Source organism: Neltuma alba, unplaced genomic scaffold (assembly GCF_004799145.2).
Source record: "Neltuma alba isolate B1F8T4 unplaced genomic scaffold, ASM479914v2 tig00004558_pilon, whole genome shotgun sequence".
Classification (NCBI taxonomy): Eukaryota; Viridiplantae; Streptophyta; class Magnoliopsida; order Fabales; family Fabaceae; genus Neltuma; species Neltuma alba.
In genome coordinates this window covers 4,235-148,413 of record NW_021633765.1, presented here as the reverse complement: position 1 = coordinate 148,413, position 144,179 = coordinate 4,235, and the positions used below count along the sequence as shown (strand labels likewise).

At 32.9% G+C, this 144,179-nt stretch overlaps 1 protein-coding gene, 2 long non-coding RNA genes and 2 pseudogenes across 3 annotated transcripts in view; 3 read left to right on the top strand and 2 right to left on the bottom strand.

Moving 5' to 3' along the window:
* LOC114745192 (uncharacterized) overlaps positions 1-50,432 on the bottom strand; it is a 56,099-nt gene extending 5,667 nt beyond the window's left edge. Inside the window, exons 1-2 of the mRNA XM_028933344.1 lie at positions 50,269-50,432; positions 49,121-49,751 (exon numbers count right to left, since the gene is read on the bottom strand). Coding sequence (XP_028789177.1) covers positions 49,121-49,751; positions 50,269-50,432 — 795 coding nt within the window. The remainder of the gene's footprint in view (positions 1-49,120; positions 49,752-50,268) is intronic.
* Positions 50,433-72,367: 21,935 nt separating this feature from the next.
* On the top strand, positions 72,368-102,361 carry LOC114745208 (sterol 3-beta-glucosyltransferase UGT80A2-like; annotated as a pseudogene).
* Positions 75,782-76,759, bottom strand: LOC114745210 (uncharacterized). The gene is made up of 3 exons (XR_003740179.1): positions 76,712-76,759; positions 75,984-76,058; positions 75,782-75,865 (listed from the first exon to the last, which is right to left on the bottom strand). It is a non-coding gene; the product is annotated as an uncharacterized LOC114745210 (long non-coding RNA).
* A 5,113-nt stretch (positions 102,362-107,474) lies between the features above and the next one.
* LOC114745189 (uncharacterized) lies at positions 107,475-123,493 on the top strand. The gene is made up of 3 exons (XR_003740178.1): positions 107,475-107,571; positions 114,018-114,031; positions 123,482-123,493. It is a non-coding gene; the product is annotated as an uncharacterized LOC114745189 (long non-coding RNA).
* An 8,693-nt stretch (positions 123,494-132,186) lies between these two features.
* Positions 132,187-135,367, top strand: LOC114745191 (sterol 3-beta-glucosyltransferase UGT80A2-like; annotated as a pseudogene).
* Positions 135,368-144,179: the final 8,812 nt, after the last annotated feature.

The following is a 144,179-nucleotide window of genomic DNA, read 5'->3' as shown; positions in this document are numbered from 1 at the left end:
CCAAATCAATTCTCTCCCATAAATCATCCAATATAATAAGGACATTTTTTTCCATTTTTATCCTTTTACACAGGCGGTCAGCTCTTCCAATTGTGGTATTCTCGTCTAAGTGAAAGCGTAATTGATATGCTATCTCGTCTTGAACCTTTGGAACATCCAATGTTGTAGATATAGTTGCCATAGCCACCACATCAAATAGCTTTTCATCCTTAACATGTTTGGCAATATCTTTAACTAGAGTGGTCTTCCCAACTCCGCCCCACCCATAAATTCCAACTTTGCTTACTTTGGGTCCATTAGAGACAATATAACCTCCTTCTTCAATGAATTTCTTGACTCAAGCTTTTCACTGCCTCGAGTAGCCAAAATTAAGCTTGCCATGCTAGATGTACGAACATACCCAACTCGACCCTCAAAATTCCCCTTTTCCTTTAGTTCAGCAACGTTGAATGCCATTTTCTTTGCTTTTCTACCAAGTTGATGTCTTGATTTCAAGTTAGGAAAAGACCATTTCCAACACCGTACATTAGCTTGAGTCTGATCTTCACAAAGTTTTTCTACTTCTCCCATGGTCTCATCAACTCTTTCTTGCCATCTTTTTACATCAGCTTCAATCTCTCTTCCACTGCTTCTTTCTGCTTCAACAACATGCTCAACGCGAATTTGCTGTGTCTTCAACTCCTCAATTTTATCCTTTAGCTCCTTAAAATTTTCTTTGTAAAATAATAAATATCCCACTTGCCTTCCAATAGGTATCACAGTTAGCTCAGATATTTTACTAGCAATAGCAGCGAGAATTTCCATTGTTACTTCCTGAATAAAATGGCAAGAAAGTTATTTGTTGGATGAACAGAAGTCATAACAGATCAAAAGATAATCCCCTAGGGGGAAAAAAAAAGGACGTATACACAATCACTTGGAGCTCTAAATTGACTATAAACAACGGATGTAACTTACTCGCTTAAAATAATTTTTTTTTTTTTTTAAAAAAGACATGAGTGAGTGGCAGTATAGGAAAATGAGGGAGATGGAAGGGTGGAGAGTGGAGACAGGTGGAATACGGTGACGGCAAAACAACATCTTCAACAGCCAGTAACATCGCGTCAAAAAATGGCAATCAATCTAGCTTTTATCATCCTTTTCCTTCCTTATTCTGAATATATCTATGAATTTATTTAAAAAAAAATCTCCCCATTTGCCGGTAACTATCGAATAGTTGAGATTTGATTGGAGGGAACAAAATGGCTTGGCTAGCGGCAATTTAGTATTTGTACCGTTATATTTTTTCCCTTTTTTTCTTTTTATTGTGTTCTTATAGTTCCATATCATTTTTAATTAGCTCACTGAAATTTTTTTATTCTTTATTCTATGAATTCTAATAACATTCTTCTATAAATATAAGAGATAATACTATTAATTTCAATATCATTTAATAATATTCTATAATTAATAAATTATTATAATAATTGATTTTAATATTATTTTAAAATTTTGAATTAAACATATATTTGTTTTATTTATTTTATAAATTATAATTTTTATTTATTTTGTAATTATAAAATTTGAGTGGTAATAATAAAATTTTCTAGAATAATTTATAATTAATTCTATTGATTTTTTATAAATATATAATTATTAATTCAAACTTATATCTCAATATTATTTTAATTAATTTTAAATTAAATTAAATTAATAAATTTAAAAAATGCACAGTAGGTGTAACTGTTGAGTTCTATGATGGCAAACTCAATGGAGTCACTTATAACGATCCTGTTACTGTAAAAAAATATACTAGACGTGCTCAATTGGGTGAATAGACCTGGTTAAAAATTATTTTGGACTATAAAGAGTTGCATATTCATTATACCTTTAAGAAAATGGCTTGGTGACTCAATTAACATAAAATTTTTTGGGATCCAAGAAGTCGCGGATCAAATCCCACATTGACTAATTTTTTTCACCAAAAAGAAATTCCTACCATTAGGGTGGCCGGCGACGTCTTAGCGAGGGGGCCTAGCTGACTTTTTGTTTTCTTTTTAATAAGTAAAGAATAATATTATAAAAGCACACAAACTATTTATAATTCTATTTAAATACATGGCAACTAAGTAGGTTTTGGAAATTCAGGGAACATTATTGAGTTATTGATATTTTGAGGTTCTTTTTTTTTGTATTTTTTCCTTGAAATTTTATATATGATTATCCCAAAAGAAATCTACAAAGAAAGGCACCTTACAACTTTTTTTTGGTCTTGTCCGAATGAGATGGCAGAAGTCCCCTTAGATTTCTTCTTTCTCTTTTTCTTTCCACAATCTCTTCTCCACTATTAAATAAAAAATGAATGGCTCAGATTATTATTATAATATTATATAAATACAAGAGAGAGGATAAACATCTATTTTTTAAAATATTAAATATAAATCATCTATTTTTTTGGATTCAATAGTGGAGATGAATTTCTAAGAGGAAAATTAGAGGAAGGGAATACAGCCCAAAAAAGATTGGCACAAAAATTGTGTCATTAGCCCGCACTTCTTTGATTTTTTGGGTGAAAATTTTTTTAAAAAAGGGGTCGGACTTACCCATAATGTGAAGATAGGACTAACTCTTGACCCCAACTCCACGCAGCGCCGTAGCTTAAACTAGGACAAACTCATTTTTTTACAAGCTAGAAGCCTTAGTTTTAGAGATGCCTCCCTTGTGTCACAACATGATCCAGGATCAAACCCGTTGTCTTAGTGAGCGTGTCTGAACCCTTCACCTGTTGAATCTACAGATGAGGGTGTCATTAGCCCACACTTCTTTTGAGCCAAGACATTGGCCCACAATCAATCAAAAATTTTGAAAGGGTTTAAACGCCCCAACAGGTTATACTCTATTTGTTGCCTCGATAAGCCTAAATTAATCCAAAATGATACTAGATCTAAACAATCCCTTCATTTGTTGGTATACAAATTTTAATAGCGGTTCAGACTCAACCCAAATCGAAAGGGGAATTGAAATGGTGAGGTTCTTACTGCACAGATAATAAGTAAATAAAGTTAATAATTTAGGTCAAATCTAACAAGCCACCTCAAAGAAGCCCAAAAGACTTTAGGGCCAGCATAAAATTGACTTTTTTCAGGCTATTAAATAGGTCCGCAGAAATTTTAGTGAAGCCCATTTGGGTTCAAACTAACCCAAATACCTGAGCGCAATTGCTTTGCATATTAAAATTTAAATACTCAAATTTTAAAATTGTCATTTAATGAGCATCCCCAAATGAAAGTTGAGGTTGTAGATGGAGGCATTTTAGGAAATTTTTATTTTCGCAGTTTATGTCTAATTAGTGTCCAATTTGAATTGAATCTTTCTATGACTAAAACGTGTCGGCTTATGCTAACTTTAGTAGTGTTCTGCAAGTTGTAATTAAATGGGAGGTTGTTATTAATTCTTATCACCGACTTATTAATAAGAAGCGGCATCTAATGAAGTTTACACTAAAAAAAAGGGGATTAGTGATGGAATTTTATTCCGTTGTTAATCTGTCACTAATCTCTCACAAATTCCATTATTAAAATTAGTGATGAAATTTAGTAACGAAAAATTTTGTCACCAAATTAGTGACGGATTAGTGATGAAATTTTATTTCGTCACTAAATTAGCGACGAATTAATGATGGAATTTTATTCAGTCACTAAATTCTGTCACAAGTCCCTCATTAATTCTGTTTTAAATTTAGTGACGGAAAAATCAATCATTAACTCCCATTTTGTGACAGAATTTTTTCATCACTAATTTTCATCGCAATTCTGTCCATCACAAAAAATATAACGTAAATATATAATAACTATTTTTTAAACTTATTATTTAAATAAAAATATAATATATCACAAATTTTAAATAATATATTCTATGAAAATAAAATTAAAAAATTATAAAGGAAAATAAACATAAAAATATATAATATACTTCTTATTTCGTTAAATATTTGAATAAAAATATAAATTATTAGAAATTTTTTAACAAAAAATAAAAATTAAATTCAAATAAATGATAATATATTAAATTATATAATATATATTAAATTATTTATATAATATTTATTATATATATTTGTATTTGTTATTAGATATATAATATATATATTTATTTTTGTGTAAAAATTTCACAAGTGCTTCTTAGCTTAACTAGTAAAGATTTCAGCACACGTGTAGGAGGTCTTAGAACCAACACTTCTTCACAAATTATGCCAATTCGTGATGTGGTGATGATGTGGATAAGGCGATGACATGGCCACTCATAATGATGGACACGTGGTGATAGCGTGGACGTTGGGATGACGTGACTGCTTGAGAGAAAGGAGTTGAGGTGGTAGTCGGTGATGACATAATGACTCGTAATGATAGACATGTGGTGATAGCATGGACATTGGGATGACGTGACTGCTTGAGAGGAGTTGGTAATCAGGTGGCAACCATTGATGACATGGTGATGATGTGAATGAGGGGATGACATGATGGTATGAGAGAGAGAGAGAGGAGAATGTGAGGTGGCAGCCAGTGATGAGGTGACAATCACAAACATGACACGTGGCGGTAATCAATGGTTGCCATGTAATATTTTATATTTACAAAATAAAAAAATTTAGTGACGGATTAGTGATAGAAAATTTTCATCACTAATTTCTATCAGTAACCAGTCTCTAATTAACGATGGAATTTTGAATTCCATCACGTATTATTTAGTGACAGAAAAAATTCCATCACTAACTAAATTCCGTCGCTAATTTTGATTAGAGACAGAAATTCCGTCACTAAATTCTGTTGTTAATTTGATTTTTTTGTAGTGTTAACACTGAAGAAAAATAGATGCCACTGCCTTAAAAAAATAATACTGAGAGAAACAATAAAAAGAAAGTAAAAGTTAAATTATATAAACACACAAACACACACCCCTTACCCAAACTGGATGAGAGAAGAGATATCGTGGTTGCTGTTCCCAGCTCGAGGTTTGAGGATCCAAGTTCTTCTGTGATTTGGAAAGAAACAGATTCATTATCCAATTCATAGCCTTAATTATTAATTATTTTATCTAGTTTTAACCAGCCCAACTTCTGAACTATTCAGATGAAGCAGACACTTCCAAAATCTCCGAGGCAAATATTTTTCTTTTGAGATTTTTATACAGGATTCACATCAATGAAAAACGACAAGCTTTGCTCAAACGAGACACCAACTTTTTTTTCCTAAAGAAAAAACAATATTATCTGTGAAATTAATAGGAAGTAAAGAAAAACGTCGAAGGGAATTTTTTTTTTTAAAGAATTTTTATGTGCAGATGATTGAAAAGAAAACGACAAAGCTAATGAAGGAAAATGACTCTCTTTTGTTCTTTTGCAAAGAAGCTTGTAAGTTGAAAGCAGCAAAACAAGTTTGATCTGAAAACTGTGAAGAACAAGGAATTGAATGAACTAGAAGTCAGGACTTTCTAGGAAATGAATGTTTGATTTGGAATGATTTCTTCTACAACTTGAAAGAAACAGAAGAACAAGTTTCAAAAACAGAGAGTTCTGATAAAAAGTTTGAGAATATCATATGCTCTTCCCTTTTCAGAGTTTTTTGTAAAGATCGATCGCAATGAAAAGCAGCAAACTTGTTATAATATAATCAAGAAAATTAACAGAAAGAAAAAAAAAATGTTCAAACGATTTACCAGCGAGTGGATGAGGGGCGAATTGTGGTTGTCGTTCCTGGCTTGAGGTCTGAGAATGTTCTGTGACTGAGAAGAAACGGACCAAGTATTCAATTCCTAGCATTTATTATTAATTATTTTATCCAAAAACTTGAAACTATCAAGAGGCAGAATTTACCAGCTCATTCTATTGATCAGCACAACTTCTATCTCACCTCCAAAATCTCCAACACAAAGCTTTTTTTTTTCCCTTGAGATTTTTATATATACAAGATTGATCACAATGAAAAACAACAGACTTTGTTCAAACCAGACGCCAGCTTTTTTCAGGGGAAAACAAATTTACATGTAAACTTAAAAGGAACGGGGGAAAAACCTTTGAAGGGATTTTATTTTTATTTTTATGGGCACACGATTGACAAGAAGACGAACAAAGTTAATGCAGGAGAATGACTTTTTTTTTTCCTTTATAAGTAGCCAGTATGTGGAAAACAGCGAAACAAGTTTGATCTGAAAACTGGGAAGAACAAGAAGTAATTAATAGAGAGACATATGGTAGAAACAAGAACCAGAAGACTTCTTACGAAATGAATGTTTGATTTGGATTGATTTCTTCTGAAACTTGAAGGAAACAGAAGAACAAATTTGAAAAACGGGGAGTGCTGATAAAAGGTTTGAGAAATAGGAAGTAATGAATATCTGATGGTTTCCAACTAAAGAAGAGGACGAGGAAAAAGAAAGACGGATAAGAGATGACATGAGGAAAAAAGAGGGAAAAAAATAGGATTCAAGAAAAAAATTGTTATGATTTTAAATTTTTGAAATAAATTTGTACAAAAAATAGTGACCATGCGATAGGGGCTTCTTTTTTGACCTTGTTTGTGATATGTTTCTGCCTTTTTAAAAAGTTTTGAAAACGCATTATGGCTATGGGGAATGTGAAAGTCGTTGTCATTTCTTACACATATATCTATATATTCAGAATACTAAAATCTTTCAATATTATCTCATTTTCATATTACATATGTAATACTATAAGTATTCTTTTAAAAAATAATTTTTAATAAATTTTATTTGTGTGGACTAATTAAGAATGTATTTTTGATATAGAAAACTGAAAAACGCTTTCTGAGAATTAAAGTGAAAAATGAAACAATAAAAAATTACTACAACGTTTTTTATGCCTCCTCTTTATTAGTGGCCGACAATTCTTTTATCCAGAATAGCGGTGTTACTGATTGAAAGTTTAGACTAATAATGGTGGTGTTACTGATTGAATAATGATTTATTATTTAATTTAATTAGTACGGATCAATGTATGGTAGGTAGGGATGAAAATAGGCGATACTAATTCACGTTTTAGCTAAATAGACTTAGGTTAGAATATGCATATAGGCCTTTTTTTGGACTTGAACTTTAAGTCTTCAAAAAGCCTGAAATAAACTTTAAAAGTCTATACTTCTAAGTTCATATATAAGTCTTTAAACCTATTTAGAAGACTAGATTATGTTTTAAAAGTCTAAAATCTATTCTCACTTATAATATAAGAGCTTAGTAAAGGAGAAAAAAAAGAATAATAACAACAGTTGACCGAGCAACTAAGAATAAGAAAAACTAATCATCTCTTGATTAAAGATAAATATTTCCTAAAAGCAACCAAACACAGCAAGTGGATGCAAAATTGGATTTTACCTTCTTCGGTTTTAGCACCGAAACTATGGCAAATTCTTCCTACTAAAATTATAATACTCCTCTGATCCTTAATATAAGACCCATTTAACAAATTTGATTAGATTAAGAAAGTTAGGTAAGTTAGTTAATTATAAGTAAAGTAACACATTTTTCCTCAAATACCATAATCATTTTCCTTAATACCCCCTCTCCCTCTTCTACTTGATTATAGTTGAGGGAGTATCCACAGGGGTAATTTAGAGAAAATTGATAAATATGAGAAATGGGTCTTATATTTAGGACCAAAACCAACTCAAGAATTGGGTCTTATATTAAGGACCAGAAGAGTATTTCATTTAGGCCTTACTAAAATAAACTCCCAACAATTCTTATGCTTCAGCGAATAACGCATGTAATGGGAGAGTGAGTAAGCTAGCAGTACCTTTGTCAGTGATAAAAAAGAAGAGATGTAATCGTGAATGATTGATAAATAAAGGGTTGATCTTATGTATGAATGTTATGGTGTGAACCGCAGGATAAAGCCAAAATTAGTAATTTTATAAATAATTTATAAAATTGATTTGTATTGTATTATATATAATAGTGCAAATTAAAAATAATTAAATAGGTCGGACATATAAGCTTGTAGGTTAGGCCTTAAGAAAATAAGTCTGACTTATTTGCCTAAATATGCATGAAAATAGACCTAAATATGAACCTGGTCTATTTACTAAATAGTTTATATTGGGTTTTAAGTAAGCTAGGATATAGGCTCTATATAGAGGCCTAGCTTATTTCTCTCTCTAACTAGAAAAGATATAGATAGAGAGAGAGTAAACTAGTGAAGATACAGATTTATTGCCCTCATAGTAAATATAAATTACAATTGATTCGTTTTTTTTATAAGATATGATTTATTTTTATTTACGAATTTAATATTTTTTTTATTTTTATTCCCAATTAATTACGTTTTTTTTTGTCTCATTCTCTACTTATTCTCTCTTTCTCTTTGTAAGTAAGAGTATGTCTGAAAAACGATTATATTTTCTTTTATACATTTATTGTTTCTAAAAAATTTCGGCCAATTTTTTAATCTACATTATTTGTAAGGATATATAAGATGGAAGGGAGTAATAAGCAAGTCATAAATTAATGATCATTCCAATGACTTGGTTGAATAATGATCAAGTTTGTTTTCTGTACATAGATGTTTTGTGCGGCTCACATCTCGTAACCTATTATCTATAATTGAATCACAGTTTCGGTTGTTCTCTTCTCTTTTCGTAGATATTTTAGAGATCGATGCTGATTTTATTCAGTTCTTTTATTATTTTTCTTGACTGCGAGAAAAATTAAGGGTATGTTTGGATCTGAATTGGAAAAATTGACTTGTAATGAAATTATAAAAGTAGTTTATAACATTAATGTTTTAAAAATATAATTAAACTTTTTATCTTAGTTTCCTTTCAAATCTGCAACTTGAAAGAAACTTGTTCCAATGAAATGGTCCTAAAATATCTTCAAATCAGATATTGGAATTTAATAACTATTATTATTTTGATTTTACATATTAACTTTTAAATTCTTTTTGGTGCAAATATAGTAAAAAAAAAAAAAAGGCTTCTTGCCTTCAGGACCTTCTGACATACTATCTCCGGCCCTCCAGGACCTTCTGACATACTATCTCCGGCCCTAAATATGCATTAAAATTATCTTTCGATAAAACATTTATAATCAATAAGAATATTTTAAAAAAAATATTATAAATTTAATAAGTGGATTGAGTTCTTATATTTAGAACTAATTCAACTAGCTTTTGTATTAAAAACTAAAAACAATAAAATCAAATCAAAGAAAAAATTTACTCTCTGCCTCCAGCTTGTAAAGATCCTGACATAAATTCTAGCATTGCTGATGCAATTATTGTGAATCCCCCAGCATATACGGCATGTTTTTTCTTTTGTCAGTAACATTTTGATATGACGGGTCAAATTTGTGCAATTTAATTTTCCTCTCATGTTGTCCCTCTAATATGTTCGTTAGAGAAAATGGAGGAAAGGAATGAAACAAAATGGATAATTGAAGGACTCAAATGTTTACACAACACAGACTCCTTAGCATCTATTTGGACTATAATCACAGAAAGATATTTATGTCCCTTACTCTTTGCGTTAGTTATGTTAACTATTTTCTTAGCTCACAAGACTTTACTAAGTTATTTAAATCTCTTAATTGGGTCACTCTTTCATATTCTTTTTTTTTTTTTTTACCAGCAACTTTTTCATATTCTACGTTACACTGTAATTCTAGTATAAACTGGATAAAAGCCGGTGCAACTATCTCGCCTTGGTTACAGGACGATGGTGTAAATATCCTCAATGGTTGACAGAAAAATGTAATTATATGAAGTGGGAAAAGATCTAAAAATGCTTTCTTCAAAGAATCAAAAAGTCACCATGATCTTCAAATACCAATCCAAGTTTTTCACGCACTATTCCTTCTACAAAGTATATGACAACTGACTAGATATTCTACATTGACCGTTAGCCCCGTGGATTTTCATTTTTATGCACTACCCCTTTTGATATTGAGAAGGTATGAAGAGCAATTTTACTTGTTTTCAAACTTTTCAGAGAAAAATACTTCACTAATAAATTTTGTCTTTCTGTAATGTAATGATATGATATCTTATACTTCTTGCAATTGTGCTAGTCAGGTACACATCTGTTTATCATATAGAGTACTTCAATGATGAACAATGCAACATTCAATTTTAGGTCATATCGATGCCTTTCCTTTCACAATGTCATGGACGCAAGTCTCATCTTGGTAATGTGATCTTACTTCTTTAACATTTTCTAGTCTACAAAATTTTATCTTTTTTTCTTTTTTAAGAAAAAGTTGTTTATTAGTATTGTTTTGCGGTAAATTTGAATCTGCATCAGTCTTCTTCCTTGAGACCTACTAGTGAATTTCGACATCCTCTGTCCCGTGGAGAGCAACCAGCTGGATCCATATAGGGTGAGTTTCTTAATTTTTCATCAGTTCTCATGATTCCTTCGCTTTCTTTGTCCAAAATCGATTGATCAGCACAACTTCTGACTCACTTCCAAAATCTCCAACACAAAGCTTTTTCTTTCTTGAGATTTTTATATGTACAAGATTGATCACAATGAAAAACAACAGACTTTGTTCAAACCAGACGCCACCTTTTTTTTTTTTAGGGGGAAAACAATTTTATATGTAAACTTAAGAGGGAGTTAAAAAAAAAAACTTTGAAGGGATGTTTCTTTAAATTTTTATGGGCACATGATTGACAAGAAAACAACAAAGCTAATGCAGGAAAATGACTTTTTTTTCTCTATAAGTCGCTTGTATGTGGAAAACAGAAAAACAAGTTTGATATGAAAACTGGGAACAAAAAGGAGTAATTAATAGAGAGATGTATGGTAGACGCAAGAACTAGAAGGCTTCTTAGGAAATGAATGTTTGGTTTGGAATGATTTCTTCTTAAACTTGAAGGAAACCGAAGAACAAATTTGAAAAACAGAGGGTGCTGATAAAAGGTTTGAGAAATAGAAAGTAATGAATATCAGATGGTCTCCAACTGGAAGAAAGCGGGAGGAGGAAAAAGAAAGACCAACAAGAGATGATATGAGGAAGAAAGAGGGGGAAAATAGGATTAAGGTTTCGAAAGTTTTCACTCAGTAATACAAAATTGCTACGATTTTAAGCTTTTAGTTATTGGATACTCATCGTTCTTGGGTGAGAACTTTTAAGAGAAATTTATACCCTAGCTTAAAAAAATATTGTAACCATGGGATAGGCTCCTTTTTTTGATCTTGTTGGTGATATGTTTCTGCCTTCTTTAAAAGTTTTGAAAACGCATTATGGGGGAGATGTGAAAGCAGTTATCATTTTTTTATTACGTCTCTCTTTAACGTACTTTTAACTCTTATAATTTTATTATGTTTTTTTTATAAATAGATTATTCTCACACACATATCTCTATATTCAGAATACTAAAATCTTTTAGTATTATCTCATTTTTATATTACATATGTACCAGTATAATTATTTTTTAAAAAATTAGTTTTTAATTAATTTTATTAGTGTGGACTAATTTAAAATCTCTTTTTTATATGAAAAATATGAAAAGTTTTGAGAGAATTAAAGTGAAAAAAAAAACGAAACAATAAAAAGTTACCACGACGTCTTTCATGCCCCCTCTTTATTTATTTATTTTTAGCCAACCATGCCTCCTCTTTAATTTGTTAGTGGCCGACAGTTCTTTTATCCAGAGCAGTGGTGTTAATGATACATTTTATTTTTATTAAAGAATTTAACATATTTTTTTATTTTTACTCCCAATAAATTATCTTTTTCTACTCATTTTATCTCTCTTCCTAAATAAGTATATGCCTGGAAACTATTATATTTTTTTGGGAAAAATTATTCTTTTGGTCTTTTAATTATCAACACACTTGTAATTCAATCTTTTAACTATGACACAATATGACTCAATTCCTGAATTTCTAACTCGTTCATTACTCAGTCCCTCATCATTATCTTTTTTATCTCCAATTAATCATAAGTCATCATATGTGGCAATAATAGGTAATAAAATCACTTCCAACTCAGCACCACATAAAACAACCAAGAGGGACTGCCGGAGATATCTCTGAAAGAAACAAACAAGGGTCACCATACTCCTCCGGTCTTTAATAGATGACCTAGTTGTTGAGTTGATTTTAGTCCTAAATATAATACCCATTATTCATATTTGTCAAATTTCTCTAAATTATCCCTTTAGATAATCCATCAACCATAATCAAGTAGAAGAAAGAGAGGGGGTATTAAAAAAGATGATTATTGTATTTTAGAAAAAAATATATCACTTTTTCTTATAATTAACTAAATCCTAACTTTCTTAATCTAATCAAATTAATTAAATAAGTCTTATATTAAGGATCGGAAGAGTATATAATTACACCCAAAAACAAAAAAAGAAAAAACATTCAAATTGCGAGCGACCGCACAAAGAAGACAAGCCACCTATTATGCCTGTCCTCTTGCATCGTCATGTTTTTCAAAATAACGAACCAAATGCCATCTCCTATTATCACATGTTGTGAAACTTCTAGCCCATTCATCGTATTACAACTTTAATTTCCCAGATTTTTCTTAAAATCCCCCAAAAAAATTATTTTTTAAAAAAGTCTTTAAAAATAATACTATCTCCGATCCGCAATGTAGGACCTCACTTGACTTTTATTTTAGTTCTAAATATAAGATCCTAATTCACTGTATCTCTGAAATTTATATATTTTTTTTTCAAGATAGTCTCTCTAATAATGATAGCTTTAGTAAATATATTTGATTAGTAAAGATATTTTAGGAAAGATTACACATGTTTATTACAAATAACTAATTTAACTTATTTCTTTAATCTCCTCAAATTACTCAACCAGTTCTTATACTACCTCCGGTCCTTAATATAAGTTTCGTTTGACTTTTATTTTGGTGCTAAATATAAGATTCCAATCCACTTTGTCTCTCATATTTATACATTTTTTTCCAAAGTAGCCCTTCTAACAATGATAGTTCTGGTCAATACGCTTGATTAGTAAAGATATTTTGGTAAAAATAACATCTATTTAAAACAAATAACTAACTTAACTTACTTTCTTAATCTCCTCAAATTAGTCAACTGGTTTTTATAATTAGGACTGGAGGTAGTATTGAAGACAAGAGGTAGTATTACATGTGTCGGATCTGGTTGTCCTCATGTTCCATGATAGCGTGTCGTGCTCATACAAATTAAACCAAAAAAGAGTACTTTGTTGAAAAAAGTATGTAGCGTTCGGCCACATAGGATGAGTTTGCAGCATTTTTATAGTGGGTTCCAAAATATCAGCAGTTCATATCCTCCTTCATCACCTGCACAGGGTTCATTGCGTCATCGTCTTCTTTTTCCCCTCTTCACCTTCTTTTCTGGTCCTCCCTTCTTTTTTGGTTACGTGGAGGCTCCACGGTGGAGCCAGAATTGGAGGTGTCATTCTTGTCACATAGGATGACTCATGATTAGTTGGAGATGACAATGACCAAAATATAAAAAAAAATATAAAGAAATAAAGGATTGTGTCATAGATGAGTCAAAAGTTCAGGAACTGAGTTGTACTGAGTCATAGTTGAAGGACTAAATTATAAATGAATCAATAGTTAAAAGGACTAAAAGATTAATTTTTTTATTTTTTAATACATTTATTGTTTTAAAAAAATTTAACGAATTTTTTAATCTACGTATATGTTGCTGATTTCATATCAGATCTTGGAATTTAATAACTACTATTTTTATGGTTGCATTTCTACTATTTTGATTTTACATATTAAGTTTCAAAATCTTTTTGGGGCAAGTATAGTAAAAACAAATGGGCATCCTGCCTTCAAGACTTTCAGAGATACTACCTCTAATCCTTAATATAAAAGTTAGATAATCAATTTGAGGAGATTAAAGAAATTAGTTAAATTTGTAACAAATACGCATTGGACTCTCTAAACCACCCTCTTTAATCATACGTATTAGAATTATTTTTTAGTGGGACCATTTACAACCAATAAGGGATATTTTAGGGAAAAAAATTATAAATTTAAAAAAAAAAGTGAATTGAAATATTATATTTAGGATCAATCTAAATAGCTCTTATATTAATGACAGGAGATAGTACATATTCAATGAAATCAAGTCAGAAAAAGTTTACTCTCTGCTTCCAGCTTGTAAAGAACCTGAAATAGATTCTAGCATTCCTTTAAAGGCTGATGCAATTATTGTCAGTCTCCCAGCAGATAGTATAGTTTTGTTTTGTTTTGTTTTTTTTTTTTGTCAGTAACATTTTGATATGATCGGTCAAATTTGTCCAATTTAATTTTCCTCTCATGTTGTCCCTCTAATATGTTGGTTGGAGATAATGGAGGAAAGGAATGAAACAAACAAAATTGATTATCGAAGGACTCAATGATTACATAACACTGACTCCTCAACATCTATTTGGACTATAATCACCGAAAGATATTTAGGCCACTTACTTTTTGCATTCGTTATGTTAACTATTTTCTTCCTAAGTTATTTAACTCTTACATATTCTATGTCACACTGTAATCCTAGTTGAAACTGGATACAGGCTGGTGCAACTATCTCGTCTTGGTTACAGGACCATGGTGTAAATATCCTCAATGGTTGACAGAAGAATGTAATTATGAAGTGGCAAAAGATCTAAAAAATGCATTCTTCAAAGAATCAAAAGTCATCATGATCTTCAAATACCAGTCCGAGTTTTTCGCACGCAATTCCTTCTTTAAAGTACATGAAAACTGTCTCGATATTCTACATTGACTGTTAGCCCCATGGGTTTTTATTTTTATCCACATCCCCGTTTGATACTGGGAAGGTATGAAAGGCAGTTCTAGTTGTGGCAGAGGCACTGAAAATGCCAATGCATTCCCCCCCCCCCTCACACAATGTCATGGACGTAAGTCCCATTTTGGTAATGTAATCTTCTTTAACATTTTCTTGTCCGCGTATTTTAACTGGAAACGAGTCATGCATAACTATTTCAGCTTTCATATAAGATTGTTGGTTTGGCTGGGGAATACGAGACATCTGATGGAGTTTCATATCATAGCAGTTCGTTGTACATGATTCTTTTTTTTTTTAAAAAAAATAAATCTTAATTTTCTGTTGTTGTTCTTTGGCGCCAAATGAAAACACACTTTGTGCTACAATACTTAACATACAGAACTGCTGCATCAGATGAAAACAAATGACAGATTATTATTAATGTGCATTAGACAAACCACAAAAGCAGCATACGAAAGTAAACATATAGTGCTGAAAATGAAATTGTCAAGCAACAACACTAAGAAAGAGGAAGCAAATACTTTTTAATGTCTTGTATATATTAAGCCAGTCGAGCAATGAGATCTATGAGTGGACTTCATGACTGTACTCAATAAAATCATTGAGCCTGCTTGCCTGGTCTCGCAATGAGACTAAGGATGCCTCAGCAGAAGCTAACTCATTTCTAAGAGTGAAAACTTTGGCTTCAGTCTCCTCAAGCTTTCTCATGAGCTCATCTCCATCACCATAGCTCTCAATGCACCCATATACATAACTAAGCCAAGAAGCATCAAAACCAACTGCCTCCAATGCAGTACAGCACTCTCTGATATAGTTTCGATCATCCTCTGTCAAGTCGCGTCTCCTAGTAGTCCTCAAAATACTAGTGACTTCGGTAAATAAGGCCGCGAATGCTCTTCGTCGCTTTGTATTGAACCAATCAAGCACTTGAGGATGACGCTTCAACCCAGCCTCCAAATATGGCAAGTTTTGTTTGGAAATCTCAATCAACCATTTGTCACTATAAGCATTCGATTCCAGTATTGGTGAAGTCATAGGTCCTGGAGCTTTTGAAGGTGATGGATCTATTGCTGCTTGAAATTAAAAAATAGAACGAGTCAAGTCTTGGAAAAATAAAATAGAATATTCTCTTCCTAAAATAAACATCAATTTGTGCTAAGTTAGCTGGATCTTGCAAAACAATGCCTACGTTTTGAGTTGTTGGAATAAAAGGCTTCTTGATGTGTTACATATTTTTTGAATCTCAATATATGAATCATGTCTTGTAGTAGATTTTATTAACACCGTGATAGATTTATCAGCTCATCCAAAGAACATTACCAAAAAAAAAAAAAGATACAAAACAGCATATGAACCTTTGTTTTGTGCTGTGACAAGTTTCTCTCCATCTTCGTCAGTCTGAATCAAGGATTTGTCCATAGTGTCATGAATCCCATGAGTTCGAATAGCTAAAAAAACAATAAAAAAATTATGAGACAAGAGTTTTTTCAAAATAAAAATAAATTACTTCTTTCTGAAGAGAAATAAATCCATTACTTTCTTTGTCGTCACTAGTTATAAGGGTTTCAGGTTGGTTGAACAAATGCTCTCTGAGACAAGTTTTTGACTCACGTGGTCCTTCTAGTAAATTTCAGTTAACATGATAGGAAGTCAAAATCATTAATCAATTAAGCAAGAGTATCAAAACAATATCAATCAGAACAAAATGAGAACCTATGTCCTGCACTGTAGTTGGTCTCTGTGCTTCCTGGGTAGTTGGAATTAAGGGTTTCTCAATAGTCTCATTCACCTCTGGAGTCAAAAGCCAAACAAGCAAGCCATAAGATGTTGTAAAGAAAACGTAAAAAATGCTTCCAAAAGTTAAAAGACAAGTCATTTGAGGCCTTTTTCTCTTTTGTTAAATTTGCGTTGGCATAGTAGAAGATTATGGTAGTTAATGAAGCAAAGGAATGCTGCAACAATGTCATTTAACACAAAAAATTCGTTTAAGGCCATTTGCGAGAAAGTTAAGATAACAAAGTATTAATTTAGTCCTGGCACTAGGTGAATAAATTAAAACATAAAATTAAGTCTAAAATAGTTTTCATGAGACTTCAACAAAATAAAAATAACTTCCTTCCCTCTATATGTGAAAGAAGTGTAACTTCATCTTTTGTGACCAGTACTAATGATGGTCAAGATCTAATTAATCAGATTCTCACTAAATGGGAACTTTTAAATCAGTATTCTTTTGTAGCTGATTTTATTTCCCATAATAACAAGTAAGAATCATTTGTCCAAATAAATAAAAAATATTAAAACTATGATAAGTGCAATAAAAATGTGTTGTTGAACCTTTCTGTAGAAAAAAGGTGGTCCGGATGAATTTCTCTTGGATGAATTTCTCTAAGTCCTGATTTCTCTCTTTTTTTTTTTTTTGGGACCAAAAGTCGTGATTTCTCTAATATATCTCAATTCACATATAAGAAAGTTAGGGAAAATTAATAATCCAAGTGCTATAATGAACATGCATTACCCTATAAGAAAGTAATTTAGATAATATGTCACATGTTAAAAACAATACCAGTACCTGCATCATAAACTCCTGTGGGGCTAGGGGCAATTTTAGCAGCTTCAACCAATGGCCTTTCAATGTTCTCACCAATCGCTTGAGTCCCCTCTGCTAAACCTATTAGTTTCAAAAATACCAGAGTAAATACGAATGATCCAGAAGTTTAGCAAAATAAAATTATATCACTTCCGATCACTGCAAAACAGACCCAAAAAAAAAAAAAAAGAAAGTAAGAAAAACATTACTTTCTTTCTCATTGACAGTTGTGGCTTGCTTTGACAGACTCATGCTAGATTCAGTCTCCGCGTCTTGTGATTCTTCAAGTAGTTTTCAGTTCCCATAATATATAGCACATTAGAATCATTAATTAATAAAAAAGATTAAAACCTTTGTTTCGAGCAAAGTATAATGACTTGCCTTCCTTTCAAATAAACAAAAATAAGAGTACTGTAACAAGGTCAAAACCTACATCTAGATGATTTTCACACATCTTGTAAGTGTCAATAACAAATAAATGATAAATTTAATATAGAACTGCGTGAGGTTTTAGAAAAAATAATAATAATAAATTTCTTCCTTCTTACATGTGAAAGAAAAGCATCATGTGTTGTCTGTGTGACTAATAATAACGTTGGTAATTTTATTAAACAACTTGGCACTGAGAGAAGTTTTCTGGTCATGTCAATTATTTTTAGATGATTTCAGGTTATAAAAAGCAGAATTCAAAGTATTTCACAAAAAAAAAAAAACAAGATTAATGAAGACAGTGAATATGATAACAAAGTGTTTTGGGCAAAAAAAAAAGAGTATAACAAAGTATCGCTAAGCATTCTGTTGAACAAGAGGAATCAGTCACTAAATATACCAAAGGATAGTGATAATGATAAATACACAGGACACTCAAACCTCTAAAAGTAATTAAGGCCAAAGTTAAAGAAATATTGGTTATCTATGGCAAAGAGAAGAATGCAAGATCATCGCAATACCTGTATCTTGATTTGTAGAAGGACTAGAGGCATTTTGAGTAGCATGGGTCAGAGGCCTCTCCATACCTGACGAGGCATGTTCGTTCTGCTCTTTGTCATCAGATTGACTTGGAAGCTTCTGTGTTTCTTGTTCCCCAGTGTCTATAATCTGATTAGGCTTTGATTGCCCTACGTGATCCTCGAAGCTTGATGTTCCCATAGTATTCGTGGTAATTTGACAAGTTTGACTACTTTTTGTAATATCACTTGAAGGGTCCGTATAGTTCCCATCTTCTCTAATTGCCTAATTAAGGTAGGCATAAAAGACATTATATCTTGACAGCAATATGCATTTAGATTTAACAAAAGACGTTGCACAATCATAACAAAAATTAAAGATATTTTCACAACGATTTTTTTTTAAAAAAACCTTTTCTGCATATAGAAAAAAATTTAGTCAAATCAAAACGTACCATATCCGCGAACACCTTCTTTATAGTCCTATTTAGATCATCTTCCCAATACACTTTACCATCTTCTTCGTCTAATAATATCTTTTGAAGCATGGGGGTGCTTGTTTCTCTCTCAGAGAAGATCCTCATTCTTGGGCATTGCTTAACAACAACATTCACCAACAATGGAAGGTTCAGCACACAATTACTAGAGCAAAACCTTTTGATCATTGGCAGATACTCAAGCTCCAAAATTTCTAAGCTGCTGAATGCAATTTCATCTTCAGACCCCTCCCTCTCTTCTGCCGCCACAATTTGCTCAAGTGAATTGCAGTTCATTATTCTCATTGTTGATAATTTGGCCAAACTTCTTGCGGTTGATGAGGTAATCAGGTGAACCAATCCATTGCAATTTTCCACTTCCAAATGTGTCAACTGACTAAAAGTTACGGAGGAAGGCACTAAGTGTTTCAATGTGGAACATTGACTCACATATAATATTTCAAGTACCTCAAGAACTGGGTCTATTTGAAATCCCTCTTTACATATATGCTGGAGTTCATGTAAACCACCAAGTATCAAAACTTTAAGTCGTGTTCCAGTTCCAAATTTTCCTTTGTGATCTACAGGCACTTCTTGGAATATCTCCTTGAAAGAACTCCATTCAACACATAGCCCATCAAGAGTGGTGATGTTTTGGAGAAACCAATACGGAAAAATAACATGGTCATCGACAAAATTTGCCAAACAAAGAAATTTTAGTTTGCTGAAGTGTTCCCCTGAAAATTGCCCTTGCAATATCATGCTTGCATCCTCACTATTTAGCGCCAATCTCTCTAAGTTGCAAATCACCTATGCACAACATAGATAGAAAACGGTGATCAACTATTTTGTACACAGCAACATAAAAGAAATAAAATAGTGACGCAGGAAGAAAGTGATGAATAGCATAAATAATCAAACATGAGTTTTTTTTTTGGCACAATATAGAAAATTATTATGAAACGAGGCTTGCATTGAGATATATTTATGGTGTCTGAACAAATTAAGATTTTTTTCCCCCTATAATTATTGCTATACCTCTTCAAATGTGAAAAGAGGCTGATGCTGCATTGAGATTTGAAATTTACTATCAGAAAATCTTTCTTGGCCACTTGAACTCAGTGTCTTGAAGAGCTTCAATTTCCCGCATTGGCGGATATCTAATTCCTTTAATAATGGACATAGTACACTGTGATTTCCAGCAAAAAATCCCTCCAGTCCATATAAACCCCAAAGCACCAATGAGGTCAAGTGATTAAACTCAAATCTGATCGGACTATCCATGGGGCCTCCTTTGCCTGAAACAATATGTTTCATACTGCTTGCACACTTTATAGTAATATCTTCAAGTTGAGTAGCTTGCATTCCAATGGAGAGTGGAAAAAGGTATTCCATGGTCTCACAGTTTTCAACACACACAAACTGCAAATTGGGGAAACGTACCTGCCATTTATTTGTACAAGGCAAGTCAAACACAAACATGATATGTCATGAAACATGACCAATTATGATAATTCAGTAATACTAACTTGACCTGCGAATGATCAATCAAGAAATTAAATCTTTAAATCTTAAAACACGTACAACAACGCGCAGCAAGATTATTATGATTTATAAATCTCCTTATTTAGCAAGCTTCAATTATTCTGGGAAAAAAAACAAAAAAAGGTTCCGATTGTCTAGAAAATCTTTAAAAATAAGTGGCTAAAGTATATGTTATTTATATTTATACCATGTTTTATTCTAGTCTTTTAAGTCTACAAAGTGCATTTTTAATGCCTCACTCTTAACATCTTTAAGTTCACTTAATGGAAAATGTTGACTCATTAAACTTAGCAATGACTATGTAAGTATGCCTGGATTTTAATGTTTTTAATATAATATTATTGTATATTGTCAAAAAGTAATATTTTTATATTTAAATTAAAATTAACCAGACAAAAAACATAAAAATATTATATTTTTGCCTCACTTATTTTAATTTAAATTTAAAAATTTAATTGTTTTCAAGATAAAAATATCACATTAAAAAGATTAAAATGTAGGTATGTTCTGTCAACATTTAATTTTATAGTCTTCACTTAAGTTTGATGGATCAATATTTATTGATGGATCAAGATTTTCCATTAAATTAAACTAAGGGTTAACGTGCAAATTTTCCTACAAGTTTTTATTCAAGATTGCCAAGTATCCACGAGTTTTTTTAAGTATAAATTTGCCTTAAAAGTTTTAAATAGTAGAAATATTACCCTTCCCGTTACAAAATTAACATTGAATGTTAAAATAGTGATGCGATCGTTAGCATTTTTAACTATAGGTAATAACACTGCTATAATTTTAAATTTTTGAAGCAAATTTGCACATAAAAAATCTCACCCGAAAGAAAACTTTTGGAGTAAATTTGTACCTTAATCCTAAAACTTACAGTGTTAAGATTGTTGAACTACAAATGCATTTTATAAACATAAGAGACCAAAAGAAACCTAATGTAAACATAAAGAAGAAACATATAGTTTAGCCAAATTAAAACAAATAACAGTTTTTATTTAATATGCGTGTCTTAAACAAAATTTGAACAATATTTTTTTTACTTTTTTTTTTCCCATCTCACATGAATCAAAACAGAATATTTATAAATACAATATGAAAAAAAACAAAACAAAAGCATATATACTACATCCAGAAGCATAAAGGCTAGGCAAAACTCAGAAGGCAAGGCTACAAAACGAGGCAATGAATTCAGCACTAGAGAAAACATACAATTATTATTTCTCTCTGTCTCTCTCTCTCTCTCACGCACACACACACCCCAAATCCTTCTGGCTAACGCTATATTATCATATTTTTATTGGATCTTCTGAATCTGCCCCCCTTTTTTTTTAATTATTGAGTAAATATGATAAAAGTAAATTTTAAACCTGTGCTACATATGTTCAAAACATAACGCAAACTATAGTTAAGCAGCAAGTCTCATATCATACCTGTTGAATGGAACATGGTGGACGGTGATGCTGGATATGACCTTCTGTTGTTTCTCCAAAACTGCCAGGTTCTTGGAAGTTCTCTTTCCATATGTGTTTGAGCTTAGGTAGACTAGAGACAGTTATTCTCTTCAGTGGAATGGTCTCCTCAACAAAGACTTTCTTTCGATCCATGTTGGTTAGATCAAACACAGCTTCCAATGACTTAGATTCACTTACTTGAAGCTCCTCTAAGTTGGATAGCGCTTGCACCAAATTTAAAGGCAGAAGCACATCTGATAAAAAATCACATTTCTCCACTACCAGATTCCTCAAATTAACAAACACTCCCTGTTGAACAAGGTTGTACCACAATTCTCTTATCTCGGGATATTGATATAGCTCTAAATGCTTAAAACTACGAAATGCAACCTGCAAAAATTGAGTTGCAGGTTAGTAAAAAGAAATGAAGAGCATAAATAAAGCAAACTAAACATTAACATTTGGCTTTTCTAATGGTATGTCCATTAAATTTTGCCTGAAGTAAAAAAAGTTTGTAATTATGTAGAGCATGATCTTCTTTCTCTTGCAAACATACCATGTCATGAAACATCTTTTGTATGGTCTTATTTAGGTCACCTTCCCAATACAATTTTTCATCTTCTTCCTTTGATAGTATCTCTTGAAGCATCAGGGTGCTTGTGTTGTTCACGGAGAAGATGTTCATTCTTGGGCATTGCTTAACAGCAACTTTTACCAGTGATAAAAGGTTCAACATACAATGACTAGAGCAAAAACTCTTGATCACTGGCAAGCACTCAAGCTCCAAAATTTGTAAGTTGTTCAATGCAATTTCATCTTCAGACCCCTCGTTCTCTTCTGCGATCACTTGCTCAAGTGAATTGCAGTTCATTATTTTCATTTTTGTTAATTTGACCAAACTTCTTGCAGTTGATGAGGTAATCAAGTGAATCAATCCACTGCAATTTTGCACCACCAAACATGTCAACTGATTGAAAGTTACAGAGGAAGGCACTAAGTGTTTCAATTTGGAACATTGATCCACATCTAAGTATTCAAGGACCTCAAGAACTGGGTCTATTTGAAATCCTTCTTTGCATATATGCTGGAGATCCTGTAGTTGACTGAGTACCAACCTTTCTATTCGCGTTCCAATCTTAAATTTTCCTTTGTCGTCTGTAGGTATTTCTTCTTGAAATATTTCCTTGAAAGAACTCCTTTCAACAAGTAGCCCAGTAATAGTGGTTATGTTTTGGAGAAACCAATAGGGAAAAGTAGCATGGTCATCTTTAAAATTTGTCAGAAAAAGAAATCTGAGTTTTCTGAAGTGTTTCCCTAAAAGTTTCCCCTGTAATATCATGCTTGCATCATCACTATTTATAGTCAACCTCTCCAAGTTGCAAATCACCTGTATACAATATAGGTAAAAAGTGTTGATCAAATATTTTGTCCAGATCAACATAAACAAATACAGTTGTGAAGCGAAAGCAAGTGATGGATAACACGCATAATTAAACCTGATTGCTTTTTAATATAAAAAATGATTATGAAACAATGCATGCATTGACGTATTTATTATGTCTAAATAAATGAAGATTTTTCTTTTATAATCATTCATATACCTCTTCAAGAGTGAAGAGAGGCTGCTGCATTGAGATCTGGAGTTTATGGTCAAAAACTTTTTCTCGGCCACTTGTGCTTTGTGTCTTGAAGAGCTTCAGTTTTCCACATCGGCGGATATCTAAGCACCTTAATATGGGACATAGTATACTATGATTTCCAGCAAAAAATACCTCCAATTGAAATAAATACCGAAGCAACAACGAGGTTAGGTTATTAAACACAAATTTGACTGGACCATACATGGGGCCTTCTTTGTCTGAAACAATTTGTTTCATCCTGCCTGCATGCTTTATGATAATGCCTTCAAGTTGAATAGCTTGCATCGCAATGGCGAATGGAAAAAGGTATTCCAAGTTCCAACAGTGTTCAACAAGCACAAGTTGCAAGTTACGGAAACGAAGGTTTGATTTAGCATCTCCACTCCAAATCTGTTTCAGCTCTGGCAAGCCAAACAGATGGAGTTTCTTCAATTGTGAGACTTGTTGTGTCGTTGTTCCGTCTTCATTACAGATTTCATTGGCAGTTAGTTCGAATATCTCTTCCACTGAACCACAACTGCTGACCTTCAAAGTCTCAAGGCTTCCAAACGTGCCCTGCATATCAGATGGGAAAATATTCACTAGTTTCCCACAGTTGCTTACCTCCAGACTCTTCAACCTATCAAATTGAAAGTGCCATACTTTCTTCAAGCTTTCCATGTCTTTAACTACCATGGTCTCCAACTTTGTGAACCGGACCTATTATACAAAGCACAGTTTACAAATCCAAAAGAACCAATGTTATATATGAATGATATGAATAGAGAACTACACGAGCAAAATGTCTGATGTCATGGACTTTAACATTTATTTTAAATCTAATCGTGATACCTCTTGTGTTGCAATGCTGGCTGGAGCAATGATCTCCTCCATCACCTCACATTTACTTATTTCAAGGGTGTTAAGTTTTAAAAGACTTCCAATAACAGAAGGCGAGAATATATGCCTGAAGCCTTTGCAATCCTCAATAATCAAGTTAGCCAAATTGTGCATATACTTAGCTGCAGAAAGGTGATCATCATCCCAAATTTTTTCCAGATTGATTGAACTCAACTTGAGGGTCTCCAAACTAGAAAAACTAACCTGTGATTAAAAAAATCTGTTACGTTCAACTTGGTAAATGCCAAAAAAAGAAAAAGAAGGAAAGATGACAATTTGATCAAAACTGGGAAAGCCATTGATAACTTGGTCTCATGAATTTAATAAATTACATATAAGTCTTAAAGAATTTGGGTATCATTTTTAGGACTTATAAAACGTCTAATTTGCTCATCTTATCTTTGACCTTTGGCCGTTGACAGGATGACAATTAATTAATATTTCAATAATATTTTGTTATCATACTACTCCTCTTATGCTCAATATTAGACCTAATTAACTAATTTTAAATTAGTTAATATGACATGTTTTTTGTAAAATACCTCAAGTATCTTTCTCAATTTCCTTCCTCCCTCTCCTACTTAGGGTGTGTTTGGTATGAGGGATTTGGGAGGGAGGGGAGGGAAGGGGAGGGATTTTAATCATTTTTTCTTGTTTAGCAACACACAAATTTTAAGAGGGGAGGGAAAATTTTAAAAAAATTTTCCCTCCCCTCCTCTCCTCAACCTCCCCTCCAAAATTGGGAGGATTTGGAGGGGAATGGCAATATTTGTCATGTTGTTACCATTATGTCCATATCTTAAATAAAATAAGAACAAAATTATCCATATTAAAATATTTTTCCCTCCCCTCCTTTCTTTTTTTATAAATCCAAACAAGATAATATTAAAATCCTTCCACTCTCCTCCCCTCCCCTTCCTTCCATTAAAATCCCTCCCCTCCCCTTCTTCTCATTGAGCCAAATATACCCTTAATGATTGTTGAAGAAATATTAATAGAGTTAATTTGAAAAAAAATTAATACACAAGTGAAATAGATTTTATGTATAGGACCAACATATCAAGGACCGGAGGAGTATTATTTTAATAGCATTTCTCTATACCAATTTACAAGTCTACATCTGCTATTTACAAATAAACTTTGTAATTCACCACCCAGCTAATTTTTATTTTCATATTCTAATTTTACAAATTCATTTAAAACTTTTTCTCCCCTATTCTACAAATTATTTCTTAAAATTTTATAAATCTTTCCTATTTTCACCTCATGAATTGCTTGTAAAATTTTTAAAGTTTTGATGAGCCACAATTTTTTTCTAAAATTCACAAGTTCAACTTTCAAATTTGTAATTTTTTATAGAGGTTTTTCAAATGTTGCAAATTGACTTTTTCGTATTGAAAATTTTTCACCCTAAAAAAAATTAATTTTAACAAGTGTTATATTACATTGGGTTTGCAAAAATTTATTATGTAAAACATATTTTAAAGAGTAAATGCATTTGTACAAAACAATCATTTAAACAAGTAGGAAAATGGATTTGTTAACCAAGTTTGGAGAGCGCGTCGGCCAAGACAACGCTGGAATATTAATATATTACTTACTGCGGCGCCAGTTAAAACATTAAAAATCTAAATTAAATGCCCCCAGATAATAAGAAGTTTTAATAAAAATAATAAACTGTATTTCTTTTTTTGGATAAGAAAAAAAAACTGTCTCTAGATATAAATACGGTGCAGGTTTAGATGACCTTGGAGAAAACTGTATTTCTATATATAAAAACTGTACTTATTAGTTGTTGAGTTTTGTAACCACAACAAGTAATTTATGAGTTAAAAATAACAATCGAAGAATTGTAAAATTTACAGATATAACTTGCGAAAAAAAGAAGAGGCCAAATTTTAAATGGACTTATAAAATTTGAAGAACGTGGGAGAAAAGACACAAGTTGTAAATAATGTATTACTTGTAAATAGTGCAGATGGACTTGTAAATTGTTATAAGAAAATATTATTAAAATAATCATATTTATTTCATAAAAAAGAATGATATTTAAATTAATTATTGTTCAAATATTAATGATAATTTTTTAATGCCCTGCAGGTTCTAGTGCTTACCAGCCATCACCCATCAATGGTGGTCAGAGGTCAAATATTTTGCATGTGTATAACTACGCCAAATTTCAACATCATATTAATTTCTACTCTTTCGCTATCATGCTTAAATATGGACATATAAAAAAAAAATTTTAATGCTCATTGAAAATATTATAAAAAAGACAAAAAAATTCTTCCAGATGACCTCTTAAAATAAGGACCAGATAACCTCATAAGTGATTTATCAAAATTAAAATATAATTTATCCAAAATAAACAATAATTTGACATTCTACTTCTAGATATATATATATATATACTACTCAGGTTCGCTTAAAAAATACCATACATGATCATTGTGATAGTCGCTTACGATTCAGTCATTTGATTTAAATTGCAAATAAGAAAATTATAAAGCAAATAAAAAAGAAACATACCTTGAAGCCATTAAATAATGATGTGCCTGTCATAGAAGATGTTAATTCATTTGAGCAGAAATCATAGATGACTGGCAAATCACAGAGACCCAAGGAGCGCAGTGAATGAAATTGAATCTTCTCATCACTACTTATTCCACCATCCTCATTTTCAATTAACACAATCCTCTTTATTGAACTGCATTCTGAAACTTGAAGCTCAACAAGTTGAGAAAGAGCTTTCACCATTAAAACAGAAAAGAGATATACCAGTTGGTCACAACTTTTGACTCTGATGACTGTGAGTTTGCTAAAGGAATTAAGAGGAAGTGGGCCATGACATATCTTTACTAAGTTATTGAGATTGTGAAGTATTAGTGTCTCCAATTTTGGAAACAAAACATGAGTTTCACTCCACTCTGTTGTGTTGATGATATGCTGAACCTGGCTATTATTTTGGATATGGAGATACCTTAGTAGAGGAAATCCTTCTCCATTTAAATCGAAAAGCACATCTAAAATTCCATTGACTTCGTCTAAGTACAAATCCTCTACTTGTTTAATCAATGTTTTAATCCCATGTTCTGAATGAATGCTAGTACCAAGCTTTAGCTTTAACAACTTTGAGGTACTTTGGTTTCTTGACCATTCCCATTTATCTCCGATGACAATCATGTATCTCTCTAACTTTTCAAACATCATGTCCCTCGACAGCATCCAGGCCTCACGAATTTGAATTTCTAAAGTAGTAAGGCTTATCAAACACCCAAGCTCAGCAAGACTAGCACTTTTGTTTTGCTCAGTTGGACTTTCCTCCTCCCACTTAACTGAGGCATTGCCCATATAAAGTTCCTCTATTTTAGTCAACTTGGACAAACTATTGGGTGGGATGATCTTAATTCTACAATTTGTCAAATCCAATAGTTTTATATGAGTTAGTTGTTCTATTTCACTCGGGAAGTCCACCATGTATGAATCAAAGAAACTAAGAATTTCTAAATTTTTCAAGGCACCTATTCCGGCCATATTTTTCAAAATGCATTGATCCAAACACATTGTTTTAAGTTTGGTCAAGGAAAGAAGAGACATAGGCAATGAAGGTATTACCAAGCCTGCCAAATCTAAGGCTTCAAGGCTTCCCATTCCCTCGAAAAAAGAGCCTGGAATTTCCATAGTGCAACTCTTATTGAAATTTAAGAGGAAAAATTTCAAATTAGGGCAGTCTAACTTTTGAGGAAGCTCTTGCATAAAACAATTTCTTAAGATTATCTGAGTACACCTTTCAAGAAATCTCTCGCTTGGCCAATCTTGCATCCTATCATTTGTCAACAGAAAAACATGTTCATTCTTATAGGCAATTGAAACAGCTACTTCGCGAACAAGGTCATGCATTTTAATCACATTGGTCTCACTTGCATCATCCTCGAGTAACAAACGAGATGCCTTCAACTCATCAATTATTTTATATAGTCGGTTTCTTGCCTCTTCAAGGGTATCTATGTACTTCAAAACACTCAAACCAATTACATATTTCAACAAGTCACTAACTGACACGGATGGTCCATGTACACCACAAAGCAAGAATACTTTCTTCATTTCATCATCTTCCAATCGATTGTAAGTAAATTCAAAAGATGAAAAAACAGTCCCATACATGTCCCCATTAACAACTCTCTCTAAGTTGTTCAAGGCATCTTTCCAATAATGAATACTCTTATTATATTTTAATGACTTTGCAATTGAGACTATCATAACAGGCAGACCTAGACATCTTTCAACCACTTGAGTAGCTATCTTTTGCAAGTTGGCATCTCTAATAGCATCACCAACCGTATCTTCAAACAAACTCCATGATTCTGCATTATTCAATGCTTCAACAGCAAAGTTCTTTTGAGTCTCATTCTTCAGTAAAATAGCCAAAAGTCTAGAAGTCACCAACAATTTGCACCCGTGATAAGTTTCATTCTTCTGTGAAATGTCTAGATGCTGAGAAGTCAATGATAATTTTCCACCCTTAAGATCTTGCTCAGAAGGAATTCCCAACTTGTCCAAATCAATTTCCTCCCATAAGTCATCTAGTATGATGAGGATATTTTTCTCCATTTTTATCCTTTCACAGAGACGGTCAGCTCTTCCAATGGAGGTCTTCTCGTCCAAGTAGAAGCCTAATTGATATGCAATCTCATCTTGAACTCTTTCAACATCCAAAGTTTGGGATACAGTTGCCATAGCCACCACATCAAACAGCTCATCATCTTTAACATGTTTGGCAACTTCTTTAGCCAGAGTGGTCTTCCCCACTCCACCCCACCCATAAATTCCGACTTTGCTTACTTTTGGGTCAGTTAGAGCCAAAATAACCTCCTTCTTCACTGAGTTTCTTGAGTCAAGCTTTTCGCTGCCTGGAGTAGCAAAAATTAAGTTTGTTATGCCAGAAGCAGGAACATGCCCAACTCCACCATCAAACCCCCCTTTTTCCTTTAGTTCAGCAATGGCGAATGCCATTTTCTTTGCTTTTCTACCAAGTTGATGTCGTGATATCAAATTAGGAAAAGACAATTTCCAACACCGTACACTAGTATGAGTTTGATCTTCACGAAGCTTCTCGACTTCTTTCAAGGTCTCATCAACTCTTTCTTGCCAACTTACTACATCAACTTCAATCTCTTTTCCCTTCCTTCTTTCTTGTTCAACACGATGCTCTATGCGAACTTTTGTTGACCTCAACTCCTCAATTTTATCCTCTAGCTCCTTGTAATTTTCTTTGTGAGATAATAAATATCCCACTTGCCTACCAATGGGTATCACAGTTAATTCTGCTATTTTTCCAGCAATAGCAGTGAGAACATCCATTCTTTTCTTCCTGAATAAAATATTAAGAAATTTAGTGCTAAAATAAATAGAAGTCACAAGTATCACCACCCCCTTAAATAAAACAGGGACGCACACCCCAATCACGCACATGTATGGATACAATTGCGTAACTTTAACTAATAAAACGCAGTATGATCAGTAGTATTTGGGTCTCTGCTCCCATCTCTTGCTCATTGTTTACAACCTGCTTTGAATTTTATATATGATCGGCCCAAAAAAAAAACACAAGGACTTCCGTTCTTTTCCTTTCCTCCTTGTGTTTCCCCCCCGGCTCCCCCTTTTGGCTCCAATGGACGGTAAAACTGGTAATATGGACTAAACCCGCGAGGCCAACCTGTCAACCCGCCATTCAAAGTTGGTTAAAAGCCAACCTGTCATTAAAAAAATCTTTTTAACCCATACTACTGGGTCGGCAACCTGTTCGAGTTAGCCCTCTAACCCACAGGCTGACCTCTAAAAGATTTTATTAAAATTATTCTAACTATATCATTATATATTATACCCTATCTAAAAAATAAAAAAATACCTAGATTATTTATTTGATGTTTTCAATTAAATATTTTAAGAAAAAATAAAGATATCATTATATATTTTTTTTGGATATTGAATAAGAAAAAATATTAAAAGATAAAAAATAAAAAGTAAAATAATGGTTGGCAAGTTGGTGGGCCAACCCACCTTCAAACAACACTTTCTAGCCCGATCTATGTGGGTCCAACCCATCACAGATCAACCCATAACTCACGGGTTGACCCGTATTACTACTTCTATGAACAAAGGAGCAAAAAACAAGGATGTGCAAGAAAAGAATGAAATCAGAATTGTACTACCAGCCCACACTGCTTTTGGGCCAAAATATTAGCCCACACTGAATTAGTCAAACATTTTGAAGGGGCTTGAATTGTGGCTTCGATAAGGGCCCAAACAATTGACCCAAAATAATATTAGGATCAAGGTGGGAAGAGGGGTTAACAGTCAGTTTGCTGGGAGGTTCGTGGTGGGCCACAGGTTGCCTAGTGCGGCTTAGACCCACACTCTAGAATGCCAACCCAAGCCTACGAACTTCCTCTTTTTTAAAATTTTTTTACATTTTAAAATATTTTATTTTAATTTGAAAATTAAATTATAACTTTTTTATAGGCTAAATTTAAGTTGTTCTTTCCATTGAGCTATATAATTAAATTGCATAAAGCTATGTAGTTAAACTAACTCCTAAACTTATAAATATAAACATATAATCTATTTTATATATAGTTGCTAACATAAAATTGGACTATATTCAAATTAAGTACCAGACAGGAAATTTTTTCATAAAATTTAAAATAAAATTTTATTTGAATTAAAAAAAGGGAGCCAATCCATGGGTTGCCGAGGCGGATTGAAAAAGTCTACGTCAAAACGGGCTCCTGTTTTGCGAACCTAAACCTGTATTTTTAGCTAGTAGGCAGATTGGATCCACTGAACCAACTCATCTTACCATATTTAGTTAGGTCTGAATTTAATCTTTCCGTCTCTCATAGTTATATTTACTCTGTGTCTAGTATGAGAGAAATGAAAGAAATGTGAAAGGAGGAAAAATTTTAATGAGTTTGATTTAAAAAATTACAGAAATAAGATTATAAAATTTTAATATAGGAAATATATAAAATAAAAATGTAAGAGCAATTAATTAAAAACTTTTCACCGTACTTCTTCCTTTTTTTTTTTAATTCGAACTCCTACATGAACAGTCTAAATGAATATTATATTGTGACTTACGGCCCAATGAGAAAGTCCATAACCACAAAGGCTATGGCCGAAGGAGATGACTTGCTATAAAGATAATAAGAAGGGACGTCTATGTCTATAGTAATAGCAACAATAAGAGCAATACTGAGGGAAATAATAAAAAGGAATTATAAGTTTGTAACTTCATTAGTTACAAAGTAACTGTGTTTTTTCCTTTTTATCATGTTATTAGAATTTCATCTTATTTTAATCATGTCCTTGGAGTTTTTTATTTTCCTGTTCATCATGTCCTCATAGTAGATTAAAAACACTACATGTAAAACTATAAGATTATGGTAAAAAGAACTACACAAATCTTATTAATATAAAATAAAACTATGAATACTTGATAAACAAAAATCAAAGGGATCTATTCAGAGTAATTAATTATCACATACGCATACCTTACTCAAAGTGGATGAGAGGCAAGCTGTGGTTGTCCTTTCTAGCTTGAGGTCTGAGGAAGTTCTGTAATCGAGAAGAAACAGATTAAGTTGTTTTAATTCATAGCATTTATTATTAATTATTTTAGTTATTTTATCTAAAACTTATAACTATCGAGAGGCAGAATTTACCAGCAACACTATTGATCAGCACAACTTTCAGATCCCTTGAATATGAAGCAGACACTTCCAAAATCTCTAAGGAAAAGACTCTCTCTCTCTCTGTTTTTTTTTTTTTTTGAGATTTGTATACGAGATTGATCACAATGCACAACAACAGGCTTTGTTCAAACCAGAGGACTTCTATTTTTTTTTTTGGGAGAAAAAACAATTTTATATGTGAACTTAAGAGGAAGAAAAAAGACAACCTTTGAAGGGGATTTTTTTTTCCAAATATTTTTAGGCAGATGATTGACAAGAAAACAACAAAGCTGACGCAGGAAAATGATTTTTTTTTTTTTTTGAAAAGTAGCTTGTATGTGGAAAACAGCGAAATAAGTTTGATCTGAAAGCTGGGAAGAAGAAGGAGCGAATAGATATATGGAAGATACAACACAAGAATTAGAAGTCAGGACTTTTTAGCAAATGAATGTTTGGTTTTGAATGATTTCTTCAGAAACTTGAAGGAAACAGTAGAAGAACTTCGAAAAACAGAGAGGGCTGATAAAAGGTTTGAGAAATGGGGAGCAATCAATATCAGATGGTCCACAACGACAAGAAGACACTACGAAAGACACAAAAGATTTTTTTTTTTTTTTTGGGTTCTCTTTTGAGATTTTTATACAGGATCGAACACAATGAAAAGCAGCAGACTTGTTATAATATAATGCAGAAGATGAACAGCAAGGGGAAAAAAAAAATTCAACCGATTTTTTTTTTAATTTTTTATGGGTATATGATTGACAAGAAAACAAATTTGATGCAGAAAACAGACTCTCTTTTTTTTTGGGTTTTTGAAAAATAACTTCTATGTGGACGACAAGGAAACAAGTTTGACTTGAAAAATGAAACAAGGTCTGGCAGGAAAAAGAAAACAGAGAAAGAAAGTTGGGAACAAGGAGTGAACAGATATGACAGAGACAAGGAAATGATTTGGAATGATTTGTTTCTGAAACTTGTAAGGAAACAGAGGAAGAAATTTGAAGAACAGAGAGTGCTGAAAGTTTAAGAAGCAGGAGGCAATGAATATCTGATCTCAGTGTAAACAATGGCAATAGTAAGATGTGGAAGAAGAAGATCTGTAAGACGAACACATAAAAGAAAGACTAAAGCTTGCCTGCACATCAAGGAAAGGACCTTGTAAATTATTTTGGGGACTCAACTTTATACCTTGCTTCTTGTCCAGTCCTACAAATTATTCTTGAAAAAGAAAAGTAAAAGAACCATAATTACCTCCATGAAATTTGATTAAAAAAATGAATCATTTGAATATGAATTTGAAAAATACATTGATTATTAAAAAATTAATACGATCAAGAAACAAAGGTGATATAATTATACGTTCAATTTGATTCTTTAATTATATGAAGTGTCTTTTCAAACTTTTAATCTGAACACTGTTAGTTCCATTAGGTGATATAATATTTTTCATGCACCACACACGCATCAGAGTATTACACGGTTACTTCCTCTATATGGATTGGTCATTTCCTGAAACAAACACGTAATTTTACATATTTGTAACGTTATATTAAAAAAAAAAAAGTAAAGCATTAATTCATCTATAGATAATTTTAATAATTTAAATATCTTTCTTTAGTTAAAGTTAGGTAATTAAAATTAACTTATACATTTAAAATTGGAGGAAGAATGCATATAAAATAAAATTAATAAATAACCATAATTTATATTTTATGTTGAAATTTGAAAGACAGAGAATGCTAGAGTTTGAAGATTTAGAAGCAACGAATATCAACTTCGCTTGCAACAAGATGAAAACAAATTATTCTGTGAGAAAAGAAAAGGTGTAAAGAAAGACTTCAGGTTGCCTACACATAAAGAAAAGCATTGGAAATTACTTTGGAGACTCAATGTGTCCTCCAAATTATACTTGCAAACTTTTTATTTTATGAAACACTGGTATGTGCTTTAAACTAGACATGAACCTCAGGCCAATAAAAACTAAACATAAACTAACCCTTCGCTCTCGTGCCCCCCAGTGAAATTTTGAGAAAAACTTGAAAATTAAATCATTTTAATTATCAGAATGTAAATTAACTGTTTAAAAGCCAAAAATAAAGTAGTTATATCCAACATCCTCAAAATAGTTGCATCCAGCACCCTAATTATTTAAACTAAATTTTATGCATTCAATACACAAAAATATTTTTAAAACAACACCTCATATTCCAAAAAAAAAAATATGCAATTTTGTCTAGAAAACATTTCTTCTCAATAACAAAAGGCACCCAAAATTTAGAAGTTCAAAAAATATTTTAGGATATTAAATGCATCAAAAATTACTTTAAAATACTCTATGCTACTAGGAACATATATACAGTGCGAGTTGCACCAAAAATTGATTTAGGACATTGGAAACTGTGGAAAGAATATTTCAGAATTCTAGATGCTACTTAACCCTTGTTTAAAAAAGAAAAACATATATATCATTATGAACTCTCAACATGATATTCATTCCATAAAACAAACTCGGGTGCTTGTAAACCATGAGAAATATAGCACGTCAGAGAAGAGAGTAAAAGACTTATCTATGACGATCCTTTGACATCGTAATTTAAATCAATCAACCAATTCCCAAACGAAGCAGATATAAATATAAGTGACGTTCACCCACTTCGCTAACATTTGTATTTTGCCAATGATCTCATGCCCAACAGAGCCCCCCAACTGTAATATTCAAGCCAGCACCTTTTACAGCTCATTGCTCAGAAAAGCTTAGCGTTGGAATGAAATGGAATAGGAACCAGTGTTCGGATCTTGAACAGCTTTAAAGTTGTCAACGCTCATCCCAAACCGGCCCAACAAAGAATTGCCCATGTCTTTCAGCTTAGCTGCCCCAAGACAAAATTGTGTTAGCAAAGGGTCAGAATGGCATAATGTTGAAACAAATGCCACATTATTCCATTAGTATAATTACATACTCATCATTATATGTAACAGATCAAAGGCCTGTTATCTAATTTTTTTGACAACCAATGTATTGTCAGCTTATAGAAAGGAAAAATGGATCCGAGGCCATCATATTTGTATCTAAGGTTAATCCAAACCAGCCAACCAAACTAATTAGTTAATTTTTTTCGGATACCAAAAGGTTTAGGCCAACACCCATAAACCAGATCTGTATAAAGTTGCTCCCCCAAGATTTTCAATCAATAAAAGCTTGCCCAGTGTCCATTGCAAAGAACACAAACATAACACATCCTGAGCATTCGTTGAAGAGCAAGACTTCAGGATCACACTTAGGCGTTGAGTAAGATGAGTTACGCAGTAGATCCATAAATTGCACAATGTTTAAAATTAGTCATCAAGACCGCTTATAACTGCCAATTTACACCACAGTGCTCGAAAATTCTCTTGACAAGAGGCAAGAAGAGATCCCATTGTTAGAGCAACCATATCATATCATAAAAGGTCTGGTTTCTTCTTCCTTATTTTCGTTTTCTTATTCTTTTTTGATTAGGTATATGAGAATTTGGAACTCGTAATTATAAGCAGCGATATTTCCATCTATGCGTGGCAACATTTTCCCAATATACCTTGGGACCATGGATATCATGCCATGTCAATTTTTAGGGAAGAAGAAAGAAAGAGAACAGCCTGGAGAAAGTCATATTGGATAATAAATTACAAATTTCAACTATACAATAAGAGCAAATTTAAAAAGATAAAGTTTGGGAAAAAATATAATAAATAATTAGAAGTACAAAGATTATATAGCCGTGCTTACATTAAAAAAAGAAGAGCCCAAGATTTGGAAAAAAAGAAAAAAATTATATAGCTGTGCTTACATTAAAAAAAAAACCAAAAAGAGACCAAGATTTGACAAAGAGAAAATTCATCAAAGATCGAAGAGAAGGGGAAGAAATGAAGCAGAAAAAAACCAAACACCAAGTGTAAAAATCAAATAAAGCCGATAATTTAGGCCAAACTAATCAGCGTAAATGAGCGGCAAAAACTTTTTCCATTTTCCATCAGTTCAGCAATGGTGAATTTCATTTTCTCTGCTTTTTTACCAAGTTGATGTCGTAATATCAAATTAGGAAAAGACCATTTCCAACACCGTACACTGGTATGAGTTTGATCTTCATGAAATTTCTCGGCTTTTTTCAAGATCTCATCAATTCTTTCATGCCAACTTACTACATCAACTTCAATCTCTTTTCCATTTCTTCTTTCTGCTTCAACACGATGCTCTATGCGAACTTTTGTTGACCTCAACTCCTCAATTTTATCCTCTAGCTCCTTGTAATTTTCTTTGGAAGACAATAAACATTCCCCTTGCCTACCAATGGGTATCACAGTTAATTCTGCTATTTTTCCAGCAATAGCAGTGAGAACTTCCATTCTGTTCTTCCTGAATAAAATGTTAAGAAATTTAGTCCTAAAATAAATAGAAGTCACGAGTATCCCACCCCCTTAAATAAAATAGGAACGCATACCCAAACCACGCACATGTACGTATACAATTGCTCAACTTTAACTAATAAAACGCAGTACGATCAGCAGTGTATGTGTTCCTGCTCCCATCTCTTGCTCATTGTTTGCAACTTGCTTTGAATTTTATATATGATCGGCCCAAAAAAAACAACAAAGAAACGCACCATGGGATGTTCCTTTCCTCCGTTTTTTTCCCCCGTCCTCCAATAAACAAGTAGGACTAATAACATGGGTTAAACACATGGGTCTAACCTGTCGACCCGCCATATAGTCGGCTAAAAACCTACACGCCATTAGACAAATCATTTTAACCCGTACTGCGAGGCCTGCAACCTACTCGGGTTAGCCCACCAACCCACGGGCTGACCTCAAAAAAAATTTTATTCTAAATTTTTTTTAAAATTACTATAATTATATTATTATATATTATATCCTATCTAAAAAATTAAAAAAATACCTATATAATTTATTTGATGCTTTCAATTAAATATTTTAAGAAAAAATGAAGATATCATTATATTGTTTTGGGGATATTGAATAAGAAAAAAATATATTAAAAGATAAAAAAATTTATAAGAAAAAAAGTAAAATAATTGTTGACAGGTGGCTGGCCAATCCACCTTGTTTAGCCATCCTGTCTTCAAACAACACTTTTTAACCTGACTCATATAGGTTCAACCCATCACGGACTAACGTGCAACCTGCATGTTAACCCTTATTATCACCCCTATGAACAAGGTAGTGGAAAACATGAACATGCAAGAAAGGAATGGAACCAGAGTTGTACTATCAGCCCACGCTGCTTTCCAGCCGAAATATTAGCCCATACTGAATTAGTCAAACATTTCGAACCAGCACATATGATTTACTGCTTCAGTAAGGCCTAAACAATTGACCCAAAATAATATTAGGGTCGAGGTGGGAAAAAGGGCCAACACAGTTTGCTGGGAGGTTCGTCGTGGGCCACGGGATGCCTAGTGTGGGTTAGACCCACACTCTGCCAACCCAAACCTACGAACCTCCTCTTTTTTCATTTTTGTTTACATTTTAAAATATTTTATTTTAATTTTAAAAATTAAATTATACTCCTCCGATCCTTAATATAAGACTCATTTAACTAATTTGATTAAATTAAGGAAGTTAGGTAAGTTAGTTAATTATAAGAAAAGTGACATATTTTTTCTAAAACACCATAATCATTTTTCTTAATACCCCCTCTCCTCTTCTATTTGATTATGGTTGAGGGAGTATCTATAGGGATAATTTAGAGAAAATTAATAAATATGATAAATGGATTTTATATTTAGGACTAAAACCAACTCAATAATTGAGTCCTATATTGAGGAGCGGAGGGATAACTTTTTATAAACTAAATTTAAGTCGTTCTTTCCATGAAGCTATATAATTAAATTCCATGAAGCTATGTAGTTAAACTAACTCCAAAACTTATAAATATATTTATATATTTATTCTTTTATCATCACAATTTTACATAATTATTATATTAATATGGAAATGACATATCAGTAAAGAAAATGAGAAATCAAACATATAGTTACTAACATAAAATTGGACTATATTCAAATTAGGTACAAGATATTTATAGTTATATTCAAATTGGACTATATGGAGTCCTCATGTTGTTCCTAAACCAAAAGGTTTGTTTTAGATCTCAATCATAACATTTTATATTTATAGTTATATTTATATGCTGCACATCTAATACCGTTTCATATCCTCGCAGTTCGTTGCCGTTGATTATGTCTTTTATATATCTTTATTTTATGTTGTTGTTCTCTGGTGCCAAGTGAAAAGAATGTTTGATGAAATTATTTCTTTCAATTAAGGAAAATGTTTCGGCAAAGAGAGTGTGCATTGCTGTTCGGAAAAGCCTCAATTAATCCTGTGCATTTCGGTTCCTCTTCCATCCCTTCTTCACTCCGTGAATAAATTCCCACCCGACCCCCCTTCCAAAAAAAAAACATTTTGTTCTTATTTTTCTCCCTTAAAGTAAGTGAACTTCTTCTGCTGGCTATATTGTTTCTTTTTCTCATCCTATTTGAACAGTTAATTCAATGTAAAAGGCGTGTCAAGTGCTTGAAATTTGTGCCATGTTAGATGTAGAAGAGTTTCAATATCAGCCAGCTAAATTGCTGGTTCAGACTTGCTTGAGTGTGTTGGGCCTTCTGCTCTAACTTAGCAGTTTACTATAATGTTCTTGGCTAGTCAAGGGCTTCAATATTCTTGGAAACCCCCATCTTAATGCTTAACATGCTGTTAATCTATATCATAGATGGTTACTGCATGATGGTAGCTATCTTAGGTGGTTTAGGTTGTGTTTGGTATTCTGTTTGCAAGACCCAAACCCACTGAAAAACAAAGCATCCATAACCTCTCATTGAGGCAAAGCAAATCCTAAACCCATGTTTGACACAAATCAGCCATGGTCTTGCTTTGTCTGCTTTGCATTTTTTTTTTTTAAATCACGTTCTACAGACTCTAATCCAAACATATGTTAACTTTCCCAAGATTGCCATGGTCAATGAAGCGAATAGAGACTCTAAACTATGATTGGACCAAAGTCCAACCATGAATTAAGCTGAGCATGAGTCCAAATTTTGGGCAGAATTGTATAGTTCGTCTGATTAAAGTGGGACACAGCAGCCCTGCCAAATCTATTTGGCTGTATTAAAATTCACTTCATATAGTCATGACATAGGCCTAATAATAATAGGTGCTTCTCAGTTTACTCTGTCTTATGTGTGTTGATGCTGACCTGAGGATCCACGAAAATATTTCACTTCAATTACTTTACTGCTGGTAATTTTTTTTTTGGGACATCTGTATTGCATCCTAGCATGAAAAGAAATTGCTATTGAACTCAGATAATAAATAAATAAGTAAAAATGGTTATGGAACAGGTTTAGTTAGCAAATTGTGGAGTGGAATAAGGTTTTGTTTTTGTTAGCTACATGATAAGTCTCAGTCCTACCCGAAAAATTTTCTATAGGAAATTTTGAATTTTCATTCTTAATGATGTACTTACAGATCTCTCTCTGTTTTTTGGTAAAACCTCTCTGTTTTTTTATTTGGTTTACTTTTGGTTGTATTTGCAAATTATTATTCTTTTCCCCATTTCTTCCTGGTACATCATGGAGGTGCAGGAAGCCAGGAACTACGGCTGCTGGGGTAAAGGCTGCAGTAAATAACTTATAGACCCTCTCTCTCTGCATAATAGATCAGATGTGAATAAGTGAAATGTAATACTACTACCTATCTTGAGTTGTCAGGGCCAACCTTTAAGAAATTGGGGCAGAAACCCCCACCTAGTGTGCCTTAAAAATCTCCCATCATATGCACATCTTCTAGGAGCAACTTAAAATGAAGCCTATTCCTAACTTAAAACAATGGCCTAATAAAATTATCATCCAACACCATAAAAATAAGATCTTCTATTCTACCAACAACTTGACAACTTTAGATTTGCGATCCTTTTCAACATAGACAAGTTGCATATATTCTGATTCTGTCTTTTTTTCAAAAAGAAATTTATTGTTATTATTTTGATGACAGCTATGTTTGCTGGTAGTGCCCAACAACCATAGTTCCATTCTTTGGTGATCAACCATTTTGGGGAGAGCGAGTACATGCCAAAGGAGTTGGTAATATAACCCTCTGTCACTTCTAAGTTTGATAATATGAAAGAAGCATAATACTAAGACGCGGATTGTGATGCAAAAAAGCAATTTATGAGACATGTACTTGTCCCTGTTTTATCACATTACCAAGATATGGTAACTGACCTTCCTGGTGGATTTACATGAGGTGCACGGAAAGAACTTCATCAAGTTGCACCTCTCAGACATGCTGTTGAAATATTTTTGAAACAAGATTAACTGTGACACTTGAACTTGTTACCCACATATGGAACCATATACTGTAAGAATTAAAATGCAGCCAAGTCTTAGTCAAGCTTAACGTGATCCATCCTAGTTTGGGGCATTGCTGGAGACTCACTTATGATGAACCCTTCCATGTGACCTGCTTTATTAGTACCTATCGTGTAAACCTTTCTACAAACCCAAGATTTCCATTTAATTTTGATACACACACACAGAGAGAAAGATAGTTCATTTATGAGAAGATAAAGTGGTACATCAATGAAGGACAAGAAATCCTCCCAATATGCAGCCAGAAACCTGCAAAAGTCTTGGTATACAGGACCACCACCTATGACTTCTCTCTGCTTTTGCTTGCTAGCTGAGAAGAACTAGTTTTCAGCTACGATGATAGGACTTGCCTATCACCCATGGTTGAGGTGTCGTGCAAAGCATATCAGTTATTTGAAACTTTAAGGAAGTTTATGATTACCACTCTAGCAGAAATTCTACCACCATCATGTTTATATGTGCAATATGATGTGATTCCAGGTAAAGGATTGTGCACTTGAACTAGCAAAGGCCATGGAAATTGAGGATGGGATGGAAGGAGCGGTGAAAGCCCAGAACCCACGCCATCAAGTTTGTTCGCTACGCGTAGATGTTTTGGTTGCTCCTGATTTTGATCAAGCAAGTTGTGCAGTTCCCACCTTGTAATCTATAATTTGAATTGCAGTTTATCGTTTCTGAGTTTGTGAAATTGCTTTGTGCATTCTTCTGCTTTTAATCTATAGAATTCAGTTCACAATTCAAGCGACATACGCAACTGTTCCATTTGATGTAATTATAAATGTCTGTGCAGATCAGTCGGATTAACGAGGGGAAAATGAATGAACTTTGACAGATGTTATGGAGAATTTAGAAAGGGGACAAGGAATATCGTTTATATCAGATTAAGATTTAAAAATTGAAACATTCTTTGAATAATAGATATAATTTATTATATATACTCCATAGTTTTTAACGCTGTTACTTATAATCTGACTTGACCTTTTAAAAGTTATTATCATTTGAAAATCGGTACTAATAATAAATTTTAATTTTTTTTAGAGATGCTGATTTTATTCAGTTGGGAAAATTTAAGGGTGTGTTTGGATTTTTTAAAAGTTATTATCATTATTCGAAAATCAGAACTAATAATAGATTTTAATTTTTTTAGAGATGACAAATTTTATTCAGGTCTTTATTATTCATTCGTCATTGGGAAAATTTAAAGGTTTATTTGGATTTGAGTTAAGAAATAGAAGTTGGTTGTAATGAATTTATAAAATTCATTTATAGGATAGATTTTTGTGTATAATTGAAAAGCATGTAATAGCAGCTTATGAGATAGTCATACTTTTGGATTCGTAATTAGTTTTAGCGTGTAGATAGCTAGGTTATGAAATAATTACGTATTTGGATTTACAATATATTTTGATATGCACAGAAGGTGTTTGGATATTTTCCAAGACAGCTGTGATTTTGGGTTTTATAATTGACTTTAAGATGAATTCAAATAGGCACTGGATTTAAACTTTAATAGCTTCTTTCACAAATAGCGAAGGATTCAAATAGCACAGAAGGTGTTCTTGGACTCAAATGTCATGTACAACTAAAAATTTCTTTCGGCTTAGTTTTTTTACCCCCTAAAGAAGAACGAAAAAGGTTGGAACTTTTCGCTTGAATTATAAAAAGCAAAACTGAAAATTTTGGATCTACGAAGTGTTTGTACTAATTAGCTGTCTACATTTACAACCCAAGCCAACCCAATGATAGCGTTGGCGTGGTAAACGCAGCTAACTTGTCTACTTCTCTGCTCTGTTTTGTTTTTTTTTTCCACCGAATTTTCAATAACACTACTCCTTCTTCAAATATCAATTCTTCTACTGATAAAAATGTACTATATCTTATTCTTAATATAAAAGCTATATAATTAATTTGGAAAGATTAAAAAAATTAATTAAATTTGTTGATTGTAATGAATGTGCAGTGACTTCCCCAAATTACTTTTTTAATCATATACATTAAAAATAATTCTTGGTGAGAATCCCTTACAATCAATAAAATATTTTAGAGAAAATAATATAAATTTGAAAGATAAAATATATTAAGATCTTATATTTATTATCAAACACAACTTCAACTAGCTCTTATGTTTAAGATCAGAAAAGGCAGTATAATGACGAAGAATAAGACCCATTCATCAACGTATTGATCGATAAAACAAATCCATTCTGCTCTGAAAGACTCTGGCAGAAGACAAACGAATCCTATTTTGTTTACATTGAACAGGGGAACTCAAAAACAACCACACGAGAGAATAACGACATTGATGCGTGCTACAATGAATCAAGTCTTTATGAATCAAGTCCACTCTGAGTGGTCCTCAAAATAATTTAAGTAGTTGTTTTTGAAAAGTACATTCCAATTTCAAACAAGACGATCAATCTAGGCAGGAAAACATCCAGGTTCATTTTATGAGGCCCACTCTGTCCCAATAAATGAGGACTGAACCCTAATTTTATGAGACACTAAGCCAAATTCTTTGCAGCTAATGAACAGTAAAGGTAATGAACCCTGAACATGTTTTCTTCACTTTAGAATGACTTAACATTAATCTCCCACGTTGCAATCCAAAACCATATAATTAAAATAGTACCCTTAAAAGGATATGGCACTTCCAATGTGCGTTGTCTATAATATTGTGCAGCAAACAGATCACGAAACCAGCATAACAAAGTAAATACATAAGTGTTGACGAAGAAAATTTCAAAGCAAGTAGCTCTAAGAGAGTACACAAAAACTTCAGGATTCAATAAATTCGTCTAGCCTACTGGCCTTGTCAAGCAACAACACTAAGGACTCCTCCACAGAAGCTAACTCCTTCTTCATGGACTCAAGCTGAGCTTTGAGAGTGGAAGCTTGACCTTTGGTCTCCTCAACCTTTCTCTTGATGTCTTCTCCATCACCACATTCCTCAACGCATTTATACACGTAACTGAGCCATGAAGCATCAAAGTCAACCACTTCTAAGATGCTACAACACTCTTTGACGTAGTTTCGATCATCTTCTATGAAGTGGCCTCTTTGAGTGGTCCTCAAAATGCGAGTTACTTCAGCAAATAAGGAAAAGGAGGATGAAGCAAGCACTCTTCGTCGCTTTTTGTTTAGCCAATCAAGCACTTGAGGATGCCGCTTGACCCCAGCCTCCAGATACGGTATGTTCTGTTCAGGAATGTCAATCATTCCCTTGTAGTTTCTAAAAATGTTTGATTTCTGTGTTGATGAAATCATGGGTTCTGCAGCTTGTGAAGGTGACGGATCAAAAGCTGAATCAAAAAACAAACATAAAGAACAGGTTGAGGCAAATTTCGAAGAAATGAAAAAAAAAAAAAAAAAAAAGCTTTTTCTTTCCCTATCAATTCATGTCAAATTGATCTGAGCTTGCAAAATGAAATCAATACCTGCTTCGTGAATCATGGTTGAGTTTGGTGCATTTTCAGCAGCAGGAATCGAAGGCTTCTGAATGGCATCACTCATCATTCGAGTCTCAATATACGAATCACGTGATTCTTCTAGTAGTTTTTTATGATCATCATAATAGACTTATTAGTTCATCCGAAAAATACTACAAAGAAAAAAGATACAGAACAGGACAAGAACCTATTTTTTGTGCAGTTGCAAGTTTCTCTGAATGTTGGTCAGTTTGAATGAAGGGTTTGTCCATGGGGTCATGGATCTCTTGAGTTCCAACAGCTAAAAAAGCAATTAAAAAATTATGAGACGAGAGTTTCTTCAAAATAAAAATAAAATACTTCATCCTGAAGAGAAATTAATCCAATACTTTCTTTCTTGTCACTAGTTCCAAAGGTTTTGGGCTGGTTGAATGAATTCTCTTTGGGACAAGTTTTTGACTTATATAATCCTTCTACCAAATTTTGATTAACATGATAGAAAGTTAAAATCATAGATTAATCAAGCAAGAGCATTAGATCAAAGATCCATCAAAACGAGATTAGAACCTATGTCCTGTACTGCATGTGCTTCCTGGGCAGTTTGAATTAAGGGTTTTTCGGTAGTCTCGTTCATCTCTGGAGTCAAAAAGCCAAACAAATAAGCTTAGAAAATATTTGGCAAACAAAACAACGCAAGGTATTGTAAAGGAAAAAAAAAGAAGAATGCTTCTAAAATTTAAAAGACGAGAGGTCATTTGAGGCCCTTTTCTCCGGTATATTTGAGTTGGCACAATATAAGGTTGTGGTAGTTAATTAAGCAAAAGAATACTGAATTAAAACAAATGCAAGGACATACATGAGGCCTGGGTGAACGAACTCATAAGATGCCAAATTTCCAAGTCATGTGATTCTTTCAAAAGATTTCTCACACGATAAGAAGTTAGAAACATTAATTATGAAAATGAGTACTACAACAAGGGCAACCCATGGATCCTGAAATGCAGTAGAAATTGGTGCCTTTAATAGTTATAACTTATAACCAGTGGTCTTCTGGTGACCTTGCATATATATCTGTTGAGTCTAATACTAAGTGAATAAATAAAAAATACTAATACTATAATACGAATTATTTGACATGAGGTTTTAACAAAATAAAAATAATTTCCTTCCCCCTAACAAGAGCGATAACAATGGTGGTGAAGATCTGATTAAGAAAATTCTCAGAAATGGGAAATTTTAAGTTAGTGATTCTTCTGTAGTTGATTTTATTTCCCATGATAGCAAGTAAGGATAATTTCTCCAAATGAACTATGCCTATATGATGAGTGCAATAAAAATGTGTGGTCGAACTTTCTGCAGAAGAAAGAAGGTCATGGAATGTACCAAAGCAGAGTGATGATATTTCAATTACAGTATAGGTATTGTGGTCCGGATGATCAAATTTTAACGTGGACGAATTTTAAAATCTCGTAATTCCTCTAATGTATTTCAATTCGCATAAAAGAAAGTCAGAAAAAATTAATAAGCCAAGTACTATAATGGACATGCATTACCCTATAAGAAGCAATTTGGATAATCTGTCACATGTTAAAATAATATCAGTACCTGCATCACAAACTCCTGTGGGGCTAAGAGCACTTTTAGCAGCTTCAACCAATGGCCTTTCAATGTTCTCACCCATCTCTTCAGTCCCCTCAGTTAAACCTGTTAGTTTTAAAAAATTGAGAGTAAATAGAATGATATAACATTTTAACAAAATAAAAAATATCTTACATCTAAACACTCTGAAGAAAAACAAAACCAAAAGAAGAGGAAGAAAGAAGAACATTACTTTCTTTATTGTTGACAGTTGTGGCTTGCTCGAATACATTCTTGCTAGATTGAGTCCTTGAGTCTTGTGATTTTTCTATTAGTTTACAATTCCCATAATAGCATATTAGAATCAATAATTAATTTTTAAAAAAAACGGAGAGCTTTGTTTCAAGGAGCCTAAACAAAGCTCCTCTCATATTAGTGAGAAATTTAATGTAGAATGGCGTGAGGTTGTAGATAAAATAATTAATAAATTCCTTCCTTCTTACACGTGAAAGAAATTATTTATGTATGTTCTCTGTGGCTAATACTAAAGGTGGTCATTTAATCAAACGATTTGGCATCTACAGAAGTTTTCTAGTAGTGTCAATTATTTTTAGATGATTTCGGATTATAAAAATCAGAATGCGAAGTATCTCACCCAAAAAAAAAAAAAATTAATCAAGCCAATGAATATGATAACAAAGCGTCACTAAGCACTCTATTGAACAAAAGGAATCAGTAATTAAATATACCAAAGGATAGTGATAGTGATAAATAGCTAAGACACTCAAACCTGTAAAAGAAATTAAGGCCAAAGTCAAAGAAACATGTGATTATTTATGGCAAATAGCAGAATGCAAGGCAATCTCAATACCTTTTTCTTCATTTGTAGAAGGACTGGAGGCAATTTGAGTAACCGGAGCCAAAGGCCTCTCCGTACCTGACGAGGCTTGCTCATTCAGCTCTTTGTCATAAGATTGACTTGGAAGTTTGTGTGTTTCTCGCTTCCCAGTGTTTGCAATTTGATTAGGCTTCCATTGTCCTACTTGCTCCCCAGAGCTTGATGCTGTGGTAGTACTGGCGCTCATTTGATGAGTTTGACTACTTTTGGTAATATCACTTGAAGATTCCTTATAGTTCCCTTCATCTCCTTCTTGAGTTGCCTGATTAAGATAGGCACACAAGATGACCTCAACGCACATTTAGATTCAAATTTGTACCCATATTTAAGTTTTCATTTGACTGTGTCTAAGTTTTACATATTTTTTCACTCAATCATATGTTGCTGCAGCAAAATATTGTCTAAATTTAGTTCTTTAGATTTTACAAATGGAGCTTGAGACACATACATGATATTACAGAAGTGTCAATCATCTCAGAATTTATTTTGTAGCATACATACCTCTGTGAACAAATGGTGGATAGTGGTGTTAAGGTCTTCTTTCCAGCGTCTTTTCTCATTTTCCACTGTCACTGATTTTAGAAATGGGGCAATAATGATTCCAGATGAGAAATTTTGCATTATGGGGCATCCTGTCACTTCCAATGTCACCAAAGAGGAGAATATGAAGGTGTATTTCCCAGAGCAAAAGCTTTTGAAACGTGATAGACAAGTTAGTTCCAAATGCTGCAAGCTTTCAAATATGATTTCTTCTTCTGATCCTCCTTCACCAGTCATCACAACCTCCTCTAGCATCCCACAATTGTTAGCTGTTAAGCTTGTGAGGCAGACAAGACTTTTAGCCGTGAAAGGTGTCATGAAGTACATCAAGCCATAGCAATCCTCTACTTTCAAGGTGGTTAAACTTGCGAAAGATGTCGAAGGTGGTGCTAGTGTTCTTAACTTAGAACATTCCCAAATACGAAGGTCTTCAAGGTTTTGAACTAGTGGATGTGATGCTGAGTCGTCATCAGTCCATATGTGCTTAAGTTTCTCCAATTGATATAGCCACAACGTTTTAATTTGGGTGGGGATTTCAATACAACAATGATCAATTTCTTCTGAATGAAAAAGTGTTTCAAAAGAACTGCAACGTGCTTGAAGGTCGGTTATAGCTGGAAATATTTGGATCAAATCATTCAGAAACTTTATTGGAGTTTCTTGAAAATATTGCAAACGAAGCATTTTGATGCTCTGAAATAGATTTTTCTCATATTTGCCATTCAATATCCATATAGTGTCCTTTTCATTTAATGGCAACTCTTCCAAATTTTGAGACACCTGAAAAAGAGAAAATATAATTTGCTTCTTCCATCATATAATCTACTAAGAAGATAACATAAAACATTTTTTTATACTTTTACAAACCACATATATAATTATAGTTTTCCTCAACCATGCATCTTTTTGTCTAGAGAAAAAAATGTAATTAAAGAAAGACACAAGAAATTAAAAAAAAAAAAAGGATGCATACCTTTTCAATATAAAACAAAGCTTGTTCGATTTGCGACTCATTGTCACCCTCCCTAAGCAGTTGGGAATTCAAATGGTCAAATGCAAATATTTGCAATTTTTCACATCCACGAACATTTAACCACTTCAATGAAGGACACTCTAGAGTATATCTTTTAGGATAGAAATTAGTGAGCTGTGTCAGATTCAATAACCTCAAGATTGTTAAACGAGGAAAATCAAACTTGAGTCCCTCTAATCCTTCTGCAATTGAAACAATTTCCTCAGCACCACAAGACTCAATGTGAAGCTCTTCAAGTCGCCTCAAATCTTGGCATAGTGAGACCGAAAACAAACATTTCAGGTGTTGGCATTTATCAACTTCCACAATCTGTAAATTTTCAAAGCTGATTACTTCTCCGGCTTCTCTGTTCCATATGCATTTCAATTTTGGAAGCCCAGAGAGTGTTAATTTCTTCAACCGACTGACTTCCTTTGATCCTATTGCTTTCTCATCCAATGCTTTTACATCAAATACCGCTTCTAATGAATCACACTCTGATACTTCCAGTTCCTCCAATGTATATAACAATCGCAGTAAATTTGATGAAAAAATCACGTTGGACAAGAATGTACATTTTCGCACCACTAGATGGTTCAAATTGCAGAATATATTTGGCCCATCTTGGCCATACCATAGTTCTTTCAGTTCTGGATATACAGAAAATTCCAAAAGACTGAAGCTACTAAATGCCACCTGTGCAAATAATTATCAAGGTAAGGAAAAACAAAGGGAAGGGAAAACATAATAAGGGCACCGAAGCAAATTAAACAATAAAATTTTGTTACTTTCAGTTAGTACAATTAATACTATTCAATCAAAGTATTAACTAACAATTATGTTGGCAAAAACAAAAATTATAAAAATATCCAAGTTAAACATAAACACAGCCTCATCTTTATTTTGTTAATGCTTTTACCGTAATGGCACCAATATATGATTCTGGATTACATAAGAAATTTGTATTTTTTTTAATTCATCTAAAACTTAAGATATATCCAAATAGATACACCAAGAAATAAGATGAGTGAATAATAAAGGCTAATAAAAGCTATACAATCATGAAAATAAATATTTACAATAAAAATTAAAGATATTTCCATAATCATTTTTCTTTATACATAAAAAATTGGCTTTTCTGACAGTTTGCTTATACCATTTTCTCATCGTATGTAAGGGGAATAAAGAATGATTTTTTAGTAAAATCAAAACATACCTTGTCCGCAAACATCTTGTTCATTGTCTTATTCAGATCACCTTCCCAATACACGTTTCCATCTTCTTCTTTTGATGATATCTTTCGAAGCTTTGGTGTGCTTGTGTCTCTCCCGGCTGAGAAGGTGTTCATTCTTGGGCATTGCTCAATGACAACTTTTTTTAACATCGGAAAGTTTAAGAAGTAATTGGAGGAGCAAAACCTCTTGATCATTGGCAAACACTTGAGCTCCAAAATTTCTAAGCTTCTGAATGCAATTTTATCTTCAGATCCCTCCCTCTCTTCTGCCACAACTTGCTCAAGTGAATTGCACTTCTTTATTTTCATTGTTGTTAATTTGACCAGGCTTCTTGCAGTTGAGGAGGTAATTAAGTGAAGCAATCCATTGCAATTTCCCACCTTCAAATCTGTCAGGTGATGGAAAGTTACAGAGGACGGCGCTAAGTGTTTCAAATTGGAACAATTATAGACCTGTAAGTCTTCAAGAACCTCTAGGACAGGATCTATTCGAAATCCTTCTTTGCATATACGCTGGAGATCATCCAACTGACTGAGTGTCAATGCTTTAAGTCGTGCTCCAGTTTTAGATTTTCCTTTGTCATCTATAGGTATTTCTTCTTGGAATATCTCCCTGAAAGAACTCCATTCAACAAGTAGATCATTGACAGTGGTTATGTTTTGGAGAACCCAATAGGGAAAAGTGGCATCATCATCTTTGTAGAAATATGATATGATTTGATATGATTTGATATGTAAATATTATGTAATTATGATTAGGATATGATATTATCATAATGAGCCATTAATGCAGAGGCTCCTCTCACTTGTATATATATGTGTATACTCTGATCAATGAAATACAAGAGAATTATTTTCCATATTATTCTATTTCCTACATGGTATCAGAGCGTGGGAATTTTCTTTCTGGGTGTTAATTTTCGGTTGCTACAGTACCGCCGCCGCACTGTTCACTCGGCGTCCGTACATTGTCCGTACAGTCCGTACGCCTGCACTGTTCATCGACTTTTCCGGCGCACTGCACTGTTCACTCGGCGTCCGTACAGTCCGTACGCTCTGCACTGTTCATCGACTTTTCCGGCGCTCTGCACTGCTCACTCGGCGTCCGTACAGTCCGTACGGTTTATTACTTTCTGGCGTTCTGTTTCGTTTCTGGCGCATCTCCGGCACGCTGTTTGTGCAATTCAGTTCTGTTTGCAGCTCCCTGTGTAGCTGTTGGCCTTTTCACTGCCTTGGTATTCATTAGGTAATCCAGGTATCGTGCTTTGTGTTCCTGTGTAACACTCTTTCGCATTCCCTTTGGTTAGTGCACTTCATCTATGGCGGAAATTAAATCTGTCTCGGAGCTTGTCCCAACTATTACTAAAATTACTGATCACAAGTTGACTTGGGTAAATTATTTGGATTGGAGTAAAACCATTCGCCTCTATCTGCGGAGCATTGAGAAGGAAGACCATCTGACTGATGATCCTCCAACAACTGATTCCAAAAAGACCTGGTTGCGGGATGATGCACGGCTATTTTTCCAGATCCGTAATTCCATTGACAGTGAGATTATTCCCTCTATTAATCACTGTGAATTGGTTAAGGAACTAATGGATTATTTAGATTTTTTGTATTCAGGAAAAGGAAATATCTCTCGTGTTTACGAGGTCTGCAAAGCTTTCTATCGTTCTGAAAAACAGGATCGTCCTCTCAAAGCCTACTTTATGGACTTTAAAAGGATGTATGAAGAACTGAATGTGTTAATGCCTCTTACTGCTGATTTGAAGGTTCAGCATAAGCAACGGGAGCAAATGGCTATTATGAGCTTTCTTACTGGTCTCCCACCTGAGTACGACACAGTTCGGTCTCAAATCTTATCCGGATCTGAAATTTCTGACCTTCAAGATGTGTTTTCCAGAGTAATGAGAGCTGAGAATCTCTTGCCACCAGCTGCTAGTATTCCTACAAGTGCCTTGCTCAGTAAGGGCACCTATGAGACTCGTAGTCCTATTGATAACCGCGGGGGGCCTACCCGTGGTGGTTCGAAGCAAGGGGGAGCCCCTTCTGACTCCAGTGGGGTAGTGTGTTATTACTGCAAAGAACCGGGGCATACAAAACGCACATGTCGAAAACTTCAGAATAAACAGCAACGGAATAACTCTGCCCACGTGGCTACACAAGCCAGTGACACAGTCACGATTTCTGCTGCTGAGTATGCCCAGTTAAAATCTACTACACCGTCTGTGAGTGCCGCAGCTACAACAGGTAATAATGCTACTGCCCTTGCTTCTTCTTCCTCAAAGTGGATCATAGATTCCGGGGCTACTGATCATATGACAGGTAACAGCCATCTCTTCTCCTCTTATAATGCTTTTGCCAATCCGTCAAGTGTTTCCATCGCTGATGGTTCCCAGTCTCAAGTTCTCGGTTCTGGCACTGTTAATCCCACACCCTCTATCCGTTTGTCATCTGTGCTAAATGTTCCTAAACTTGCTTTTAATCTCCTATCTCCCAGTAAACTCACCCGTCAACTAAACTGTTGGGTCTCACTTTTTCCTTCTCATTGCTTGATACAGGATCTTTTGACGAGGCGGATTATTGGTAGAGGTTATGAATCTGGCGGGCACTATATACTGGATGATCGGGTGTCTCATGCGGTAGCTTGCGCTAGCAGTCATTCTCCCTTTGAAGTTCATTGTCGATTGGGTCATTTGTCTCTATCTTCTCTTAAGAAAGTTTATCCTCAATTTCAGCATTTGTCGTCTTTAGATTGTGAGTCATGTCAGTTTGCCAAGCATCATCGTCTTCCTTTAGTGTCTCGTGTCAATAAACGGGTTTCATCCCCTTTTGAGTTAGTCCATTCTGATGTTTGGGGTCCTTGTCCTGTAGAGTCCAAAGCAGGGTTTAAATACTTTGTTACATTTGTTGATGATTATTCCCGGACAACTTGGTTATATTTAATGAAACATCGTTCTGAATTGTTTTCCCATTTTTGTGCCTTTTGTGCTGAGATTAAAACTCAATTTAATGTTTCTATTCGCACCTTACGAAGTGATAATGCTAAAGAATATCTCTCTGCTTCGTTCCAATCTTACATGCTTCAAAATGGTATACTTCATCAGTCGTCTTGTGTCGATACACCAGCTCAAAATGGTGTTGCAGAAAGAAAAAATCGCCACCTACTTGAGGTGGCCCGTGCACTTTTGTTTCAAATGCAGGTTCCTAAACCATTTTGGGCTGACGCGGTCTCCACTGTCTGCTTCCTTATTAATCGAATGCCTTCCTCTGTTCTTGATGGTAACTCTCCTTTTTCTACCCTCTTTCCTTCTAAGCCTTTGTTCCCTATTGCTCCTAAGATATTTGGGTGTGTCTGTTTTGTGCGGGATGTACGTCCATCTATTTCAAAGTTAGACCCAAAGTCTCTTAAATGTGTCTTCCTTGGATACTCTCGGGTCCAAAAAGGTTATCGTTGTTTCTCACCTACTCTCAATCGTTATTTAGTATCTGCAGATGTCACCTTTCAGGAGTCCACACCATATTTCTCGCATTCTTCCCCACCTGCTCCACCTGCGGAGGAGGATGACCTTCTAATATACTCTGTCACCTCACCATCACTGTCGTCGCAAGCACCCGCTCCCGCACTCGTTCAACCTTTGATCGTGTGTATACACGACGGTCAACGGAGATTACTACCGCCACGCCAGCTTCTATTCCTCCCTGGTCCGCCTCGCCCTCAGATCCTGAGTTGAGCAACACTGAACCTCGTTCTGACCCTAATCCTGAGACACCTCCTGTTCCAGACCCGGATGCCTCTCTTGATCTACCCATTGCCCTTCGCAAAGGTAAACGTACTTGTGCCCATCCTATTTCGTCCTTTGTTTCATATGACCGCTTGTCTCCTGTGTCCAGTTCCTTTGTTGCCTCCCTAGATACTATCTCTGTGCCCAGAACTATTCGTGAAGCCTTGGCCCACTCAGGTTGGCGTGCTGCAATGGAAGAGGAGATGGCGGCCCTTGATCGAGCTGGTACATGGACCCTGGTCGATTTACCGGCGGGTAAAAAGGCCATTGGATGTAAATGGGTGTTAACTCCGAAAACTAAGGCTGACGGCACACTTGACCGCCTTAAGGCTCGCCTTGTGGCTAAAGGTTATGCACAAACCTATGGCATTGACTATTCCGAAACCTTTTCTCCTGTTGCTAAGCTCTCATCTGTCCGTCTGTTCATCTCTCTGGCTGCTACTTATGATTGGGATCTACATCAATTAGACATTAAAAATGCATTCTTACATGGTGATCTTCATGAAGAGGTCTATATGGAGCAACCACCTGGGTTCGTTGCTCAGGGGGAGCATGGGAAAGTATGTCGCCTTAAGAGGTCCTTGTATGGTTTGAAGCAAAGCCCTCGTGCATGGTTTGACCGGTTCAGTACTGTCGTACAGAAATTTGGCATGAGCCAAAGCAAGTGCGATCATTCTGTATTTTATCAAAGAACAGCGGCTGGCATGATTCTCTTGGTGGTATATGTAGATGACATTGTGATCACAGGCAGTAATGGTTCGGGCATCTCGTCCCTCAAGTCCTTTCTTAATTCCCACTTTCAGACGAAGGATCTGGGCTCTCTGACATACTTTCTAGGTATTGAAGTTATGCGAAGCAAGAAGGGCATATTACTGACACAGCGCAAATATGTTCTTGACCTCCTGAAGGAAACTGGAAAGTTGGGAGCAGCACCGACTAAGTTTCCTATGGTTCACAACCCACTCCTTGACGCTGATGGGAGCATACCACTCGATGATTCTCTTGATGATGAGAAACGGATGCTTGAGGCTCAGAAGAGCAAACCATTTGAGAATCCTGAGAGGTACAGGAGAATGATTGGCAAGTTAAACTATCTCACTGTAACTCGTCCGGATATTACTTATCCAGTCAGTGTACTAAGCCAGTTCATGGCATCCCCGACTGTCAGACAGTGGGAAGCCTTGGAGCACGTGTTACATTATTTGAAGGGATGTCCAGGTCGTGGGATATTATACAAAAATCATGGCCATACAGACATTGAGTGCTTCTGTGATGCGGATCATGGTGGATCAAAGGCCACGAGACGGTCTACTACAGGATACTGTGTCTTTGTGGGCGGGAATCTGGTGTCCTGGAAAAGCAAGAAACAAAATGTGGTGTCCAGATCGAGCGCAGAGGCAGAATACCGAGCTATGGCACAGTCTGTATGTGAGATAATCTGGATATATCAGCTATTAAAGGAAGTTGGCCTCAAAACCACTTTGCCAGCAAAGTTGTGGTGTGACAATAAGGCTGCCCTACATATAGCCTCCAATTCTGTGTTCCATGAACGTACCAAACATATTGAGATTGATTGTCATTTTATCAGAGACAAGCTTAAGGAGAACTTCATCTCCACTGGATATGTGCGTTCTAGTGATCAATTAGGCGACCTTCTCACTAAAGCTCTAAATGGGACTCGTGTTGACTATCTGTGTGACAAGTTGGGCATGCTTAACATTTATGCTCCAACTTGAGGGGAGTGTAGAAATATGATATGATTTGATATGATTTGATATGTAAATATTATGTAATTATGATTAGGATTTGATAGGATATGATATTATCATAATGAGCCATTAATGCAGAGGCTCCTCTCACTTGTATATATATGTGTATACTCTGATCAATGAAATACAAGAGAATTATTTTCCATATTATTCTATTTCCTACAATCTTCAAAATTTGCCAAACGAAGAGATTTGAGTTTGTTGAAGTGTTTTCGTGAAAAGTGCCCTTGTAATATCATGCTTGCATCCTCATTATTTAGGGCCAAAGTCTCCAAGTTGCAAATTACCTGTATATGGCATAAACGAAAAAGCATTGGATCCAAAGCAATGTAACTAAGCAGATGCAATAGTGATGCAAGAAGCGAGTAACGAATGCACGCATAATAAAACCTAATTAACTTTTTTGAATACATAAAATTATTGTGCATGCAATGAGATATTTATGGTGCCTAAATAAATTAAGGTTTTTATGTAATAATTCTTATACCTCTTCAAGTGCAAAAAGAGGCTGCTGCATTGAGATTTGGAGTTTACTATGAAAAGCTTTTTCTCTGCCACTTGAACTTTGTGTCTTGAAGAGCTTCAGTTTCCTACATTGACGAATGTCTATTACACTTAATAATGGATGTAGTAAACTATGATTTCCAATAAAAAATCCCTCTAGTTGAAATAAACCCCAAAACACCAATAAGATCAACTGATTAAACGCAAATTTGACAGGACTGTCCATGGGTCCTTCGCCTGAAACAATATAGTTCAAACTCCGTGCATACTTTATGGAAATACTTTCCAGTTGAGTAGCTTGCATTGCAATGGAGAATGGAAAAAGGTATTCCAAGTTCTCACAGTCTTCAACCCGCACAAGTTGCAGGTTGTGGAAATGAAGGCTTTCTTGAGCATCTTTACTCCAAATCTGTTTCAGCTTTGGCAAGTGAAACAGAAGGAGTTTCTTCAATTGTGAGACTTGTTGTGTCGTTGTTTCCTCTTCATTACGGATTCCTTTGACAGTTAATTCGAATATCTCTTCCACTGAACTACAATTGCTGACCTTCAATGTCTCAAGGCTTCCAAACGTTCCCTGCACATCATATTGGAAAATATTCGCAAGTTTCCCACAATTGCTCACCTCCAAACTCTTTAACCCATAAAATTGAAAGTGCCATACTTTCTTCAAGCTTTCCATGTCTTTAACTACCATGGTCTCCAATTTTGAGAATCGCACCTGTGATACAAAGCACAATTTACAAATCCATAATAAGCAACATTATATATGAATGATATTGAAGAAAACTACACCAGAGGAAATGTTTGATGTTATCGACTTAACATTTATTTCAAGTCTTGTCGTAATACCTCTTGTGACGCAATGCTGTTTGGAGCAATGATCTCCTCCATCATCTCACATTTGCTTATTTCAAGGTGTTTAAGTTTTAAAAGACTTCCAATCACAGAAGATGAGAATAAGTACTTGAGGCCTCTGCAATCCTCAACTATCAAGTTAGCCAAATTGTGAATACAATTGGCTACAGAAAGGTCATCATCATCCCAAATTTTTTCCAAATTAATTGAGCTCAACTTGAGGGTCTCCAAACTAGAAAATTTAACCTGGGATTAATAAACAAAAAATATTTGTAAATTGTAGAGATGAACTTGCAAATTTGTCAAAAGCAAATATTATTGAATGATCATATTTAAGTGTTATTAATGGAACTGTCAAAGACAAATCAAAATATAAAAATTGAGTACTGAAAATACCCCAAAAAAAAGGGAAATGACAAAAAAATTAACTCAGGAGATACTTTAAAGGCAAAATTATACCAAAATATTATTTTAAAATATCAGTTGCTACTAAGAAAATACTTTAAGACGGTAAATGTAACTCAACAGACGTTTTGAAGATTTAATAGTGAGTTTAAAATTGCATTATTTAAAATATGGGAGTAAAATTGGTTCTAAAAAATAATTTAAGGCAAAAATTGCAGTAAGAAAATACTTTAAAATACTAAGTTCTACTAAGAAAATACTTTAACAGTCTGAATACACTTTGAACCTTTATTAAATTGCACCAAAATTTAAACATTATACTCAGTTTCATCAAAATTAAAATAAAAAATATATATAAAAAATCAATTGTTGACATTTTCTTCTAGATATTATACTCAGGTTCATTTTAAAAATTACCATACATACATTATTAATGTGATAGACACATATGACGCAATCATTTGATTTAACTTGCAAACAAAGAAATGAAAGAAGAAGAAGAAGCACACCTTAGTGCCATTAAAGAACGGTGTGGTTGTCATGCAAGATGTGTATTCATTCGAGCAGAAATCATGAATGAGTGGCAGATGACTGAGAGTCAAGGAGCATAGTGAATGAAACTCAATCTTATCATCAATAGTTATGTCACTTTCCACATTTTCAATCAGCACAATCCTTTTCATTGAATTGCATTTGGAAACTTGGATCTCGTTAAGTTGAGAAAGAGCTTTCACCATTAAAATAGAGTAGAGATATTCCAATTGGTCACAATTTTCAACTTTGATGACTGTGAGCTTCCCAAAGAAATTAACAGGAAGTGGGCCATGGCATATCTTCACTAAGTTATTGAGATTGTGAAGTATGAGTGTCTGCAATTCTGGAAATAAACCAAGATAAATCTTATTATTCCTCTCCATGGTGTTGATAATATGTTGAACTTCGCCATTATTTTGGATATGGAGATGCTTTAGTACCGAAAATCCTTCGCCGTTCAAATCAAAAAGCACATTCAAAATTCCATTGACTTCATCTAAGTACAAATCTTCCACTCGTTTAATCAATGCTTTAATACCATGTTCCAAATGAATGCGCGTCTGAAGCTTCAACTTTAGCAACCTTGAGGCCCTTTTGTTGCTTGACCATTCCCATTTATCTCCAATGACAACCTTATATCTCTCTAACTTATTAAGCATCATGTCTGACAAAATCCAAGCCTCACGAATTTGAATTTCTAAAATAGTCAAACTTGTCAAACATACAAGCTCAGCAAGGCTAGCGCATTTGTTTTCCTTAGTTGAACTTTCCTCCTCCCACTTAATTGAGGCATTGCCCATATAAAGTTCCTCTATTTTAGTCAGTTTGGACAAAATGTTGGGCGAGATGAAGTTAATTCTAGAATTGCTCAAATCCAACATTTTTATATGAGTCAATTGTCCTATTTCTCTTGGAAACTCCTCCATGTATGAATCAAGGAAACTAAGAATTTCTAGATTTATCAAGGCACCTATTCCAGCCATATGTTTCAAGATGCATTGATCTAAACAGAATGTTTTAAGTTTGGTCAAGAAAACGAGAGATCTAGGCAGTGAAGACATTATCAAGCCTCTCAAATCTAATGCTTCAAGGTTTCGCATTCCCTCAAAAAAATTGTCTGGAATTTCCAAAGTGCAAGTATCAGTGTAATGTAAGAGGAAAAATTTCAAAGTGGGGCAATCTAACTTTTGGGGAAGTTCTTGAATATAACATGGTTTTAAGACTATCTGGGTACACGTTTCAAGAAAACCCTTGCTCGACCAAAATTCCTGCATCCTATCATCATTTCTTTTCAACACAAAAACATGTTTTTTCTTAGCAATTGACAGAGCTACTTCGCGAACAAGATCATGCATTTTAATTACATCGGTCTCACTTGCATCATCCTCAAGTAACAAACAAGATGCCCTCAGGTCATGAATTACTCTGTATAGTCGATTTCTTCCATCTTCAACGTTACCATTTTGTTTCAGAACACCCAAGCCAATTACATATTTCAACAAGTCATTAACTAACACGGATGGTCCATATGCACCACAAAGCAAGAATACTTTCTTCATTTCATCATCTCTAAGCCGTTCGTAAGTGAATTCAATAAAAGCCGAAAAAACAGTCTTGCTCACATCTCCATTACCAACTCCCTCTAAATTTTTCAAGGTAGCTTTCCAATAATGAATATCCTTATTATATTTTAATGAATTTGCAATTGAGACTATCATAAAAGGCAAACCTACACATCTTTCAACCACTTGAGTTGCTGTCTCTTTCAATTCACCATCTTTGATAGCATCACCAACCGTGTCTTCAAACAAACTCCATGATTCTGCATCGTTTATTGTTTTCAGAGCAAAATCCATTTGAATCTCATTCTCATGGAGAATATCTAAATATCTAGAAGTCATTAATAATTTGCAACCTTGATAAGTCTCATTGTCTTGCGAAATATCTAAATGTTGAGGAGGCAATGATGATTTGCCACCCTTAAAATCCTGCTCTGAGGGAATTCCTAACTTGTCCAAATCAATTCTCTCCCATAAATCATCCAATATAATAAGGACATTTTTTTCCATTTTTATCCTTTTACATAGGCGGTCAGCTCTTCCAATTGTGGTATTCTCGTCTAAGTGAAAGCGTAATTGATATGCTATCTCGTCTTGAACCTTTGGAACATCCAATGTTTTAGATATAGTTGCCATAGCCACCACATCAAATAGCTTTTCATCCTTAACATGTTTGGCAATATCTTTAACTAGAGTGGTCTTCCCAACTCCGCCCCACCCATAAATTCCAACTTTGCTTACTTTTGGGTCCATTAGAGACAATATAACCTCCTTCTTCAATGAATTTCTTGACTCAAGCTTTTCACTGGCTCGAGTAGCCAAAATTAAGCTTGCCATGCTAGATGCACGAACATACCCAACTCGACCCTCAAAATTCCCCTTTTCCTTTAGTTCAGCAACGTTGAATGCCATTTTCTTTGCTTTTCTACCAAGTTGATGTCTTGATTTCAAGTTAGGAAAAGACCATTTCCAACACCGTACATTAGGTTGAGTCTGATCTTCATAAAGTTTTTCGACTTCTCCCATGGTCTCATCAACTCTTTCTTGCCATCTTTTTACATCAGCTTCAATCTCTCTTCCACTGCTTCTTTCTGCTTCAACAACATGCTCAACGCGAATTTGCTGTGTCTTCAACTCCTCAATTTTATCCTTTAGCTCCTTAAAATTTTCTTTGTAAAATAATAAATATCCCACTTGCCTTCCAATAGGTATCACAGTTAGCTCAGATATTTTACTAGCAATAGCAGCGAGAATTTCCATTGTTACTTCCTGAATAAATTGGCAAGAAAGTTATTTGTTGGATGAACAGAAGTCATAACAGATCAAAAGATAATCCCCTAGGGGGAAAAAAAAAGGGACCTATACACAATCACTTGGAGCTCTAAATTGACTATAAACAACGGATGTAACTTACTTGCTTAAAATAAATTTTTTTTTTTTTTAAAAAAAGACATGAGTGAGTGGCAGTATAGGAAAATGAGGGAGATGGATGGGTGGAGAGTGGAGACGGGTGGAATACGGTGACGGCAAAACAACATCTTCAACAGCCAGTAACATCGCGTCAAAAAATGGCAATCAATCTAGCTTTTATCATCCTTTTCCTTCCTTATTCTGAATATATCTATGAATTTATTTTTTAAAAAAAAATCTCCCCATTTGCCGGTAACTATCGAATAGTTGAGATTTGATTGGAGGGAACAAAATGGCTTGGCTAGCGGCAATTTAGTATTTGTACCGTTATATTTTTTTCCCTTTTTTTCTTTTTATTGTGTTCTTATAGTTCCATATAATTTTTAATTAACTCACTGAAATTTTTTTATTCTTTATTCTATGAATTCTAATAACATTCTTCTATAAATATAAGAATAATACTATTAATTTCAATATCATTTAATAATATTCTATAATTAATAAATTATTATAATAATTGATTTTAATATTATTTTAAAATTTTGAGTTAAACATATATTTGTGTTATTTATTTTATAAATTATAATTTTTATTTATTTTGTAATTATAAAATTTGAGTGGTAATAATAAAATTTTCTAGAATAATTTATAATTAATTCTATTGATTTTTTATAAATATATAATTATTAATTCAAACTTATATCTCAATATTATTTTTAATTATTTTCAAATTAAATTAAATTAATAAATTTAAAAAGTGCACAGCAGGTGTAACTGTTGAGTTTTATGATGGCAAACTCAATGGAGTCACTTATAACGATGCTGTTACTGTAAAAAAAATATACTAGACGTGCTCAATTGGGTGAATAGACCTGGTTAAAAATTATTTTGGACTATAAAGAGTTGCATATTCATTATACCTTTAAGAAAATGGTTTGGTGACTCAATTAACATAAAATTTTTTGGGATCCAAGAAGTCGCGGATCAAATCCTACATTGACTAATTTTTTTCACCAAAAAGAAATTCCTACCATTAGGGTGGCCGGCGACGTCTTAGCGAGGGGGCCTAGCTGACTTTTTGCTTTCTTTTTAATAAGTAAAGAATAATATTCTAAAAGCACACAAACTATTTATAATTCTATTTAAATACATGGCAACTAAGTAGGTTTTGGAAATTCAGGGAACATTATTGAGTTATTGATATTTTGAGGTTCTTTTTTTTTTGTATTTTTTCCTTGAAATTTTATATATGATTATCCCAAAAGAAATCTACAAAGAAAGGCACCTTACAACTTTTTTTTGGTCTTGTCCGAATGAGATGGCAGAAGTCCCCTTAGATTTCTTCTTTCTCTTTTTCTTTCCACAATCTCTTCTCCACTATTAAATAAAAATTGAATGGCTCAGATTATTATTATAATATTATAATATTATATAAATACTCAATTTCATCAAAATTAAAATAAAAAATATATAAACAAATAATTGTTGACATCTACTTCTCGATATTATACTCAAGTTCATTTTAAAAATTACCATACATACATTATTAGTGTGAGAGCCACATATGACGCAATCATTTGATTTAACTTGCAGACAAAGAGATGAAAGAAGAAGAAGAAGAAGCACACCTTAGTGCCATTAAACAACGGTGTGGTTGTCATGCAAGATGTGTATTCATTTGAGCAAAAATCATGAATGAGTGGCAGATGACTGAGAGTCAAGGAGCGTAGTGAATGAAACTCAATCATATCATCAGTAGTTATGTCACTTTCCACATTTTCAATCAGCACAATCCTTTTCATTGAATTGCAGTTGGAAACTTGGATCTCGGAAAGTTTAGAAAGAGCTTTCACCATTAAAATAGAGTAGAGATATTCCAATTGGTCACAACTTTTGACTTTGACGACTGTGAGTTTGCCAAAGGAATTAAGAGGAAGTGGGCCATGACATATCTTCACTAAGTTATTGAGATTATGAAGTATGAGGGTCTCCAATTCTGGAAATAAACCAAGATAAGTCTTATTATTCCTCTCCATGGTATTGATAATATGTTGAACTTGGCCATTATTTTGGATATGGAGATGCTTTAGTACTGGAAATCCTTCGCCATTCAAATCAAAAAGCACATCCGAAATTCCATTGACTTCATCTAAGTACAAATCTTCCACTCGTTTAATCAACACTTTAATACCATGTTCCAAACGAATGCTAGTCTGAAGCTTTAACTTTAGTAACCTTGAGGTCGTTTTGTCGCTTGACCATTCCCATTTATCTCCAATGATAACCTTGTATCTCTCTAACTTATTAAGCATCAAGTCTGACAAAATCCAGGCCTCATGAATTTGAATTTCTAAAGTAGTCAAACTTGTCAAACACACAAGCTCAGCAAGACTAGCACATTTGTTTTCCTCAGTTGAACTTTCCTCCTCCCACTTCATTGAGGCATTGCCCATATAAAGTTCCTCTATTTTAGTCAATTTGGACAAAATGTTGGGCGGGATGAAGTTAATTCTAGAATTGCTCAGATCCAGTATTTTTATATGAGTCAATTGTCCTATTTCTCTTGGAAACTCCTCCATGTATGAATCAAAGAAACTAAGAATTTCTAAATTTATCAAGGCACCTATTCCAGCCATATGCTTCAAGGTGCATTGATCTAAACACAATGTTTTAAGTTTGGTCAAGAAAACAAGAGATCTAGGTAATGAAGACATTATCAAGCCTCTCAAATCTAATGCTTCAAGGTTTCGCATTCCCTCAAAAAAATTGTCTGGAATTTCCATAGTGCAAGTATCAGTGTAATGTAAGAGGAAAAATTTCAAAGTGGGGCAGTCTAACTTTTGAGGAAGTTCTTGAATATAACATGGTTTTAAGACTACCTGGGTACATGTTTCAAGAAAACCCTTGCTCGACCAATATTCTTGCATCCTATCATCATTTCTTTTCAACACAAAAACATTTTTTTTCCTAGCAATTGAAAGAGCTACTTCGCGAACAAGATCATGCATTTTAATTGCATCGGTCTCACTTGCATCATCCTCAAGTAACAAACAAGATGTCCTCAAGTCATGAATTATTCTGTGTAGTCGATTTCTTGCATCTTCAATGGTACCATTTTGTTTCAGAAAACTCAAGCCAATTACATATTTCAACAATTCATTAACTGACATGGATGGTCCATATGCACCACAAAGCAAGAATACGTTCTTCATTTCATCATCTTTAAGCCGTTCATAAGTAAATTCAAAAGCCGAAAAAACATTTCTGTGCAATGCATCTCCGTTACCAACTTCCTCTAAGTTTCTCAAGGCAGCTTTCCAATAATGAATATCCTTATTATATTTTAATGACTTTGCAATTGAGACTATCATAACTGGCAAACCTACACATCTTTCAACCACTTGAGTTGCTATCTCCTTCAATTCACCATCTTTAATAGTATCACCAACCGTATCTTCAAACAAACTCCATGATTCTGTATCATTTACTGTTTCAAGATGAACATCCTTTTGAATCTCATTCTCATGGAGAATATCTAACCGTCTAGAAGTCAACAATAATTTGCAACCTTGATAAGTCTCATTCTTCTGTGAAATATCTGAATGTTGAGAAGTCAATGATGATTTGCCACCCTTAACATCCTGCTCAAAAGGAATCCCCAACTTGTCCAAATCAATTTTCTCCCATAGATCATCTAGTATGATAAGGATATTTTTCTCTGTTTTTATCCTTGCACATAGGCGGTCGGCTCTTCCAATTGTGGTATTCTCATTCAAGTGGAAGCCTAATTGATATGCAATCTCATCTTGAACTTTTTCGACATCTAATGTTTCAGATATAGTTGCCATAGCCACCACATCAAATAGCTTTTCATCCTTGACATGTTTGGCAATATCTTTAACTAGAGTGGTCTTCCCAACTCCGCCCCACCCATAAATTCCCACTTTGCTTACTTTAGGGTCCATTAGAGACAATATAACCTCCTTCTTCAATGAATTTCTTGACTCAAGCTTTTCACTGGCTCGAGTAGCCAAAATTAAGCTTGCCATGCTAGATGCAGGGACATACCCAACTCGACCCTCAAACTTCCCCTTTTCCTTTATTTCAGCAACGTTGAATGCCATTTTCTTTGCTCTTCTACCAAGTTGATGTCTGGATTTCAAGTTAGGAAAAGACCATTTCCAGCACCGTACATTAGCTTGAGTTTGATCTTCACAAAGTTTTTCTACTTCTCCCATGGTCTTATCAACTCTTTCTTGCCATCTTTTTACATCAGCTTCAATCTCTCTTCCACTGCTTCTTTCTGCTTCAACAACATGCTCGTTGCGAATTCTCTCTGTCTTCAACTCCTCAATTTTATCCTTTAGCTCCTTAAAATTTTCTTTGTAAAATAATAAATATCCCACTTGCCTTCCAATAGGTATCACAGTTAGCTCAGATATTTTACTAGCAATAGCAGCGAGAATTTCCATTGTTACTTCCTGAATAAAATGGCAAGAAAGTTATTTGTTGGATGAACAGAAGTCATAACAGATCAAAAGATAATCCCCTAGGGGAAAAAAAGGACGCATACACAATCACTTGGAGCTCTAAATTGACTATAAACAACGGATGTAACTTACTCGCTTAAAATAATTTTTTTTTTTTTTAAAAAAAGACATGAGTGAGTGACAGTATAGGAAAATGAGGGAGATGGGAGGGTGGAGAGTGGAGACAGGTGGAATACGGTGACGGCAAAACAACATCTTCAACAGCCAGTAACATCGCGTCAAAAAATGGCAATCAATCTAGCTTTTATCATCCTTTTCCTTCCTTATTCTGAATATATCTATGAATTTATTTTTTTTAAAAAAAAATCTCCCCTTTTGCCGGTAACTATCGAATAGTTGAGATTTGATTGGAGGGAACAAAATGGCTTGGCTAGCGGCAATTTAGTATTTGTACCGTTATATTTTTTCCCTTTTTTTCTTTTTATTGTGTTCTTATAGTTCCATATAATTTTTAATTAGCTCACTGAAATTTTTTTATTCTTTATTCTATGAATTCTAATAACATTCTTCTATAAATATAAGAGATAATACTATTAATTTCAATATCATTTAATAATATTCTATAATTAATAAATTATTATAATAATTGATTTTAATATTATTTTCAAATTTTGAATTAAACATATATTTGTGTTATTTATTTTATAAATTACAATTTTTATTTATTTTGTAATTATAAAATTTGAGTGGTAATAATAAAATTTTCTAGAATAATTTATAATAAATTCTATTGATTTTTTATAAATATATAATTATTAATTCAAACTTATATCTCAATATTATTTTTAATTAATTTTAAATTAAATTAAATTAATAAATTTAAAAAATGCACAGTAGGTGTAGTTCTATGATGGCAAACTCAATGGAGTCACTTATAACGATCCTGTTACTGTGAAAAAATATACTAGACGTGCTCAATTGGGTGAATAGACCTGGTTAAAAATTATTTTGGACTATAAAGAGTTGCATATTCATTATACCTTTAAGAAAATGGTTTGGTGACTCAATTAACATAAAATTTTTTGGGATCCAAGAAGTCGCGGATCAAATCCCACATTGACTAATTTTTTTCACCAAAAAGAAATTCCTACCATTAGGGTGGCCCGGCGACGTCTTAGCGAGGGGGCCTAGCTGACTTTTTGTTTTCTTTTTAATAAGTAAAGAATAATATTCTAAAAGCACACAAACTATTTATAATTCTATTTAAATACATGGCAACTAAGTAGGTTTTGGAAATTCAGGGAACATTATTGAGTTATTGATATTTTGAGGTTCTTTTTTGTTGTTGTATTTTTTCCTTGAAATTTCATATATGATTATCCCAAAAGAAATCTACAAAAAGGCACCTTACAACTTTTTTTTGGTCTTGTCCGAATGAGATGGCAGAAGTCCCCTTAGATTTCTTCTTTCTCTTTTTCTTTCCACAATCTCTTCTCCACTATTAAATAAAAAATGAATGGTTCAGATTATTATTATAATATTATATAAATACAAGAGGGAGGATAAACATCTATTTTTGAAAATATTAAATATAAATCATCTATTTTTTTGGATTCAATAGTGGAGATGAATTTCTAAGAGGAAAATTAGAGGAAGGGAATACAGCCCAAAAAAGATTGGCACAAAAATTGTGTCATTAGCCCGCACTTCTTTGATTTTTTGGGTGAAAATTTTTTTTAAAAAAGGGTCGGACTTACCCATAATGTAAAGATAGGACTAACTTTTGACCCCAACTCCATGCAGCGCCGTAGCTTAAACTAGGACAAACTCGTTTTTTTACAAGCTGGAAGCCTTAGTTTTAGAGACGCCTCCCTTGTGTCACAACATGATCCAGGATCAAACCCGTTCGCTTAGTGAGCGTGCCTGACCCCTTCACTTGTTGAATCCACGGATGAGGGGTGTCATTAGCCCACACTTCTTTTGAGCCAAGACATTGGCCCACAATCAATCAAAAATTTTGAAAGGGTGTAAACGTCCCAACAGGTTATACTCTATTTGTTGCCTCAATAAGCCTAAATTAATCCAAAATGATGCTAGATCTAAACAAATCCCTTCATTTGTTGGTATACAAATTTTAGATAGCGGTTCAGACTCAACCCAAATCAAAAGGGGAATTGAAATAGTGAGGTCCTTACTGCACAGATAATAAGTAAATAAAGTTAATAATTTAGGTCAAATCTAACAAGCCACCTCAAAGAAGCCCAAAAGACTTTAGGGCCAGCATAAAATTGACTTTTTTCAGGCTATTAAATAGGTCCGCAGAAATTTTAGTGAAGCCCATTTGGGTTCAAACTAACCCAAATACCTGAGCGCAATTGCTTTGCATATTTAAATTTAAATACTCAAATTTTAAAATTGTCATTTAATGAGCATCCCCAAATGAAAGTTGAGGTTGTAGATGGAGGCATTTTAGGAAATTTTTATTTTCGCAGTTTATGTCTAATTAGTGTCCAATTTGAATTGAATCTTTCTGTGACTAAAACGTGTCGGCTTCTGCTAACTTTAGTAGTGTTCTGCAAGTTGTAATTAAATGGGAGGTTGTTATTAATTCTTATCACCGACTTATTAATAAGAAGCGGCATCTAATGAAGTTTACACTAAAAAAAAGGGGATTAGTGATGGAATTTTATTCCGTTGTTAATCTGTTACTAATCTCTCACAAATTCCATTATTAAAATTAGTGATGAAATTTAGTAACGAAAAATTTTCGTCACCAAATTAGTGACGGATTAGTGATGAAATTTTATTTCTTCACTAAATTAGTGACGGATTAATGACGGAATTTTATTCAGTCACTAAATTCTGTCACAAGTCCCTCATTAATTCTGTTTTAAATGATTAGTGACGGAAAAATCAATCACTAACTCCCATTTTGTGACAGAAATTAGTGATAAAATTTTTTCATCACTAATTTTTATCACAATTCTGTCACTAATCCATCACAAAAAGTATAACGTAAATATAGAATAACTATTTTTTAAACTTATTATTTAAATAAAAATATAATATATCACAAATTTTAAATAATATATTCTATGAAAATAAAATTAAAAAATTATAAAGGAAAATAAACATAAAAATATATAATATACTTCTTATTTCGTTAAATATTTGAATAAAAATATAAATTATTAGAAATTTTTTTACCAAAATATAAAAATTAAATTCAAATAAATGATAATATATTAAATTATATAATATATATTAAATTATTTATATAATATTTATTATATATATTTGTATTTGTTATTAGAAATATAATATATATTTATTTTTGTGTAAAAATTTCGCAAGTGCTTCTTAACTCAACTAGTAAAGATTTCAACACACATGTAGGAGGTCTCAGAACCAACACTTCTTCACAAATTATGCCAATTCGTGACGTGGTGATGATGTGGATAAGGCGATGACATGGCCACTCATAATGATGGACATGTGGTGATAGCGTGAACGTTGGGATGACGTGACTGCTTGAGAGAAAGGAGTTGAGGTGGTAGTCGGTGATAACATAATGACTCATAATGATAGACACGTGGTGATAGCATGGACATTGGGATGACGTGACTGCTTGAAAGGAGTTGGTAATCAGGTGGCAGCCATTGATGACGTGGCAATGATGTGAATGAGGGGATGACATGATGGTATGAGAGAGAGAGGAGAATGTGAGGTGGCAGCCAGTGATGAGGTGACAATCACAAACATGACACGTGGCAGCAATCAATAGTTGTCATGTGATATCTTATATTTACAAAATAAAAAAATTTAACGACGGATTAGTGATAGAAAATTTCCATCACTAATTTCTATCAGTAACCAGTCTCTAATTAATGATGGAATTTTGAATTCCATCACGTATTATTTAGTGACGGAGGAATTAGTGATGGAAAAAATTCCATCACTAACTAAATTCCGTCGCGAATTTTGATTAGTGACAGAAATTCTATTATTAAATTCTGTTGCTAATTTGATATTTTTTTGTAGTGTTAACACTCCAAGAAAAATAGATGCCATTGCCTTATAAAAATAATACTGAGAGAAACAATAAAAAGAAACTAAAAGTTAAATTATATAAACACACAAACATACACCGCTTACCCAAACTGGATGAGAGAAGAGATATCGTGGTTGCTGTTCCCAGCTCGAGGTTTGAGGATCCAAGTTCTTCTGTGATTTGGGAAGAAACAGATTCATTATCCAATTCATAGCCTTAATTATTAATTATTTTATCTAGTTTTAACCAGCCCAACTTCTGAACTATTCAGATGAAGCAGACACTTCCAAAATCTCCAAGGCAAATATTTTTCTTTTGAAATTTTTATACGAGATTGACAACAATGAAAAACGACAAGCTTTGTTCAAACGAGACACCAACTTTTTTTTTTTTCCCTAAAGAAAAAACAATATTATCGGTGAAATTAGGAGGAAGTAAAGAAAAACTTTGAGAATATCATATGCTCTTCCCTTTTCAGAGTTTTTTTGTAAAGATCGATCGCAATGAAAAGCAGCAAACTTGTTATAATATAATCAAGAAAATTAACAGAAAGAAAAAGAATGTTCAAACGATTTACCAGCAAGTGAATGAGGGGCGAAGTGTGGCTGTCGTTCCTGGCTTGAGGTCTGAGAATGTTCTGTGACTGAGAAGAAACGGACCAAGTATTCAATTCCTAGCGTTTATTATTAATTATTTTATCCAAAAACCTGAAACTATCAAGAGGCAGAATTTACCAGCTCATTCTATTGATCAGAACAACTTCTATCTCACCTCCAAAATCTCCAACACAAAGCTTTTTTTTTCCCTTGAGATTTTTATATATACCAGACGCCAGCTTTTTTCAGGGGAAAACAAATTTACATGTAAACTTAAAAGGAAGGGGGGGAAAACCTTTGAAGGGATTTTATTTTTATTTTTATGGGCACACGATTGACAAGAAGACGAACAAAGTTAATGCAGGAGAATGACCTTTTTTTTCCTTTATAAGTAGCCAGTATGTGGAAAACAGCGAAACAAGTTTGATCTGAAAACTGGGAAGAACAAGAAGTAATTAATAGAGAGACACATGGTAGAAACAAGAACTAGAAGACTTCTTACGAAATGAATGTTTGATTTAGATTGATTTCTCTGAAACTTGAAGGAAACAGAAGAACAAATTTGAAAAACAGAGTGCTGATAAAAGGTTTGAGAAATAGGAAGTAATGAATATCTGATGGTCTCCAACTAAAGAAGAGGACGAGGAAAAAGAAAGACGGATAAGAGATGATATGAGGAAAAAAGAGGGGAAAAAAATAGGATTCAAGAAAAAAATTGTTATGATTTTAAATTTTTGAAATAAATTTGCGCAAAAAATAGTGACCATGCGATAGGGCCTTCTTTTTTGACCTTGTTTGTGATGTGTTTCTGCCTTTTTCAAAAGTTTTGAAAACGCATTATGGCTATGGGGAATGTGAAAGTCGTTGTCATTTCTCACACATATATCTATATATTCAGAATACTAAAATCTTTTAATATCATATCATTTTCATATTACATATGTAATACTATAAGTATTCTTTTAAAAATTAATTTTTAATAAATTTTATTAGTGTGGACTAATTAAGAATGTATTTTTGATATAGAAAACTGAAAAACGCTTTCTGAGAATTAAAGAAAAATGAAACAATAAAAAAAATTACTACAACGTGTTTTATGCCTCCTCTTTATTAGTGGCCGACAATGCTTTTATCCAGAATAGCGGTGTTGCTGATTGAAAGTTTCGACTAATAATGGTGGTGTTACTGATTGAATAATGATTTATTATTTAATTTAATTAGTACGGATCAATGTATGGTAGGTAGGGATGAAAGTAGGCGACACTAATTCAGGTTTTAGCTAAATAGACTTAGGTTATTATACATATCTAAAGCCTAATCCTGAGTCTGAATATGCATATAGGCCTTTTTTTAGACTTGAACTTAGTCTTCAAAAAGCCTGAAATAAACTTTAAAAGTCTATACTTCTAAGTTCATATATAAGTCTTTAAACCTATTTAGAAAACTAAATTATGTTTTAAAAGTCCAGAATCTATTTTCACTTATAATATAAGAACTTAGTAAAGGAAAAAAAAAAAAAAGAATAATAACAACAGTTGTCCGAGCAACTAAAAATAAGAAAAACCAATCATCTCTTGATTAAAGATATATATTTCCTAAAAGCAACCAAACACAACAAGTGGAATGCAAAATTGGATTTTACCTTCTTCGGTTTTAGCACCGAAACTATGGCAAATTCTTCCTACTAAAATTATAATATTTCATTTAGGCCTTACTAAAATAAACTTCCAACAATTCTTATGCTTCAGCGAATAACGCATGTAATGGGAGAGTGAGTAAGCTAGCAGTACCTTTGTCAGTGATAAAAAAGAAGAGATGTAATCGTGAATGATTGATAAATAAAGGGTTGATCTTATGTATGAATATTATGACGTGTATCCCAGGATAAAGCCAAAATTAGTAATTTTATAAATAATTTATAAAATTGATTTGTATTATATTTTATATAATAGTACAAATTAAAAATAATTAAATAGGTCAGATGTGTAAGCTTGTAGGTTAGGCCTTATGAAAATAGGTTTGACTTATTTGTCTAAATATGAATGAAAATAGACCTAAATATGAACCTAGTCTATTTACTAAATAGTCTAGGTTGGGTTTTAAGTAAGCTAGGATATAAGCTCTATATAGAGGCCTAGCTTATTTCTCTCTCTAACTAGAAAAGATATTTATAGAGAGAGAGTAAACTAGTGAAGATACAGATTTATTGCCCTCATAGTAAATATAAATTACAATTGATTCGTTTTTTTTATAAGATATGATTTATTTTTATTTACGAATTTAATATTTTTTTTTATTTTTATTCCCAATTAATTACGTATTTTTTTTGTCTCATTCTCTACTTATTCTCTATTTCTCTTTGTAAGTAAGAGTATGTCTGAAAAACGATTATATTTTCTTTTATACATTTATTGTTTCTAAAAAATTTCCACCAATTTTTTAATCTTCATTATTTGTAAGGATATATAAGATGGGAGGAAGTAATAAGTAAGTCATAAATTAATGATCATTCCAATGATTTGGTTGAATAATGATCAAGTTTGTTTTCTGTACATAGATGTTTTGTGCGGCTCACATCTCGTAACCTATTATCTATAACCTATTATCTATAATTGAATCACAGTTTCAGTTGTTCTCTTCTCTGTGCGTAGATATTTTAGAGATCAATGCTGATTTTATTCAGTTCTTTTATTATTTTTCTTGACTGCAAGAAAAATTAAGGGTATGTTTGGATCTGAGGTGGAAAAATTGAGTTGTAATGAAATTATGAAAGTAGTTTATAACATTAATTTTTTTAAAATATAATTAAACTTTTTATCTTAGTTTCCTTTCAAATCTGCAACTTGAAAGAAGCTTGTTCCAATGAAATGGTCCTAAAATATTTTCAAATCAGATATTGGAATTTAATAACTATTATTATTTTGATATTACATATTAACTTTTAAATTCTTTTTGGGGCAAATATAGTTAAAAAAAAAAAAGGCTTCCTACGTTCAGGATCTTATGAGATACTATCTCCGGTCCTTAATATAATATCTAAATAACTAATTTGAAAATATTAAAGAAATTAGCTAAATTATTTAATTGTAACAAATGTGTATTGAACCCCGTAAACCAATATGCATTGAAACTATCTTTTGATAAAACATTTATAATCAATAAGGATATTTTAAAGAAAATATTATAAATTTGATAAGTGGATTGAATTCTTATATTTAGAACTAATTCAACTAGTTTTTTTTTTATTAAAGACTAGAAACAGTAAAATCAAATGAAAGAAAAAATTTACTCTCTGCCTCCAGCTTGTAAAGAACCTGACATAAATTCTAGCATTGCTGATGCAATTATTGTGAATCCCCCAACATATACGGCATGTTTTTTCTTTTGTCAGTAACATTTTGATATGATGGGTCAAATTTGTGCAATTTAATTTTCCTCTCATGTTGTCCCTCTAATATGTTCGTGAGAGAAAATGGAGGAAAGGAATGAAACAAAATGGATAATTGAAGGACTCAATGATTACACAACACAGACTCCTTAGCATCTGTTTGGACTATAATCACAGAAAGATATTTATGTCCCTTACTCTTTGCGTTGGTTATGTTAACTATTTTCTTAGCTCACAAGACTTTACTAAGTTATTTAAATCTCTTAATTGGGTAACTCTTTCATATTCTTTTTTTTTTTTTTGACCAGCAGCTTTTTCATATTCTATGTTACAATGTAATTCTAGTTTAAACTGGATACAAGCCGGTGCAACTATCTCGCCTTGGTTACAGGACGATGGTCTAAATATCCTCAATGGTTGACAGAAAAATGTAATTATGAACTGGGAAAAGATCTAAAAATGCTTTCTTCAAAGAATCAAAATGTCTTCTTCCTTGAGACCTACTAGTGAATTTCCACATCCTCTGTCCCGTGGAGAGCAACCAGCTGGATCCATATAGGGTGAGTTTCTTCAAAGAATCAAATGTCATCATGATCTTCAAATACCAGTCCAAGTTTTTCGCACGCAATTCCTTCTTTAAAGTGTATGAAAACTAACCAGATATTCTACATTGACTCTTAGCCCCATTGGTTTTTATTTTTATTCAAATCCCCGTTTGTGATTGGGAAGGTATGAAAGGCAATTCTACTTGTGGCAGAGGCACTGAAAAAGCCAATACATTTTTTTTTTCCCTACACAATGTCATGGACGCAAGTCCCATTTTGGTAGTGCAATCTTCTTTGACATTTTCTTGTCCACGTATTTTAACTGGAAACGAGTCATGCATAACTATTTCAGCTTTCATATAAGATTGTTGACTTATTGATTTGGCTGGGGAATACGAGACATCTGATGGAGTTTCATGTCATAGAAGTTCGTTGTCCATGATTCTCCTTTTTTTTTTTTTTAATAAATCTTAATTTTCAGTTGTTGTTCTTTGGTGCCAAATGAAAACACACTTTGTGCTACAATACTAAACATACAGAACTGCTGCATCAGATAAAAACAAATGACAGATTATTATTAATGTGCATTAGACAAACCACAAAAGCAACATACAAAAGTAAATATATAGTGCTGAAAAAGAAAATGTCAAGCAACAACACTAAGAAAGAGGAAGCAAATACTTTTTAATGTCTTGTATTAAGCCAGTCAAGCAATGAGATCTATGAGTGGACTTCACGACTCAATAAAATCATTGAGCCTGCTTGCCTCGTCTCGCAATGAGACTAAGGATGCCTCAGCAGAAGCTAACTCATTTCTAAGAGTGAAAACTTTGGCTTCAGTCTCCTCAAGCTTTCTCATGAGCTCATCTCCATCACCATAGCTCTCAATGCAGCCATATACATAACTGAGCCAAGAAGCATCAAAACCAACTGCTGCCAATGCAGTACAGCACTCTCTGATATAGTTTCGATCATCCTCTGTCAAGTCGCGTCTCCTAGTAGTCCTCAAAATGCTAGTGACTTCGGTGAATAAGGCTGCGAATGCTCTTCGTCGCTTTGTATTGAACCAATCAAGCACTTGAGGATGACGCTTCAACCCAGCCTCCAAATATGGCAAGTTTTGTTTGGAAATGTCAATCAACCATTTGTCACTATAAGCATTCAATTCCAGTATTGGTGAAGTCATAGTTCCGGAGCTTTTGAAGGTGATGGATCTATTGCTGCTTGAAATTAAAAAATAGAATAAGTCAAGTCTTGGAAAAATAAAATAGAATATTCTCTTGCTAAAATAAACATCAATCTATGTTAAGTTAGCTGGATCTTGCAAAACAATGCTTATGTTTTGAGTTGTTGGACTAGAAGGCTTCTTGATGTGTTACATATCTTTTGAGGCTCAATATATGAATCATGTCTTGTAGTAGATTTTTATTAACACCGTGATAGATTTATCAGTTCATCCAAAGAACATTACCCAAAAAAAAAAAAAAAGATACAAAACAGGATATGAACCTTTGTTTTGTGCTGTGACAAGTTTCTCTGCATCTTGGTCAGTCTGAATCAAGGATTTGTCCATGGTTTCATGAATCTCGTGAGTTCCAATAGCTTAAAGAACAATAAAAAAATTATGAGACAAAAGTTTTTTCAAAATAAAAATAAATTACTTCTTTCTGAAGAGAAATAAATCCATTACTTTCTTTGTCGTCACTAGTTATAAAGGTTTCAGGTTGGTTGAACAAATGCTCTCTGGGAGAAGTTTTTGACTCATGTGGTCCTTCTAGCAAATTTCAGTTAACATGATGGGAAGTCAAAATCATTAATCAATTAAGCAAGAGTATCAAACAAACATCAATCAGAACAAAATGAGAACCTATGTCCTGTACTGTAGTTGGTCTCTGTGCTTTCTGGATAGTTTGAATTAAGGGCTTCTCCACAGTCTCATTCACCTCTGGAGTCAAAAGCCAAACAAGCAAGACATAAAATGTTGTAAAGAAAACGTAAAAAATGCTTCCAAAAGTTAAAAGACAAGTCATTTTGAGGCCTTCTTCTCTGGTAAATTTGCGTTGGCATAGTAGAAGGTTATGGTAGTTAATTAAGCAAAGGAATGCTGCAACAACGTCATTTATAACACAAAAAATTCGTTTAAGACCATTTGCGACAAAGTTAAGATAACAAAGTATTAATTTAGTCCTGGCACTAGGTGAATAAATTAAAACATAAAATTAAGTCTAAAATAGTTTTCATGAGACTTTAACAAAATAAAAAATAATTTCCTTCCCTCTATATGCGGAAGAAGTGGTAACTTCCTCTTGTGAGCAGCAATAATGATGGTCAAGATCTACTTAATCAAATTCTCACCAAATGGGGACTATTAAGTCAGTATTCTTCTGTAGCTGGTTTTATTTCCCATAATAACAAGTAAGAATCATTTCTCCAAATAAATAAAAAAAATATTAAAACTATGATCAACGAAATAAAAATTTGTTGTTGACTTTCTGTAGAAAAAAGTTGGTCCGGATGATCAAATTTTCACTTGGATGAATTTCTCTAGAAGTCGTGATTTCTCTCTCTCTCTCTGTTTTTTTTTTAAACCCAAAGTTGTGATTTCTCTAATATATCTCAATTCACATGATATAAGAAAGTAGGGAAAATTAATAATCCAACTGCTATAATGAACATGCATTACCCTATAAGAAAGTAATTTACATAATCTCTCACATGCTAAAAACAATACCAGTACCTGCATCATAAACTCCTGTGGGGCTAGGAGCAATTTTAGCAGCTTCAACCAATGGCCTTTCAATGTTCTCACCAATCCCTTGAGTCCCCTCAGCTAAACCTATTAGTTTCAAAGTAAATACAAATGATCCAGAATTTTAACAAAATAAAATTATATTACTTCTGATAACTGCAAAACAGACACAAAAAGAAAACAAAAGAAAGTAAGAAAAAATTACTTTCTTTATCGTTGAAAGTTGTGGCTGGCCTTGACAGACTCATGCTAGATTCAGTCTCCGCGTCTTGTGATTCTTCTAGTGGTTTTCAGTTCCCATAATATATAGTACATTAGAATCATTAATTAATAAAAAAGATTAAAACCTTTGCTTCGAGCAAAGTATAATGACTTGCCTTCCTTTCAAATAAACAAAAATAAGAGTACTGTAATAAGGTCAAAACCTACATCTAGATGATTTTCACACATCTTGTAAGTGTCAATAACTAAATAAGTGATAAATTTAATAGAGAACTGCGTGAGGTTTTTGAAAAAATAATAATAATAAATTTCTTCCTTCTTACATGTGAAAGAAAGGTATTATGTTCTCTGCGTGGCTAATAATAAAGGTGGTGATTTGATTAAACAATTTGGCACTGAGAGAAGTTTTCTGGTCATGTCAATTACTTTTAGATGATTTCAGGTTATAAAAATCAGAATTCAAAGTATTTCAAAGAAAGAAAAACAATTTTAATCAAGATAATGACTATGATAAGAAAGTGTTTTGGTCAAAAAAAGAGTATAACAAAGTATCACTAAGCACTCTATTCAACAAGGGGAATCGGTCACTAAATATACCAAAGGATAGTGATAGTGATAAATACCCAAGACACTCAAACCTCTAAAAGAAATTAAGGCGAAAGTTAAAGAAATATTGGTTATTTATGGCAATATGCAAGACAATCTCAATACCTGTATCTTGATTTGTAGAAGGGCTAGAGGCATTTTGAGTAACATGGGCCAGAGGACTCTCCATAGCTGACGAGGCTTGTTCATTCTGCTCTCTGTCGCGAGATTGACTTGGAAGCTTGCGTGTTTCTTGCTTTCCAGTGTTTGTAATCTGATTAGGCTTTGATTGTCCCACTTGCTCTTCAAAGCTTGATGCCTCAGAAGTACTTCTGGTCATTTGATGAATTTGACTACTTTCTATAATATCACTTGATTGTCCTTCTCGAATTGCCTGATTAAGGTAGGCACACATGATTATCATATCTTGACAGAAATACATATGTATACATATGTAGTTTTAATATTTTTATCCATATCTTCTTTCGTCTGTATTGTCTAAATTTTGTTCTTTAGATTTTATAGATGGAAGTTGAGACACAAAAGTAAAAAAACAAGAATATCAAAGGAGTGTCAAACATCTTAGAATTTACTTTTTAGCATACATACCTTGTCCGTGAACAAATGCTTGATAGTAGTGTTAAGGTCCCCTTTCCAGCGTTTTCTCCCATTTTCCACCTCCACTAATTTCAGAAATGGGGCAATAATGGTTCCAGATGAGAAATTTTGCATTTTGTGGCATTCTGTCACTTTTAATTTCACCAAAGAGGGGAATATGAAGGTGTGTTTCCCAGAGCAAAAGCTTTTGAAACTTGATAGACAAGTTAGTTCCAAATCCTTCAAGCTTTCAAATATGATTTCTTCTTCTGATCTTCCTTCATTAGTCATCACAATCTCCTCTAGCATCCCACAATTGCTAACTGTTAAGCTTGAGAGGTGGACGAGACTTTTAGCAGTGAAAGGTGTCATGAAGTACATCAAGCCATTGCAATCCTTTACTTCCAAGGTGGTTAAGATTGCGAAAGATGTCGAAGGTGGTGCCAATCTTCTTAACCTAGAGCATTCTATTATGGTCAGATCTTCAAGGTGTGGAACAAGGGTGTCTGATGCTGAGTCATCATTCCATATATGCTGAAGTTGCTCCAATTGAAATACCCACAAATTTTTTATTTGAGTGGGTTTTTCAATATTGAAATGACCAATTTCTGGTGTATGAAAAAGTGTTTCAAAAGAACTCCAACGCACTTGAAGTGTTTTTGCACTTGGGAATCTTTCGAGCAATTCATTTAAAAACTTCAGTGGAGTTTCCTGAAAATATTGCAAACGAAGCATTTCTGTTCTTTGAAAGAGTGTTTTCTCATAACTTCCATTCAATATCTTCATAGCATCCTTTTCATTTAATGATAACTCCTCCAAGTTTTCTGATACCTAAAAGGACAAAATCATATGTTTATTCCCTCATATACTAAATTAACGAGTTAGTCCTCATATAATAAATTAACAAGTTAGCAGGCCAGTAAAAAAAAAAATTAACAAGTTAACAGAACCGATTTCCTTGCAAAACACATGTATAAATATAGTGTATAAATTTATTAATCACATATATAATTATGGTATGTGTTTATTAGATTGCCTCAACCATCATTTTGTTTAAAAAGAATTAAATTCCAATGATATGAGAATTCTGTTTTTCTTATTCCACTAGTATGAGATACAGGAACTATACATACATCAAGGGGGAATAAAATGTAATCAAGCCTAATCAATACTAGTAATGGCTATACAATAACAACTGATATTGACATTTAACGCATAATATTCCCACATAGAAACGGATAAATAACTGGAAAAAAGGGTGAATACCTTTCCAATATGAAATAAAGCTTGTTGGAGTGGCAAGTCAACATAAGCCCCTCTAAGCTGCTGGGGGTCCAAATTTCCAAATGCAAATATTTGCAATGCTTCACATCGGCCAACATTCAATACCTTCAATGAAGGACATTCTAGAGTATATCTTTTTGGATAGAAATCATTGAGCTGTGTCAAGCGTATTAGCCTAAAGATTCTTAGCCGAGGAAAGTAAAACTTAAGCTCCTCCAATCCTTCTTCATTTCCAACAATTTGCTCAACGCCACAATACTCAATGTTTAGCTCTTCAAGCTGCCTCAAATCTTGGCATAGTGATGGTGAAAACACATATTTCAAGTTTTGGCATTCAGCAACATGCACAACTTGTAAATTCTCAAGGCTGAGTGCTTTTGGAAAGTCTTTGGTTCCATATGTAATTTAGATTTGGAAGCCTGAGAGAGTTAACTTTTCAACTGACTAGCTTTGTTTGGATGCATTTCCTTGTCATCCAAGACTTTTACATCAAACACTGCTTCTAATGAATCACACTCTGTTACTTTTAGTTCTTCGAGTGTATATAGCAATTGCAGTAAATTTGATGTAAAAATTACATTGGTTAGAAATGTACATTTATGGACTGTCAGACGTTTCAAATTGCAGAATATTTTCTGTCCAACTTGATCATACCATAGCTGTTTCAATTCTGGATATTCTGATAGCTCCAGATATTTGAATTTGCTAAATGCCACCTATGCAGATGAATATCGAGGTAAGTGAAAAGACAATAAGGGCATCGAAGCAAATTAAACAACAGCATTTTGCTACTTTCAGTTATTACAACAATTAATACCACTCAAAGTATAAACTGACTCGTACGTTAGAACAAAATCTAACAAAATTATGGCAAAAACAAGAAAGGACAAAAATATCTAATTTAAACCTAAACACAACCTCCTCTTCATTTTGTTAATGCTTTTACTACTTATTTGGGAAATTTGTATTTCTTATTGACCTAAAAAAATAACATACATCCAAATACATACACCAAAGGGAAAAGGCAAGTGAATAAAGGCTAATAAACACGAATAAAAGCAATAAAATCAGGAAACATATTGACAACAAAAATTAAAGATATTCTCACAATGATTTTTCTTTTCACAAACAATTGGCTTTTTTGACAGTTTGTTTAAAGCATTTTCTCATCGCATGTAAGGGGAAAATGATTTTTTTCTCTTATGCATGTCAAACGAGGAAAATAAAACTTGAGTTCCTCGAATCCTTCTTCAATTGAAACAATTTCCTCAACACCACAAGACCCAATGTGAAGCTCTTCAAGTTGCCTCAAATCTTGGCACAGTGAGAGCGAAAACAAACATTTCAGGTGTTGGCATTTATCAACTTTCATAATCTGTAAATTTTCGAAGCTGATTATTTCTCCTGCTTTTCTGTTCCATATGCATTTCGAATTTGGAAGCCCTGAGAGTGTTAATTTCTTCAACCGACTAACTTCCTTTGATTCTACTGCTTTCTCATCCAATGCTTTTACATCAAATACCACTTCTAATGAATCACGCTCTGATACTTCCAGTTCCTCTAATGTATATAACAATTGCAGTAAATTTGATGAAAAAATAACGTTAGATAAGCATGTATTCGCACCACTAGATGGTTCAAATTGCGGAATATATTTGGCCCATCTTGGCCATACCATAGTTCTTTCAATTCTGGATATACAGAAAATTCCAAAAGACTGAACCTACTAAATGCCACATGTGCAAATAATTACAAAGGTAAGGGAAAAGACAAGAAGGGCAGCGAAACAAATTAAACAATGACATTTTGTTACTTTCAGCTAATAAAATTAATACTATTCATTCAAAGTATTAACTAACTATCATGTTAGCAGAAATAAAAAGGATAAAAATATCTAACTCAAACCTAAACACAGCCTCATCTTCATTTCGTTAAAGCTTTTATGGCAATGGCACCAATATGTGATTCTGGATTACATGAGAAATTTGTATTTTTCAATTCATACAAAAGTTAAGATATATCCAAACGGATGCGCCGAGCAAAAGGAGAAGTGAATAATAAAGGCTAATAAAAGCTATACAATCATGAAAATAAATATTTACAATAAAAATTAAAGATATTTTCACAATCATTTTTCTTTTTACACAAACAATTGGCTTTTCTGACAATTTGTTTATACCATTTTGTCATCGTAGGGGAATAAAGAATGATTTTCTAGTGAAATCAAAGCATACCTTGTCCGCAAACATATTGCTTATTGTCTTATTCAGATCACCTTCCCAATACACGTTTCCATCTTCTTCTTTTGATGATATCTTTCGAAGATTTGGTGTGCTTGTGTCTCTCCCGGCTGAGAAGGTGTCCATTCTTGGGCATTGCTCAATGACAACTTCTTTTAACAACGGAAAGTTTAAGTAGCAATCGGAGGAGCAAAACCTCTTGATCATTGGCAAGCTCTCTAGCTCCAAAAACTCTAAGCTACTGAATGCAATTTTATCGTCAGGCCCCTCCCTCTCTTCCGCCACAACTTGCTCAAGTGAATTGCACTTCGTTATTTTCATTGTTGTTAATTTGACCAGGCTTCTTGCAGTTGATGAGGTAATTAAGTGAAGCAATCCATTGCAATTTGCCACCTCCAAATATGTCAGGTGATGAAATGTTGCAGATGAAGGCGCTAAGTGTTTCAAACTGGAACAATCAGAGACCCGTAAGCATTCAAGAACCTCTAGGACAGGATCTATTCGAAATCCTTCTGTACATATATGCTGGAGATCATCCAAGTAATAGAGTCTCAATGTTTTGAGTCGTGCTCCGGTTTTAGATTTTCCTTTGTCATCTATAGGTATTTCTTCTTTGAATATCTCCCTGAAAGAACTCCATTCAACAAGTAGATCATCGACAGTGGTTATATTTTGGAGAAACCAATAGGGAAAATTGGCATGATCATCTTCAAAATTTGTCAAACGAAGATATTTGAGTTTGTTGAAGTGCTTTCGTGAAATTTGCCCTTGTAATATCATGCTTGCATCCTCATTATTTAGCGCCAACATCTCCAAGTTGCAAAGTACCTGCATATGGCATAAACCAAAAAGCATTGGATCAAAGCAATATAACCAAAGAGATACAACAGAGACAAGAAGCGAGTAACGAATGCACCCATGATCAAACCTGATTAATTTTTGTGAATATATAAAATTATTATGCATGCATTGAGATATTTATGGTGCCTAAATAAACTAATGTTTTTTATACAATAATTCTTATACCTCTTCAAGTGCAAAAAGAGGCTGCTGCAATGAGATTTGGACTTTACTATGAAAAGCATTTTCTCTGCCACTCGAACTTTGTGTCTTGAAGAGCTTCAGTTTCCTACATTGACGAATATCTATTACCCTTAATAATGGATGTAGTAAACTATGATTTCCAATAAAAAATCCCTCTAGTTGAAATAAACACCAAAACACCAATGAGGTCAATTGATTAAACGCAAATTTAACTGGACTGTCCATAGGTCCTTCGCCTGAAACAATATATTTCAAACTCCGTGCATACTTTATGGAAATACTTTCCAGTTGAGTGGCTTGCATTGCAGTGGAGAATGGAAAAAGGTATTCTAAGTTCTGACAGTCTTCAACCCACACAAGTTGCAGGTTGTGGAAACGAAGACTTTCTTGAGCATCTTTAGTCCAAATCTGTTTCAGCTTTGGCAAGTGAAACAGATGGAGTTTCTTCAATTGTGACACTTGTTGTGTCGTTGTTTCCTCTTCATTACGGATTTCTTTGGCAGTTAATTCGAATATCTCTTCCACTGAACCACAATCGCTGACCTTCAATGTCTCAAGGCTTCCAAACGTTCCCCGCATATCAGATGGGAAAATGTTCGCAAGTTTCCCACAATTGCTTACCTCCAAACTCCTTAACCTATCAAATTGAAATTGCCATACTTTCTTCAAGCTTTCCATGTCTCCAATTTTGAGAATCGGACCTGTGTTACAAAGAACAGTTTACAAATCCAAAAGAACCAACATTATATATGAATGATATTGAACGGAATCACACATGGACAAATGTTTGATGTTATCGACTTAACACTTATTTCAAGTCTAATCGTAATACCTCTTGTGAAACAATGCTGCTCGGAGCAATGATCTCCTCCATCATCTCACATTTGCTTATTTCAAGGTGTCTAAGATTTAAAAGACTTCCAATCACAGATGATGAGAATAAATGCTTGAGGCCTCTACAATCCTCAACTATCAAGTTAGCCAAATTGCGAATACAATTCGCCGCAGAAAGTTGATGATCATCCCAAATTTTTTCCAGATTGATTGAACTCAACTTCAATGTCTCCAAACTAGAAAAACTAACCTGTGATTGAAAAAATTTGTTGCTTTCAACTTGGTAAATGGGAAAAAAAAAAGGAGGGAAAAGATGACAATTTGATCCACACTGAGAGAGCCATTGATAATTTGGTCTCGTGAATTTAATAAATTATAGATAAGTCTCAAAGAATTTGGGTACAATTTTTATGACTTATAGACCTTTGGCCGTCGACAGGATGACAATTAATTAAATTTTTAATAATATTTCCTGATGACAATTTACAAGTCTACGTTTGCTGTTTGCAAATAAAACTTTGCATCAATTCACCACCCAACTAATTTTTATTTTCATATTCAAATTTTACAAATCCATTTAAAGCTTTTTCTCGCCTATTCTACAAATTATTTCTTCATATTTTATTACTCTTTTCTATTTTCACCTCATAAATTGCTTGTTAAGATTTTTAAAGTTTCGACTATTTACAAATTTTTTTTTCTAAAATTTACAAGTTAAACTTTAAAATGTGTATTTTTATGGGTTTTTCAAATGTTGCAATTGAGTTTTTTCGAATCGAAAAAATTTTCACCCCCATAAAAATTAATTTTAACAAGTGGTGTATTACAATGGATTTGTAACAATTTATTATGCAAACATCTTCTAAAAAGTAAATGCGTTTGTACAAAACTATCATTTAAACAAGTAGGAAAATGGATTTGTTAAACAAGCTTGAAGATCATGTCGGCCAAGAGGACGCTTGAGTATTACTCTTTCAATTCTTAATATAAGACCTATCTAACTAATTTGATTAGATTAAGAAAATTAGATAAATTAGTTAATTACAAGAAATATGACATGTTTTTCCTAAAACATTATAATCATTTTCCTTAATATCCCCTCTTCTTCCTCTACTTGATTATGGTTGAAGGAGTATCCATAGAGATAATTTAGAAAAAATTGATAAATATGAGACATGGGTCTTATATTTAGGACTAAAATCAACTCAACAATTAAGTTTTGTATTAAAAACCAAAGGAGTATTATAATTCTCATATTTCTTGTAATTAACTAACTTACTTAACTTTCTTAATCTAATCAAATTAGTTAAATAGGTATTATATTAAGGACTCGAAGAGTATTATAAATATAAATTAAATAACCCAACATAATAAGAAGTTTTCTTTAAAAATAAAAATAAACTCTGTTTCTATGTATAAAAAAGGTACAGGTTTGGATGACCCCGGAGAAAAGCTAGTTGTTGAGTTTTGTAAATACAAAAATTGCAATTGCAGTTCAAAGGAGAACTGATCAATTGTAATATGAAAAGAATTGGGAAGCAATTTATGAGTTAAAGATAACAGCCGAAGAATTCTAAAATTTACGGATATAACTTGCAGAAAAAAGAAGAGGCCAAATTTTAAATGGATTTATAAAATTTGAAGAACGTGTGAGAAAAGACATAAGTTGTAAATAAATAGTGCAGATGGACTTGTAAATTGTTACGAGAAAATATTATTAAAATAATCATATTTATTTCATAAAAAGATCATCATATTTAAATTAATTATTAATAAAATATTAATGATAATTTTTTAATGCCCTGCTGGTTCTAGTACTTACCAGCTCGTCACCCATCAATGGTGGTCAAAGGTCGAAGGTTTAGAATAGCATTTTAGATATTTTGTATGTGTTAAAAATTGATGCTAGAGATTCTTAGGACTTGCCTATAATTTATCTAACAAATTTGTTGCGACAAAACTATGATTTTCTCTAAAAATATAATTTATCCGGAGGGAGTACCTCATTACATTAATAATTTGACATTCTACTTCTAGATATATATATATATATATCTATAGATATATTAAAAAATACCATATGTGATCATTGGGATAGTTACTTATGATTCAGTCATTTGATCTAAATTGTAAATAACAAAATTATAAATCGAATGAAAAAGAAACATACCTTAGTGCCATTAAATAATGATGTGGCTGTCATAAAAGATGTCAATTCATTTGAGCAAAAATCATGGATGACTGGCAAATCACAAAGACTCAAAGAGCGTAGTGAATGAAACTCAATCTTCTCATCACCACTTATTCCACTATTTTCATTTTCAACTAACACAATCTTCTTCATTGAATTGCATTCCAAAACTTGGAGCTCAACAAGTCGAGAAAGAGCTTTTTCCATTAAAACAGAAAAGAGATATACCAATTGATCACAACTTTTGACTTTGATGACTGTGAGTTTACCAAAGGAATTAACAGGAAGTGGGCCATCACATATCTTCACTAAGTTATTGAGATTGTGAAGTATTAGTGTCTCCAATTTTGGAAACAAAAAATGAGTTTCATTCCCCTCTGTTGTGTTAATGATATGCTGAACCTGGCCATTATTTTGGATATGGAGATATTTTAGCAGAGGAAATCCTTCTCCATTCAAATCAAAAAGCACATCTGAAATTCCATTGACTTCATCTAAGTACAAATCTTCCACTTGTTTAATCAATGCTTTAATCCCATGCTCCAAATGAATGCTAGTATCAAGCTTTAGCTTTAGCAACCTTGAGGTACTTCTGTCACTTGACTGTTCCCATTTATCTCCGATAACAATCTTGTATCTCTCTAACTTGTCAAACATCATGTCCCCCGACAGCATCCAAGCCTCACGAATTTGAATTTCTAAAGTAGTTAGGTTCGTCAAACACCCAAGCTCAGCAAGACTAGCACTTTTGGTTTGCTCAGTTGAACTTTCCTCCTCCCACTTAACTAAGGCATTGCCCATATAAAGTTCCTCTATTTTAGTCAATTTGCACAAAATGTTGGGTGGAATGATCTTAATTCTAGAATTCGTCAAATCCAACATTTTTATATGAGTCAGTTGTCCTATTTCACTCAGCAACTCCATCATGTATGAATTCAAGAAACTAAGAATTTCTAAATTTGTCAAGGCACCTATTCCGTCCATATTTTTCAAATTGCAATGATCCAAACACAATGTTTTAAGCTTGGTCAAGAAAAGAAGAGATATAGGCAGCGAAGGAATTATCAAGCTTGTCAAGTCTAATGCTTCAAGGCTGCTCATTCCCTCGAAAAAAGAATCTGGAATTTCCAAAATGCAACCCTTTCTAATACTTAAGAGGAAAAATTTTAAATTAGGACAGTCTAGCTTTTGAGGAAGCTCTTGGATAAAACAATTTCTTAAGATTATTTGAGTACACCTTTCAAGAAATCTCTTGCTTGGCCAATCTTGCATGCTATCATTTCTCAATGCAAAAACATGTTCACTCTTACGAGCAATTGAAACAGCTATTTCACAAACGATGTCATGCATTTTAATCTCATTGGTCTTGTTTGCATCATTCTCAGGTAACAAACAAGATGCCTTCAAGTCATCAATTATTCGGTACAATCGATTTCTTGCATCTTTAATGGTATCTTTGTGCTTCAGAACACCCAAACCAAATATATATTTTAACAAGTCACTAAACCACACAGGCGGTCCATGTGCACCACATAGCAAGAATACTTTCTTCATTTCATCATCTTCCAATCGATTGTAAGTAAATTCAAAAGCTGAAAAAACAGTCCCATACATGTCCCCATTATCAACTCTCTTTAAATTGTTCAAGGCATCTGTCCAATAATGAATATTCTTATTAAATTTTAGTGACTTTGCAATTGAGACTATCATAACAGGCAAACCTACACATCTTTCAACCACTTGGGTTGCTATGTTTTGCAAATCAGGATCTTCAATAGCATCACCAACCGTATCTTTAAACAAACTCCATGATTCTGTATTATCCAATACTTTTATAAGAAAGTTACTTTGAGTCTCATTCTTCTGTAAAATATCTAACTGTCTAGAAGTCAACAATAATTTGCAGCCTTGATAAGTTTCATTCTTCTGTGAAATATCTAAACGTTTAGAAGTGAATGATAATTTTCCATCTGTAAGATCTTGCTCAGATGGAATTCCCAACTTGTCCAAATCTATTTTCTCCCACAAGTCATCTAGTATGATAAGGACATTTTTCTCCATTTTTATCCTTGCAAAAAGGCGGTCAGCTCTTCCAATTGAAGTCTTCTCATCCAAGTGGAAGCCTAATTGATATGCAATCTCATCTTGAACTCTTTCAACACCCAACGGTTGGGATATAGTTGCAATGGCCACCATATCAAACAGCTTTCTATCCTTAACATGTTTGGCAACTTCTTTAGCTAGAGTGGTCTTTCCCACTCCACCCCACCCATAAATTCCAACTTTGCGTATTTTGGGGTCAGCTAGAGACAACATAACCTCCTCCTTCATTGAGTTTCTTGAGTCAAGCTTTTCACCACCTCGAGTTGCAAAAATTAAGTTTCCCATGCTAGAACCGGGAACATACCCAACTCCACTATCAAACTTCCCCTTGTCCTTCAGTTCAGAAATGGTGAATGTCATTTTCTTCGCTTTTCTACCAAGTTGATGTCGTGATATCAAATTAGGAAAAGACCATTTCCAACACCGTACACTAGCACGAGGTTGATCTTCACGAAGTTTCTCTACTTCTTCCAAGGTATCGCCAACTCTGTTTTGCCAACTTAGTACTTCATCTTCAATCTCTCTTCCATTCCTTCTTTCTGCTTCAACATCATGCTCGACGCGAACTTTTCTTTCTTTCAACTCCTCAATTTTCTTCTCTAGCTCCTTATAGTTCCCTTTGTAAAATAATAAATATTCCACTTGCCTTCCAATGGGCATAACAGTTAACTCTGCTATTTTTCCAACAATAGCAGCGAGAACCTCCATTCTTACTTCCTGGATAAAACGATAAGAAATTTAAAGCTTCGATAAACAGGGGTCATAGTTATAATAATGACTCCCCGAAGAAAATGACGAAAAAGGGACGCATACATAAACCACGCCCACGCATGCAATTGCTTGGCTTTAACTAATAAAAGGCAGTATGATCAGTAGTAAATTCGAAATAGCTCTCAAATTCAAATTCAAGTTATTAATTCTAGCTTCGAAGGGTTCAATGAATCTGGGTATTCTTCTTCTTGTTCTTTTTTTTTCCCCAACAACGAATCTGCGTATTATTCATGGGAGTATTTGTCTCTGCTTTCGTCTTGTCTTCCCTAGGAATACGTGGCTTTACTTTGCTCAGTTTAATGAAAGCCTTCCTTGTTCTTGTTCTTCATTTTTTCACTAAGCATATATTTTCTTAGCAGAGACAATCTCATGTGAGATACTGCCTCTCGTAATAGGAATTTAAATATTAGTAAACCACGTTATTGGAAACTAGTACTTTCTATTAAATTCAACTTTGTTGGTTAATTTTTTTTCAATTGATTATGAATTTTATAAATGATTAGCCCCAATTTTTCCATTGGTTTTGGGCTGATGGAACCATAATTATACAATTAGACAACAGTTGTTTTGAGCCTAAACATTAACCCACACCTAACTAGTGAAAAGTTTGAAAAGGGCTTAGACTCCTCAGCACATAAGCCTAAATGATTGATCCAAAATAATGTTGGGCCTAAACGAGGTTTTACATTTCAAACGGGCCCTTGAACCAACAATCAATACACTCGTTCAAACATCAATGACCCAGCTGCAAGCGTATCACTGTTAGACTGGTTATGATCAATTTACTGTATCTTAACTTTATATCATTATAGATGACATCTGGTATAATGTTACTTCACAATATTACATTTATATGAAGAGATTAATCATAGGTTTTCAAAATCATTCTAAGCCTTTTTAAGATTCAAGAGCACACATTCATATATATATATATGTATATATTTATATATATATCACAACTCATTAGGCACTTTTAAAAAGATAAACTTTGAAAAAAAAATGTAACAAATAATTAGAAGTACAAAGACTAGACATCTGTGCTTACATTAAAAAAAAAAAAAAAAGCCCGCGATTTAAAAAGAAAAAAGAGAATATTCATCAAAGATCGAAGAAAAGGGGTAGAAATAAAGCAGAAAAAGAGCAAGAGCCACATGTAAGTTCTATATCAAGATGTCAAGGTTAAGGAGGTGTTTGGAAACACCCAAAAGTGCTTCTTATAAGTACTTTTGTGTAAAACGAAACAAATTCTTTCACATATTTATTTTATATACCCTAAAAACACTTTTAAAATCATGATTTTGATTCTATTCAAATACTCCCCAAATAAAGTTAGTAATTTAGGCCGAGCTAGCCAGCCTAATAAGCCTTAAAAACTTGTGTTTTTCTTAAAATTGGTTTTTCTAAGCTAGCTCCAAGAAATTAGTCGGGTTCAAACTAAACCCGAATACACAAATGCAATTGTTTTTTGCATTATAAAGTGTAAATACTTCACTTGATGAGCATCCCCAGATGAAGGTTGAGGTGGCAGGTAGAGGCATTTCAGGATGTGAGGAACTATCTAGAGCGGTCAGAAATGTTTGGATAGGGTAAATAAGCTTATCCTCTAAACTAACTTTTTTTCCAAAGCTCCATAGAGTAGCTTCTGCCTTCTACACGGCAAGTCAATATGGTCCACCCGGATATTTCTACTTTTAATATAAAATATTAGTACGTTAATTTGAAGATATTAAAAAAATAAATAAATTATTTAATTATATCATATATTATATAATCTCTGTAAAATACTTATGTATATCATGAGATTACATATTAGTTTATAAATCATGCAAATTAATTTTTAAAAAAATAAATATAAATATTTTAAAGTAATTTATTTAACTTCGTTAATCTTTCCAAATTAATTATATATATTTGATTATCTATAATGTATTTTCAAAATTTTCTCACTAACAAATATTTTTATTTTATAATTATAATTTTAATATTTTTTTACAATTATCATATTAATATTAAAACATTACTATTTAATACTTTTCAATCATTTTATATCTAAACTTATTTTTTTATTAATCATCTATACAAGTTTTAGCTTTTTCAACTGACTTTTTATAAATATCAATCTAACTCTAATTTAATTTAGATTTATAAAAATGAGTTAAAATAAAAATCACTTTTATCACTGCCAATCTAAATGCATTCTTAAAGTTTTTTTTCATAATTTATTAATAACAAATGCCCTGGGTTTCTTACTTTTCCTGTTTTCCGTATCCTTCCCATCAGTCGATTACAATTGGATACAAGTCTCCAGGGAGGACGGAGAGCATGGGGCATATGGAAACGACTGAGGTGTCATTATTGCCAAAAAAATGGTCCAGGTGTCAATGGCAGAGTTAAAAAAAAAAAAAAAGTTAATTTAAGTGAGATTGCATCATCTTTATTCCATTATGCGCTGAGTAGCCCTATAAGAGCGTCATTTTCATTTTTTAATAAGATAATATTTATTTTTTTCCAAACACTTAATGAGTTTTTTTTTAAATTTTACTCCTTGTACATATTTTTAATTTATTTATTATATTTTTTATTTATTCTTTTTATTAATAAGAACATCTTTTAAAAAATATATATACTTTATATATTTATTGTTTTAAACTAATTTTAACTAATTTTTTAATTAAACATTGATAAATTAAAGAGGCGCAGATAAAGTTCGAAAACCCAAAGTTCATGGCCTAGCGTGGCTAGTGAAATCCAAGGTGAGAAGAGTAGGTTCTTAGGGTAAATGTATCCAGCTCATGCTTAGCTGTAATTTTTAACTGATTTAGATATGACACGTACTAATGTCCATATAAGATGGACTTCACTGTATTAATTTAATATAAAATTTATTTAATTAATTTAATTAGATTTAAAAAATTATAAGTTAATTAATTATAATAAATATGTCTTTTTTTTTTCAAAATATCTTAACCGATTTTATTATATTCTCATATACTCCCTCCGTTCCTTATTATGAGAGATATTTGATGCTTATGGCATGTTCCCATATATAAGAGACACTTAAAAGTTGTCTCTATTTTTTTGTATTGATTTATTATTTTACCCTTATTTATTTTGTTTCCAACTCATACCCTCTCTCCCTCCTACTTCTCTTTCTTTTAATAATTTAATTGTTCTCTCTCATATTCTCTCTTTATTAATGGGGGTATTGTTGTAAAAAAACATTATACTTTTTACACATTAATTATCTTCAACTAATTTTAACTGTTTTTTTTATCAACGTAATTTGGTTATTTATCTTTTATAATAAGGAATGGAGGGAGTAGTTAAAAAGTATCAATAAGAGTATTTTAGAAGAAAATTGATAAACATGGAAAATAAATTTTATATTTAGAATCAAAACTATCTTTATAATTAGGTATATATTAACTAATAGAGAAGAATTAAATATATCATTCAACTCATTTGATCTCTCTTCTTCACACAGGTGGGATAGCTTTCGGATAGAATGGGAGGGTGGTCCATTTTTGCATAAAATTGGTTGGATATTAAGAGAGTCTTTAAATTTAATTAAAATCATGGTTTTAAAAATAATTTTACAGTATACAAAATAAATATGTGAAAAAATTTATCTTAATTTATCAAAAAATAATTTTAAAAAGGATTTTTCATGTTAGCCAAACACCTACTAAATCAATCTGAGCTTGTCCCTAATTCCGACGAGGATAAAACCCTTTCCATCTACTGTATGCTTTAGGAAATAAGTTATTTCCGGAAAAAGAAAAAAAAAAACAACAGAAATTGAGGTAACGAGAAGCGGCATCTCTATCAGTATCATCAATAAAAACAACACTGATAGAAACAACAATAAGGAAGGAAAGTTACCTGAAGTAGATGAGGATATGCTGTGCCTGTGGTCTTCGCTTCAGCTTTGAGAAAGTTCTGTGATTGACAAGAAACAGATTAGGTATTCCAATCATGGCACTCTTCATTAATTATTTTATCTGAAAATTTAAAACCATCAAGAGTCAGAATTTACCAGCAACACTACTGATCAGCACAACTTCTTGTCTCTCGTGAACTCTATAGATGAAGCAGACACTACCATAATCTTTAAGGCAAAGATTTGTTTTTTTTTTTTTTGGGAGACTTTTATACAAGATTGACCACAACGAAAAACGACAGACTTTCTTCAAACCAGACACTTCCACTTTTTTTTTTTCAGATTTTTATGGGCATATGATTGACAAGAAAACAACAAATCCAAATTCTCCAAGGCAAACCTTTTTTTTTTTCCCCGAGATTTTTATATATACAAGATTGATCACAATGGAAAACAACAGACTTTGTTCAACCAGACGCCAACCTTTTTTTGAGGGGAAAACAATTTTATACGTAAACTTAAGAGGAAAGGGGGGAAAACCGTTGAAGGGAATTTTTTTGGGATTTTTATGGGCATATGATTCACAAGAAAACAACAAAACTAATGCAGGAAAAAGGCTTTTTTTTTTTTGGTTTTTGATAAGTAGCTTGTATGTAAAAAACAGCAAAACAAGTTTGATCTGAAAATTGGGAAGAAAAAGAAGTGATTAATAGCTAGAGAGATACATGGTAGCTAGACACAGGAACTAGAAGACTTCATAGGAAATGGATATTTGATTTGGAATGATTCTTCTGAAGCTTGGAGGAAACAGGAGAACAAGTTTAAAAAACAGAGAGTGAGGTGAGAAATAGGAAGCAATCAATACCAGATGCTCTTCAACTAGAACAAGAAAGCAACAGGAGGAAAACGAAAGAGGAACAAGAGATGAGGAAGAAGGAGGGGCGGAAAAAGATGGAAAACATGTGGTAGGCCTTTTTTAAAAATGCATCTTTTAGGTACATGATAGGCTTCTTTTTTTAATCTTGTTTGTGAGATGTTTCTGCCTTTTTTCAAAAAGAGAATTATAATGAAGTTTAGGAAAAAAATATACTCTCCCAATTTTAAATATAAAATTCATTTTGTAATATAAATTACATTACAAGATGGGTCTTATATTTAAAATCAAAAGGAGTAATTACTAAAAAGTCTCAATAACAAATTAGGAGTTGTCATTTTCTTTTAAAACTTATTATTACATGTTGTTTAGTTGTTATTAAAACTTTTTAATAATTATATTTTTTATTAAGACTTTGTTGCAATTCTTCCCTTTTTTTTTTTTTTTAAACGCATTAGATCTTTCTTTAACTTGCATTTTAGTTTTCACTCTTGTGATTTTATTATATTTTTTATAAATAGATTATTCTCACACATATATCAATATATGCAGATATTAAAATATTTTAATATTATCTCAGTTTTATATTACACAGTAATGATATAATTATTTTTTCAAAAACTAACAACGTTTTTCACGCCTTTTCTTTTAGTGGCCGACAATTCTTTTATCCATCCTTTCAACTTTTTAGACTAAGAATAGAGTTGTTACTGATTGAATGATGATTTATTATATAATTCAATTGGTGTGGATAATGTACTGCAGGATATACAGAAGATAGAGTATACTATTGAAGATTTACTATCCTCGTCGTAAATATGAATTACAATATCATCAGTTTTTTATAAGATACATTTTTTTATTTAAAAATTGAATGTATCCTTTTTATTTTTACTCCCAATTAATCATGTATTTTTCCTACGTTAGTTTTCTACTCTTCTTTTCTCTCGTTTAGTTCCTAAACAAGGGTATGTCTGGAAAACGACTACACTCTTTTTTAATGTATTTATTGTTTTTTAAAAATTCTGAGTTTTAATTAATTTTTTAATTTACGCAATTCAGTTATTTGTTGTAAGTTGTATATATATAATGGGGTCATGGGGGGAGAAATAACTAAATTAATGATCATTCCTATGATTTGGTTGAATAATGATCAAGTTTGTTTTCTTTACGTAGATGTTCCAAGTGCCTCCCACCTCGGAATCTATTAGTGTCAGTACTTAATATAAGGACTAGATAATTAATTTAGAAAAGGTAAAAAAACATATTAGTTAAGTATAACAAATATACGTTGACTTCGTTAAATTATTTTTATTTAATCATGTACAGTAAAATTATACTTTAATAAAAATACCTTATAATCAATAGGAATTTTTTTAGAACACATTATAAATTTGAGATACAAAATAAATTGGAGTTTTATATTTATGACTTTTAACTAGCTGTTATATTTAGGATTAAGGGTAGTATCTATAATTGAGTTATAGTTTTGGTTGTTCTTTAGAGAACGATGCTGATTTTATTCAGTTCTGTTATTATTTTCCTTGTCTGTGAGAAAAATTAAGAGTATTTTTGAATTTGAATTGGAAAAATTGAGTTTAGTTGCGATGAAATTATAAAACTGGTTTATAAGATCAATTTTTGAAAAATATAATTAAACTATTTATCTTTGTTTCCTTTAAAATCTGCAACTTGAAAGAAGCTTGTTCCAATGAAATGGTCTTAAAATATATTAGCTGCTTTTCAGATCGGATCTTGGAATTTAATAACTACTATTTTTATGGCTGGATTTCTACTATTTTGATTTTACATATTAACAGATACAGGGAAAAAAAAAAAAAAAAGGGCTTCCTGCCTCCAGGACTTTTTGAGATACATATTCAACGAAATCAAATCAAAGGGAAAGCATTATTATCTGCTTCAAGACTTTACTAATTTAAATATCTCAATTGGGTTATAACTTGTAAACTTGGTGTATCCATTTCATTCAAAGATGAAATTAATTATTCGACCTAAAAACTTAAAACTAAATTTCTAGCTGTTGCAATTAGCTGCAAAATATCTAAGGCAAAGATTTTGTCTTTTTGTTCTTTTTAACTTTATAACAGGTTGATCAAAATGAAAAACAACAAAACTTTGTCCAAATGAGACACCCACATTTTTTAATAAAAAAATAATATTTCATATGTGAATTTAAGAGCAAGAAAAAAGAACCTCCGAAGGGAGATTTCTTTCCTTTCTTTTTTCCTTAGATTTTTATGGGCACATGATTGACAAGAAAACAATAAAGCTGATGTTTTGTTGGTTCCACTACCCCAGACTCTATAAAGCTAACGCAAGAAAATGACTTTTTTTTTTAAAAAAAAAATATAAGTAGCTTGTATGTGGAAAACAGCGAAACAAGTTTGATCTGAAGGGAAGAATAAGGAGTAATTAATAGAGAGATATATTGTAGACACAAGAACTAGAAGAATTCTTCGGAAATCAATGTTTAATTTGAAATGATTTCTTCTGAAACTAGAAGGAAACAAAATAATTAGAGAGTGCTGATAAAAGGTTTGAGAAATAGGAAATAATGAATATCATATGGTCTCCTACTAGAAGAAGAAAAGAAAGAGGGGGAAAAAATAGGATTAAAGAACAAAGTTGTTTAGGAAGTTTTAACTATGTAATACAAAATTACTACAATTTTAAATTTTTAGTACAAATTTGTACCTAACAATGGTGGTTTTACTGATCGAATAATGATTCATCATTTAATTCAAGTAGCATGGATCAATGTACGGTAGGTAGAGATGAAAATAGACGAGGGACTCTAGGCAAATAGGTCTAGGCCGTTATAAATATCTAAGACGTGAGTCTGAAATGTATATAGGCTTTTTTCGGGCTTAAGCCTAAGCATTGCCTAAAATATGCTTTAGAAGTCCATGTTTCCGAGTTCACATATAATTCTTTAAACCTATTTAGAAATCTAGGTTATGTCTTAAAAATCTGGAATCTATTCTCACTTATAATATAAGAGTTTAGAAAGAAAAAGAAAAGAATACATACTGACAACAATTGTCTAAGCAATTAAGAATAAGAAAAACCAATCATCTTTTAATTAAGGAGATATATTTTCTAAAATCAACCAAACACAGCAAGTGACATGCAAAACTGAATTTTACCTCTTTTGGTTTTCGTGCAGAAACTATGACATATTTTTCTCACTGAGATTATAATGTTTCATTTAGATCTCACTGAAATAAACTTGCAACAATTTCTATGCTTCATTGAATAACACATATCATGGGAGAGGGAGTAAGCTAGTGTTGCTGTCTTGAGTGATGAAAAGGGATCGAGGGAGTAAGTTTTAAAATCTTTTTAGGGCACATATAATAAAAAATAATGATTTCCGGCCTTGAGGGCCTTATGAGATACTACATCCATGAAGAGATTAAAAAAATTAGTTAAGTTGGTTAATTGTAATAAATGTGTATTGAAATTCTTAAACCACCATATTTAATCATGTGTATTGAAACTATTTTTTAGTGAAAACCCTTGCAATCAATAGAAATATTTTAGAGAAAACATTTTAAATTTGAGAGACAAAGTGAATAAAATTTATATTTAAGATAAATCTAATTAGCTCTTATATTTGTAATACCTATTCAAGAAAATCAAATCAAAGAAAAAATTTACTCTCTATGTGATAATGTGAAGAACCTGACAGAGTCTGGCATTCCTTTAAAGGCTGATGCAATTATTGTCAATTGCCTAGCATAATGATTGGTTAAATTTGTGCAATTTAATTTTCCTCTTATGTTGTCCCCTTAACATGTTGGCTAGAGAAAATGGAGGAAAGGAATGAAACAAACAGAATAGATTATTGAAGGACTCAGTGATCACGGAACACTGACTCCTCAGCATATATTTGGACTATAATCACAGAAAGATATTTATGCCAATTACTTTTTGCGTTGGTTATGTTAACTATTTTCTTAACTTACAAGACTTTATTGAGTTATTTAAATCTCTTAATTGGGTAACTCTTTCATATTCTATGTTACACTGTAATTCTAGTTGAAAATGGATACAAGCTGGTGCAACTATCTCGCTTGGGTTACAGGACTATGGTGTAAATATCCTGCATGGCTGAAGAATGTAATTATGAACTGGGAAAATATCTAAAAAATGCTTTCTTCAAAGAATCAAAAGTCACCATAATCTTCAAATACCAGTCCGAGTTTTTCACACACCATTCTTTCCATGAAGTATATGAAAACTGACTAGATATTCTACGTTGACCACATTTCCTTTCAAAGCTGATGCAATCATCGCCAATCCCCCAGCATATGGTATAGTTTTTTTTGTCAGTAGCATTTTGATATGATTGGTTATATTTGTGCATTTTAATTTTCCTTTCATGTTGTCCCCCTAATTTGTTCGTTAGAGAAATTTAGTTTTTGCGATGTTCGCTAAATTAATTCTATTTTTTTCTAATTATTAAATCAGATAACTTCAAAATAATAATTAGATGGGATTATAGCTAGATCATGAAATCTTGTTTAGGAAATGCGTTGGGACTGCAAAAGTGATGAGTAAAAGGAATGAAACAAACAAAACAGATCATTGAAGGACTCTGATGACATAACTCTGACTCCTCAACCTCTATTTCGACTATAATCACAGAAGACACATGCCACTTACTTTTTGGGTGCATTGTGTTAACTATTTTCTTAATCCACAAGACTTTACTATGTCATTCATATCTCTTAATTAGGCAAATCTTCCATATTTTTCATAACCTCCAAACTTGGTCAATCCATTTCATGTAAAGATGAAATTGTGCGACCACAAACCAGTGTTTGTTCACTGATTTCTGGTTAGACTGGTCAGTTTGCATCTACTTCTACTAGTTCCATGTTACACTAGTGATTCTAGTTGAAACTGGATACTAGCTGGTGTAATTTCCTCGTCTGGATTACAAAACCATGGTGCAAATATCCTGAACGGCTGACAGAAGAATGCAATTATGAACTTGAAAAAAGATCCAGAAATGATTTCTTCAAAGAATCAAAAGTCATCATGATCTTCAAATACCAACCCAAGTTTTCACACACTATTCCCCTTTTGATGTTGGGATGGTCTGTAGGGCAATTCTACTTGTTTTCAAACGTCAGAGAAAAATACTTCACTAATAAATTTTGTCTTTCTGTAATGTAATCATACGATATGCTATACTTCATCCAATTTTATAATGTGAAATAAGTCCTATCTTTTTCTTAGTCAGGCACGCTTTCTCGCCTGTTCATCATACTTTGCTGATGGACATTGCAACATTCAATTTTAGGTCATACCCATGCGGCAGAGGCACTGAAAATACCGATACATATTTTTTTTACAATGCCATGGACGTAAGTCTTATCTCGGTAATGTAGTCTTACTTCTTCAGCATTTTCTAGTCTAGAAAATTTTATTTCATGTTTTTCGATAATTGTTTATTGGTATTGTTTTGCGGTAAATTTAAATCTGCATTGTGTGTACTGTCTTCTTCCTTCAGGCCTACCAGTGAACATCCGCATCATTTGTGCCGTGTGAAGCAACCAGCTGGACATAGGGTGAGTTTCTTAAATTTGTTCGGTTCTCATGATTCCTTCACTTTTCTTTGTCCACGTATTTTAATTGGAGATCAGTCATGTATAACAATTTCAGCTTTCATATCAAATTGTTGACTCATTGATTTGGCTGGGAATACGAGACATGATCAATGATCTTAGAAGAAAAAGTTGAAGCTCCGGCCAGTCACGTACTAAAGTAGTTCACAAGGCTCTGGTAATGATGTACCACATGCATAGATATGGAGCCCTCACCTTGTTCCTAAACCGAAAGGTTTGTTTTAGATCTCAATCATAACATTTATAATTTATAGTCATATTCATGCGCTGCACATCTAAATAGTGTTTCATGTCATAAAAGTTCGTTGCTCTTGATTCTGGTCTTTATATATCTTTATTTTATGTTGTTGTCCTTTGGTGCCAAATGAAAAGGGTGCTTGATGAAATTATTTCTTTCAATTAAGGAAAATGTTTCGGCAAAGACAGTGTGCTTTGCTGTTGAGAAAAGCCTCAATTAATCTTGGGCATTTCGCTTCCTCTTCCTTCCTTTTTCATTCAGTGAATAAATTCTTCACTCCACTCCCCCCCAGGGAAAAAACCCCCAAACAACAACCCAAAAAAAAACTTTTTTTTTTGCTTAATTTTTCTCCCTTAAAGTAAGTTAACCTCTTCCACTGGTTATATTGTTTCTTTTTCTCATCCTATTTGAACCGTTAACTCCATGTAGAAGGTGTGTCAAGTGCTTGAAACATAACCTGTATTATCTTCTGCTGCCAGACCCATGACAGGAGCATCTAATCTCTGTTATTTCTTGGTTTGCAGACTGGGGTCCAAAAATTGATGTTGTCGGGTTTTGCTTGCTTGATCTTGCATCAAACAACCCCCAGAGTCACTCGTGAAGTGGCTTGAGGAGGCTGACAAGCCTGTTTACATTGGATTTGGTAGCCTGGTAAGTCTGTTTCATTATTTCCATTATGCATTTTGGCCATATCATTCCTGTTTGCTAAAACACATTTGAACTTTATGTTGTCTTCTTCGAAAAAGATTCATGCATTTCAATTTGGTTCTGATATACAATGGGCAGGAAATGGTTTCCAAGACGTGCCAATCTGCTACATCAGTTAATCGTTATATAACTTGCCTCTATCATAATTTACAGAGGGTCTACTCTGCAAAGTGTTCATTTTTTTTTTCACTTGTTATAAACACGTAAAAGACTATTGAAAATATCATGTCAAATGAGAATCAAATGGTCCTATTAATTGTTTTTATCTATTTTTCAATGCTGAATGAGATAAAACATCCTAAAATTTTGAAACTAAGGTTCAGGAATTATAGTTAATTACCATGTACTTAAAAGAGCCACTATTAATTAACTGCCTTCTGGTTACTAAGTCTTTTCGCTCCTTGATGATGAACTTATGTAATATAAAGGTTAATACACGAATTATGAGGATGTTAGTATTATTGCATCCTTAGTACAATTTGGTACTTCCCCTGTTTGAAGTTTTGTTCTTTTTTAATGATTGTCTGTCTGTTATACTTGAGGCTTCATGTACCGCTAAATAATAAAGAAGGGAATTAGGATTTCATGAACTGAATTTTTATTTTATCATTGCTCTTTTGATCTTATTTACTTCATGTCTTTCTCGTACACTTATTACAGCCTATTCAAAAACCAGAAAAAATGACTCAAATCATTGTAGAAGCATTAGAAAAAACTGGACAGAGGGGCATCATCAATAAAGGATGGGGAGGTCTTGGAAATTGTAAGATAAAATCTTACTTTCTTTTTCTGTAGTAATCGTCTTTGGTTTTAAACTATTTATGCTTCTTCTCAGTGGCAGAACCAAAAGACTCTATATACTTATTGGATAATTGCCCTCATGACTGGCTATTCTTACGCTGCAAGGCTGTGGTGAGATCCTCTATTTCTATCAATCTTGGTTCGGCACAATTTCAAAGATACTTTGACATCAGGAAATCACTAACATAAATCTTGTAATTCTCAGAAATTTGTGCCATGGTAGATGTAGAGGAGCTTTAGTGTCAGCCAGCTAAATTGCTGGTTCAAACTTGTCTGAGTGTGTTGGACTTTCTGCTCTAACTTAGCAGTTTACTATAATTTTTTTGGCTAGTCAAGGGCTTCAATATTCTTGGGAACCTCCATCTTAATGCTTGACATGCTAATAATCTCCATCATAGGTAGTTATTACATGATGGTAGTTATCTTAGGTGGTTTAGGCTATATTTGGTATTCTGTTTGCAAGACCCAAACCCACTTAGAAAAAAAAGCACCCATAAGCTCTCATTTATTTTCTTAGACTCGTGTTTGAGGCAGAGCAAATCCTAAACCCATGTTTGAACCAAATCAGCCATGATCTTGCTTTGTCTACTTCGCATTTGATTTAAATACGTTTTGCAAACTCTAATCCTAACATACCCTGAACTGTCAAGATTTCAAGCCATGGTCAATGAAGTGAACAGAGACTCTAAACTATGATTGGATCCTGGACCAAAGCCCAACCATAAACTAAGCTGAGCATGATTCCAAATTTTGGGCAGAACTGTAGTTCATCTCATGAATGTGGGACACAACAGCCCGGCTAAATCTATCTGGCTGTAATAAAAATTCACTTCATATGGTCATGACATACGCCTAATAATAATAAGTGCATCTAAGTTTACTTTGCCTGGTATGTGTTGATGCTGACCTAAGGATGCTCGAAAAGATTTGACTTCAATTACTTTACTGCTGGTAATTTTTTTTTTTTTTTTACATCTGTATTGCATCCTAGCATGAAAAGAAATGGCTAGTGAACTCAGATAATAAATAAATAAATAAAAATGGTTATGGCACAGGTTTAGTTAGCAAATTGTGGAGTGGAATAAGATTGCGTTTTTGTTAGCTTCATGATAAGTCACAGTCCTCTCCAAAAAATTTCTATGCGAAATTTTGATTTTTCATTCTTAATGATGTGCTTACAGGTCTCTCTCTGTTTCTTTTTTGGTAAAATCTCTCTTTTTTTTCGTTTACTTTTGGGTGTATTTGCAAATTATTATTCTTTTCCCCGTTTCTTCCAGGTACATCATGGAGGTGCAGGAACTACGGCTGCTGGGCTAAAGGCTGCAGTAAGTAATTTATAGACCCTCTCTCTCTGCATAATAGATCAAATACAAATAATTGAAATATAATACTACTACCTATGTTGAGTTGTTACAGCCAACGTTTAAGAAATTGGGGCAAAAACCCCGACCTATTTTTCCTTAAAAATCTCCCATCATATGCGTATCTTCCAGGAGCAACTTAAAATGAAGCCTATTCCTAACTTAAAGCAATGGCCTAATAAAATTATCCGAATCCAACACAATAAAAATACGATCTTCTATTCTACCAACAACTTGACGATTTTAGATTTGCGATCCATTTCAACATAACCAAGTTTCATATATTCTGATTCTCCTTTTTTTTTTTTTGAAAAGGAATTTTATTATTATTATTATGTTTTTTTTTAAATGTTTCCTTGTAGTGCCCGACAACCATAGTTCCATTCTTTGGTGATCAACCATTTCGGGGGGAGCGAGTACATGCCATAGGAGTTGGTCCAGAACCCATCCCAGTTGATGAGCTTTCTCTGCCTAAGTTGGTTGACGCAATAAATTTTATGCTAGATTCCAAGGTATTAAGGTAATATGACCTTCTTTCACTTTTAAGTTTGATAATATGAAAGCGAGCAAAAGGAAGCATATATATATGTCAGAAGTGAAGAGGGACCTTAACCACTCTACGCATTGTCTGCTAATTATTGATGCATGATACTAAAACGTGGATTGTGATGCAAAAAAGCAATTTATGAGAGATATACTTGTCTCTGCTTTTGCTTGCTAGTTGAGAAGAACTAGTTTTCAGCTACGATGACAGGACTTGCCTATCGCCCATGGTTGAGGTGTCGTGCAGAGCATTTCAGTTATTTGAAACTCTAAGGAAGTTTATGATTAGCAGTGTTGCAGAAATTCTATGACCATCATGTTTATATGTGCAATATGATGTGATTCCAGGTAAAGGATCGTGCACTTGAACTAGCAAAGGCCATAGAAAACGAGGATGGCGTGGAAGGAGCGGTGAAAGCATTCTTTAAGCATCTTCCTCGGATGAAACCAGAGTCTGATCCCGAACCCAAGCCATCAAGTTTGTTCTCTATACGTAGATGTTTTGGTTGTTCCTGGTTTTGATCAAGCAAGTTGTGCAGTTCCCACCTCGTAATCTATAATTTGAATTACAGTATATAGTTTCTGAGTTTGTGAAATGTGCTTTGTGCATTCTTCTGCTTTCAATCTATAGAATTCAATTTACCATTCAACGCCTGCAACTATTCCATTTGATGTAATTATAAATGTCTGTGCAGATCAGTGGGGTTAACAAAGGGGAAAATGAATGACCTATGACAGATGTTATAGAGAAATTTAGAAAGGCGACAAGAAATATAGTTTATATCAGATTAAGATTTAAAAATTGAAACATTCTTTGAATAGAAGTTATCACCATTCAGAAGTGATAATAAATTTTAATTGCTTTTTAAGAGATGCTGATTTATTCAGTTTTTTATTATGTACTAGTCATTGAGAAAACTTAAGGGTGTGTTTGGGTTTGAGTTGAAAAAACAGAATTTAGTTGCAGTGAATTTATAAAATTGATTATAAGATTGATTTCTGAGTATAATTGAAAAGCAATAATAGTTTACGAGATATATGTTTGAAATTAATTTTAGCATGTATAGGGACTGTTTGATAGCTTATGAAATAATTATGTTTTTGGATTTTTAATTTATTTTGACGTGTGTAGAAGGGATTTGGATTTTTTTTTAAAGGTTAAAATATATTTTTAGTCTTTTAAGTTTTAATTTAGATAAAATTTTGATTTGGTTCCTTGACTTTAAAAAAGTATATTTTTAATCTTTTAGTCTAAAAACTGTTAACAAAAAATGATGATATTGAGATATTGAATCTTAATAAAAAGTCTAAAATACTAATATATTAAGTTTAATTTTTTAAAAAATAACCATTTAAGACCTTTTATAAGGTTAAAGAGCTAAGTATTGACTTCTAACTCTTATAATTTATTTGAAGCTGAACTTAAATAGGCACTAAATTTGAACTCTCTTTCACAAATAGCGAGCAGGTTTCACATGCAATTAAAAAATCTCCTTTGGCTTAAATTTTTCGAAGAAGAAAGAAAAAGGTTAGAACTTTTTAATATGAATCTCCTGAATGTACCAATTAGCTGTCTATATTTACAACGCAAGCCAACAAAACGAGAGTTGGCGTGGTAAATAGACTTGAAAGCTGGCATTGACAATTTGATCGGCTTATATCTTGTAACTTATCTACTGCTCTGCTTTGTTCTGTTTTTCATCGAATTTTCGATAACACTATGCCTTCTCCAAATATCAGTTTTTATTCTGATAAACATATAATATGATGAGGATTAAGATGGTAGATAACACATTTATCAATGTATTGATGAAACACGAATCCATTCTGCTCCAAAAGACGCTAGCAGAAGACAAACAAATCCTGTTTTGTTTACATTGAACAAGGGAACTCAGAAACAAAAACACAAGAGAGAACAACGTCACTGATGCTACCATGAACAATGTCTTTATGATCACGTTCCTTCAATATTGCAAGTAACATGCAGAACGATCAAGTTCATTGGATCCAACATGACGCATTACTTATAATGTACATTAGACAAACTATAAATGAATATACAGAAGTAAATATATACTGAAAAAGTCAAAGCAAGTAAATGTCCAAGAGAATCCACAAACTTCAGGACTCAATGAGATCATGCAGCCTACTGGACCTGTTACGCAACAACACTAAGGATTCCTCCACCGAAGATAACTCCTTGTTGATGGACTCAAGCTGAGCTTTCAAATTTGAAGCATGATCTTCAGCCTCCTTAACCTTCCTCTTGAGGTCTTCTCCATCTTCACATTCGTCAATGCAGCCATGCACGTAACTGATCCAGGAATCATCAAAGCCAACCCCTTGCAACGCTGTGCAGCATTCTCTGATGTAGTTTCGATCATCTTCGGCCAAGTCCACTCTTCGAGTGGTCCTCAAGATATGAGTCACCTCAGCAAATAAGGAAAAGAAAGAGGAAGCAAACACTCTGCGTCGCTTTGTGTTGAGCCAATCAAGCACCTGAGGATGCCGCCTCACGCCAGCCTCCAAATATGGCATGCGTTTTTCAGGAATGTCAATCATTCCCTTGTAGCTTCTATAAATGTTCGATTTCTCTATTGATGAAATCATAGGTTCTGAAGCTTGTGAAGGTGATGGATCAAGAGCTGAATCAACAAGCAAGGAGGGGCAAAAAAAAGTTTGAGGCACGTTTTGAGAAAATGAAAAAGTCCTGCGAAAATTGCAGTTCTTTCCCTATCAATTCATTTCAAATTGATCGGAGCTTGCAAATCAATACCTGCTTCATGAATCATGGTTGAGCTTGGAACATTTTGAGAAGCTGGAATTGAAGACTTCTGAATAGTATCGCATATCTTTTGAGTCTCAATATATGAATCATGTAATTCTTCTGGTACATTTTTATTAACATGATAACAGACTTGTTAGTTCATCCAAAGAATAATACCCAAAAAAGAAAAAGATACAAAACAGGATAAGAACCTGTATTTTGTGTTGTGGCAAGTTTCTCTGCATCTTGGTCAGTTTGAATCAAGGATTTGTCCATGGTGTCATCAATCTCTTGAGTTCCAACAGCTAAAAAAACAACAACAAAAAATTTATGAGAAAAGAGTTTTTTTCAAAATAAAAATAAATTACTTCTTTCTGAAGAGAAATAAATCCGTTACTTTTTTTTTGTCACTAGTCACAAAAGTTTTGGGTAGGTTGAACAAATTTTTTCTAGAACTAGTTTTTTACTCCTGTGATTCTTCTAGCAAATTTCAGTTAACATGACAGAAATTCAAAATAAAGAATTAATTAAGCAAGAGTATTAGATCAAGATCCATCAAAACAGTATTAGGACCTATGTCCTGTACTACAGCTGGTCTCTGTCCTTCCTGCGCAGCTTGAGTTAAGGGTTTCTCGGTAGTCTCATTCACCTCTGGAGTCAAAAAGCCAAACAAATAAGCTTAGCAAACAAAATAACGCAAGGTATTGTAAAGGGAAAAAAAAGCTTCTAAAATTTAAAAGACGAGTAGTCATTTGAAGGCTTTTTCTCTGGTATATTTGGCACGATATAAGGTTATGGTAGTTAATTAGGCAAAAGAATACAGAATTAAAAAAAAAAAAAAAAAGCAAGGACATACATGAGGCCTGGGTGGACGAAGTTATAGGATGCCAAATTTCCAAGTCACATGATATTTTCAAACGATTTCTCACATGATAAGAAGTTAGAAACATTAATTATGAAAATGAGTACTACAACAAGGTCAACCCATGGATCCTGAAATGCAGTAGAAATTGGTTCCTCTAATAGTTATAACCAATGGTCTTTTGGTGACATTGCATGTATATCTGTTGAGTCTTAATACTAAGTGAATAAATAAAAAATACTAATACTATAATACAAATTATTTGACATGAGGTTTTAACAAAATAAAAATAATTTCCTTCCCTCTAACAAGAGCGATAACAATGGTGGTGAAGATCTGATTAAGAAAATTCTCAGAAATGGGAAATTTTAAGTTAGTGATTCTTCTGTAGTTGATTTTATTTCCCATGATAGCAAGTAAGGATAATTTCTCCAAATGAACTATGCCTATATGATCAGTGCAATAAAAATGTGTGGTTGAACTTTCTGCAGAAGAAAGAAGGTCATGGAATGTACCAAAGCAGAGTGATGATATTTCAATTACAATATAGGTATTGTGGTCCGGATGATCAAATTTTAACGTGGACGAATTTTTGAGCCTTGTAATTCCTCTAATATATTTCAATTCGCATAAAAGAAAGTCAGAAAAAATTAATAAGCCAAGTACTATAATGGACATGCATTACCCTATTTCACATGTTAAAATAATATCAGTACCTGCATCACAAGCTCCTGTGGGGCTAAGAGCACTTTTAGCAGCTTCAACCAATGGCCTTTCAATGTTCTCGCCCATCTCTTCAGTCCCCTTAGTTAAACCTGTTAGTTTTAAAAAATTGAGAGTAAATAGAATGATATAACGTTTTAACAAAATAAAAAAATATCTTACATCTAAACACTGAAGAAAAATAAAACCAAAAGAAGAGGAAGAAAGAAAAACATTACTTTCTTTATCGTTGACAGTTGTGGCTTGCTCGAATAGATTCTTGCTAGATTGAGTCTTTGAGTCTTGTGATTCTTCTATTAGTTTTTAATTCCCATCATAGCATATTAGAATCAATAATTAATTAAAAAAACGTAGAGCTTTGTTTCAAGGAACCTAAACAAAGCTCCTCTCAGATTAGTGAGAAATTTAATGTAGAATGGCATGAGGTTGTAGATAAAATAATTAATAAATTCCTTCCTTCTTACACGTGAAAGAAATTATTTATGTATGTTCTCTGTGGCTAATACTAAAGGTGGTCATTTAATTAAACGATTTGGCATCTTCAGAAGTTTTCTAGTAGTGTCAATTGTTTTAGATGATTTCGGATTATAAAAATCAGAATGCGAAGTATCTCACAAAAAAAAAAACATTAATCAAGCCAATGAATATGATAACAAAGTGTCACTAAGCACTCTATTGAACAAAAGGAATCAGTCATTAAATATACCAAAGGATAGTGATAGTGATAAATACCTAAGACACTCAAACCTGTAAAAGAAATTAAGGCCAAAGTCAAAGAAACATGTGATTATTTATGGCAAATAGCAGATTGCAAGGCAATCTCAATACCTTTTTCTTGATTTGTAGAAGGGCTGGAGGCAATTTGAGTAACCGGAGCCAAAGGCCTCTCAGTACCTGACGAGGCTTGCTCATTCAGCTCTTTGTCATAAGATTGACTTGGAAGTTTTTGTGTTTCTTGCTTCCCAGTGTCTGCAATTTGATTAGGCTTCCATTGTCCTACTTGCTCCCCAGAGCTTGATGCTGTGGTAGTACTGGCACTCATTTGATGAGTTTGACTACTTTTGGTAATATCACTTGAAGATTCCTTATAGTTCCCTTGATCTCCTTCTCGAGTTGCCTGATTAAGTAGGCACACAAGATATTATATCTTGACGGCAACGCACATTTACATTCAATATTTTTACCCATATTTAAGTTTTCATTTGACTGTGTTTAAGTTTTACATATTTTTTCAGTCAATCATATGTTGCTGCAGCAAAATATTGTCTAAATTTAGTTCTTTAGATTTTACAAATGGAGCTTGAGACACATACATGATATTAGGAGTGTCACTGTCAATCATCTCAGAATTTATTTTGTAGCATACATACCTCTGTGAACAATTGGTGGATAGTGGTGTTAAGGTCTTCTTTCCAGCGTCTTTTCCCATTTTCCACTGTCACTGATTTTAGAAATGGGGCAATAATGATTCCAGACGAGAAATTTTGCATTTTGGGGCATCCTATCACGTCCAACATCAACAAAGAGGGGAATATGAAGGTGTGTTTTCCAGAGCAAAAGCTTTTGAAACTTGATAAACAAGTTAGTGTCAAATACTCCAAGCTTTCAAATATGATTTCTTCCCTGATCGTCCTTCACTAGTCATCACAACCTCCTCTAGCGTTCCACAATTGTTAACTGTTAAGCTTGTGAGGTGGACGAGACTTTTAGCCATGAAAGGTGTCATGAAGTACATCAAGCCATTGCAATCCTCTACCTTCAAGGCGGTTAAACTTGCAAAAGATGTCGAAGGTGGTGCTATCCTTCTTAACTTAGAACATTCCCTAATACTTAGGGCTTCAAGGTTTTGAACTAGGGGATGCGATGCTGAGTCATCATCATTCCATATATGCTCAAGCTTCTCCAATTGAAATAGCAACAACATTTTAATTTGGGTGGGGCTTCCAACACAACAATGATTAATCTCTCCCGAATGAAAGAGTGTTTCAAAAGAACTGCAACGCACTTGTAGTGTGTTTATAGCTGGAAACATTTGGATTAAATCATTCAGAAACTTTATTGGAGTTCCCTGAAAATATTGCAAACGAAGCCATTTGATGCTCTTAAAGAGATTTTTCTCATAGTTGCCATTCAATAACCTCAAAGTGTCCTTTTCATTTAATGGCAACTCCTCCAAATTTTGAGACACCTGAAAAAGAGAAAATATTATTTGTTTCTTTCATCATATAATCTACTAATAAGTGAACATAAAACATTTTTTTATACTTTTACAAACCACATGCGTAATTATAGTTTTCCTCAGCCATGCATCTTTTTGTCTAGAGAAAAAAAAATGTAATTAAACACAGATAGAAGAAATTATAGAAAAAAAAAGGATGCATACCTTTTCAATATAAAACAAAGCTTGCTCAATTTTCGACTCATTGTCACCCCCCTTAAGCGGTTGGGAATTCAAATGGTCAAATGCAAATATTTGCAATTCTTCACATCCACGAACATTTAACCACTTCAACGAAGGACACTCTAGAGTATATCTTTTTGGATAGAAATTAGTGAGCTGTGTCAGATTCAATAGGCTCAAGGTTGTTAACCGAGGAAAATCAAACTTGAGTTCCTCTAATCCTTCTGCAATTGAAACAATTTCCTCAGCACCACAAGACTCAATGTGAAGCTCTTCAAGTCGCCTCAAATCTTGGCATAGTGAGACCGAAAACAAACATTTCAGGTGTTGGCATTTATCAACTTTCACCATCTGTAAATTTTCAAAGCTGATTATTTCCCCTGCTTCTCTGCTCCATATGCATTTCAAATTTGGAAGCCCCGAGAGTGTTAATTTCTTCAACCGACTAACTTCCTTTGATTCTTTTGCATTCTCATCCAATGCATTTACATCAAATACCACTTCTAATGAATCACACTCTGATACTTCCAGTTCCTCTAATGCATATATCAATCGCAGTAAATTTGATGAAAAAATCACGTTGGACAAGAAGTTACATTTTCGCACCACTAGATGCTTCAAATTGCGGAATATATTTGGCCCATCTTGGCCATACCATAGTTCTTTCAGTTCTGGATATACAGAAAATTCCAAAAGATTGAAGCCACTAAATGCCACCTGTGCAAATAATTATCAAGGTAAGGGCACCGAATCAAATTAAACAATAAAATTTTGTTACTTTCAGTTAATACAATTAATACTATTCAATCAAAGTATTAACTCACAATTATGTTGGCAGAAACAAAAATTATAAAAATATCTAATTCAAAACTAAACACAGCCTCATCTTTATTTCGTTCATGCTTTTACCGCGATGGCACCAATATATGATTCTGGACTTCATGAGAAATTTGTATTTTTCAATTCATCTAAAAGTTAAGATATATCCAAACAGATACGCCGAGAAAAAGGACGAGTGAATAATAAAGGCTAATAAAAGCTATACAATCATGAAAATAAATATTTACAACAAAAAGATATTTTCACAATCATTTTTCTTTTTTACATAAACAATTTCTGACAGTTTGTTTATACCATTTTGTCATCGTAGGGGAATAAAGAATGATTTTCTAGTGAAATCAAAGCATACCTTGTCCGCAAACATATTGCTTATTGTCTTATTCAAATCACCTTCCCAATACGCGCTTCCATCTTCTTCTTTTGATGATATCTTTCGAAGCTTTGGTGTGCTTGTGTCTCTCCCAGCTGAGAAGGTGTCCATTCTTGGGCATTGCCCAATGACAACTTCTTTTAACAACGGAAAGTTTAAGTAGCAATCGGAGGAGCAAAACCTCTTGATCATTGGCAAGCTCTCTAGCTCCAAAAACTCTAAGCTACTGAATGCAATTTCATCGTCAGGCCCCTCCCTCTCTTCTGCCACAACTTGCTCAAGTGAATTGCACTTCGCTATTTTCATTGCTCTTAATTTGACCAGGCTTCTTGCAGTTGATAAGGTAATTAAGTGAAGCAATCCATTGCAATTTGCCACCTCCAAATATGTCAGGTGATGAAATGTTGCAGATGAAGGCGCTAAGTGTTTCAAACTGGAACAATCAGAGACTTGTAAGTATTCAAGAACCTCTAGGACAAGATCTATTCGAAATCCTTCTGTACATATATGCTGGAGATCATCCAAGTGATAGAGTCTCAATGTTTTGAGTCGTGCTCCAGTTTTAGATTTTCCTTTGTCATCTATAGGTATTTCTTCTTTGAATATCTCCCTGAAAGAACTCCATTCAACAAGTAGATCATCGACAGTGGTTATGTTTTGGAGAAACCAATAGGGAAAATTGGCATGATCATCTTCAAAATTTGCCAAACGAAGAGATTTGAGTTTGTTGAAGTGTTTTTGTGAAAATTGCCCTTGTAATATCATGCTTGCATCCTCATTATTTAGCGCCAACATCTCCAAGTTGCAGAGTACCTGCATATGGCATAAACCAAAAAGCATTGGATCAAAGCAATATAACCAAAGAGATACAACAGAGACAAGAAGCGAGTAACGAATGCACCCATAATCAAACCTGATTAATTTTTTTGAATATATAAAATTATTATGCATGCATTGAGATATTTATGGTGCCTAAATAAACTAATGTTTTTTATACAATAATTCTTATACCTCTTCAAGTGCAAAAAGAGGCTGCTGCAATGAGATTTGGACTTTACCATGAAAAGCATTTTCTCTGCCACTCGAACTTTGTGTCTTGAAGAGCTTCAGTTTCCTACATTGACGAATATCTATTACCCTTAATAATGGATGTAGTAAACTATGATTTCCAATAAAAAATCCCTCTAGTTGAAATAACCACCAAAACACCAATGAGGTCAATTGATTAAACGCAAATTTAACTGGACTGTCCATGGGTCCGTCGCCTGAAACAATATATTTCAAACTCCGTGCATACTTTATGGAAATACTTTCCAGTTGAGTGGCTTGCATTGCAGTGGAGAATGGAAAAAGGTATTCTAAGTTCTGACAGTCTTCAACCCACACAAGTTGCAGGTTGTGGAAACGAAGACTTTCTTGAGCATCTTTAGTCCAAATCTGTTTCAGCTTTGGCAAGTGAAACAGATGGAGTTTCTTCAATTGTGAGACTTGTTGTGTCGTTGTTTCCTCTTCATTACGGATGTCTTTGGCAGTTAATTCGAATATCTCTTCCACTGAACCACAATCGCTGACCTTCAATGTCTCAAGGCTTCCAAACGTTCCCCGCATATCAGATGGGAAAATGTTCGCAAGTTTCCCACAATTGCTTACCTCCAAACTCCTTAACCTATCAAATTGAAAGTGCCATACTTTCTTCAAGCTTTCCATGTCTTTAACTACCATCGTCTCCAATTTTGAGAATCGGACCTGTGTTACAAAGCACAGTTTACAAATCCAAAAGCACCAACATTATATATGAATGATATTGAACGGAACCACACAAGGGCAAATGTTTGATGTTATCGACTTAACACTTATTTCAAGTCTAATCGTAATACCTCTTGTGAAACAATGCTGCTCGGAGCAATGATCTCCTCCATCATCTCACATTTGCTTATTTCAAGGTGTCTAAGATTTAAAAGACTTCCAATCACAGATGATGAGAATAAATACTTGAGGCCTCTACAATCCTCAACTATCAAGTTAGCCAAATTGTGAATACAATTCGCTGCAGAAAGTTGATGATCATCCCAAATTTTTTCCAGATTGATTGAACTCAACTTCAGGGTCTCCAAACTAGGAAAACTAACCTGTGATAGAAACAATGTGTTAATTTCAACTCGGTAAATGAAAAGAAAAGGGAAAGATGACAATTTGATCCAAACTGAGAGAGCCATCGATAATTTGGTCTCGTGAATTTAATAAATTATATACAAGTCTCAGAATTTGGCTACAATTTTTATGACTTGTAGACCTTTGGCCGTTGACAGGATGACAATTAATTAAAATTTTAATACTGCTTCCATTCCTAATTATAAGACCTAGTTGACTAATTTAAAGAAATTAAGGAAGCAAGTTAAGTTAGTTATTTGTAATAAATAAGTGTTATCATTCCTAAAATATCTTTGCTAATTAAGTATATTGGCTAGAACTATCATTATTAGAAGGACTATCTTGGAAAAAAATGCATAAATATGAGAGATAAAATGGATTGGGATCTTATAATTAGGACCAAACTAAAAGTCAAACAGGATCTTATATTAAGGACCGGAAGTAGTAATATTTTATTTACATACTATTATTTTAATAATATTTCCCGATAACAATTTACGAATCTACGTCTGCTATTTGCAAATAAAACTTTGCATCAATTCACCACCCAACTAATTTTTATTTTCATATTCAAATTTTACAAATCCATTCAAAGCTTTTTCTCACCTGTTCTACAAATTATGTCTTCATATTTTATTACTCTTTTCTTTTTTAACTCTTTTCTATTTTCACCTCATAAATTGCTTGTAAGATTTTTAAAGTTTTGATTATTTACAATTTTTTTTCTAAATTTTGCAAGTTAAACTTTAAAATGTGTATTTTTATGTGTTTTTCAAATGTTGCAATTGATTTTTTTTCGAATTGAAAAAATTTTCACCCCATAAAAATTAATTTTAACAAGTGGCATATTACAATGGATTTGTAAAAATTTATTATGCAAACATCTTCTAAAAAGTAAATGCGTTTGTACAAAACTATCATTTAAACAAGTAGGAAAATGGATTTGTTAAACAAGCTTGAAGATCATGTCGGCCAAGACAACACTTGAGTATTAATATATTACTATGACACTAATTATAGTATTATAAATGTAAATTAAATAACCCAGCATAATAAGAAGTTTTCTTTAAAAATAAAAATAAAAACTGTATTTTATATATAAAAAATGTATAGGTTTGGATGACGTCGGAGAAAAGTTCATTGTTGAGTTTTGTAAATACAAAAATTTCAACTGCAGTTGAAAGAACTGATCAATTGTAATATGAAAAGGATTAGGAAGCATTTATGAGTTCAAAATAACAGCCGAAGAATCATAAATGGATTTATAAAATTTGAAGAACGTGTGAGAAAGGACATAAGTTGTAAATAATGTATGACTTGTAAATAGTGCAGATTGGCTTGTAAATTGTTACAAGAAAATATTATTAAAATAATCATATTTACTTCATAAAAAAGATAATCATATTTAAATTAATTATTTATAAAATAGTAATGATAATTTTTTAATGCCCTGCTGGTTCTAGTACTTACCAGCTCGTCACCCATCAATGGTGCTCAAAGGTCGAAGGTTTAGAATAGCATTTTAGAAATTTCGCATGTGTTAAAAATTGATATTAGAGAATCTTAGGACTTGTCTATAATTTATCAAACAAATTTGTTAGGAAAAAATTAAGATTTTCTCTAAAAACGTCATTTATCCGGAGGGAGTACCTCATTACATTAATAATTTGACATTCCACTTCTATATATATATATATATATATTAAAAAATACCATACATGATCATTGTGACAGTTACTTATGATTCGGTCATTTGATCTAAATTGTAAATAACAAAATTATCAAACGAATGAAAAAGAAACATACCTTAGTGCCATTAAATAATGATGTGGCTGTCATAAAAGATGTCAATTCATTTGAGCAAAAATCATGGATGACTGGCAAATGACAAAGACTCAAGGAGCGCAGTGATTGAAACTCAATTTTCTCATCACTACTTATTCCACTATCATCATTTTCAATTAACACAATCCTCTTCATTGAACTGCATTCCAAAACTTGGAGCTCAACAAGTTGAGAAAGAGCTTTCCCCATCAAAACAGAAAAGAGATATACCAATTGATCACAGCTTTTGACTTTGATGACTGTGAGTTTTCCAAAGGAATTAACAGGAAGTGGGCCATCACATATCTTCACTAAGTTATTGAGATTGTGAAGTATTAGTGTCTCCAATTTTGGAAACAAAACATGAGTTTCATTCCACTCTGTTGTGTTGATGATATGCTGAAGCTGGCCATTATTTTGGATATGGAGATACTTTAGCAGAGGAAATCTTTCTCCACTCAAATCGAAAAGTACATCCGAAATTCCATTGACTTCATCTAAGTACAAATCTTCCACTTGTTTAATCAATGCTTTAATCCCATGCTCCGAATGAATGCTAGTATCAAGCTTTAGCTTTAGCAACCTTAAGGTTCTTTTGTTCCTTGACCATTCCCATTTATCTCCGATGACAATCTCGTATCTCTCTAACTTTTCAAACATCATGTCCCTCGACAGCATCCAAGCCTCAGGAATTTGAATTTCTAAAGTAGTCAGGCTTGTTAAACGCCCAACCTCAGCAAGACTAGCACTTTTGTTTTGCTTAGTTGAACTTTCCTCCTCCCACTTAATTGAGGCATTGCCCATATAAAGTTCCTCTATTTTAGTCAACTTGGACAAAATGTTGGATGGGATGATCTTAATTCTAGACTTTGTCATATCCAACATTTTTATACGAGTCAGTTGTCCTATTTCACTCGGGAACTCCACTATGTATGAATCCCAAAAAGTAAGAATTTCTAAATTTGTCAAAACACCTATTCCAGCCATATTTTTCAAAGTGCATTGATACAAAGCCAATGTTTTAAGCTTGGTCAAGGAAAGAAGAGATATAGGCAGTGCAGGTATTATCAAGCCTGTCAAATCTAATGCTTCAAGGCTTCCCATTCCCTCAAAAAAAGAGTCTGGAATTTTCAAAGTGCAACTCTCATTGAAACTTAAGAGGAAAAATTTCAAATTAGGACAGTCTAACTTTTGAGGAAGCTCTTGGATAAAACAATCGCTTAAGATTATCTGAGTACACCTTTCAAGAAATCTCTTGCTTGGCCAATCTTGTATCCTATCATTTCTCAATGCAAAAACATGTTCACTCTTACGAGCAATTGAAACAGCTATTTCACAAACAATGTCATGCATTTCGATCTCATCGGTCTTGTTTGCATCATTCTCAAGTAACAAACAAGATGCCTTCAAGTCATCAATTATTCTGTACAGCCGATTTCTTGCATCTTTAATGGTATCTATGTGTTTCAAAACACCCAAACCAAACACATATTTTAACAAGTCACTAAACCACATGAACGGTCCATTTGCACCACATAGCAAGAATACTTTCTTCATTTCATCATCTCCCAGGCGGTTGTAAGTAAATTCAAAAGCTGAAAAAACAGTCCCATACATGTCCCTATTATCAACTCTCTTTAAGTTGTTCAAGGCATCTGTCCAATAATGAATATTCTTATTAAATTTTAGTGCCTTTGCAGTGAGACTATCATAACAGGCAAACCTGCACATCTTTCAACCACTTGGGTTGCTATGTTCTGCAAATCAGCATCTTTAACAGCATCACCAACCATATCTTCAAACAAACTCCATGATTCTGCATTATCTAATGCTTTTATAAGAAAGTTACTTTGAGTCTCATTCTTCTGTAAAATATCTAACCGTCTAGAAGTCAACAATAATTTGCAACCCTGATAAGTTTCATTCTTCTGTGAAATATCTAAACGTTTAGAAGTGAATGATAATTTTCGATCTTTAAGATCTTGCTCAGATGGAATTCCCAACTTGTCCAAATCTATTTTCTCCCACAAGTCATCTAGTATGATAAGGACATTTTTCTCCATTTTTATCCTTGCAAAAAGGCGGTCAGCTCTTCCAATTGAAATCTTCTCATCCAAGTGGAAGCCTAATTGATATGCAATCTCATCTTGAACTCTTTCAACATCCAACGGTTGGGATATAGTTGCAAAGGCCACCATATCAAACAGCTTTCTATCCTTAACATGTCTGGCAACTTCTTTAGCTAGAGTGGTCTTTCCCACTCCCCCCCACCCATAAATTCCAACTTTGCTTATTTTGGGGTCAGCTAGAGACAACATAACGTCCTCCTTCACTGAGTTTCTTGAGTCAAGCTTTTCACTACCTCGAGTCGCAAAAATTAAGTTACCCATGCTAGAAGTAGGAACATACCCAACTCCACCATCAAACTTCCCCTTGTCCTTCAGTTCAGAAATGGTGAATGTCATTTTCTTTGCTTTTCTACCAAGTTGATGTCGTGATATCAAATTAGGAAAAGACCATTTCCAACACCGTACACTAGCACGAAGTTGATCTTCACGAAGTTTCTCTACTTCTTCCAAGGTATCGTCAACTCTGTTTTGCCAACTTAGTACTTCATCTTCAATCTCTCCTCCATTCCTTCTTTCTGCTTCAACATCATGCTCGACGCGAACTTTTCTTGTCTTCAACTCCTCAATTTTCTTCTCTAGCTCCTTAAAGTTCCCTTTGTAAAATAATAAATATTCCACTTGCCTTCCAATGGGCATAACAGTTAACTCTGCTATTTTTCCAACAATAGCAGCAAGAACCTCCATTCTTACTTCCTGGATAAAACGATAAGAAATTTAAAGCTTCGATAAACAGGGGTCACAGTTATAATAATGACTCCCCGAAGAAAATGACGAAGAAGGGACGCATACATAAACCACGCCCAAGCATGCAATTGCTTGGCTTTAACTAATAAAAGGCAGTATGATCAGTCGTAAATTCGAAACAGCTTTCAATTTCAAATTCGAGTTATTAATTCTAGCGTCGAAGGGTTCAATGAATCTGGGTATTATTCTTCTTCTTCTTCTTCTTTGACCCCCCAACAACGAATGTGTGTATTATTCATGTGAGTATTTGTCTCTGCTTTCGTCTTGTCTTCCCTAGGAAGACGCGGCTTTACTTTGCTCAGTTTAATGAAAGCCTTCCTTTTTCTTGTTCTTCTTTCTTTGCACTAAGCATATATTTTTTATTAGAGACGATCTCATGTGAGATACTGCCTTTCGTAATAGGAATTTAAATATTAGTAAACCACATTATTAGAAACTAGCCCTTTTTATTAAATTCAACTTTGTTGGTTAATTTTTTTTTCAATTGATTATGAATTTTATAAATGATTAGCCCCAATTTTTCCATTGGTTTTGGTCTGATGGAACCATAATTATACAATTAGACAACAGTTGTTTTGAGTCTAAGCATTAACCCACACCGAATTAGTGGAAAGTTTGAAAAGGGCTAAGACTCCCCAGCACATAGGCCTAAATAATTGACCCAAAATAATGTTGGGCCTAAACGAGGTTTTACATTTCAAACGGGCCGTTGAACCAACAATCAATACACTAGTCCAAGCACCAATGACCCAACTGCAAGCGTATCACTGTTGGACTCGTGATGATCAATTTACTGTATCTTAATTTTATATCATTAGAGGTGACATTTGGTATAATGTTACTTCACAATATTAAATTTATATGAAGAGATTAATCATAGGTTTTCAAAATCATTCTAAGCCTTTTTAAGATTCAAGAGCACACATTCATATATATATATATATATATCACAACTCATTAGGCACTTTTAAGAAGATAAAGTTTGGAAAAAAAAAATGTAACAAATAATTAGAAGTACAAAGATTAGACATCTGTTTTTACATTTAAAAGAAAAAAGCCCACAATTTAAAAAGAAAAAAGAGAAAATTCATCAAAGATCAAAGAAAAGGGGTATAAATAAAGCAAAAAAAGACCAAGAGCCAAGTATAAGTTCTATATCAAGATGTCAAGGTTAACGAGGTGTTTTGAAATACTTTTTTGTAAAACGAGATAAATTCCTTCACATATTTACTTTGTACACCGTAAAAATACTTTTAAAACCATGGTTTTGATTTCATCAAAACACCTCCTAAATAAAATTGGTAATTTAGGCCAAACTAGCCAGCCTAAATAAGCCTTAAAAACTTGTGTTTTTCTTAAAATTGGTTTTCCTAAGCTAGCTCTAAGAAATTCGCCAGGTTCAAACTAAACCCGAATACACCAATGCAATTGTTTTTTGCATTATAAAGTGTAAATACTTCACTTGATGAGTATCCCCAAATGAAGGTTGAGGTGGTAGGTAGAGGCATTTCAGGATGTGAGGAACTATTTAGAGCGTGTTTGGTATGCGTTTGGAAGGTGAACGCACATTGAACAATGTGAAATGTAAGTTAGAAAGAAATTTGAAGATCAGAGATGTTTGGATGGGGGAAATAAGCTTATCCTCTAAACTAATATTTTTTTTCCAAAGCTCCATAGAGTAGCTTCTGCCTTCTACACGGCAAGCCAATATGATCCACATGGATATTTCTACTTTTTTGCCAGAAAGAGAGAAAGAGCGCTTTCTAGACTTTTAATATAAAATATTAGTACGTTAATTTGAAGATATTAAAAAAAACTAAATAAATTACTTAATTATATCATATATTATATAATTTCTGTAAAATATTTATGTGTATCATGAGATTACATATTAGTTTATAAATCATGCAAATTAATTTTAAAAAAAGATAAATATAAATATTTTAAAGTAATTTATTTAACTTCGTTAATCTTTCCAAATCAATTATATATATTTAATTATCTATAATGTATTTTTAAAATTTTCTCACTAACCAGTATTTTATTTTATAATTATAATTTTAATATTTTTTACAATTATCATATTAATATTAAAATATTACTATTTAATAAAATTTATATACTTTTCAGTCATTTTATATCTAAACTTGTTTTTTTATTAATCATCCATATAAGTTTTAGCTTTTTCAACTAACTTTTTATAAATATCAATCTAACTCTAATTTAATTTAGATTTATAAAAATGACTTAAAATGAAAATCAGTTTTATCACTATCAATCTAAATACATCCTTAAAATTTTTTTTCCATAATTTATTAATAATAAATGCCCTGAGTTTCCTACTTTTCCTGTTTTCCGTATCCTTCGCATCAGTCAATTACAATTGGATACAAGCCTCCAGGGAGGACGGAGAGCATGGGGCATATGGAAACGACTGAGGTGTCATTATTCCCAAAAAAATGGTCCAGGTGTCAATGGCAGAGTTTTAAAAAAAAAAGTTAATTTAAGTGAGATTGCATCATCTTGATTCCATTATAAGAGCTTCATTTTCATTTTTTAATAAGATAATATTTATTTTTTTCTAAATATTTAATGAGTTTTTTTTTAATTTTACTCCTTATATATATTTTTAATTTATTCATTATATTTTTTATTTGTTCTTTTTATTAATAAGAACATCTTTTAAAAAATATATATACTTTATATATTTATTGTTTTAAACTAATTTTAACTAATTTTTTAATTAAACATTGATAAATTAAAGAGGCGCAAATAAAGTTTGAAAACACAAAGTTCATGGCCTAGCTTGGCTATTGAAATCCAAGGTCAGAAGAGTAGGTTCTTAGTGTAAATGTATCCAGCTCATGCTTAGCTGTAATTTTTAACTGATTTAGATATGACACGTGCTCGTATTGATGTCCATATAAGATGTACTCCTTCCGTTCCTTATTATAAGAGACAAATAACCGAAGTACGTTGATAAAAAAAACAGTTTAAATTAGTTAAGAACAATTAATGTGTAAAAATTATAATTTTTTTTCCAAAAATACCCTCATTAATAAGGAGAGAGAGCATGAGAGAGAACAATTAAATTATTAAAAGAAAGAGAAGTGGGAGAGAGAGAGTGTGAGTTGGAGATAATAAATATGGGTAAAATAGTAAATCAACACAAAAAAGTAGAGACAACTTGTAAGTGTCTTTTATATATAGGAACATGCTATAAGCATCAAATGTCTCTTATAATAAGGAACGGAAGGAGTACTTCACTGTATTAATTTAATATAAATTTATTTAATTAATTTAATTAGATTTAAAAAATTATAAGTTAAATAATTATAATAAATATGTCTTTTTTTAAAAAAATATTTTAACCGATTTTATTATATCCTCATATAATTAAAAAAGTATCAGTAATTTAGAAAAAGTTAATAAACATAAAAAATAAGTTTTATATTTAAAATCAAAACTATCTTTATAGTTAGGTATATATTAACTAATAGAGAAGAATTAAATATATCATTCAACTCACTTGATCTCTCTTCTTCACATAGGTGGGATAGCTTTCGTATAGAATGGGAGGGTGGTCCATTTTTGCGTAAAATTGGTCGGATATTAAGAGGGTGTTTGGATTTAATCAAAATCATGGTTTTCAAAGTAATTTTACAGTATACGAAATAAATATCTGAAAGAATTTATCTTTATTTACCGAAAAATGTTTTTAAAAAAGACTTTTCATGTTAGCCAAACACTCACTAGATCAGTCTGAGATTGTCCCTAATTCCGACGAGGATAAAACTCTTTCCATCTACTGTATGCTTTAGGAAATAAGTTATTTCCGGAAAAAGAACAAAAACAACAGAAATTGAGGTAACGAGAAGCGGCATCTCTATCAGTATCATCAATAAAAACAACACTGATAGAAACAACAATAAGGAAGGAAAGTTACCTGAAGTAGATGAGGATATGCTGTGGCTGTGGTCTTTGCCTCAGCTGTGAGAAAGTCCTGTGATTGATAAGAAACAGATTAGGCATTTCAATCATGGCACTCTTGCTTAATTATTTTATCTGAAAACTTAAAACCCTCAAGAGTCAGAATTTACCAACAGTACTGATCAACACAACTTCTTGTCTCTCGTGAACTCTATAGATGAAGCAGACACTACCACAATCTTTAAGGCAAAGATTTTTTTTTTTTGGAGACTTTTATACAAGATTGACCACAACAAAAAACAACAGACTTTCTTCAAACCAGACACTTCCACTTTTTTTTTTTTAAGATTTTTATGGGCATATGATTGACAAGAAAACAACAAATCCAAATTCTCCAAGGCAAACCTTTTTTTTTTTCCCCGAGATTTTTATATATACAAGATTGATCACAATGGAAAACAACAGACTTTGCTCAAACCAGACGCCAACATTTTTTTGAGGGGAAAACAATTTTCTACGTAAACTTAAGAGGAAGGGGGGAAAACCGTTGAAGGGAATTTTATTGGGATTTTTATGGGCATATGATTCACAAGAAAACAACAAAACTAATGCAGGAAAAAGACCTTTTTTTGTGGTTTTTGATAAGTAGCTTGTATGTGAAAAACAGCAAAACAAGTTTGATCTGAAAATTGGGAAGAAAAAGGAGTGATTAATAGCTAGAGAGATACATGGTAGCTAGACACAAGAACTAGAAGACTTCATAGGAAATGGATATTTGATTTGGAATGATTCTTCTGAAGCTTGAAGGAAACAGGAGAACAAGTTTAAAAAACAGAGAGTGGGGTGAGAAATAGGAAGCAATCAATACCAGATGATCTTCAACTAGAAGAAGAAAGCAACAGGAGGAAAACGAAAGAGGAACAAGAGATGAGAAAGAAAGAGGGGCGAAAAAATATGGAAACCATGTGGTAGGCCTTTTTAAAAAATGCATCTTTTAGGTACATGATAGGCTTCTTTTTTTAATCTTGTTTGTGAGATGTTTCTGCCTTTTTGGAAAAAGAGAATTATAATGAAGTTTAGGAAAAAAAATATACTCTCTCAAATTTAAATATAAAATTCATTTTATAATATAAATTACATTACAAAATGAGTTTTATATTTAAGATTGGAAGGAGTAATTACTAAAAAGTCTCAATAATAAATTGGGAGTTGTCATTTTCTTTTGAAGCTTATTATTGCACGTTGTTTAGTTGCTATTAAAACTTTTTAATAATTATATTTTTTTATTAAGACTTGGTTGCAATTCTTCCCTTTTTTTTTTTTTGAAAACGCAATAGATCTTTCTTTAACTTACATTTTAGTTTTCACACTTGTGATTTTATTATATTTTTTATAAATAGATTATTCTCACACATATATCAATATATGCAGATATTAAAATATTTAAATTATCTCATTTTTATATTACACAGTAATGATATAATTATTTTTTCAAAAACTTAATTTTTTACTTAATTTTATTAGTGTGGACTGGTTCAAAATGTATTTTTGATATAAAAAATAACTGAAAAAGTCTCCAAGAGTTTTAAAGTAATAAACGAAACAGCAAAAGCTGCTACAACGTTTTTCACGCCTTTTCTTTATTAGTGGCCGACAATCGTTTTATCTGTCCTTTCAAGTTTGGACTAAGAATAGTGGTGTTACCGATTGAATGATGATTTATCATATAGAGTAATTCAATTAGTGCGGATAATGTGCTGCAGGATATATAGATATATAGAGGATAAAGTATACCATTGAAGATTTACTATCCTCGTCGTAAATATGAATTGCAATATCATCAGTTTTTTTATAAGATACATTTTTTTATTTAAAAATTTAATGTATCTTTTTTATTTTTACTCCCAATTAATTATGTATTTTTCTTATTTTATTTTTCTACTCTTCTTTTCTCTCGTTTTGCTCCTAAACAAGGGTATGTCTGGAAAACGACTACACTCTTTTTTAATGTATTTATGTTTTTAAAAATTTTGAGTTTTAACTAATTTTTTAATTTACGCAATTCAGTTATTTGTTGTAAGTTGTATATATATGATGGGGTCATGGGGGGGAAATAACTAAATTAATGATCATTCCAATGATTTGGTTGAATAATGATCAAGTTTGTTTTCTTTACGTAGATGTTCTGTGTGCCTCCCACCTCGGAATCTATTACTGCCCAGTACTTAATATAAGGACTACATAATTAATTTGGAAAGATAACAAAAATTAGTTAAGTATAACAAATATATGTTGATTTTCTTAAATTATTTTTATTTAATCATGTATATTAAAATTATACTTTAATAAAAATACCTTACAATCAATAGGGATTTTTTTAGAACACATTATAAATTTGAGATACAAAATAAATTAGAATTTTATATTTAAGACTTTTAACTAGCTCTTATATTTATGATGGGTGTAGTATCTATAATTGAGTTATAGTTTTGGTTGTTCTTTAGAGAATGATGCTGATTTTATTCAGTTCTGTTATTATTTTCCTTGTCTATGAGAAAAATTAAGAGTATGTTTGAATTTGAATTGGAGTTTAGTTGTGATGAAATTATGTAACTGGTTTATAAGATTAGTTTTTGAAAAATACAATTAAACTTTTTATCTTTGTTTCCTTTAAAATCTGCAACTTGAAAGAAGCTTGTTCCAATGAAATGGTCTTAAAATATGTTAGCTGATTTTCAGATCGGATCTTGGAATTTAATAACTACTATTTTATGGCTGGATTTCTACTATTTTGATTTTACATATTAACAGATACAGTTAAAAAAAAAAAAAAAGGGCTTCCTGCCTCCAGGACTTTTTGAGATACATATTCAACGAAATCACATCAAAGGGAAAAAAATAATTCTCTGCTTCAAGACTTTACTAATTTAAATCTCTTAATTGGGTTATAACTTGTAAACTTGGTGCATCCATTACATACAAAGATGAAATTAATTATTCTGCCTAAAAACTTAAAACTAAATATCTAGTTGGTGCCATTAGCTACAAAATATCTAAGGCAGAGATTTTGTCTTTTTGTTCTTTTTAACTTTATAAAAGGTTGATCAAAATGAAAAACAACAAAACTTTGTCCAAATGAGACAAACATTTTTTCAATAAAACAAAAATTCATATGTGAATTTAAGAGCAAGGAAAAAAAAAAAACCTCTGAAAGGAGATTTCTTTCTTTTCTTTTCTCCTTAGATTTTTATGGGCATCTGATTGACAAGAAAACAATAAAACTGATGTCTTATTAGTTTCCCTTCCCCAGACTCTATAAAGCTAATGCAGGAAAATGACTTTTTCCCCCCCAATATAAGTAGCCTGCATGTGGAAAACGGCGACGAAACAAGCTTGATCTGAAGGAAGAACAAGCAGCAATGAATAGAGAGATATATGGTAGACACAGGAACTAGAAGAATTCTTCGGAAATGAATGTTTAATTTGAAATGATTTCTTCTGAAACTTGAAGGAAACAAGAGCACAAGTTTAAAAATTAGAGAGTGCTGATAAAAAGTTTGAGAAATAGGAAATAATGAATATCATACGGTCTCCTACTGGAAGAAGAAAGCAGGAGGAGGAAAAAGAGATGAACAGGAGATGATATGAGAAAGAAAGAGGAAAAAAAAAATAGGATTAAGGAACAAATTAAAATTTTTTAGGAAGTTTTCACTCAGTAATACAAGATTATTACGATTTTAAATTTTTAGAATAAATTTATACTCAAAATTTTTTTCAGATACTCATTATTTCTGAGTAAAAACATCCTAAACAAATTTACATTTGAACCTAAAAAAAATATTGTGGCTATGCCATATAGGCTTCTTTTTTGATCTTCTTTGTGATGCGTTTCTTCTTTTTAAAAAGCTTTGAAAACGCATTATGGGGAGATGTGAAAGTCGTTGTCCTTGCCTCCAGCTATGGCAGAACTTCTGGGAGTGATGCACGGGCTACAACTTTGCTGGGAAAAAGGCTACAGGAAAATTTTACTTCGCTCTGACTGTGTTAGTGTTTTAAATTTATTGTCAAGGGGCTGCGAGGGGGACCACCCGTTCAATGATATTATTTTGGATGCCAGGATGATGATGTATAGGGACTGGCAGGTTCATCTTACTTTTATGGATAGGGAACAGAACAATATTGCTGATCTGTTAGCTAAGTCTGCTCATGGAGATCAGAGAATTTTTTGTCTTTTTGATCAACAGCCACCTTTCACACAGGAGGTGGGGGCTGATGATCTAGGATAATTAGGTCTGGTTTTGTCTCTTTGCTTGTAGGTTTTTTGTCACTTGTTCAACGTCTTTATTCAAAAAAAAAAAAAAAAAGTCGTTGTCGTTTTTAAGATCGTTAACTTATTTTTTCACTCTTATAATTTAGTATAGTTTTTATAAATAGATTATTCTCACACACACACACATATATATTCAGAATACTAAAATCTTCCAATATTATCTCATTTTTATGTTACATATGTCATACTATAAGTATTTTTTAAAAAAATTAATTTCTAACTAATTTTATTAGTGTGGACTAATTGAGAATGTATTTTTGATATAAAAAACTGAAAAACGCTTTCAGAGAATTAAAGTAAAAAAACGAAACAATAAAAAATTACTACAACGTTTTTCATGCCTCCTCTTTGGCCGACAATGCTTTTATCCAGAATGGCGGTTTTGCCGATTGAAAGTTTAAACTAATAATAGCGGTTTTAGTGATTGAATGATGATTTATTATTTAATTCAATTACTATGGATTAATGCATGGTGGGTAGGAATGAAAATAGGCGATACTAGTGTAGGTTTTAGCTAAATAGACTTAGGTTATTATAAATATCTGAAGCCTAATCCTGACTTTGAATTTGTGTATTGGCTTTTTTAAGACCTGAATTTAAGTTTGCAAAAAGCCTAGCTTATTTCTATCTATAATTGGAGGATATACATACATATAGAGAGAGAAAGCCAGTGAAGATACAAATTTATTGCCCTCATCGTAAAAGTAAATTAGAATTTTTGAGACATGATCCCTTTTTTTTATAAGATACATCTTATTTTTATTTATGAATTTAACATTTTTTTTATTTTTACTCTCAATTAATTACATTTTTAAACTCATTTTGTCTCTCTTCCTAAATAAGGGTATACATGAAAAACGATTATATTTTTTATGCAGATTTGTTGTTTTTAAAAAATTTAACCAATTTTTTAATATATATATATAATTTAGTTATTTGTAACTTGTATATAAGATGGGAGGAAGTAATAACTAAGTCATAGATTAGTGATCACTCCAATGATTTGGTTGAATAATGATCAAGTTTGTTCTTTGTACGTAGATGCTTTGTGCGGCTCCCATCTCGTGATCTATTGCCTAATTGAATCACATCTTTGTTTGTTTCCTCCCCATAGATACTTTAGAGATTGATGCTGATTTTATTAAGTTCTTTTATTATTCCTTATCTGCAAGAAAAATTTAGGGTATGTTTGGATTTGACTTGGAAAAATTGAGTTTAGTGGTAATGAAATTATATAATTGGTTTATAAGATTAATTTTTGAAAAATATAATCAAACTTTTTTAACCTTTGTTTCCTTTCAAATCTGCAACTTGAAAGAAGCTCCAATGAAATAGTCCTAACATAGATGTTGGTGATCACCCGTCAGATCTTAGAATTAATAACTAATATCTCCGTTTTTTGATATAAGAGTTAGTTTGAAATTTAATTTGGTTTTAAATATAAGATCTAAATCCATTTTGTCTCTCGTATTTATCTATTTCTCTAAAATAGTCTTTCTAGTAGTTGCGCATATTAAAGATTCCATCAAAATAGTTATAGCTAATAGATATGATTAGTAAGGATATTTTAGGAAAGATAACACCTATATATTATAAATAATTAATTTAACAAACTTTTTTAATCTACTTAAATTAGTCAACTAGCTCATATATTAAAGACCGATGATAGTACTATTTTTATTGCTGCATTTATACTATTTTGATTTTACATATTACGCCCTCCGTCCCTTTTTATAAGTAACATAAGACTCCATTATGTAGATCGAAAAATTCGTGAAAGACAATAAATAGATAAAAATTAGAAGTCCTTTCTCAAAAATTCTCTTGTTTATTAGAGAGAAAAGGTATAAGAACGAGAATAAGAAAATGAAAAAAAGACAATAAAATACCCTTAAAAATACTAAATAGCAAATAGGGGTATGTGAATTTTAAAATCTCAATTCAGATCTCAGGTACCATTTTAAAATTGTCAAATATTGTAAAATAACAACACTATCCTTATTTTCAGTGACTACTTTCATATAGCTATTGATTATTATAGTTTAACTATTAACTATTTTTGTTTTCAAAGTTCCGGTAATTACTTTTATATAGCTATTAACTACACAAAAGTAACAAATAACTAAACAAAAAGTAGTCACTAAATCGGAAGAACAACAAAACTAATGCAGGAAAAAGACCTTTTTTTTTTGGGTTTTTGATAAGTAGGTTGTATGTGGAAAACAGCAAAACAAGTTTGATCCGCAAATTGGGAAGAACAAGGAGTGATTAATGGCTAGAGAGATATATGGTAGCTAGACACAAGAACTAGAAGACTTCAATAGGAAATGGATGTTTGATTGAGAATGATTCTTCTGAAGCTTGAAGGAAACAGAAGAACAAGTTTAAAAAACAGAGTGTGCTGTAAGAAATAGGAAGCAATCAAATACCAGATGATCTCCAACTAGAAGAAGAAAGCCGAAGGAGGAAAAGGAAAGCCGAACAAGAGACAAGGAAGAAGGAGAAAAGAGAATATTCTAAATATGTTTTTTTTTTTTTATGACCAATGATGGGCTTCTTTAGTAATCTTGCTCATGATACGTTTCCCAACTTTTGAGAACCAGGAAGAAAGAGGGTCGAAAAAATATGAAAACCATGTGGTAGGCCTTTTTTAAAAATGCATCTTTTGGGTACATGATAGGCTTCTTTTTTTAATCTTGTTTGTGAGATGTTTCTGCCTTTTTGGAAAAAGAGAATTACAATGAAATCTAGGAAAAAAATATACTCTCTCAATTTTAAATATAAGATCTATTTTGTAGTATAAATTACATTATAAGATGGGTTTTATATTTAGGATCCGAGAGAGTAATTACTAAAAAGTCTCAATAACAAATTAGAAGTTGTCATTTTCTTTTAAAACTTATTATTACAGTTGTTTAGTTACTATTAAAACTTTTTAATAATTATATTTTTTTATTAAGATTTTGTTGCAATTCTTCTTCTTCTTTTTTGAAAACGCATTAGATCTTTCTTTAACTTACATTTTAGTTTTCACTCTTGTGATTTTATTATATTTTTTATAAATAGATTATTCTCACACATATATCAATATATGCAGATATTAAAATATTTTAATATTATCTCATTTTTATATTACACAGTAGTGTGTGGACTAGTTCAAAATGTGCTTTTGATATAAAAAAGAACTGAAAAAGGTCTTCAGAGTTTCAAAGTAATATACGAAACAATAAAAGTTGCGACAACGTTTTTCACGCCTTTTCTTTTAGTGGCCGACAATTGTTTTATCCATCCTTTCAACTTTAGACTAAGAATAGAGTTGTGACTGACTGAATGATGATTTATTATATCATTCAATTGGTGTGGATAATGTACTGTAGGATATGTAGAAGATAGAGTATACTACTGAACATTTACTATCCTCATCGTAAATATGAATTACAATATCATCAGTTTTTTTTATAAGATACATTTTTTTATTTAAAAATTTAATGTATCTTTTTTAGTTTTACTCCCAATTAATTATGTATTTTTCTTACGTTATTTTTCTACTCTTCTTTTCTCTCGTTTTATTCCTAAACAAGGGTATGTCTGGAAAACGACTACACTCTTTTTTAATGTATTTATTGTTTTTTAAAAATTGTGAGTTTTAACTAATTTTTTAATTTACGCAATTCAGTTATTTGTTGTGAGTTGTATATGTATGGTGGGGTGGGGTGGGGTGGGGGGTAACTAAATTAATGATCATTCCAATGATTTGGTTGAATAATGATCAAGTTTGTTTTCTTTACGTAGATGTTCTGTGTGCCTCCCACCTCGGAATCTATTACTGCCCAGTATTTAATATAAAGACTGGATAATTAATTTGAAAAGATAAAAAAAAAAAGCTAAGTATAACAAATATACGTTGATTTCGTTAAATTATTTTTATTTAATCATGTGTATTAAAATTATACTTTAATAAAAATATCTTACAATCAATAGGGATATTTTTTAAAACACATTATAAATTTGAGATGCAAAATAAATTAGAATTTTATATTTAGAACTTTTAACTAGCTGTAATATTTAGGATCGGGGGTAGTATCTATAATTGAGTTATGGTTTTGGTTGTTCTTTAGAGAACGATGCTGATTTTATTCAGTTCTGTTATTATTTTCCTCGTCTGTGAGAAAAATTAAGAGTATGTTTGAAAAATATAATTAAACTTTTTATCTTTGTTTCTTTTAAAATCTGCAACTTGAAAGAAGCTTGTTCCAATGAAATGGTCTTAAAATATGTTAGCTGATTTTCAGATCGGATCTTGGAATTTAATAACTACTATTTTTATGGCTGGATTTCTACTATTTTGATTTTACATATTAACAGATACAGTTAAAAAAAAAAAAAGGGCTTCCTGCCTCCAGGACTTTTTGAGATACATATTCAACGAAATCAAATCAAAGGGAAAAAATTATTATCTGCTTCAAGACTTTACTAATTCAAATATCTTAATTGGGTTATAACTTGTAAACTTGGCGTATCCATTTCATACAAAGATGAAATTAATTATTCCACCTAAAAACTGAAAACTAAATATCTAGCTGGTGCAATTAGCTGCAAAATATCGAAGGCAAAGATTTTGTCTTTTTGTTCTTTTCAACTTTACAAAAGGTTGATCAAAATGAAAAACAACAAAACTTTGTCCAAATGAGACACCAACATTTTTTAATAAAAAAAATAATATTTCATATGTGAATTTAAGACCAAGAAAAAAGAACCTCCGAAAGGAGATTTCTTTCCTTTCTTTTTTCCTTAGATTTTTATGGGCACATGATTGACGAGAAAACAATAAAGCTGATGTTTTATTAGTTCCCCTTCCCCAGACTCTATAAAGCTAATGCAGGAAAATGACTTTTTTTTTTTTTAAATATAAGTAGTTTGTATGTGGAAAACAGAGAAACAAGTTTGATCTGAAGGGAAGAATAAGGAGTAATTAATAGAGAGATATATTGTAGACACAAGAACTAGAAGAATTCTTCGGAAATCAATGTTTAATTTGAAATGATTTCTTCTGAAACTAGAAGGAAACAAAAGAATTAGAGAGTGCTGATAAAAGGTTTGAGAAATAGGAAATAATGAATATCATATGGTCTCCTACTAGAAGAAGAAAAGAAAGAGGGGAAAAAAATAGGATTAAGGAACAAAGTTGTTTAGGAAGTTTTAACTATGTAATACAAAATTACTACAATTTTAAATTTTTAGTACAAATTTGTACCTAAATTTTTTTTCAGATATTCATTATTTCTAAGTAAAAACATCATAAACAAATTTACACTTGAACCTAAAAAAATATTGTGACCATACCATATAGGCTTTTTTTTTTTTTTATCTTGTTTGTGGTATGTTTCTGCTTTTTAAAAAGTTTTGAAAACGCATTATGGGGAGGTGTGAAAGTTGTTGTCGTTTTTTACTGTTATAATTTATTATATTTTTTATAAATAGATTATTCTCACACACACACATATATATATTCAGATTCTCAGAATACTAAAATCCTCTAATATTATCACCAAAACAAATCTTCTAATATTATCTCATTTTCATGTTACATATGTCATACTATAAGTATTTTTTTAAGAAAATTAATTTTTAATTAATTTTATTAGTGTGGACTAATGGAGAATGTATTTTTGACATAAAAAAACTGAAAAAGCTTTCAGAGGATTAAAGTAAAAAAACGAAACAATAAAAAATTACCACAACGTCTTTCATGCCTCCAATTTGGCCGACAATACTTTTATCCAGAATAGCGGTCTTGCTGATTGAAAGTTTAGACTAATAATAGTGGTTTTACTGATCGAATAATGATTTATTATTTAATTCAATTAGCATGGATCACTGTACGGTGGGCAGAGATGAAAATACGCGAGAGACTTTAGGCAAATGCGTCTAGGCCGTTGTAAATGTCTAAGGCTTGAGTCTGAATATGTACATAGGTTTTTTTGAGGCTTGAGCCTAAGCATTTAAAAAGCCTAAAATATGCTTTAGAAGTCCATGTTTCTGAGTTCTCATATAATTCTTTAAACCTATTTAGAAATCTATGTATGTTTTAAAAGTCTGGAATTCATTCTTACTTACAATATAAGGGTTTAGAAAGGAAAAAAAAAATGCATAATAACAATAGTTGTCTAAGCAATTAAGAATAAAAAAAAACCAATCATCTTTTGATTAAAGAAATATATTTTTCAAAATCAACCAAACACAACAAGTGACATGTAAAATTGAATTTTACCTCTTTTGGTTTTCGTGTAGAAACTATGATAAATTTTTCTCACTGAGATTATAATGTTTCATTTAGATCTTACTAAAATAAACTTTCAACAATTCCTATGCTTCATTGAATAACACATATCATGGGAGGGGGAGTAAGCTAGTGTTGCTGTCTTGAGTGATAAAAAGGGGCGGAGGGAGGAAGTTTTAAATTCTTTTTGGGGCACATATAATAAAAAATAATGATTTCCTGCCTTGAGGGCCTTATGAGATACTACCTCCATAAAGAGATTAAAAAAATTAGTTAAGTTGGTTAACTGTAATAAATGTGTATTGAAATCCCTAAACCACCATCTTTAATCATGTACATTGAAACTACCTTTTAGTGAGAACTCTTGTAACCAATAGAAATATTTTACAGAAAACATTATAAATTTGAAAGACAAAATGAAATAAGATTTTATATTTAAGATAAATCTAATTAGCTCTTATATTTGTAATACCTATTGAAGAAAATCAAATCAAAGAAAAAATTTACACTCTATGTGATAATGTGAAGAACCTGACAGATTCTGGCATTCCTTTAAAGGCTGATGCAATTATTGTCAATTCCCCAACATAATGATTGGTTAAATTTGTGCAATTTAATTTTCCTCTTATGTTGTCCCCTTAATATGTTGGCTGGAGAAAATGGAGGAAAGGAATGAAACAAACATAATAGATTATTGAAGGACTCAATGATCACAGAACACTGACTCCTCAGAATATAATTGGACTATAATCACAGAAAGATATTTATACCAATTACTTTTTGCGTTGGTTATGTTAACTATTTTCTTAACTTACAAGACTTTACTGAGTTATTTAAATCTCTTAATTGGGTAACTCTTTCATATTCTACGTTACACTGTAATTCTAGTTGAAAATGGATACAAGCTGGTGCAACTATCTCGCCTGGGTTACAGGACCATGGTATAAATATCCTGAATGGCTGAAGAATGTAATTATGAACTGGAAAAATATCTAAAAAGTGCTTTCTTCAAAGAAGCAAAAGTCACCGTAATCTTCAAATACCAGTCCAAGTTTTTCACAAGCCATTCTTTCTATGAAGTATATGAAAACTGACTAGATATTCTACGTTGACCACATATTCCTTTTAAAGCTGATGCAATCATCGCCAATCCCCCAGCATATGGTATGGTTTTTTTTGTCAGTAGCATTTTGATATGATTGGTTATATTTGTGCATTTTAATTTTCCTTTCATGTTGTCCCCCTAATTTGTTCGTTAGAGAAATTTAGTTTTTGCGATGTTCGCTAAATTAATTCTATTTTTTTTCTAATTATTAAATCAGATAACTTCAAAATAATAATTAGATGGGATTATAGCTAGATCATGAAATCTTGTTTAGGAAATGCGTTGGGAATGCAAAAGTGATGAGGAAAAGGAATGAAACAAACAAAACAGATCATTGAAGGACTCTGATGACATAACTCTGACTCCTCAACCTCTATTTTGACTATAATCACAGCAAGACACGTGCCACTTACTTTTTGGGTGCATTGTGTTAACTATTTTCTTAATCCACAAGACTTTACTATGTCATTCATATCTCTTAATTAGGCAACTCTTTCATATTTTTCATAACCTCCAAACTTGGTCAATCCATTTCATGTAAAGATGAAATTGTGCGACCACAAACCAGTGTTTGTTCACTGATTTCTGGTTAGACTGGTCAGTTTGCATCTACTTCTACTAGTTCTATGTGACACTAGTGATTCTAGTTGAAACTGTATGCTAGCTGGTGTAAGTTCCTCGTCTGGATTACAAAACCATGGTGCAAATATCCTGAATGGCTGACAGAAGAATGCAATTATGAACTTGAAAAAAGATCCAGAAATGATTGCTCCAAAGAATCAAAAGTCATCATGATCTTCAGATACCAACCCAACTTTTCACACACTATTCCCCTTTTGATGTTGGGATGGTCTGTAGGGCAATTCTACTTGTTTTCAAACGTCAGAGAAAAATACTTCACTAATAAATTTTGTCTTTCTGTAATGTAATCATACGATATGCTATACTTCATCCAATTTTATCATGTGAAATAAGTCCTATCTTTTTCTTAGTCAGGCACGCATTCACACCTGTTCATCATACTTTGCTGATGGACATTGCAACATTCAATTTTAGGTCATCCCATGTGGCGGAGGCACTGAAAATATCGATGCATATTTTTTCTTACAACACCTTGGACGTAAGTCTTATCTTGGTAATGTAATCTTACTCCTTCAGCATTTTCTAGTCTATAAAATTTTATTTCATGCTTTTCCAAAATTGTTTATTAGTATTGTTTTGCAGTAAATTTAAATCTCCATTGTATGCACCGTCTCCTTCCTTCAGGCCCACCAGTGAATCTCCACATCCTTTGTCCCGTGAAAAGCAACCACCTGGATATAGGGCGAGTTTCTTAAATTTGTATCAGTTCTTATGATTCCTTCACTTTTCTTTGTTCACGTATTTTAATTGGAGATCAGTCATGTATAACTATTTCAGCTTTCATATCAAATTGTTGACTCATTGATTTGGCTGGGAATACGAGACATGATCAATGATCCTAGGATGTGGCCAGTCACATACTTAAGTAGTTCACAAGGCTCTGGTAATGATGTGCCACATGCATACATATGGAGCCTTCACCTTGTTCCTAAACCAAAAAGTTTGTTTTAGATCTCAATCATAACATTTATATTTATAGTCATATTCATATGCTGCACATTTAAATAGTGTTTCATATCATAACAGTTCGTTGCTCTTGATTCCGTTTTTTATATATCTTTGTTTTATGTTGCTGTTCTTTGGTGCCAAATGAAAAGGGTGTTTGATGAAATTATTTCTTTCAACTAAGGAAAATGTTTCGGTAAAGACAGTGTGCTTTGCTGTTGAGAAAAGCCTTAATTAATCTTGGGCATTTCGCTTCCTCTTCCATCCTTTTTCATTCCGTTAACATCTTTAAAGTGAGTTAACTTCTTCGACTGGTTATATTGTTTCTTTTTCTCATCCTATTTGAACCGTTAACTCCATGTAGAAGGTGTGTCAACTCTGCTTGAAACATAACCTGTATTATCTTCTCGCGGCCAGACCCATGACAGGAGCATCTAATCTCTGTTATTTCTTGGTTTGCAGACTGGGGTCCAAAAATTGACGTTGTTGGGTTTTGCTTCCTTGATCTTGCATCAAACTATGAACCCCCAGAGTCACTCATGAAGCGGCTTGAGGAGGGTAATAAGCCTATTTACATTGGATTTGGTAGCCTGCTAAGTCTTCTTATTTCCATTACGCATTTTGGCCATATCGTTCCTGTGTGCTAAAGCACATTTGACCTTTATGTTGTCTTCTTCGAAAAAGATTCAGGCATTTCAATTTGGTTCTGATATACAATGGGCAGGAAATGGTTTCCAAGACATGCCAATCTGCAACATCAGTGCCTGTATCATAATTTACAGAGGGTCTACTCTGCAACGTGTTCATTTTTTTCACTTTTTATAAACACGTAAAAGACTATTGAAAATATCGTTTCAAATGAGAATCAGATGGTCCTATTAATTGTTTTTATCTATTTTTCAATGTTGAACGAGATAAAACATCCTAAAATTTTAAAGCTAAGGTTCAGGAATTATACTTAATTACCATATGCTTAAAAGAGCCATTATTAATTAACTGCCTTTTGGTTACTAGGTCTTTTCGCTCCTTGATGACGAACTTACGTAATATAAAGGATAATATACGAATTATGAGGATGTTAGTATTATTGCATCCTTAGTACAATTTGGTACTTCCCCTGTTTGAGGTTTTGTCCTTTTTTAACGATTGTCTGTCTGCTATATTTGAGGCTTCATATTCCGCTAAATAGTAAAGAAGGGAATTTGGATTTCATGAACTGATTTTTATTTTATCTTGCTCTTTTGATCTTATTTACTTCATCTCTTTCTCGTACACTTATTACAGCCTGTTCAAAAACCAGAAAAAATGACTCAAATCATTGCAGAAGCATTAGAAAAAACTGGACAGAGGGGCATCATTAATAAAGGATGGGAGGTCTTGGAAATTGTAAGATAAAATCTTACTTTCTTTTTCTGTAGTTATCGTCTTTGGTTTTAAACTATTTATGCTTCTTCTCAGTGGCAGAACCAAAAGACTCTATACACTTATTGGATAATTGCCCTCATGACTGGCTATTCTTACGCTGCAAGGCTGTGGTGAGATCCTCTGTTTCTATCAATCTTGGCTCGGCACAATTTCAAAGATACTTTGACATCAGGAAATCACTAACATAAATCTTGTAATTCTCAGAAATTTGTGCCATGGTAGATGTAGAGGAGTTTTAGTGTCAGCCAGCTAAATTGCTGGTTCAAACTTGTCTGAGTGTGTTGGGCTTTCTGCTCTAACTTAGCAGTTTACTATAATTTTTTCGGCTAGTCAAGGGCTTCAATATTCTTGGGAACCTCCATCTTAATGCTTGACATGCTAATAATCTCCATCATAGGTAGTTATTGCATGATGGTAGTTATCTTAGGTGGTTTAGGCTATATTTGGTATTCTGTTTGCAAGACCCAAACCCACTTAGAAAAAAAAGCACCCATAAGCTCTCATTTATTTTCTTAGACTCATGTTTGAGGCAGAGCAAATCCTAAACTCATCTTTGAACCAAATCAGCCATGATCTTGCTTTGTCTACTTCGCATTTGATTTAAATACGTTTTGCAAACTCTAATCCTAACATACCCTGACTTGCCCAAGATTTCAAGCCATTGTCAATGAAGTGAACAGAGACTAATATAAAATGTCAATAAAAAATAACCATATGGAGATATTAAATGTCAATAAAAAGTCTAAAACACTAATATATTAGGTTTAATTTAAAAAAAAATCATTTAAGATTAAGAATTTTAAAGTTAAATAACTAAAAATATATTTTTTAAAGTTAAGTCACTGGCCGCTTGGCCGAGTGAGGTGTGGATGTGTTGGGTGTGTATGTGCGGGTTCGAGCCCGCTCCCTTATACCTCAAAAAAAAAAAGTTTAAAGTTTAAATTAAAATCTTATATAAAGTTAAACAATTAAAGTATTGACTTCTACTCTTATAATTGATTTGAAGCTGAATTTAAATAGGTACAAAATTTAAACTTTCTTTCACAAATAGCGGAGAATTGATGTTTTGTATAGGTTCATATGCAACTAAAAAAATCTCTTTTGGCTAAATTTTTCAAAGAAGAAAGAAAAAGGTTGGAACTTTTCATCTAAATTAAAAGCGAAACTGAGAAATATGAATCTCCTGAATGTTTATACTAATTAAGCTGTCTATATTTACAAACTCAAGCCAAAAAATGAGAGAGTTGACGTGGTAAATAGACTTGAAAGCTTGTATCGACAATTTGGTCGGCTTATGTCTTTGTAACTTATCTACTGCTCTGCTTTGTTCTGTTTTTCATCGAATTTTCAATGACACCATGCCTTCTTCAAATATCAGTTTTTATCCTGACAAACATATACTATGATGAAGATTAAGATGGTAGATAACACATTTATCAATGTATTGATGAAACACGAATCCATTCTGCTCTAAAAGACGCTAGCAGAAGACAAACAAATCCTGTTTTGTTTACATTGACAGGGGAACTCAGAAACAAAAACACGAGAGAACAACGTCACTGATGCTACCGTGAACAACGTCTTTATGGTCACATTCCTTCAATATTGCAAGTTACATGCAAAACGATTAAGTTCATTAGATCCAAAATGACACATTTCATATAATGTACATTAGACAAACTACAAATGAACATACATAAGTAAATATATACTGAAATGTCAACACAAATAAATGCCCAAGAGAATCCCAAGACTTCAGGACTCAATGAAATCATGCAGCCTACTGGACCTCTCACGCAACAACACTAAGGATTCCTCCACAGAAGATAACTCCTTGTTGATGGATTCAAGTTGAGCTTTCAAATTTGAAGCATGACCTTCAGCCTCCTCAACCTTCCTCTTGAGGTCTTCTTCATCTCCACATTCCTCAATGCAGCCATGCACGTAACTGATCCAGGAATCATCAAAGCCAACCCCTTGCAACGCTGTGCAACATTCTCTGATGTAGTTTCGATCATCTTCTGTCAAATCAACTCTTCGAGTGGTCCTCAAGATACTAGTCACCTCAGCAAATAAGGAAAAGAAGGAGGAAGCAAACACTCTTCGTCGCTTTGTGCTGAGCCAATCAAGCACTTGAGGATGCCGCTTCACCCCAGCCTCCAAATATGGCATGCTTTGTTCAGGAATGTCAATCATTCCCTTGTAGTTTCTATAAATGTTCGATTTCTCTATTGATGAAATCATAGGTTCTGAAGCTTGTGAAGGTGATGGATCAAGAGCTGAATCAACAAGCAAGGAGGGAAAAAAAAGTTTGAGGCAGTTTTGAGAAAATGAAAAAAGTCTTGCGAAAATTGCAGTTCTTTCCCTATCAATTCATTTCAAATTGATCGGAGCTTGCAAATCAATACCTGCTTCATGAATCATGGTTGAGCTTGGAACATTTTGAGCAGCTGGAATTGAAGGCTTCTGAATAGTATCGCATATCTTTTGAGTCTCAATATATGAATCATGTGATTCTTCTGGTACATTTTCATTAACATGATAACAGACTTGTTAGTTCATCCAAAGAATAATACCCAAAAAAAAAAAGATACAAAACAGGATAAGAACCTGTATTTTGTGTTGTGGCAAGTTTCTCTGCATCTTGGTCAGTTTGAATCAAGGATTTGTCCATGGTGTCATCAATCTCTTGAGTTCCAACAGCTAAAAAACAATAAAAAAATTTATGAGAAAAGAGTTTTTTCAAAATAAAAATAAATTACTTCTTTCTGAAGAGAAATAAATCTGTTACTTTCTTTTTTGTCACTAGTCACAAAAGTTTTGGGTTGGTTGAACAAATTTTTTCTGGAACTAGTTTTTGACTCGTGTGATTCTTCTAGCAAATTTCAGTTAACATGACAGAAATTCAAAATAATGAATTAATTAAGCAAGAGTATTAGATCAAGATCCATCAAAACAGGATTAGGACCTATGTCCTGTACTACAGCTGGTCTCTGTGCTTCCTGCGCAGCTTGAATTAAGGGTTTCTCGGTAGTCTCATTCACCTCTGGAGTCAAAAAGCCAAACAAATAAGTTTAGAAACTTAGCTAACAAAATAACGCAAGGTATTGTAAAGGGAAAAAAAGCTTCTAAAATTTAAAAGACAAGAAGTCATTTGAAGCCTTTTTCTCTGGTATATTTTAGTTGGCACGATATAAGGTTATGGTAGTTAATTAGGCAAAAGAATACAGAATAAAAAAAAAAAAAAGCAAGGACATACATGAGGCCTGGGTGAACGAACTTATAGGATGCCAAATTTCCAAGTCACATGATATTTTCAAACGATTTCTCACATGATAAGAAGTTAGAAACATTAATTATGAAAATGAGTACTACAACAAGGTCAACCCATGGATCCTGAAATGCAGTAGAAATTGGTTCCTCTAATAGTTATAACCAATGGTCTTTTGGTGACTTGCATGTATATCTGTTGAGTCTTAATACTAAGTGAATAAATAAAAATACTAATACTATAATACAAATTATTTGACATGAGGTTTTAACAAAATAAAAATAATTTCCTTCCCTCTAACAAGAGCGATAACAATGGTGGTGAAGATCTGATTAAGAAAATTCTCAGAAATGGGAAATTTTAAGTAGTGATTCTTCTGTAGTTGATTTTATTTCCCATGATAGCAAGTAAGGATAATTTCTCCAAATGAACTATGCCTATATGATCAGTGCAATAAAAATGTGTGGTTGAACTTTCTGCAGAAGAAAGAAGGTCATGGAATGTACCAAAGCAGAGTGATGATATTTCAATTACAGTATAGGTATTGTGGTCCGGATGATCAAATTTTAACGTGGACGAATTTTTAAGTCTTGTAATTCCTCTAATATATTTCAATTCGCATAAAAGAAAGTCAGAAAAAATTAACAAGCCAAGTACTATAATGGACATGCATTACCCTATAAGAAGCAATTTGGATAATCTGTCACATGTTAAAATAATATCAGTACCTGCATCACAAACTCCTGTGGGGCTAAGAGCACTTTTAGCAGCTTCAACCAATGGTCTTCCAATGTTCTCGCCCATCTCTTCAGTCCCCTTAGTTAAACCTGTTAGTTTTAAAAAATTGAGAGTAAATAGAATGATATAACATTTTAAAAAAATAAAAAATATCTTACATCTAAACATTGCGAAGAAAAATAAAACCAAAAGAAGAGGAAGAAAGAAAAACATTACTTTCTTTATTGTTGACAGTTGTAGCTTGCTTGAATAGATTCTTGCGAGATTGAGTCGTTGAGTCTTGGATTCTTCTATTAGTTTTCAATTCCCATCATAGCATATTAGAATCAATCATTAATTAGAGCTTTGTTTCAAGGAAACTAAACAAAGCTCCTCTCATATTAGTGAGAAACTTAATGTAGAATGGCATGAGGTTGTAGATAAAATAATTAATAAATTCCTTCCTTCTTACACGTGGTCATTTAATTAAACGATTTGGCACTCACAGAAGTTTTCTAGTAGCGTCAATTATTTTTAGATGATTTCGGATTATAAAAATCAGAATGCGAAGTATCAGTCATTAAAAAAAAAAAAACCATTAATCAAGCCAATGAATATGATAACAAAGTGTAAAGCACTCTATTGAACAAAAGGTATCAGTCATTAAATATACCAAAGGATAGTGATAGTGATAAATACCTAAGACACTCAAATCTGTAAAAGAAATTAAGGCCAAAGTCAAAGAAACATCTGATTATTTATGGCAAATAGCAGAATGCAAGGCAATCTTAATACCTTTTTCTTGATTTGTAGAAGGGCTGGAGGCAATTTGAGTAACCGGAGCCAAAGGCCTCTCAGCCCCTGACGAGGCTTGCTCATTCAGCTCTTTGTCATAAGATTGACTTGGGAGTTTGTGTGTTTCTTGCTTCCCAATGTCTGCAATTTGATTAGGCTTCGATTGTCCTACTTGCTCCCCAGAGCTTGATGCTCTAGTAGTAGTGGCACTCATTTGATGAGTTTGACTACTTTTGGTAATATCACTTGAAGATTCCTTATAGTTGCCTTCATCTTCTTCTCGAGTTGCCTGATTAAGGTACGCACACAAGATATTATATCTTGACGGCAATGCACATTTACATTCAATATTTTTACCCATATTTAAGTTTTCATTTGACTGTGTTTAAGTTTTACATATTTTTCCAGTCAATCATATTTTGTTGCAGCACAATATTGTCTAAATTTAGTTCTTTAGATTTTACAAATAGAGGTTGAGACACATACATGGTATTACAGGAGTGTCAATCATCTCAGAATTTATTTTTTAGCATACATACCTCTGTGAACAAATGGTGGATAGTGGTGTTGAGGTCTTCTTTCCAGCGTCTTTTCCCATTTTCCACTGTCACTGATTTTAGAAATGGGGCAATATTGATTCCAGACGAGAAATTTTGCATTTTGGGGCATCCTGTCACATTCAATATCACCAAAGAGGGGAATATGAAGGTGTGTTTCTCAGAGCAAAAGCTTTTGAATCTTGATAGACAAGTTAGTTCCAAATACTCCAAGCTTTTAAATATGATTTCTTCTTCTGATCCTCCTTCATTAGTCATCACAATATCCTCTAGCATTCCACAATTGCTAATTGTTAAGCTTCTGAGGTGGATGAGACTTTTAGCTATGAAAGATGTGATGAAGTACGTCAAGCCATTGCAATCCTCTACTTTCAAGGTGGTTAAATTTGTGAAAGATGCCGAAGGTGGTGCGAATCTTCTTAACCTAGAACATTGCACTACATGCATAGTTTCAAGGTTTTGAACCAAGGGATGCGATGTTGAGTCATCATCGTTCCATATATGCTCAAGCTTCTCTAATTGAAATAGCCACAACGTTTTAATTTGGGTGGCGTTTTCAATACAAAAATGACAAATTTCTTCTGAATGAAAGAGTGTTTCAAAAGAACTACAACGCACTTGTAGTGTATTTATAGCTGCAAATATTTGGATTAAATCATTCAGAAACTTTATTGGAGTTCCCTGAAAATATTGCAAACGAAGCATTTTGATGCTATGAAAGAGATTTTTCTCATGTTTGCTATTCAATATCCTCATAGTATCCTTTTCATTTAACGGCAATTCCTCCAAATTTTGAGACACCTGAAAAAGAGAAAATATAATTTGTTTCTTTCATCATATAATCTACTAATAAGTTAACATAAAACATTTTTATACTTTTACAAACCACATACATAATTATAGTTTTCCTCAGCCATGCATCTTTTTGTCTAGAGAAAAAAAATGTAATTAAACACAGATAGAAGAAATGAAAAAAAAAGGATGCATACCTTTTCAATATAAAACAAAGCTTGCTCAATTTGCGACTCATTGTCACCCCCCTAAGCGGTTGGGAATTCAAATGGTCAAATGCAAATATTTGCAATTCTTCACATCCACGAACATTTAACCACTTCAACGAAGGACACTCTAGAGTATATCTTTTTGGATAGAAATTAGTGAGCTGTGTCAGATTCAATAGGCTCAAGGTTGTTAACCGAGGAAAATCAAACTTGAGTTCCTCTAATCCTTCTTCAATTGAAACAATCTCCTCAACACCACAAGACTCAATGTGAAGCTCTTCAAGTCGCCTCAAATCTTGGCATAGTGAGACCGAAAACAAACATTTCAGGTGTTGGCATTTATCAACTTTCACCATCTGTAAATTTTCAAAGCTGATTATTTCTCCTGCTTCTCTGTTCCATATGCATTTCAAATTTGGAAGCCCCGAGAGTGTTAATTTCTTCAACCGACTAACTTCCTTTGATTCTTTTGCATTCTTATCCAATGCATTTACATCAAATACCACTTCTAATGAATCACACTCTGATACTTCCAGTTCCTCTAATGCATATATCAATCGCAGTAAATTTGATGAAAAAATCACGTTGGACAAGAAGGTACATTTTCGCACCACTAGATGCTTCAAATTGCGGAATATATTTGGCCCATCTTGGCCATACCATAGTTCTTTCAGTTCTGGATATACAGAAAATTCCAAAAGACTGAACCTACTAAATGCCACCTGTGCAAATAATTACAAAGGTAAGGGAAAAGACAAGAAGGGCAGCGAAACAAATTAAACAATGACATTTTGTTACTTTCAGTTATTAAAATTAATACTATTCATTCAAAGTATTAACTAACTATTATGTTAGCAGAAATAAAAGGGATAAAAATATCTAACTCAAATCTAAGCACAACCTCATCTTTACTTCGTTAATGCTCTTTGCCACAATGGCACCAATATATGATTCTGGATTTCATGAAAAATTTGTAATTTTTTTTAATTGATCTGAAAGTTAAGATATATCCAAATAGATGCGCCGAGCAAAAGGAGAAGTGAATAATAAAGGCTAATAAAAGCTATACAATCATGAAAATAAATATTTACAATAAAAATTAAAGATATTTTCACAATCATTTTTCGTTTTACACAAACAATTGGCTTTTCTGACAATTTGTTCATACCATTTTCTCATCGTATATCAGGGGAATAAAGAATGATTTTCCAGTGAAATCAAAACATACCTTGTCCGTAAACATCTTGTTTATTGTCTTATTCAGATCACCTTCCCAATACACGTTTCCATCTTCTTCTTTTGATGATATATTTTGAAGCTTTGGTGTGCTTGTGTCTCTCCCAGCTGAGAAGGTGTTCATTCTTGGGCATTGCTCAATGACCACTTCTTTTAACAATGGAAATTTTAAGAAGTAATTGGAGAAGCAAAACCTTTTGATCATTGGCAGACACTCAAGCTCTAAAATTTGTAAGCGGCTGAATGCAATTTCATCTTCAGACCCCTCCTTCTCTTCTGCAGCCACAATTTGCTCAAGTGAATTGCAGTTCTTTATTTTCAATGTTGATAATTTGGCCAGACTTCTTGCGGTTGATGAGGTAATCAAGTGAATCAATCCATTGCAATTTTCCACTTCAAATGTGTCAACTGACTAAAAGTTACGGAGGAAGGCACTAAGTGTTTCAATTGGAACATTGATTTACATATAAGGTTTCAAGTACCTCAAGAACTGGGTCTATTTGAAATCCTTCTTTACATACGTACTGGAGTTCATGTAAATTACTAAGTTCCAAAAATTTAAGTCGTGCTTCAGTTTTAAATTTTCCTTTGTCATCTATCGGCATTTCTTCTTGGAATATCTCCTTGAAAGAACTCCATTCAACAACTAGCTCATCGAGAGTGGTGATGTTTTGGAGAAACCAATACGGAAAAATAACATGGTCATCGACAAAATGTGCCAAACAAAGAAATTTGAGTTTGCTGAAGTGTCCCCCTGAAAATTGCCCTTGTAATATCATGCTTGCATCCTCGCTATTTAGAGCCAATGTCTCCAAGTTGCAAATCACCTACGTACAACATAGAAAGCGTTGATCAACTATTTTGTGCACAGCAACATAGAAGAAATAAAATTGTGAGGCAGGAAGCAAGTGATGAATGGCATAAGTAATCAAACATGACTTTTTATTTTATTTTCCACAATATAGAAACTTATCACGAAACGAGGCATGCATCGAGCTATATTTATGGTGTCTAAACAAATTAAGTTTCTTTTCCCCATAATTATTGTTGTACCTCTTCGAGTGTGAAAAGAGACTGCTGCATTGAGATGTGGAGTTTAGCATCAGAAGTTCTTTCTTGGCCACTTGTACTTTGAGTCTTGAAGAGCTTCAATTTTACACAAAGGCGGACATCCAATTCGCTTAATACTGGACATAGCACACTATGACTTCCAGCAAAAAATCCCTCCAGTTCATATAAATGCCAAAGCACCAATGAGGTCAAATGATTAAACTCAAATTTGACTGGACTGTCCATGGGGATCATTTCGTTGCCTAAAACAATATGTTTCATCCTCCTTGAATATGTTATGGACATACTTTCAAGTTGAGTAGCTTGCATTGCAACGGAGAATGGAAAAAGGTATTCCATGGTCTCACAGTGT